The 142,970-nt window shown below is 40.8% G+C and overlaps 5 protein-coding genes across 8 annotated transcripts; 3 read left to right on the top strand and 2 right to left on the bottom strand.

Annotated features, from left to right (window-relative positions):
* Positions 1–4,426: 4,426 nt before the first annotated feature.
* TEX30 (testis expressed 30) lies at positions 4,427–12,618 on the bottom strand. Its single transcript, XM_062193960.1, has 6 exons — positions 12,518–12,618; positions 9,058–9,125; positions 8,373–8,603; positions 7,222–7,273; positions 6,566–6,771; positions 4,427–4,876 (listed from the first exon to the last, which is right to left on the bottom strand). Exons 2-6 carry the CDS (start codon positions 9,070–9,072, stop codon positions 4,703–4,705), a joined length of 678 nt encoding a protein of 225 aa, XP_062049944.1. The 5' UTR covers positions 9,073–9,125; positions 12,518–12,618; the 3' UTR covers positions 4,427–4,702.
* A 10,496-nt stretch (positions 12,619–23,114) lies between these two features.
* Positions 23,115–37,891, bottom strand: POGLUT2 (protein O-glucosyltransferase 2). Of its 2 annotated transcripts, XM_062193958.1 has the most exons (11): positions 37,575–37,891; positions 36,287–36,492; positions 32,312–32,517; positions 31,519–31,596; positions 29,888–30,060; positions 29,527–29,764; positions 27,495–27,704; positions 26,723–26,812; positions 25,307–25,414; positions 25,074–25,221; positions 23,115–23,348 (listed from the first exon to the last, which is right to left on the bottom strand). In XM_062193958.1, exons 1-10 carry the CDS (start codon positions 37,754–37,756, stop codon positions 25,120–25,122), a joined length of 1,593 nt encoding a protein of 530 aa, XP_062049942.1. In that variant the 5' UTR covers positions 37,757–37,891; the 3' UTR covers positions 23,115–23,348; positions 25,074–25,119. The 2 variants fall into 2 exon arrangements, with proteins under 2 accessions (XP_062049942.1, XP_062049943.1); XM_062193959.1 differs by lacking the exon at positions 25,074–25,221 and having other exon boundaries at positions 37,575–37,889.
* A 186-nt stretch (positions 37,892–38,077) lies between these two features.
* BIVM (basic, immunoglobulin-like variable motif containing) lies at positions 38,078–84,089 on the top strand. Of its 3 annotated transcripts, XM_062193955.1 has the most exons (12): positions 38,079–38,351; positions 41,948–42,027; positions 43,722–44,323; positions 54,333–54,459; positions 64,358–64,453; positions 64,748–64,852; positions 65,379–65,473; positions 74,009–74,141; positions 75,249–75,335; positions 79,525–79,621; positions 82,405–82,707; positions 83,759–84,089. In XM_062193955.1, exons 3-11 carry the CDS (start codon positions 43,846–43,848, stop codon positions 82,696–82,698), a joined length of 1,512 nt encoding a protein of 503 aa, XP_062049939.1. In that variant the 5' UTR covers positions 38,079–38,351; positions 41,948–42,027; positions 43,722–43,845; the 3' UTR covers positions 82,699–82,707; positions 83,759–84,089. The 3 variants fall into 3 exon arrangements, with proteins under 3 accessions (XP_062049941.1, XP_062049939.1, XP_062049938.1); XM_062193957.1 differs by having other exon boundaries at positions 38,078–38,351; positions 75,252–75,335; positions 82,405–84,089; XM_062193954.1 differs by having other exon boundaries at positions 82,405–84,089.
* A 5,275-nt stretch (positions 84,090–89,364) lies between these two features.
* On the top strand, positions 89,365–119,290 carry ERCC5 (ERCC excision repair 5, endonuclease). Its single transcript, XM_062193953.1, has 15 exons — positions 89,365–89,820; positions 95,144–95,319; positions 97,336–97,451; positions 97,939–98,025; positions 99,620–99,680; positions 102,386–102,529; positions 104,339–104,546; positions 104,875–105,978; positions 110,069–110,316; positions 110,669–110,788; positions 110,937–111,150; positions 111,817–111,961; positions 115,442–115,644; positions 116,631–116,713; positions 118,616–119,290. Exons 1-15 carry the CDS (start codon positions 89,733–89,735, stop codon positions 119,201–119,203), a joined length of 3,585 nt encoding a protein of 1,194 aa, XP_062049937.1. The 5' UTR covers positions 89,365–89,732; the 3' UTR covers positions 119,204–119,290.
* A 4,779-nt stretch (positions 119,291–124,069) lies between these two features.
* LOC133762587 (putative methyltransferase-like protein 21E) lies at positions 124,070–141,191 on the top strand. The gene is made up of 4 exons (XM_062195560.1): positions 124,070–124,091; positions 136,080–136,246; positions 137,368–137,485; positions 140,788–141,191. The coding sequence occupies exons 1-4, from the start codon at positions 124,070–124,072 to the stop codon at positions 141,189–141,191; spliced, it is 711 nt and encodes a 236-aa protein (XP_062051544.1).
* Positions 141,192–142,970: the final 1,779 nt, after the last annotated feature.

Raw genomic sequence — 142,970 nt, 5'->3', positions numbered from 1 at the left:
CTTTGGGTAGTACTATTCCTTTGAAGATACAATTAATATTCCTTTGTCTTTGACTACTCAAGGTGAGTTCAAGAAATATTACATTGCAGTGAACTGTTCAGACCTCCTCTGCCACTTAAGTTTAACTGAAGGCAACAAAGATGTACTGAGTGCTTACTTTCCCCAAATATTAAAGAATATGAGATCAATTATACAAGAGGCTCCTACTCTACTGGACCAAAGCAAAGGATGGCACTCCTATATGCGTGGTAAGATATTCATTAGCTGGGGAAGAAACTAGCAATTCCTCTGGATTTTTCCAGCATGTTGATCACTGGTAAAATATTCAATTTCTCTTACTTGATTGCAGATTCTCTAAGTCATTTAGTTAACTACCTTAAAGTGGATTTGTTATTTGAACACTTTACTTCTTTAGATCTTTCTAAACTTTTAATGGTGGGGAACGGATTTAAAGATGACTAAATACCAAAACTAGTTTGTCTAGGACAAAGTTTCTCAATATGGGAATCACTCAAATATTGGACAAGATATGTTGTTGTTGCTACCACTGTAGGGTTTTTAGCAACACCCATTTATGGATGGGGTACCAGTAGCTCCCTTACCCCAGCTGTGACAAAACTGTTTCTAGATATTCCCAAATGTCCAGAGGGATAAAACTCCTGTTGGGAAGCACTGGTCTGAGTTACTGTTAATTAAGGTCTACCAGAGAGGGTACCAGGATGGCTCTATGACTATAATCTCAAATCTAAAAGAGCTACATATTTTCTACAACAACTGGCAAATTTATGCAGGAAACCAGACAGGATTTTTTTTATTTATTTATTTTTTATTTATTTGAAAGGCAGAGTTACAGAGAGGCAGAGTCGGAGAGAGAGAGTGAGCTTCAGTCCACTGGTTCACTCCCCAAACGGCAGCACAGCAGGAGCTGGGTCTTTCTGAAGCAAGGAGCTTCTTCTGGGTTTCCCATGAGAATGCAGGGGCCCAAGGACTTGGGCCATCTTCTACTGCTTTCCCAGGCCATAGCAGAGAGCTGAATGGGAAGTGGAGCAGCCGGGACTTGATCCAGCACCCATATGGGTTGCCAGCACTGAAGGGGGCTAGGCCACAGTGCTGGCCCCATCAATTGTTTTCTGAATGTTCATTTCAGTCTTAGATGTTATCACTAGTATCTTTCCCCAGCCATCGTGAGGTACACAGTTTTGAAACACAAACTCATTACATTAATAAGGAACAGTAGTGTATAAACAATTTGGGAAAATCAACTTCAAACAGTATCTTAATGGTTACCCATATATTAAGCCAACAGTTTAATTTTACAAACTCAGATTAGTAACCTTTTAACTGTTTTGTCATCATACTTTTATATTATGGTGTGTTTTGCACTAAGATATCATTTTATTTTCCATTAGTTTTATTTCTGGTTTACAGTATTAATATTCCTCAATTGATTTACAGTTAATAGACCAGTGATTATATTTTGAACAGCTCTGGATATTGTTTATCTTTTGATACGATTTTTTTCAAAACTTGGTCTATGTCTACAATTTTTTAAATTCTTTATTTCATTATAGTTTTTAAGATTTATTTTTTAAGGAATACAAATTTCTTAAGTACAACTTTAGGAATACAGTTATTCTTCCCACCATACCCACCCTCCCATCCATACTCTCACCCTCCAACTCCTCCCTCTCCCCTTGCCAGTCCCATTCTCCATTAAGATTCATTTTCTTTTCTTTTTTTTTTGACAGGCAGAGTGAAAAGTGAGAGAGAGAGAGAAAGAGAGAGAGAGAGAGGAGAGAGAGAGAGAAAGGTGTTCATTTTTCCGTTGGTTCACCCCCAAATGGCCGCTGGGGCCAGCGCACCGTGTTGATCTGAAGGCAGGAGCCAGGTGCTTCTCCTGGTCTCCCATGCGGGTGCAGGGCCCAAGCACTTGGGCCATCCTCCACTGCCTTCTTGGGCCACAGCAGAGAGCTGGACTGGAAGAGGAGCAACTGGGACAGAATCTGGCGACCCAATAGTGTCTAGAACCCGGTGTGCTGGTGCCACAGACGGATGATTAGCCAAGTGAGCCATGGCGCCAGCCTTAAGATTCATTTTCAATTAACTTTGCACACAGAAGACCAACTTCACACCAAGTTAAGATTTCAACAATTTGTACACACACAAACTGTTTGAGAACTGGTTTTACAGTTAACTCTCAATACAACTCATTGAGAACATAGGTCCTGTAAGGGGAGTTAGTGCACAGTGACTCCTCTTGTTAATTTAACAATTAACACTCTTATGTATGACGTCAGTGACCACCTGAGGCTCTTGACATGTGCTGCCTAGGCTATGGAAGCCTTTGAGTCCACAAACTCCACCAGTATTTGGACAAGGCTGTAAGCAAAGCTGAAGTTCTCTCCTCCCTTTAGAGAAAAGTACATCCTTCTTTGATAGCAACTTCCTTCTGCTGGGGTATCACTCAGCCATCCTTCATGTAGAACATTTTTTGCCACAGTGTCTTGGCTTTCCATGAATGAAATGTTCTCATGGGCTTTTCAGCCAGACCAGGAAGCCTTAAAGGCTGATTCTGAAGTCAGAGTATTAAACTGATTGTCATTCTATGAATCTGCTTTGTGGTATGTCTACATTTTTAAAAATTTGTTTTGTTCAAGAATAATTAAAAGTTAACTCTTGGGGCTGGTGCTGTGGTGTAGTGGGTAAAACCACAATTTGCCATGCCAGCATCCCATATGGGTGCCAGTACGAGCCCCGGCTGCTCCACTTCCAATGCAGCTCTCTGCTATGGCCTGGCAAAGCAGTAGAAGATGGCCCAAGTCCTTGGACCCCTGTGCCCACGTGGGAGACCTGGAGAAGGCTCCTGGCTTTGGATTAGCGTAGCTGTGGCTATTGCAGCCAATTGAGGAGTGAATCAATGGATGGACATCTCTCTCCCTCTCTCTCTGCCTCTCATTCTCTGTGTAATGTTTTCAGATAAATATATATATATATTTTTTTTGACAGGCAGAGTGGACAGTGAGAGAGAGACAGAGAGAAAGGTCTTCCTTTGCCGTTGGTTCACCCCTCAATGGCCGCTGCGGCTGGTGCACCGCACTGATCCAAAGGCAGGAGCCAGGTGCTTCTCCTGGTCTCCCATGGGGTGCATGGCCCAAGCACTTGGGCCATCCTCCACTGCACTCCCAGGCCATAGCAGAGAGCTGGCCTGGAAGAGGGGCAACCGGGACAGAATCCGGCGCCCCGACCGGGACCTAGAACCCGGTGTGCCGGCGCCGCTAGCCGGAGGATTAGCCTGTTGAGCCACAGCGCCGGCCCAGATAAATAATTTTTTAAAAAAAGTTAACTATTACACACTAAGTAATACAAATATTTGGGACTTATAGTTGTATATGACTTCATTCCATGGAGTAAACTGTTTATTAGGTTATATTTAGAAAACTAAATAAAAATTAAAACCCACTGACTCTACTAGGGCTGGAGAAATGAGGGCTCTGAAAAATTTGCCAGCAGCCCATGCCCCCGACAGCTATCTGAAGGACTGAACATTGAGAGAAGGAAGCTAGGGAAAGGGTTTTCTTACTATAGAAAAAACACTCTTTACTACAACCTTCAATATGAATTTAATATCAGCCTCATTTTTGTGCACTTTATAGGAAACACACTTTTATAAATAATTCAATATCATTCACAATCCAGTTTAAAAGGTATCTGAACTTTGCAAGGCAAAATTAAGTGTCCACAATTCTATCCAGATACAACACAGATGCCAGTCTTACTATTTAGCCATTATTTAATTCTCCTCTATTTAAAAGGCAGAGTTACAGAAAGGGAGAGACAGACAGTTCACCCAATTGCTGATTCACTCTCCAAATTACTGTAACGCTGGTCCAGGCCAAAGCCAGGAGCCTGCAACTCCATCCAAGTCTTCCATGTGTGTGACAGGGCCAAGGTCATCTGCTGATATCCCAGGTACATAAACAGAAAGCTAGATTTAAAGTAGAGCTGCCAGGACTGAAACAGGAATTCTGGTGGAGTCACAAGTAGCAGCATAACCCAACACACAATACCCATCCAATGTCAGTCTCTAGTTCTCCTCTTAATTGATTTCCCACTCTGTTCTAAGCTCCAGGTACTCACTCCTGTTTGCAAACCAGAGTATTTGCCTATTGCAGACCTATAGCAAACATTTCTTGAAATTATTACTTTAAAATGTATTCAGAGTTCTCATATTTGAAATGTCTCCATTCTTATCCCTTAATTGAGGTTTACCTTTTAATTGAGGTTCATCTTTTAATAAAGATGGATCTCTTTAAATCTATGAACTTTCTAAAGTAAAAATTTTGATTTTATTTTTTAAAGATGAGACTGCCTCACAAAAATTTCAGTATTTTCTCAGTTGTATATGAATAAGACAAAAGTACAGCTGTAACAAAATTCAAACATTTAATTTTTTCCCAAAACCTTAATTACTATACTAATGAAAATAAATTATATTTAGAACAATTTTAATATTTGTACATCATCTTTATACAACTGTAACAGTGCTTTCAAAAGATGTTAATTTCACAATTAAAACGTTTAAGAATGGGAACATTAAAGAACTTTAGTCTAAAATATACCTCATAATGCTAAGAGGTATACTGCTCTTTATCAAATTAGCTATACTTGTATTCAAAATAACATGGCTTTTAACTAACAACAATTATTTCTTGTCCATCTCAGTGATTTCTTGGATCCAAAACAAAATCTGTGTATTTATTTCTTTAAAAACATCATTTGTTGATCGTCCTTTCACTGCCATGGAATGATTTGCCTTCTCAATCCAGTGGATTTTACTGGGAGCTTGCATTTTCTGTGCCACTTTCTCCAACAAGTTCTAGAGGGAAAAAGAAGAGAAACTAGACTCATGTTCATTTTTTATTTTTGGACAGGCAGAGTGGACAGTGAGAGAGAGAGAGACAGAGAGAAAGGTCTTCCTTTCGCCGTTGGTCACCCTCCAATGGCCGCCACGGCCGGTGCACTGCAGCCGGCGCATCGCGCTGATCTGAAGCCAGGAGCCAGGTGCCTCTCCTGGTCTCCCATGCAGGTGCAGGGCCCAAGCACTTGGGCCATCCTCCACTGCACTCCTGGGCCACAGCAGAGAGCTGGCCCGGAAGAGGAGCGACTGGGACAAATCCGGCGCCCCGACTGGGACTAGCACCCGGTGTGCCGGTGCCGCAGGCAGAGCATTATTAGCCTATTGAGCCGTGGCGCCGGCCTAGACTCATGTTTTACTGTTGTTTAAAGGATTCACTCTCACAGCTATACTGGCATCTACTCATCAAATATTCATTAAATACCTGGAAAGAAAACTTTTTAGACAATGGGATGTGCAAAATAATGTCCACAGAAGTAGCAGACCGTTTCTTTCAAATACACCAATACTATAGTCATAGTAAGCAATCACTATTGCTACTACAAGTTTAGTAAGTTGGTGCTCCCTCCTTTCCTTTTTCCAAAAAAATTGATTTCCCAAGGAAATGATAAGCTCCAGAAAATGCAGTTGTTTCATAATAATGGGCTAATATTTAGTAACGCAGAGACACTGCCAACTCTTTCTAGGGGTCAATTTATTACCAATAATCTGCCTTTCATTTGTGAGTATCTGTTGAAATGACAAACCAAATGCACAGTCTGGTAATATTCGATTCAGATATTCATCCTTCACTTCCTAAATGAGAATTCATCATTGCTTTCGGGAGAGACACATTTTTTCAGTACACTTAATCCTACTTTTAGGTTCTTTATAGCAACTATGGCACAGAACCAGCATTAGTTAAATTAGCATCTTTTTAAAGAAGCTGAATGCTACAAGTAATAGTTTACTCCCAAGATATTTCTATCTTTGGGCCGGCATTGTGGCAGAGTGGCACAGTGAAGTCACTACTTGCTTGTGACAACATCATCCTGTATTGGACTGCCAATTTGAGTTCTGGCTATTCTGATCCAGCTTCCTGCTAATGTGCCTGAGAAGGCAGCAGACGATGGCCCAAACACTTGGGTCCCTGCCATTGCCTTGGGAGACCAGATGGAGTTCTTAGTTCCTGGCTTCAGCCTGGCTCAAATCTGGTTGTTGCAGCCATTTAGGGGGTGAACCAGTGGATAGATCTCTCTGCCTGTCAAACAAATAAACAAATACATGTCTTTTTTGGGGCTGGTGCTGTGGTGTAGCAGGTGAGGCCGCTGCCTGCAGTGCCGGCATCCCATATGGGCACCGGTTCAAGTCCTGGCTGCTCTACTTCTGATCCAGCTCTCTGCTATGGCCTGGGAAGACAGTGAAGGGTGGCTCAGGTCCTTGGGTCCCTGCACCCATGTTGGGGACCCGGAGGATATGGATCCTGGATTTGGACTGGCGCAGCTCCAGCCAAATGGAAGACTTCTCTCTCTCTGCCTCTCCTTCTCTGTGTAACTCTTTCAAATAAATAAATCTTAAAAACAAAAACAAACAAACAAAAAAACCCTCTTTTTTTTTTAAAAAAAAGATATTGCTTTCAGTTTTTCTTTAAATTACAGAGTTATAACTCACCTTTTCACACATTTCATCTGCTGACCCTGATACAAACAGTACAGGATCTTTTATACGAAACAGATCTTCATCTCTGAGTTTATTCTGCTGCTTTGGATGGTGCAGTGGATATGAAATACAAATGAGGCCTCGAATAAAATCATCAGCATCATCTGGCTCAGTATGACACATTACAGAAGCGGCTGCTCTTGAGCCCATTGAACGACCTAAAAGTAATTAAAATTAACTTCAGTTTGAAGCATAAATATTCACATAAGGTAGCAGTGATGTGGCAAATTAGATTTCCTATTTCTTTATCAACAAACAGCTCTATCAGGTGGTAATTAACAAGCAGCAATACCCACTATGCCCACAGGTATGAACACCCAGAGACTTAAGAAGAGCTAAAAACTGATCTTAAAAAAAAAAAAAAAAAAAAAGAATTAACAGCTATTTTTCTGAAGAACATTTAGAAGAGGACATTCCTTGTAAACGAATCATCTTTTCTAAGAGAGTGATTCAGGGATATAAATAAGAGATCCTCAGATAGTAACATATATGAGAATGTATGCAATTTACCTTACTAATACAAACAAAAAACCCTTAACTCTTTGTTGTCAATTAGTCATTATATCAAAATGAGTAGTTAATAAGTATTCACAAGCATTGCAACTTACCTCCAAGGAAAACACCTGCAAGTTTGTATTCTCCTGAAGTCTTTAAGTAATTCTAAGGAAAAAACAAACAGAAATGACAATTGCCATAGTATAAAATATTCCACTAGAAAGCCAAGACACTTTATTTCTCATTATTTCTGAAATGCATAAAAATATATGCAAAGACAATCACAAAATCTTATGGGATTTTTTTAAGTGGTAAGCAGTTCTTTCTCTTCTGGTCATTCTTCACCATTAAATCAAATTTTGTGTAATATGGCAAAGATTTGGGGGATAAAAAAGGCAATTTATCTTTATTCAAATATTGAAGAACTAAACTATTTTTAAAGCACAAACCATTAGGGCCCATTTTGTGGGGTAGCAGGTTAAACCTCGACCTGAAATACCGGATCTCATAAGGAGTTCAAGACATGGCTGTTCCACTTCTAATCCAGCTCCCTGCTAATGTGCCTGGGAAAGTAACAGAGTATGGCCCAAGTGCTTCAGCCCCTGCACCAATGTGGGAGACCCAGAAGCAGCTCTGGGCTTCTGGCTTCGGCATGGCCCAGCCCGGCCATTGCAGCCATTTGGGGAGTGAACTTGCTGATGGAATCTCTCTCTGTCTCTCTGCCTCTTTAACTGCCTTTCAAGTAAATAAAAAATATATATCTTAGGAAAAAAAAAACTATTAAAGCAAAAAGCCAGTTAAAGGCTTTTAACTAACAACCAAATTTAAAAATACTAATATCTAATTTAAAGCTCTGGAAAACTTGGCAAGCTTGAAATAATTCAAATTAAAAGAAACTTTAAACTTGAGTTTTATCCACTGATTTTAAGCAATGTTTCTAAATATACACAAACAACACTATATTTATATGTATACTATGTTAGGTGAAATACTCTAAAATGTCAGTGAGAAAATCCTAAATTGCTTCCTTGGCACTATCATGGAGAAACAACTACAATATAAGGAGGGTTCATCTCCATGAAAATGATGGCCAAAAAAAAAGAAAGAAAAAAGAAATCTGACCACTAAACAACTAGCTTTCATGCACTGTTGAGATTCTAAGAATATTAAAATATTTTTAAAATTAAACCAAATGACTAAACATAATTTATGTTAAGAATTTTAAACAAATCCTATCATAAGAAAATATAAAGAAATTTCTTACCAAAACTGACTTATATGCCTTAATTCTATGTACAATATTAAGGCCTTTACAGGTAAACCTCAGGCAAAAAAACCCATGAGATGCAAGATGGGATGCCAGTGACATCAAATGAGGAAGATTCATATCTCCTGATGCTCCATGTGTAAGAATTATTCCGTATGTTAAGTTCTTGTTGGGTACTAAACAAACAGCATCTAGTAATTTATTTCCAAAAGGTATTTTTAATTTAACCTGGAATTAAGAGAATAAAGGGATCAAAAATCACTTCCTTGACTACTGAGGCCATTGAATAACTGTGTACGTTTGCTTTGGGAGACTTATGATTCAAGTCACAGACAACAAGTAAAAACTAATGATGATAATAGTAAATATTTAAAAAGTACTTACTATGTGACCAGTACTATAAGCAATTTATATGTATTAACTCATTTAATCTTCTTACTAATTCTAGAAGGCAAGTACTATTATCTCTATTTTATAGATAAGGTATAGCAAGTAACTTGCCCAAGGTCATAGACTCACTAGCCGGGATTCAAATTCAGGCACTCTGCTCCAGAGTTCTTACTCTTAACCACTAATGCTGTAATGCTCCTTATAGTGCAAGGTAAAAATAAGAGAAGCCAAAGTAAAAAGAGAACAGGGGGAGGAGAGCTAACAATGCGGAACATACAAAAATATGTATTACCTCTGTATGATTCATTTTCACTGCTGAATAACAAAGTGCATTACATCTGAGAAGCAAAGGACATCTCCCTGAAAAGAAGATTCTGTTGTGAAAGGTGATTGGCAGACGTGGATATGACACAAGAACCGTGAATGAACACATTAGGCAGTTGAAACCAACATTCAGAACTACAACTTCTCTAAAAACTGGAGTCTACATATATATTATTTAAGTAAACATTATTTTCAAGGCTTCTACTGGGCACTCAGAATTGCTCACAGGGCCAATATTATATAAGAGGAAGTAAATGTGGTACTGTGATACAGAAGCCCTAAGATAATTCATATGAAAGTAGGATGCAGGGCCAGTATTGTGTAGCAACAGGTTCAGATGCTGCCTGCAATGCCAGCACCCATGTTGGAGGAAGAACTCCGGTTAGGGTCCTGGCTGCTCAGCTACCATCCAGCTCCCTGCTGGTGTGACTGGGGAAAGCAGCATATAATGGCTCAAGTACTAGGAGCCCTGCTACTCACGTGGGAAGAGACCCAGATGAATTTCTAGGCTCCTGGCATTGGCCTAGCCTAGCCCCAGCTGTTACGGCTATTTGGGGAGTGGACCAGCTGCTGGAAGATCTCTTTCTGTCACTCCCTGTCTCTGTAACTCTTTCCTTTCAAATAAATAAAATCTTAAAAAAAAAAAAAAAAAAAAAAAAAAAGGATGTTGTACCCTGACAAAAATATGAAAAGCATACAAAGGTACTTCACAAAGTTTGTAGAAAAAGGAATCAAGTTTATTTTGGTGCCAAAAATTAAATTTATACATAAAAAGGGCTTCAAAAAGTTAATGGAAAATGCACCCTGTCATGTCACTTTGTACTACCTCCTAATAGGCAAGAATACATATCTTTACCCTTTTGACTTTGGGGTTTGGCTATGTGACCTGTCTTAACTAATGGACTATAGAAGTTTCACCACACCACTTTTCAGCTGAGGCATGGCTGGTTTTCAAAAGCCCTCCCATTATTTTCACCCTCAGCTGTGAAGAAAGCACACACTCAAAAGGTTTGCTTTTCTCAGCCTGAGTCCCAGAATGACATACAGAGCAGATATGAACCCAAAACTAAAGTCCAGAGCAGAGTCTAGCCTACTCCAACCAAGATCTAAACCACAGATAATGTGAAGAACCATAGCATGAAATGTGAGTCACTGACATTTTGGGGTGGTTATGCAGCATTACTATAAAGACTTTATTATTCAGGTATTATCTACATCAGCCATCTCCATTTTTCACTCATTTTTCTCCATTAACCTTTATTCGTTCATTTATCACTTATTTAATAGGTAGCAATAACAAAGTTCAATGTTTAAAAGGTATTAATATTCAGTGAAAAAAATCTCTCATTCTACTTTTGACACGTCACCCAGATCCCTTCTCCAAAGACAACCAATATTACCTGCTCCTTGTGTATCTTGTCAGACAGTACTGTACTCACATTATTTTCACATGTATGTAGGTGTAAGATAAATTCCCAGGAGAGGGACTGCTGAGTCAAAGTGTCTGTTCATAATTTTTAAAAGAATATATTTTTGAGTAGGTGATATATGTGCATGGTACAAATTTTTAACACAAAATTGTAAATAGTGAGGTATCCTAAATCTTTCCCTCAGCCACCAAGTTCCTTTCCCGTTCCAGAAGATCTTTCCATATCTGTGTATGTCTGTGTGTGTAGAATTCTCTCAAGTCTAGAGGATGGTTGTACAAGTTCTGGGACCTGAGTGGGAGAAGCGGGATAAAGGACATCATACTTTAGCATTCCTGTTTTCATAAATGTGTCTTTTAACTATGTCTTGGGTTCCCCAGTTTAAATATCCTATTTACTTTCTCAAAAGAATAAATCCATATCCAGTCTTCCAATATAGGGAAAGGCAGTTACCCAACAATGTGAAATGAGGAAGGGGATTTACGTATCTAATTGCTTCTCAGAGTTCACCTAATTCACCTTTATTTAAATACTGCCCCACCAACCTCCCCCTCTCCCCAGCCCCCAATCCCAAAGGCATCAGGCGCTGCCAGTTTCTGTGCATCTTGAAGATTCTGGCAGTTTATACAGAACTGTTTCACAGCATTCCCTACTACTGGTTTAAGATTAAATTAGGGTTTGCTAAGGAATTGCTTTCCAGAGCTATTTGATTGCCTAGTGCTTCCTGTCCTATTCTCTCCATTGTTGGTGGGATTATGTCTTTTAAAAATATATCCCTTTCCTGTAATATTAATATTTCAGGAAGGACTAAAATTAGTCACAATTGTTCAATCACTATCCTAACCTAGAATGTTCTACTACTCTCCAGCAACATGGGGTTTTGGTGCTTTTATTTAGGGAAACTCCATTTCCCCGTCAGGAGTCAGGACCAACTTTCAGAAACACTGAAATTCTCCCACAGCAACCTACTCCAGATAGTCTGGGTTTTGATCTCTGGCTTTGGATTCAGGTGAGAGCAGGGTTCAAAACCTGGCTCAGCCTCCATGTCTTTCACTAAGAAAATTGGGATGGGAGCTAGGTGGTTGGGGCACTCACATCCCATGTAATAGAGTCTAGGCTTCCTGCTAATGTGCACCCTGGGAGACAAGAGGTGAGATAGTTCTGCCACCCACATGGAAGACTGGGATTTAGTTCTAGGCTCCTCCCCTTCCCAGCCCAACCAAGGCTGTGGCAGGTACTTGGTAGTGGTGGTGGTGGTGACCCACCGGACACCTCTCTCAAATGAATAAAAATAAATAAATAAACGCCACCAACCTTCTAAAGATGCTGTGACAACTAAAATATGTACTGCATTTAGTACCGTGTTCGTCCATATATCCTGGGCATTCAATAGCTGACTTCTATTAGTACTTACATCTAGAACGTAACTGATTACTTCTTAACGCTAAAAGGATCAATTTTCAGTTAAAAACCGTTAGTGCGGTATCTGTTACGCCTCCAGCATGACGTTGGCTGTCACGAGGCAAACAAAAACGTTAGGAGTTCGTCTTCCGGGGGTCGGGTCGACTACCCACACTGAACAACACTCGAGCAAAAATCCCACAGGAGGCCTCACAGGAGTCAGGGCTTCAACGGCACTTGGGAACGGAGTTTAGTCACTCAACAAACGCGCGTGTTCCCGGGCTGTGCCGTGGGCCACCCGGGGAGGGGGGCGACTCCTCAAATCTCGGGGGCTGCCTCGGACCAGTCACCGGGGCTGGCCAACGGAATCCAGGTTGGCCCTGTCCGCTCCGACCCCCGACTCGGCAGAGCGGACCAAGCCCCACCGGCCGGCGCCCGCCGACACCGCACTTGGAGCGGACGCCTCGCGGCGCCGACCCACAGCCCCTGAGGAGAGTCGTCCGCGAGCCCCGAGCGCGTCAGGCGGCCCCGCCAGGAGCGCGACCACTCCTGAAAGGCCGCCCCCGGCCTAACGCCGCCAACCGCCACCGCCGCACTTACCCGCGAAGGCACAAGTAGCCTCCAGCACCTAACCCGCCCTCACTCCCCTCAGGGCGCAGAGTCGCACGCTCGAAGCGACCGCCTCGCCTCCCCGCCAGCGCGCTCCGCCACGGCGCACGCGCGCGCAGGCCCCGCCCACCGCGCGGGGCACGCCGGGAGCGGGAGTTTTCCAGAGGAGGCTCGCGCTCCCACCGTAGATGGAGGGGAGGGGGCGCCTGGGAGCGGCGCTGGGCGTGCGCCCCCGGCTGCCTCGCCGCTAGCCTGTTCTGCTCGGAGCCCTGCCCAGCTCGGGTCGGGGTGTGACAACTGGCTGGTTCCTCGCATCCCACGATGGGTCCTGCGAGGGCGCCCCTTGCACCTGACGGACCCCAGCCGCCCTCGCCTTCCACCGGACGCGGCCAAGCCCCTGCCTCGTCCTGGCTTGGGTCAGCGGAACAGTGGCCAGCCCGGCCCCACCTCCCAGCTGTGTCCACACAGCAGCCAGCGGGGCCCTGGGAAGAGGAAATCCCGCCTCTGCAGAGGCTGGCGTTCGGCTCCAGAGGCCTCGCGGTGGCCTGTCCGCCCGGACGCCCTGCAGGTCGTCGCCGGGCTCCTCAGCGCCTCAGCTCCGTCGCCGGGCTCCTCAGCTCCGGGCGGCCTCCCGCCGGCAGGCCCGCTGCGGGGCTTCTGTCCTGGCACAGGCCGCAGGCCACGGGCCTCTCCGCGGGCCTGACTCACCCGTACCCGCTCCGGGAATCCGCCCACGCTGCCTGCCCTCCTTCCCTGGCCACCTGGCCCGCTTCTGTTTTGTTCTTGAACCGTGAATCTCCGGTGTATCCACCAACGCATGCGAATGTTTCCTGAAGGCACGAGTCCCTCAAAGCTGCCCTGCTTTGGTCACTGAACGTAGAAGGAACCAGATGCCAGAAAGCCACTTGGTGCCATTCATCACAAGTGTTTCTCCAAATGACAGTCTTAACACTTCATTGTTCAATTTTGTAGACACATTTTTAAAAACAGCTATATTTACATGCCATGAAATTCACGGATTTTAAGTGTAAAATCAATGATTTTCAGTAATTTCACAACCATCGCCACACTCTAAGGACATTTCCATCAGCCCCATCAGGCTAGCCTGGACGTCAACAGTGATCTTTCCTGGATCTCTTAACTGATGGTCATTTCATTTGAACTACAGAATTTGGACTTATGAGCATCTACAACTGTGTGAACCAATTCCTTAAAATAAGTAGCTCTTTCCATAGGCATATTTGATTGGTTCTGTTTCTCTGGAGAACAGTGGCTAATACGCCAATGAAGTCTGAAACTAAGAATGCTTTTTTTTTTTTTTTTTTTTTGACAGGCAGAGTGGACAGTGAGAGAGAGACAGAGAGAAGGGTCTTCCTTTTGCCGTTGGTTCACCCTCCAATGGCCGCCACGGCCGGCGCTCCGCGCTGATCCGAAGGCAGGAGCCAGGTGCTTCTCCTGGTCTCCCATGGGGTGCAGGGCCCAAGCACTTGGGCCATCCTCCACTGCCCTCCCTGGTGAAACTAAGAATGCTTTTTATCATCACAAGTACTCAACATTGCACTAGAAATTTCAAGACAACAAGGATGGAGAATAAATAAAATGATAAATATGTAAAAAAGATACAGTCATTATTTTAAAGTAAGATTGTTTTGGAGAAAAATCAAGTGGATTTTCTTAGATCTGATAAAATAGTTCACTAAGTGGTTGGTTAGAGAACATTCAAAAATGCATAGTTCTTTTAAACAAAAATGTATAGTTCTTTTAAACAAAAATTTATAGTTTTTTAAACAAATAAAAACATAAAACAGCAACAAATATAGAAAATATTCAATAAAGATAACATAATACATTTAATATCTGACATGAAAAAACATAATTTTACTTCAGAATCCAAAGAAGACCTGGAACACATGGAGCTATGGATTATTACCTTATTGGCTGGGAAAACATAATATTGTAAACCTGTCAGTTTTCATAAACTATTAAAATTTATGAAATTTCACTTGAAATTTTTATACTTAGTCCTTGACAACATGATTTTAAAGTGCAACTTGAAGAATATATACAATAAAAATTTAAAAGAACAATTAGAAGACTGAGTTCTACACTAATGTGTCAAATTATACCAGAATCTTGTATGATCATACTTTAAGAAAAATTGGAAAAATTTAAAAAGAAAATACCAGACATTCAATTCCATAAATAATTAGGGAAACATTAAAAAAAACTTTTAACTCAATTTGAGAAAAATGAAAAATATAAACAATAGCCAGTGCTACTGAATACATAGGAAAATGCGGTTTTAATACCCCAGAAAAGGGAACATAGTTTATATAATGTCTTTGTTTTATTTATTTAAATTTAAGTTACCTATAATCTTTGCTTCAATAATTTCACTTTAAGAAACCTGTCCCACAGTATTACCAAGCAGGCATGCTTCTTTTTGGGAAAGCTAAAAGTTGGAACGCTTCCCACACAGTGGAAAGAATGGAGAGAATGAACTTTCACAATCCGAGTCCCTGATGTTCCCTGTGTGTTGTGTGTGTGTGTAAAGGTCTGGAAGTCTACCTATTAACAGCAGTTCTATTGGGAAGAGGATAGAAATTGAAAGAATTTTTATTGTTATGATCATGATGAGCAGGTATTGCCATCGTCATTTATTAAACTCTTAAACTTCCTACTCTGAAATAATTACCTATTTATAGAAAGCTATAAAAGTATATACATGGAGGTCCTCTATACAGATCACTTAGTTTCTCTTGCTACTTTGGAATAAACCAGTTTAAAGAAGCCTTCCTACTTGAACAACAGGTTTTGTCCAAAGAGTACTCAGTAGGTAATGCACTACAACCTAGCTTGCTGTGTAAGCAAGGACTAACATAGCATACAGTTGTATAGCTGAATAATGGGGTGGAATAGGGAGCTCAGCCAATCACAGCAGCTGACCTCTCAGCCAATTCCAGGTTAAAGCCTCCCAGATTGTGCCCCTATTAGGCAAAAACCAGACTGTGTGAATCATAATAATGTCTGTAGAGTACGTCATTTCCTGCATTTGTGATTGTAAAAATAGCTCTCAAGGTCATGTAAGAGAGAGCATCAGGAACCATGTTTTGGGTGAAATGCTGCCTGGTTCTAGAAAAACTTCATTATATTAATATAGATTTTTTAAATCTCCAGTGGAGATAATCCTGCATAGCTATATATCAAAACCAGAATCTTAAAATTAATGCAATTCTAGAGATCATTCCAATTCCACCAGTTATACATGTACATGTGTATAGAGCCCTGTATAGAGTTTTATGTAGTTTTGTGTAACCACAATCAAAGATATAGGAGTAAATCATCACAAGTATTCCTAAAGCTAATCCTTTGTAGCCATGATTATCCCCCATGTAAAACAATTAAAAAAAAAAAACATGCAATAAAAGATGAAGTGCTGTTGAGTAAGCTGCAGAAAAAAAGTTTCTGGAGAAGGGAAAAATTTATATACATTTCCATGAGCATATATGGTTCTCACTTCAACTTCTCATAGCCTCATACAAATATCCAAATGGGAAGTCTCATTCTCTAAACCAGACTTTGACAGATGCTGACAGAAGAGACATGGTAAATTTATCATGTGGCAAATCATACACTCCACAGGTGATGGCCAATTTAGTCCTTAGTCTCTCATTGAACTCTCAGTGCTACCCATTCAGACTTAAAACAATTTTAAGACAAAGAGGGATATGTTATGAATTCCTTTTGGCACCGATTTTTTACTTATTTTTCCTACAAGAGGTGGTGTTCCTTGGAGGAATTCCTGCTATGGTAATGGGTTATTTGGGGTTCAGCAAACATGGGCCATTGCTGGCAGTGCTCTTATGGACTGAAATAGGATCCTTCTCTGGATGAAGAAAAATGAGAAATGCATGTTCTAACCTTTTCATTTGATTATTGTTATAGCCCTTGCCTATTTTCTTCCTGTACTATGGCATTTTTAAAATTTTTACTTCTTGAATTCTTTATTTAGTAGAGCCACTAAGCCTTTGACTATAATGTAATTTAAAAAATGTTATCTTGGCCGGCGCCGTGGCTCAACAGGCTAATCCTCCGCCTTGCGGCGCCGGCACACCGGGTTCTAGTCCCGGTCAGGGCACCGATCCTGTCCCGGTTGCCCCTCTTCCAGGCCAGCTCTCTGCTGTGGCCAGTGGAGGACAGCCCAAGTGTTTGGGCTCTGCACCCCATGGGAGACCAGGAGAAGCACCTGGCTCCTGCCATCGGAACAGCGCGGTGCGCCGGCCGCAACGCGCTACCACGGCGGCCATTGGAGGGTAAACCAACGGCAAAAGGAAGACCTTTCTCTCTGTCTCTCTCTCACTGTCCACTCTGCCTGTCAAAAATAAAAAAAAAAATAAAAAATAAAAAAAAATAAAAAATGTTATCTCAAAAAATAATAAAACAATGGGGCCCTCACTATCAAGTAGGAGGTTAAGATGTACCTCCAGTGCTGGCATCCTACATGCACGTTGGTTTGCATCTCCAGTGCTCTTCTTCTGAACCAGCTTCCTGCTAATGTGTCTGGGAAAGCAGTGGAGGATGGCCCAGGTCCTTGGGCACCTGCACCCACGTGGAAGACCCAGAAGAAGCTCCTGGCTCTGGTCTTCAGCCTGACCCAGCCCTTGTCATAGCAGCCATTTGGCAAGAGAACTAGCAGATGGAAGATCTGTCTCTCCTTCTCTCTCTCTGTAATATAACTCTTTCAAATAAATAAATAAATACCTAAAGAATATTAAGTTAAAACATCAATTTTCTAGAAATTTCTAGAACTCCTATATTTTTTTCTTTTTTTTATTATAACCTGGTCCATAAAATAAATCTAAGATTCAGTGATTCAAGTAAGAATATTTTGTTACTGTCATTTAGTTTTATTTGCAACATGTACTTTTGAGTGATTTTATAGGATGATATTGATACCATCAAGAGTTTTCTCATGTGGAGTCTGTTGCCACTGGTTCTAATTAGATGTACATCTCAACAGTTTCTGGCTCTTTATGGGTAGGGATCCTGTCACCCACATCTGCTTGCTGTAAGACAGCTATTGCCAGAACTGGAATAGGAGATTATAGGTCTGTTCTGATTTCATTGTATCACATTTGCAAGTCCAAATTAGGAACCTCAGAATCCTCCCTCAAAAGTAATCTAAGAATCTTATTTGGTGTTTATCCAATTCCCAGATAAATACAAAGGGGGAAAGTTCCAGAGTGGGACATTTCCTTGAGAGAAGTCACTCATCTTTCTGGGCTTCAGCTTCCTGAGTATGTAAATTTGGAATCATGAGGGAATAATCTATACTAAAAAAGCTAGGATTTTTCTGATTAGTTTTTCTGCCAATGGAGAGAATAGCGTGTAATGGTTAGAAGGGGGGAGTCTAGTCAGATTGCCTGGATTTAGCTTTATCACCTAGTCATACCAGTGTTGCCATCTATTAAAATAGAGTTAAAAGTAACATACCTCATAGGTTGTGCAGATGAAGTAAGATAAATGCACATCAAGTGTTTATGAATACTTAGTGTTTACTAAGAGCTCAAATATTTAACCAGACTTCAGTCATCTGGAGAGGAATGGTTCTGTAAGTGGTAATGATAGCAAACACATCCTAGCACATTCTAAACACTTTCCATGTTGTTTTAATAACCTTTAAGCAACCCTACAGGTATTATTCCAAGTTTACGAATGAAGAAACAAGCATAGTGTTATTAAGATCAGACTAAGTGAAACGATCTGAATGCTAATTCAATTCAGGTGCTCTGGCTTCAGAGTCCATACTCTTAACCAATCTGCTGTAGCTGCCATCAAGTATTGCCAAAGTGATGAGGGGCTATGCTGATCAAATCAAAATTTCTAGGAAGCAATAACTGGGGGCAGTCAGAATCTTTAGATTTACATATTAAGCAGTTTGAAATTATTTCAACTAACACCATATTTTAAATTTCTAACAATAAATGTTTATTCATAACTGAAGGCAAGAAGAATTTATAAATGCATTTTAATACCTTGCTGATAAAATAGTAGAACTCCTATATTTTGGCAACAATTCCTATGACTTTATTTATCAGAGTCACTAAATGAAAGAAATAATTCTTTGGCTATTTCACCTGCCAAAATCTATACTATCAATAAAATGCAGAGATAGCCTCTCTGGTGATTAAAAATATTGTTTTGTCTTTTGTCACCAATCTTTTGGATTTGATTTTTGAATGGAATGAGTGCTACTCATACAACTGCTTTTCTTCCATATTTGGGTATTCAAGAGTTCCAGTTCCTTTTTCCAACATCTGCAGTTTCCCATCATAAATTGAGTTTCTGTACATACACAAGTTTGTTTATGTATTACTATTCTGGTATTCTATTTTGTTTTCTATCCTTACACCAATGTAACTTAAGCATATACACATAGTTTTGTTGTATGGTGGGAAAATTCTTCATAATTCATCAACAGTTAAGACTTTTCAGGTATTACATAATAGTTGACATCTTATTGACTTTGCAATCCATGAATATAGGATATCTTTGAACTTAGATTTTTCAAAATTTCTTGTGTCCATTTTTGGCCATTTTTATTAATTCCTCAAAGACTTCAACCTCCAAATTTATCATAAATGCTACTTTAAGTATTTTTATTTCATTTTCTATTACTAGTTGGAATATTGAAAAATTTTAAAAAAGATTTATTTATTTGAAAGGCAGAGTTACAAAGAGGCAGAGGCAGAGAGAGAGAGAAAGAGACAGGTTATCCATCTGCTCGTTCACTCCCCAGATGGCCACGACGGCTGGAACTGGGCTGATCCAAAGCCAGGAGCCAGGAGCCAGGAGCTTCTTGTGGGTCTCTCACACGGTTACAGTGGCCCAAGGACATGGCCCATCTTCTACGGCTTTCCCAGGCCATAGCAGTGAGCTGGAACAGTAATGGAGCAGACACGACAGGAACTGGTGCCCATATGGGATACCTGCGCTGCAGGCAAAAGTTTAACCTGCCATGCCATGACACTAGCCCTTTGGTTGAATTTTATATGCTGGTTTTCTATTTAACAAATGTCCAATTTTTTTGTTAATTGAAAAATTTTATCTGTAAATTTGTTTGGATTTTATGTGTGCTAAATTTTCTGCTTTTAGTAATTGTACTTGTTATTTTTACTCCTTATATTTCCTATTCTTTTCTAGACTTACTATGTTAGCATTAACCTCCAGCACTGAATGTGTGTGATGATAGGAACTCTCATGTTGTTTCTGCTTTCAAAGAAAATGTTTTTACAAGATGTACTGGGTTGAAGAGTGGTCCCCAAAAGTTGTGGTCCAGTTCTAACTTGGCTACATGTGTGATCCTATTGAAAAATAGAATCTTTGTAAATATAATTAAAATTCTTGAGGTGAGGTCACCTTCAACTTAGGATGGTGCCTTAGTCCAAAGACAAGTGTCTTTTCTAAGAGACAGATGAGGAGAAAACAAAGACACACAGAGGGGAAGACTATATGATAACACAGGCAGAGACTGGAAGGATGTACCCACAAGCCAAGGAATTCCAAGAATTACCAGCGGCTACCAGATCTTGGAAGAGGCATGAAATGGATTTTCTCTCAGAGCCTCTGGAAGGAACCAACACGTTCGACAAGTTGATCTCAGACTTCTGTCTCCAGAACTATGAGAGCATAAATTTCTGTTGTTCTAAGTCCCCAAGCTTGTAGTTACTTGCTGAGGTGGCCCTAGATTATAGAACAAAGGAGACTGGCTGAGTGAGCTAGGGACAAGGAAGGAATTCTTAAATTTGACAGAAAAAAACCCACAATTCTAAAAATACTGCCTGGGGCCCGAGCTGTGGTACAGCAGATTGAGCTGTGGCCTGCAATGCCGGCATCCATAGAGTGCTGGTTTGTGTTCCAGCTGCTCTACTTCCAATCCAGCTTCCTGCTGGTGCACCTAGGAAGGCAACTAAAGTGTTCCTGGGCCCCTGCCACTGATGTGTGAGATCTATAAAAGGCTCCTGGCTCTTGACAACGGCCTGCCCGTTGCATGGGGAGTGAACCAGGGGATGGAAGATCTCTCTGTCTCTCCCTCTTTCTGTGACTCTGCCTTTCAAATAAATAATGTTTTTAAAAATAATCTTGATGGGGAAGGCATTTGATATAGTGGTTAAGGGCTGCCCACATCCCATTTCAGAGTGCCTGGGTTCCAGTCCCAGCTCTGTTCCCCATTCGTTTCCTGCTAATGTGCACCCTGGGAGAGGGCAGAGATCACTCCAGAATTTGGGTATCTGTAACTCTGGTGGGAGACCTGGATTGAATTATCAACTCTCGGTTTGGCGTGGCCCAGCCCTGGCTGTTGTGGGCATCTGCAGAGTGACCTGAGGATGGGAGAGCTCTGTTGCTCTTTCAAATATAATAAATACAAACAAATTTTAAAAAGAAACTGATAGACCCTCTACATTAAACTCACCATTTTCTCAGCACTAAAAGGTCCTGGAATGAGAGTATAAGACATGCCATAAAATAGCAGAAATACAGTATATATACAATCAAGGAAGTGCTAGCTCCAAAGTCTATTTCTGTATCTCCATGAGGAAGTCAAACAGCTCATTAGGAAAATTAACTAAAAAAAAAAAAAGCGGCTGTACAAGAAGGCACTATTAGTGTTTTATAATCATATGAAATGATGATCAGCCTCCTTACTGAGAAAGAAAAATTAAAATATAATTAGTAATTATTTTACACCCATGGTACTGGTAAAAATATTAAAAGTTTGGTAATATCAAATGTCAGCAAGAATGTTAAGCAACTGTAAACCTCTACACTTCTGGAAAGCATAAAGTGGGATCATCAATTTGGAAAGTTGTTTGACATATTATAGTAAAGTTGTAAATGAATGGTACTCCATAGTCTAGTAATTCTGCTATAAACCAAATAGGGTCAAGGAACATGAATAAGGATTCACAGTAGCACTGATGGGAATTGTCCAAAAATAGGTACAACTCAATGTCCACCTACAATGGAATAGTAAAATATAGTCATCTTATTCATACAATCAACCTGTAAAAACAAATGAACTGCCACTATGTATACCAGTAGGCAAATAACAACAATACATCTGGTATATTTCCATTTATATAAATTCACAACTGGCAAAATGAAAATATGTTGTTTAGGGAAGTATATGTAGATAGCAAAATTATAAAAAGCAAAGGAAAATGTTATTGTAATCATCATGATAATGGTTGCCTTCGAGCAAGGGAGGGGGTGTGATAGGGTGAGGTACAAGGGACACTTCTAAGGTACCAGCAGTGTTCTATTTCTGAACTCCAGTGGTAGCATCAGAGAAAAACCAGAGCTGGCCAATAAAGCAATATAAACAGAGGTTATTCAAAACTATTATGATAGGGGAAAAGAGACCTCAGTGTATACAGGGCTAAACTGCAAATACAAGATAATCAGGAGGAAATTTATAGCCATGGACCAGTGTAGAGGTTAGTAGATGGAAAATTACCAAGAGTAAACACCAGGGAAGAGAGATTCTGGTTAAATAGACCTAACAGCATTCTCGCTAAACACAGACCAGGGTAATCAATCATCACCTTGTGGATGGTAAAGGATGAGGAATCGGATTAGGTATTGTGACTGACCAGATATGGAAGACAGGGGCTTTTTGTTAAACTGATTTAGCACAGCTCTTGCTAAAATTAGATTACAGAAGGCAGTGAACAGATAGTGAGCAGAAAGTTCAGGAGCCTGATGAATATTTGGTCAAGCACAGAACCTGTTAGCAGTTAATGGTTGATGATTATTTTTAAGCTGCTGCTGTTTTATATTCTTATGTATGTAAATTTCACAATTTACAAATGTATGAAAGATTGTTTAACTAGAAGATGGATGTAAGAGAAATCAGGTGAGAGATTTGTAGGACATTATAGATGGTTTAGTGTTAGGATGTCTAATTCTTTTTAATTCTTTTATGTGCATTCATTTATTCACCCATTTAATATTTATTACCCTTTCTAGCTGTGGGCACCCTGATGGACTCTACATGGTGGGTCCTAAAGGACTACACAGTGGATTAGCATGATCTCTATGGTCAAGTTGCTTAAAATTGGATGGGGGAAAGGCAATGGAATGGGACAGGATGTAGTATGGTATGGTAAGTACAATGACACAAGCACACAGAAGGGGAGATTCCAAGGAGGTGTTGGGGATTCCTAAAATGAGTATCGAGAATGTCCAAAATTGATACAGGAGAAGGTCATGGCTTCTAGATCAATGGACAAGTGTGTAACAGGAGATTAAGAAACCAGCGTTGACAGAACTGTGAGGGGACTGGTTTCGCTAGACCTCAGGCTACACGTTAGGAAAGGGTGAGAGACTTGACTACAGATGCAGGCAGAGGCCACGTTATGACAGGCCTTGCATGAAGTATTCAAAATAACCATGGCTTAAAGGAGACTGAGGTTTACTGCTTTGTCATTTAACCAAGTTTGTGCTTCTGTAAATCAAAAACCCAGAGCCTCCCTCTTCCTACTACTCCATAGTCCAAACACAGCTAACAATTAGCATAACATAGGTCTTTAAAATAAAGGTGGTTTTATTACAAAATTCTAAAAATGTGCTTTTAGTGATAGTCATAGGAACATAGCATAATAGGTAGAAACGTATCTTCATGATCCAAATAATCACACAGCAGATTTTACATTGTCTGTGCAATTAATACTTAAAAAACATTCTTCTTTTCAGTTAAGAAGTCTTCAGAGCACCATTACTTGAATGGAAGGTATTTTGCAAATCAGAGTTCATCTTTGGTCTGTAATCAAGAAGCAAAAATAGAGCCATCAAGTTGCACCTGAGTCAAGAAAACCTACATTTATTCAATATTTTTCTTTAAAATGAGAGCATGGAAAAAGTCAAATCCTTGCTTGAGGTTTTTAGCGAGGAGGACTATCTGGAAGTACTGGAATCACCAAAGGGTAAAATCACCTTATATCTCACAGGGCTACTGATGGGAAGCCAGCACCCATGGGTCTGTATTACAGTAAAGGCTTTGTGTCACCCACAGTATCAGTGAAAGGCTAGAGTAGATAAGGAGCAAGATATAAACAAAGATACCATTGTGTCCGTAACTTCTAGAAATCAATGGAAGATACTGATTTGGGACCTACTCTAAATCACTCAGATAATGATAAATATTAGGGGCAGGCAGTGTGGTACAGTGGTTAAGCCACCACTTGAGATACGCACATTCCATACTGAAGTGTCTGGATGGAGTCTGCACTTCTGTGCTTCTGATCAGCTTCCTGCCTGGAAGGCAGCAGATAACAGCCCAAGTACTTGGGTTTCTGTCACCCGTGTGGGGGACCCAGACAGAGCTACTGCCTCCTACCTTCTGCCTGGTCCAGCCCTGGCTATTGTGGGCTTTTGTGGAGTGAATAAGTTGATGACAGATCTCTTTGTGCCACTCTACCTTTCAAATCAATAAATAAGTCTTAAGAAACAAACAAAACAATTAAATAAGAATGGAGAAGGGAAGAGGCTCAGTCTCACTTGGAGCCCAGATGAGAAGTGTTCTCATACCAAATCACAAATGTGGCAAGGGGGGGAAATACCTTGTGATTTGGCAATTCCTGTTTTGTCATTGGCTGCAACCGATTTTATGGCCTTGCAGCACCAACAGGGGTTAACACTGATGATCCACTACTTCGAGGGCCAATGAATTAGTGGTAAACCAGTTCTCAAGAAGCAACAGCCAAAATTAGTATGTGCTGATTGAAATGATGTAAATATGTCCAGTGGCTGAGTTCAAGCTACCAAAAACTTAACCAGTGTGGAAAATACCTTACTATGAACTCACATGAGTTGGTTCTGTCACCTCATTGGAGCCAATAGTCACCTTAATCCTTTTAAGCCTTCTTGGTAAGTACATATAATAGAAGCCAAATCTGTCATCTCATCTTTGGTTATAGTAACACAAATGTGTGTTTTTCCATTCAAATACATGATGATGTTGCTTAAAATAATGTTGTCAGAATATTTTACACACATACATACATACATACATACACACACACACACACCCCACACACAACCTAAGGTTCAATTTAAACACCTACAATTAGAACAACACTACTTGGCCACTCAAGATTTTCCTATACAAACATACACACAATGTGATGAGTTGCTATAATCTAGCTAGATTATTTTTAAGTAAATTGTTCTTTGGGCTCAGTTTTGCTAACAGTAAAATGAAGGCATTTGCTGCACAACGTATGGTCCCTTTTCACCTTTTAAGTCCATAAGTGAGCCTGACTTTTAAAAATGCAACCATTATGCAGTGGTATCAAAATTTTGCTTTTAAATGAATCACTGGGTAACATGAGTAATCATTGGTATGTATTTTTTTTTTCCCTCTCCATGTTGGGATGAAGAACTTCACCAAATCTTCCTACAGGGAGGTGAAAGCCTCAGTGATGAATGGAAAACATATTTCAGACTCTGAGCATCTATTCAAAGGCCATGCAATCTGAAGTCTCACCTTACAAAAGGCTTCCCTCCATCTGCCAGGGAGCCGCCATGTCTCTTCACTGAACTGCACTGTAGCACCCTTTCTTGGGCCCTGTCACTTCCGTCTCTGACAGAATGGATTGCTTGGGGGCTTCAGGAGGGCGTCGAGTATTTGTTGTCTGACTGAACAACCCAAGGAACAAATGCACACGTGGATTCATACTAGTTCCTGCGCGGACACTGGGAAAGGCCAGTTCTGCTTACCTTTTGCCTGTGGCATGTGCAAGGAAAGAGGTCGTCCTCGGTCTGTGGCTCCACCCTCTTCATGCCCTCTCGGATCTGGGGCTCACTCACGAGTAAGTTGGCATATTCCTGTTGAGCAAAAATACAGAAACATTCCTTGCACAAAACTTTTGGTACATTCATGAAAGTAGACATTCTGGAATTTTTGAGACCAAGATCTACTATAGTAACACACTGTGATATGCAAAGTCCTCCATCCTCCCTTTAAATATCCAACTGGGCTTCTGAGAAGTGGCTGTCTTTTGAACACTGGCTGGCAGTTCAACAGATCTCTCCTTATTCTGTCCTGAGTTTATATAATTTCTGGATTTTTTTAACAGCCCTGCCATATAGTGAAAATAATTCTGCACATATTCTTCCCTAGACTGAGAATCTGAGGACCAAGATTACTGCTGCTTTTCCTGCTACAGCTTAAACAAACCTCAGTGGTCATCTTCATTTATGGGCTGAACATTCTTTTTTTTTTTTTTTTTTTTTAATTTTTTTTGACAGGCAGAGTGGACAGTGAGAGAGAGAGAGAAAGACAGAGAGAAAGGTCTTCCTTTGACTTTGGTTCACCCTCCAGTGGTTGCCGCGGCCAGCGCACTGCGCTGATCCGAAGCCAGGAGCCAGGTGCTTCTCCTGGTCTCCCATGCGGGTGCAGGGCCCAAGGACTTGGGCCATCCTCCACTACACTCCTGGGCCACAGCAGAGAGCTGGACTGGAAGAGGAGCAACCGGGAAAGAATCCGGCGCCCTGACCGGGACTAGAACCTGGTGTGCCGGCGCCACAAGGTGGAGGATTAGCCTATTGAGCCGCGGCGCTGGCCATGTGCTGAGCATTCTTAACCTGAAAACCCAAACCCAAAGTCTTTGAAATCTAAAACTTCTACAGCATCAATATGGCAGCAATAATTTTTGGATTTTGGAGCGTTTCAGATTTTGGATTTCAGATTTTTTCTTTGGATTAGCGATGTTCGACTGGTAAAGTCTGTGCAAATATTTCCAAATCCACAAAACTCCAAACTGAAACACTTCTGGTCCTGTGCATGTCTGATAAGGGATACTCAACCTGTATTACGTTCTTACTCTGGCCTAGGCACTGGGCCAAGTACTTACGCTAAGTACTAGCTAAATTAATGTGTAAGTCTTTAGAAATTCAAATAGTAAATCCCCCCAGTACATTCACTTTATACAGCTCATTTTCTGCATTCCTTCTTCATTTTCCCCCAATATCCATGGGGATGAGGAGAAAAGAGCTCTCCTATCCTGACATTTATCCAGAGAGGTACCTATATCTCCTTACATTAATTACTTTTAGAAACTGTTCAGTGAACTAGTATTTGCTCCTAATATACCAATGACAAGTTATCTGACCATTTTCATGAAAAACACTCACCTGGAAAAGTTTGAAATAATAACAGAATATGTCATCACCCATGAGATTATTTCTTGCAAATTCTTGTCCTGCTTTTGCTATCTTCTTCGCCTATGGGAACAACAATATAAAAATCCTTTAATGGAACATATCTTTTACCATGCAGACAAAGGAAAATTGAGCTGCTGAGTCTATATACAGTGAAACAATAGCAGGAAACATACTTTTGGAGGTAGTCTTACATGGTAAAAGCAACATTTAAGGGAGTATGTTTGTTCAAGTCAAAGGGAAAATTTTGACTTTCAAGTTTGAGAAGTTTTATTGGACTTCCTAGAATTAAGTCTCTCATGGACAGAGAAATCCTATATCGAGATTTAGCAGTGACTTCGTAAACTAAATGCAAGATGAAGCTGTATTACAGCACTGCTTTTGCAATTTTCAGCAGAAAATTAGCTTGAGGCTTATTCATTTAAATCCACAGCATGCTGCTGCCAGAATGGCTCTCTAAATTTCCACATTGCTACTAGAGGCTTAGAGAAACCTTACTGAAGAGAAACCATAATCAGGGTCAAGGCTTAGCTTTTGCTTCACACATGGAGAGGACAACCAATCCAAGATGCAATGCCTGCTGTTTTCACCCCAAAGGAGCTGTGTTATCGATTGGCAGGAGCTCCCCTTTTCAGGTCAAAGTCTATCCTCAGCACCCTGAACACTCTCCAGGCATAAGACATTTCCAATGGACCCATGACATTGGGGTGCACATGGAAGTAAGCTCCTAGGAGACTGACCTTACCTCTTCATCGTGATCTTTGGCCCACTGAAGTTTTTCAAGCAGATCACTCAGATTGCTTTTGACTGGAATGTAGTGTTTCCAGGGCTGCAATTCATTGTAGAAGTGTTCATAGTAGATGGAGTCCTGCTTCAGCACAACACTGTCACCAACCAGCAGATATGGCAGGCGATAGGCTGCCACAGTGCCATCGATGTTTATCTGATACTTGTGCTGCAAAATAATAGCAGAGCACACGAACTTCCATCACATTCCCTTTTCCCACTTTTTTTTTCCTCTGACCCTTTCTATACATAAATCCTCACACTGTTAGCTACAAATTAGTGACGTTTTGTCCTCTGTCTTCATTACTTAGTAAGTGGTTTTTATTACATGCTTTTATATAAATGCTTATTTTGATGTGCTCCTAAATTTCAGAAAGGGGGCAAAGAAAAATCTAAGATTGAAGTAGCAAACAAAACAATAAAACAGTTGTCCGAAGGTTATAATAAGGCAAGATAGATCTATTTGTAATTTTGTAATTATTCTACCAGTTAACTGATAGCATATGTGCACGTAACAATGATGACACATGCAGTGTCATGTTAGCTATATTTCTTTTCAAGGTTTTATCTGGGCGCAGGTGTTTTGTGGTACACTCAGTTACGCCACTGCTTGGGATGCCTATATTCTATATTGCAGTGGCTGGTTCAAGTCTTGGATAGTCTATGCTTCCAACCTAGCTTCCTGATAATGCACCTGGGAGGCAGTGAATGATGGCTCAGTACTTGAGTAGCTGCCACCACATGGGAGACCCAGATGGACTTCCTGCCTTCCAGCTTTGGCCTGGCTCAGCCTCAGCTGTCGAGGGCATTGGAGGAGTAAACCAGTGGATGGACGACCTCCCTCTCCCGCTGTCTCTCCCACTCTGTCGTTCTGTCCTTCAAAGAAATGATATATATCTGGATCTCTCATGTGGGTGGTAGGGACCCAGATACTTGAGCTATTACTTACTGTCCCCAATGATCCACATTAGCAAGAAGCTGGAAGATAAGAGGAGGCGGATTGAACCCAGGCATTCTAATATGGAAAGTGGACAACCCAAGTGGAGTTGTGCTACGCCCACAGCTGTGATACCCGTGTAGCAAGATGTTGCTGCGTTGGGGGTCTAAGGCTGCAGGGTTGAGGTTTGAGCTCTGTGGAGTGGGGCCTCAGGCGGTTCCTGTGCAGTCCGCGGTTGTAATGACCCCCGACTCACATGAGGGAAGCCGAAGACATGTCCTTGCTGACTCTGGGGACACTGTGTCCCTGCTCTGTTGATGATCTCATTATGCATTATCTACCTGCTGTGTTTACACTTTACTGCTTACTCTCACAATTATCAGAAACAAGAAAATCAAGAAAAAGAAGTTAACGTTTCCCATAAGATTATGGAGAAATTCAAACAATCTTTACCTCTCCGTTTACTAAAACTATTTACGAGAAAGCCAGGAATGCAAGTCAAAACATATCATTAGGTTCCCATTATAGTGACAGAGAAATGTTAAGAATGCTCAGAAGTTATCTCCAAGTATCTAAAGGGCAAGCAAAACTTTGGGCAAGCAAAACTTTGGGCAGTAATTCCCCCAAACAGTTCATAAAACAAAATTACCCATTAACCCAAAGGTCAATTCTCATTCTCAGTAAATTGTCTAAAAACATTAACCATAATGCCCCCACTATGTTCCTCATAAAACCACTCATATGACATCATTGTTCCACTAAGCTTTAACTCATTTTGTCAACCTTTGTGATAAAAGTTTAACATTTGCCTATAGCATTGTCCTCTTTACTATATAAACCCAAGCCTTACTATAATAAATCGCAGCAGCATACTCATAACGTGTGTGTCTGTCTGTCATTTCCCCGCCGATTCCTGATTCTCCTAGAGCCTTCGCCCTTGTTCTCCCTCGGTCTGTGTCTCCGCGAGAGCCGGTCCGCGGCAGAGTTGGTCCCTCCCTCCAAAGCATGATTCACACATGCACTGGCAAAACAGAAATGGTTGGTCATTTCTCACCTTGAAGAAATCAAAGAATGAAATGTGCTTCACAATGGGACCATACAGGCTTTCATCGTGTTTAAAGAAGAAAAAGTTGGTGAAGGCAGCATCGATGAGTTCTGGGTGTTTTCTACTGAGTTTAACCAGCTCCAGCCTCTCTTTGCGGCTATCTCGACCTCTCCAGACGGCAGTGGAGTTTTTACTTTCCCAGGGGGGACCTGTGTTTGCTTGCACAGACATCATATCCAAACTCACTCTAGAAAGATAAGACAGTGCAAGAGAATTTCTTCCCAAATGGTCACACCACAAAGGTCATTGGAAAATAATTCACAAAAGAAAGAAAATCCAGGCTCTGGGTCAACCCTGACCCATCTCTCACCGGCCCATGGTTTCTAGGACAGAGTCAGTCAAATCGTAGGTAGGCATCACGATATCCTTGGAATCCATGGAGCCACACCAGGAAAAGATTGGATGGATGTTTGAATTGGATTTCTTTTTTTCCAAAGGCCAGTCTCCCAAATTAACAAAAAACTCCACATCTGGCATCTTCACCTAGGAAGAAGAAAATAGTGTGTTCATATTTTTTACATTGGATAATTTTTACATTTATCAATTAAAATTAGAAATTGCACCAAATGAGGGGGCCAACCTTACAAGCTTCAGGCAGTAATAATTACCATGATTTGAATAATGGGTAACTTTGCAGATATGGTGATATTTATAAGCATTCTAGGTTTCCGTTCTATGGTATCCAAACTGGACAACAGCGTTTACCACAAAAGGGATGAGATAGCAAAGGTGATCTATGTTCTCAGACCACCCAGAGACTCTATGATTAAAGAGGGAAAGAGAAACACTGGGAAAGAATTTGAAAAACCAGGTCCGCATAGTAACCTCCACACTGTCTCTTCTGACAAATAGCGCGGGCATGTTCAAAGGTCCTGCTTCATTTAGCCACGGAACATGCTCAGAGTGTTGGTAAAACAAGAGACAAGGGCTTGCTGGTCAGTTTGAGAAACTGGGAGTCCTGAAGAACATTTTTATTTTTCCATGGATTGACACAGATGAGCAAGAAAAATCTGCTAGTACTCTAATGTGTTAGCTCGAAGGAAGCTTAATACTGATGCTATGTAATCGTCCACATTCAGAGTTAAGTGACTACAAATGTTTTGTAATCTAGAAAAGAAAAACACTAAGGTTTTCCATGAGTAATTCAATCAACTACACACAAAGATTAATAAAGAAATCCTATCATAGGCTATAAATAAATGTACAATTGGTAAAAATATGAGTGTGATTTTTCCTATCAGCCATTTTTATATCACTGTCTACATTTTCTACTAGGATCCTACACACAGTATGTCAGAATTCAGTATCAGGTAAATTTTCTTTGGCATCAAAGTAGGGTTAGTAGGAAAGTAATTTTATTATACGGCATTTTCCTTCCTCTATATGGTATTGCTATGGGGTTGAATTGGGTCCCAGAAAAAGATATGCTTAAGTCCGAAACTCCAGTATCTCAGAGTGACCTTATTTGGAAATCACGTCCTTGAGGTGTTGTTAGCTAACAGGATGTCATACTGGAGGAGGGAGAGGAGAGGGACTCAGACATTCAGGGAGAAAGCCATGCGATGTCACAGGCAGAAGCCAGAGTGAGGCAGCTGCAAGCCAGGAGCACCACAGACCACGGCCACCACCACAGGCTAGGGAGCGGCAGGGAAGGATGTCAGCCAGGTCTCCGTGGGTGTGTGACCCTGCTGACACCTTGGTTTTGACTTCTGGCTTCCAGAACTGTGCAGACACACACTGCCATGGTTATGACCCACCCAGTTCATGGTGCTTTGTTGCACCAGTCTTTGGAAACTGATACAGGCATCCTACATTACTTCAGAATCATATTATTAAAGCGTCTAGGACTAGAGCGGCCATGATGTTTTTATTTTGAAAAATTACACCGTAAAACTCAGGCTGAAATTATCTATCACATCTAAAGATAAAATACAGATTTACCTTTCTAGTTAGAGAAAGCAGTATGGCATCCATGAAAATTCTGAAACCTACATGTTCACCGTGAGTCTTGATGTAAACCTAAAAGAGAATTGGACACTCACTCTGTTAGTCAAAAGTACTGGCAGACTTCACGAAGGAAAAGCTTGTCACTAAACAAGTTCAGAGTCGGTGAACTCAAGGGACTTCCATAGCCTAGACAGCTCATAGCAAGAGTCTTGGGTGATTGCTGACATCATAAATAAGAGTGCCAATTGTTAGATCAACAACGGGAGTCACTGGGTACAGGCTCCCCACGTAGGATCTCTGTCCTTAATGTGTTTTACTATGAAACTTAAAAACACTACTAGTGGAACAATACCCCCCTATACCTTGTGCGGTTGTGTGAATGCAGCCTATTGAAATCCTTGCTTAGTATATACTAAGTTGATCTTTAGATGAAGGTAATTGAAAATGAAACTCGATAAAGGGCGGGATGGGAGAGGGAGAGGGGAGGGCCACGGGAGGGAGGGAGGTTGGGGGGGAAGCCACAACAATACAAAAGTTGCACTTTGTAAATTCACATTTATGAAATAAAAAATAAAAAAATTTAAAAAATGAACATATAGTAAATGCAAATATCCAATAAAGCAAGTTCTTCTACCATTTTCTTAAAAAAAAAAAAAAAAAAAAAAGAAGAAGCTTGTCACAATGATCCTCGTTAGAATGAGTTTAATGAAAGCATTCGCTAATTGTAGCCAACTGGAAAAACAAATTCAGCAACGCACTCAGACCAGACCACTTCAATCTGTTGTACCTTATTATCCTTTAAGGTGTAGTGACACAAGCTCTGCCTCTGACCGAATCTTTTTGGGATTTCTGCTGCAATCTTCTCTGGGTCTACCGCAGGAAAATGTGCCAGATCCTTCTGGATCTGAGGTATGGCTGCGGGGCAGTTCATCTCCCGGAGCCAGGCTGCACTGTCTTCCAGAGGACAGTCACAGTTCTCATGGTAAACCGGTCCTATATGTACAAACAAAAAAGTAAGAATTCCTACACAGTAAGAATTTCACTCAGAGGGCTGCTGGTGTGCTACACTGAGTTAAACCGCCTGGCATCCCATTGCAGGAGTGCTGGTTTGAGTCCTGGCTGTTCCGCTTCTGATCCAGTTTCCTCCCAATGTGACTGGGAAGGCAGCAGACAATGACCCAAGTATGCCCACCAGGTGGGAGATCTGGATGGAGAACCATGCTCCTGGCTTTGGCCTGGTGTGGTCCAACCCTGGCTGTGGCTGCCACTGGGGGAGTGAACCAGTGAACTGGAGATCTCTGTCTCTCCCTCTGTTACTGTGCCTTTCAAATAAATATGTAATTTTTTTTTAAATTGTCACTCATCAGTTTATTAACAAATATTCATATGGCTTGTGAATTCTGCCTAGATAGGAAGGGTACTGTAGTTGAAAAACTATTTCAGGCCAGTGCCACGGCTCAATAGGCTAATCCTCCGCCTGTGGCACCGGCACACCGGGTTCTAGTCCTGGTCGGGGCACCGGATTCTGTCCCGGTTGCCCCTCTTCCAGTCCAGCTCTCTGCTGTGGCCCAGGAGTGCAGTGGAGGGTGGCCCAAGTCCTTGGACCCTGCACCTGCATGGGAGACCAGGAGAAGCACCTGGCTCCTGGCTTCAGATCAGTGCAGTGCACCGGTTGCAGCCCGCCGGCCGCAGTGGCCATTGGAAGATGAACCAACGGCAAAGGAAGACCTTTCTCTCTGTCTCTCTCTCTCACTGTCCACTCTGTTAAAAAAAAAAAAAATTTCATAGCCCTGGCAACTCATGACTAGAGCCTAGGGAGATTACTGACGCCATGAACAGGAGTGTCAAATTGTTAAGTCAGCAACAGGAGTCACTGTGTACTTATATCCCATGTGGGATCTGTCCTTAATGTGTTGTCTAATGTGCAGTGATGCTATAACTAGTACTGAAACAGTATTTTTATACTTTGTGTTTCTGTGTGGGTACAAACTGATGAGATCTTTACTAATTATATACTGAATCGATCTTCTGTATATAAAGATAATTGGAAATGAAAAAAAAAAAAAACCTGGTGTTAAATTGGAAATGGCAAAGAAAATTAATTAATTTTTTAAAAAAAATATTATGTAGGATCTCTGTCTTTAATGTGCTGTACACTGTTATTTAATGCTATAACTAGTACTCCAACAGTATTTTTTTCACTTTGTGTTGCTATATGGGGGCAAACTGTTGAAATCTTTACCTAATATATACTAAACCGATCTTGTGTATATAAAGAGAATTGAAAATGAATCTTGAAGTGAATGGAAGGGGAGAGGGAGTGGGAAAGGGGAGGGTTGCGGGTGGGAGGGAAGTTATGGGAGGGGGGAAGCCATTGTAACCCATAAGCTGTACTTTGGAAATTTATATTCATTAAATAAAAGTTTAATAAATGAAAAAAAAAATTCAAAGGAAGTACCTTTTTTTACATTGGAGCATAGCAAGTAACTCTGCCTTCTATTCTAATAATTCTTCACATGAACTCATGTGTTATTTCCATAATCAGGTGTATTTGTATGAGTTCAAAGTCAATGGATACTAATTTATGCTCTACAGTGGACACTACAGCACATGATCTTAATGTTTTGTATACTTAAGAATAAACAAATATTGGTAGAAGAGTTTCAGAGAAGTACATCTATTTTAATGAAAGACAAAAGGGATAGGATTATTATTTCAATGGCACATAATAAAAACATGTTCTCAAAATGTCTAAGGTACTTTTCTCAATGGTTACATCATCATCAATAACAACAAAAGTAAGCACACAAAAATGAACTATTACTATGCTTTTTTAAAAAAGTATGAAACATTTACTTATCTATTTATTTTGTGTGGGAGAGGGAGAGATAGGAAGCACGAGCTCTGCCATCGGTGGTTCACTCCTCAAATGCCTGCCATGGTTAGAGCTAGGTCAGGGCTGAAGCCTGGATCCTGGAATCCAATCCAAGTCTCCCTTGAGAGTGGCAGGAACCCAACCACTGAGCCATCACCTGCTGCCTCCTGGGGTCTGCATTAGCAGGAACCTGGAGTCAGGTGCCAGAGCTGGGTACCGAACCCAGGCACTCTGACATGGTACATGAGTGTCTTAACCAATAGGCTAAACATCCTTCCCAGTATGTACCTTTTTGTACTTTATTTTTATTCATTTGAGAGATAGGATATTAGAGAGAGAGAGAGAGAGAGAGAGAGAGACAGAGAGAGAAAGAGAGAGAGATCTTCCATCTGCTGGTTCATTCTCCAAATGCCTGCAACAGCCAGGACTGGGTCAGGCTGAAGCCAGCTGCCAGGAACCATCACCTGCTGACTCCCAGCATGGGCATTAGCAGGACCTGCCTTACAAGCACAGCAGGGACTCAAATCTAGCACTCCAGCTTTGAAACTGCACCACCAAACATCGGCCCTATACTATACATTTTTTTTAAACAAATGATAAATAAGCAAAGGCTCAAACTAGTCCATTTCCTTATTATTATAATGAATTAATTTGAACATTTGTAGAAGTAATGCTAACATACTTAGCAGCTTTGAACTGAGATTTTCATTGTCATTCCTTTCTGTAATTACTGGGATTCCCTTCTGACCCAAGCAGTAGGAGACAACGCAAGAATCTTTGTCAAGTTTAGCAGATTATATTGCATCATGTGTTCCTGGCGAAATGTGGAAAAGGACTCCAGACACCTTTAAAACTTTCTACCTTTCTTTTCTTGGGGTTGAAAGGGAGGAAGCACAATTCCTACTGTTATATATAGACTGCTTCCCACTGTTTGGGGTCTGCTCTCCAATCAGAGATAAGGAGATGATTTTAGACCCTCATCCTATATAAGAAACCATCAGTAATTGCATAGAAAATTAATCAATTTTTTAAAAAAATCATGTAGGATCTCTGTCCTTAATGTGCTGTACATTGTGATTTAATGCTATAACTAGTACTCCAACAGTATTTTTCACTTTGTGTTGCTATGTGAGGGCAAACTGTTGAAATCTTTACCTAATATATACTAAACTAATCTTCTGTATATAAAGAGAATTGAAAATGAATCTTGATGTGAATGGAAGGGGAGAAGGAATGGGAAAGGGGAGGGTTGGGGGTGGGAGGGAAGTTATGGGGCGGGGGAGCCATTGTAATCCATAAGCTGTACTTTGGAAATTTATATTCATTAAATAAAAGTTTAAAAAAAAAAAAAAAAGAAACCATCAGAGAATTTCTCTGGAAAAATGAACAAAGTCAAAAAGCAGTCAACACCCCCAGCTCCCTAGCCGCTTCCCTAGCTTCCAGCGATCTCTTCCTGAAGTGAGCTGCCAAATTTCAGTAACACTAAGCTGTCATAAATGACTCAATACACAGCTTGATTATTCTTGCTGATGTTGTATCCCCAAAGAGTGAATACTCTATAAACATGAGGAGTCTTCCAAAGTTCGTAGAAAATGGTGGATTATGAAAACCTTTGCATGGATATAAATTTTTTTTTGCTCCAAAATAAACTTATCTTTTAATTCCAGTTTTCCAGAACCTTTCTGAGGGACACTCATATATTCCTTGTTCTTTAATGAATTATAATTTCAGTTCTAATTTGTCTCTTTTTCACTAGAACTCCTATTTGGTTTTTAAGAAGGAAACACCTTTTTTCTTTCAGTGAAACACAGTGAAGTTGTTTTTGCTGAGAGAATAACATCTCATCTTATTGAAATACAGTTGTTATAAAATTATGTTCCCAATTACCTTTTAAGATATATGGAGATTGCGCCACATGTTGACCTTGGAATTTAACTTCGATCTTCAGATTCCTGTAGCTTGCGTACATCCTGTATCTCACTATGAAGGACCCATCCTTCCTGTCTAAAACCTGGACTCCAACTCTGGTGACCTGCTCATCCGGTGCGGAGATCTTCACCTGGAAGACCTTTTCACCTGGAGAAGAGGTAAAGCTGTGATGGGCAAAGCGACAAGATACAACGATTATCAGCACGCTCTTCAGTCTGTAAACCTCTGCTCTCCTCCACACTCTCCCGCTCACATACACTAGCTGCCGCTCCCAGGCTTGTAGCTCCAGAATGAATATGATGAATCGAGATGCTACAGTTTCACTAGACAACCGTAAGGGAATATTTTCAGAAAACTAATGTCTGTCAGCACGACCCATGCTGATGTATTCTCTGGATAAAAGCATTCTCATTAAATTCCTATTTATCTCATGCCCACCACATCTGGAAATCTCTAATCACATGGTGCTTCCAAAGACGATCTTACTTTGAAAAAAATCTCCCTTAATGATTCTTCAAGACGACAGTATAAGTCATGCTCTGTCAGGGGCAAAAACAAAGGCGGAAATGCTTCTATCCCCGTGCTGACAATGTGTCAAAACACTTTTCCAGTGCTCATGCTCTTTAAGAGGGCATTTAGTTTTTCCAACATGTTGTACAACAAAATCTTTTTCTTCGCTTTGGAAAACATTTCATTCCCAAGAGGTTTTCCCTATACACGGTCAGCATCCACCAGTCATGGCAATCATTTCAGAGCCGGTGAATTATAAAAGTAAGTTTAGGTACAATCAATACATTGAAGTGGTTAGGATGGGATCCATGTGTGGTGTGATCACACAGGAGACAGATACTTTCCTTCCAAGTTTTAAACAGAAGTTCCTTTTGTGGATGTCCACCTGAAAACTGAGGGACACGTGAAACCGACCGAGTCTCCAACTCCTGGCCTTAAGCTCCTTATAACGGAGCAGCAGCTGGAGAGCGTCATTCCAGCCAGCTGGAGGGGCTTTGTCTTGCCTTCAGCCCCACTCCAATGGCTAGAAGAGCTGATTATCTACGGCGGCACGCCGGATACGAACGACTGCTAGAATCCGTAGTGGACCGGGACGGGCAGACCAGCCGTGCGCAGCGGCCCAAGGTGCCGGAACGCAAACCGCGGGGCGGGAAGGAGCTCTGGGGCAGACGAAACGCGAAGGCAGAGTCGGCCTCCGCCGCGATCCGAAAGGTCAGGGGGCCGCGTCTCTACTTACGGGTTCCCTGACGCGTCCACCGCCTGGATGTAGAAATAGCGGGCGGGAAGAACGACCTCTGCCTTTAGCCCGGGCCCCCATACTCGGCTCTGGTCCGGGCTCAGTCGCCTCTCTGCGCCGCTCTCGGCCAGCGCGGGCAGCGTCCCCAGAAAGCAGCAGGGAAGCAGCCAAATGCTGAACATTTACAAGACGGACTCTCGAGGAGGACCCACGGGTGAACGACGCGCGAGTCAGGGCCGCAGCGCCCGCGTGGCCAGGGGGGGGACGCCCGTCGCTCGGCCGAGCACCGCGCGGCTCCACTTGCCCGGGACCAGGGCGGACAGGCTGGGTCCGCGGCCGCCCCGGGGCATCGCTCGGGGGCGAGGCCGTGTCGGGTTGCAGCCCGGGTACCAGGCGAGGCGATTGGCCCGCGCTGAGCAAGGCCTGCGCCGGGTGGGTGGCGCCGTGCGTCCGCGCCGCGCCTGCTCCCTGGGATGTGTAGTTTTCCGTGGGTTGACTTTTCGGGCCCCCGCGCGCGGGGAACAGAGGCATCGCGCCGATGCTCGGTGGAGGGGCGCGCGGCCCTGCAGGCTCCGCTGCGCTGCGGGGTCTTTTTGGTCGCACGTGCCGAAGGCAGGGATAAAACGCGAGCCGGGGCAGGTGTCGCCCATGCTGCCCGACCACCCGTCGCCGGGCACCGCAGACCAGGGCGCGGACCCCGCGCGCTCCCATGGGACCAGCGACGCCAGCCCCAGGGCAGCCGGAGGCGCGGGCGACGCGCTGGAAGCCGTGAGCCAGGTGCGGAGCCGCAGGCCCGAGGTACCCGGGGCGGGCGCACGGCCCGGGCCCGCTGCCCTTGGTGCTGTGGACGCAGCTGCCGCCTTTCCGAGGCCTGTCGGCGTCCTAGTGGGAGCCTCTGCCTGGGTGCCCACCTTCCCGGGGCGCAAGGGGGTGGAGGAGCAGCACCAGGCGGAGAGGGGCGGGTGCCTTGGCGAACAAAGCTCGGCTTGGAAGTGCCCAGGGGATACCCCCGGCCCCGTCTCCACGCCACGTGCGGCGGGGCCTGGGAGTCCAGCAGCATCGAGCGGTCTCCGCTGTGCGCCCCACCGGCCGCGGGGAGCCTCCGGCGCTCCGCCTCGCGGCGACCCCAGTCTTCCGGCCGGGAGCGGGGCAGGAGAGCCCAGGGGCGCCCGCGATCCGAGGCCCGCGCGGGGGACTGGAGACCCCAGGCCCTGGCGAGGTGCGCGGGGCGCTCGGGCGGGGAGGCCCACGGTCTGGGGGCGCAACCGGGCGCCTGCCTCTCCGCCCGCGCCGCCCCCGCACACACGCACTCCAAGCGGCGGGCAGCGGCCTGCACGATGTCGCCCCCGCCTCCGCCTCGGCGACCACCTAGCCTGGCCGCGGAGCCGGCGCTCGGACCTCGGCCGGCCTCCCCCGGAGCCTGGGCTGGAGGCGGGCGTCGCGTCCCGGTATCCTTTCCTAAGCCGGCGGCCTCTGCCCTGGGGAGGGGTCCGGTGTGAAGCAGGGGAGGGGGCCTGGCGGGCGTCGGGGAAGGAGGGAGGCCCGGCTGGACTCTTCGCCCCTAGGCCCGTATTGTGCCCTGAGTAAGTCACAGAGCATAGGTCTCATTGAAGGCTTTGCTGGGGACTTCCAAAGATGTTTAGTTCTCCGGAGAACTCCACACTAAAGAATGCAGGCTTCCAATATATAATGTGCAAAGGACAGGATCTGGACGGTGAATACCGGTTTTGCCAAGGGAATGCTTATTTTGCAGCCCAGTTTGTTGCTGTGGCTTTTAAAAATCGCTGCTTCCGCGGCCTTTAAAAATTGCATTTTCTCAAAATTGGCTTTGCCGATAATTAATACTTTTGTTACTTGCAATGTGGCTTTATGAATAAACCATTCAGTTAAGCCGGCACTTGTTCTTATTAGTGACTCTTCATACAGCAGTGCCTCACTTACATGGATAAGGGGGATCTCAGTCCATCAGAATGAGGGTTGACCGTAATGCTTGGCGCCATGTGATCGCTGTAAAAGTATTTGTTGACTGAGGCTCTCACAAATGGGGATTCTGTAGTCAGAAGGGCTGACGTCGATCATAAACGCTCACACAGACGTGGAAGTTACACCGTGGTGAGACCTGTGCAAGAAAGGTACCAAGTGCATACAGGGTACCTGGCCTAGTTTGGAGAGTGAAATGAGCTTCCTCTAGAAAGTGCTAGTTGAGCAGACGTTTGAAAGATGAATGGGAATTAACTAAGCCGAGGAGGGTGGGTGGGAGGCACTGCATTCAGAGAACCGACAAGTAGTCAGTGTGGAGGGAGGAAGGGGGAGTGGGATGAGGCAGCTGAGCCCCGGGCCTTTTGTTCCAAGAGCTGATGCGCTCAGGCCGGGAGGTGCTGTGCTCATATGTATGTGGTGAACTTGTTCTAGTACCTGTGCACAGGTCAGATATGAGATGGCAGCCTGAGGGCCTGGAACTGGGAACGGGTTCTAGAGACAAAAGGGAACCCAAGATGGGAAAAACCATGACAGCTGCAGGCTACAGAGTGGAGGGCGGAACCAGGGTCTATCCCTAGTATTTCCTGAGGCTCTCTTTACAACGTAATTGGCGTCGGTGATGGCTCTGTAATGACCTGTGCTCAGTTCACTTTAGGAAAGCTGGGGTCTGAGGAAAGCCCAGCGGCGGGCCCAGTGGTAGAAGCCCCCTAGGTGCAGAGACTGCAGACATGAGCCAGATGATACAAGGGACAATGGACACTAGCATTATGGGGGTCACCGTGGGTTTTTGGATCCGTCATATTCTGGATGATGATGTTTTTACACTTGGTATTTTTTTCCCTGCAATGACTTGCTTATGTAATAAGATCTATAAATACTACACAAATTCTCAAAGAGAAATTTACATAAACTGAGTCAAAAGCATATTTTGATACTCCTGGTTTTCAGTGTCAAGATAAAATCTGCCCTTTTTTTTTTGATTTTTGCTTTGTTTTGCTAAAATGGAGCAGAGGTCCTTTTTGTTGAGTGACCATTATTTAAAAAGCAAACAGAGCCAAAGCACAAACAAAACCAGTCATGCATTTTTTCCATTAATGAAATGCGATATGAGCAGTGTTCAAAAAGTTCAATATGTTCAGGAAATGCCTATGATGAAAAAACCATGCACAGATTGCAAAGGTTTTTTGCACCAAAATAACCTTCTCTTGTAGTTCTGTTTTTCCATGAACATTCTGAAGTGCCCTGGCAGGGCCTTTAGATTCCAGGAAGCTCAGCCCTAATTTATGTACTCGCAGTGATTTCTCTGTGATGTTTTTGATCAGCATATTCTGTCTTTATTCTAAATGGACATATTTCATGAAGTCGCCTCATTGCTGCACAGAGAGCCAGTCCTACAGGCAAAGCTCCATTCACCTTGAGGGAGGAAGTTATGGCCAAGTGGAAGCCATGCTTCAGATTAGGGCCATTTCAATCACCACCCCTCCTTCACCGCCAAACCATGTCTAGTAACGCTCTACCGTAAGGCACCTCCACACCACAAATACATACCTGCCTCTGTCCAGCACACTCGGTCTTAGAGAAAGGCCTGAGGATCCCAGATAGGAAGTACAAAACGCTGTGCTAGGGTGTCTGCTAAGAGTCAGAGAAACAATCCTCAAAGAAAAGCGGAGTCTGATCTTGTCAGGCCCTGAGCTTCCCCTGGTATCTCCACCACTGGCAGCATCACACCAGGATGTGAAGAAGGGGGACAAAGCACAGATGCCTCTGGTCTAGGGATCCACTGCTCCCACTCCCAAGGTGTCTCTACCAGAAATACGGTGAATGTTTTCAAGCTGTAACCATCCTTGGGTGGTGATGCTTCTGCCAAACCCACCTTCTTGCAGCTCTAAGCTTCATGATTGACTGAGAATCTACCTGGAGGTATGCAGAGAGAGCTTTACTTCATGTAAAGAAACTAGAATCCTACCCGGCCCCTGTGGAGTTCTGTTTCCTTCAGTTTCATGGAGGCCTTGCAGTGCCTTGACTCGTTCCTCCTTATGGATTAGGAGAATATAGGGGCTGTTAGTGACTCATCTTCTGTTGTTCTTGTAGCCTTAGTCATAGGTTTTGTCATTCAGTATTTGTCAGGTAGATTTGATGTGGTCATTTTCTATAACCTGTGAAAGTTATTTTCATTTCTTCTTTTGTAAAGTAAGCATTAACTGTTAGAAGTCAAACTGATGACCCAGCATGGCCTGAGAAACCAGCAGGCTGTGTCCAGCCACCTACGTGGGGCTGTCTCCTGCGTTACCAGGATGGTTTGATTCTTTAAAGACTTTATTGGTTTAAATAAATCTTCAGCTTCTTTGAGTGTCCTTGGCTGTATTTAAACTTTTCTGTGCTTTCTTTTGCAGAGGAATCCATTTAGACTGGAATTTTCTTGAGACTGATCAGAAGTTAGCGACTCCTGCTTTGGATCTATGTTTTTGTTCAGGTGAAGGCTCCTTTAAAAATAAAATGAAAATTCTGTTTTTTTGTTGTTATGGATTTAAATCTGACCATTATTCATCATGTAACTTTTGTTCCTATCTGTTAAAGACATTATCTTGCTAATACATTATTTTTACATAGTTTTACTGAGACATAATTCATGTACCATAATATACATCCATTAAAGTATATAATTCAATGATTTTTATTAGTTCACAAAGTTATAAATTTATCACCAATTATAGCATATTATATTATCATAACCTCAAAAATAAACTCCATCATTCCCAAGCTTCAATCCCTAGACATCTAGTAATCTGCCGTTTGTTTCTATAGATTTGCCCATTCTGAAATTTTATATAAATGAAATCAAATGCTGTTTGGTCCTTTTGTGACTGGCCTCTTTTACTTAGCCTTATGTTTCTAAGATCCATCCATATTCAATACTTCACATCTTTATATTGCCAAATAATATTTCCATTGTATGGTTACAACACACTAATTCATCCATTCTTCAATTGATGGCCATTTGGGTTGTTTTCACATTGTGACTGCCATAAATAAAGGTGCTGTTAATATTGGTGTAGATATATGTTTTCGTTTTTCTTTGGTGTAGATCTAGCAGTGAAATTGCTGGACCATATGGTGACTTTGTGTGTGATTGATGGAGGACTCTTTATCAAAGAGAATGGATCTGTTACATTTCTTTTATTTATTTTTTTTTCAAAGATCCATCTTACAGAGTTTCTGTATTTTTAGGAGCCAGAAGACAACTGTGGCACTAGTTTCCCCTGACTCTTTGCTCTTTTATTCTTTTTAAAAATTTTTTTTAAAGATCTTATTTATTTATTTGAGTTACAGACAGTGAAAGGGAGAGACAGAAAGAAAGATCTTCCATCTGCTGGTTTACTTTTTTTTTTTTTTTAGATTTATTTTATTTTTCTGAAAGAGTTACACAGAGAGAGAAGGAGAGGCAGAGAGAGAGAGAGAGAGAGAGAGAGAGAGATCTTCCATCCACTGGTTCACTGCTCAAATGGCCACAATGGCCGGAGCTGGACCCATCCGAAGCCAAGAGCCAGGAACTTCTTCCGGGTCTCCCACACGGGTTCAGGGGCCCAAGGACCTGGGCCATCCTCCACTGCCTTTCCAGGTCATAGCAGAGAACTGAATCGAAAGTAGAGTAGCTGGGACTTGAACCCATGCCCATATGGGATTCTGGCACTGCAGGCGGTGGCTTTACCCACTACATCACAGTGCCAGCCCCTGGATCTGTTACATTTACTAGCAGTGCTTCAATGCCGGTCAACACTTGCCACCCCTTTGTTCGGTTATAGTCGTCCTAGTGGGTGTGAGGTTGTATCTCACTGTGATTTTGATGTGCATTTCCGTGGTGGCCAGTATGTTGAGCATCTTTTCATGTGCTTTTTGGTGTTTCTGTATTGTCCTTGGAGAGGTAACTGTTAACATAGTTTACCTGTTTTTTTAATTGGGCTATTTGTCTTTTTTGTTATTCGAATACATTGTTTACAGATTTTAAAATAATGAGATAGATAGCCCAAGGACTGTGACTATAAGCATCTAGTAGTGTAAAGTCAGTATTCGATGAATGAAGGCAAATGAATGGTACTTGCTGCATGTTTTAGAGTTGTTTGTAGTATCTAGTGGATTGTTGATCATGCTTTCTCTTCCTTTTCTTAGGAGCTCGATTTTGCAGCTCTCAAGTTTTTATAGAATGCTGTAGACAACGCCTTCTGCTTCTTGACAAACAATTTCATCAGAGTTGCAACTTCTTCCCAGTAACAGAAACTTACAGTTGCATTCAATGCCTAACGTTGTAGAAACAGAAAGGTCAAATGATCCTGGAAATGGTGAGCACAGATCTGAGAGAAAGTCTCCTGAAGAGAATCTACAAGGTGCTGTAAAATCTTTCTGCACAAGTGCCTCAGGGGCACCCTTGGGTCCCAAAGGAGATAGTCACTATCCATGGAGTTGTCCAGTGACTCACACACGGGAAAAAATTTATGCCATCTGTTCAGATTATGCCTTTCTCAACCAGGCAACCTCAATCTATAAAACTCCAAATTCAACACGCTCATCTTGCCTTCCTGACAGTACCTCTTTATCTGCTGGAAATAATTCATCAAGATACATTGGCATCCCAACCAGCACTTCAGAAATAATCTATAATGAAGAAAACAGCCTGGAAAACTTATCCAATAGCTTGGGCAAGCTGCCTCTCGCGTGGGAAATTGATAAATCTGAGTTTGATGGAGTGACCACAAATTTGAAACACAAATCAGGTAAGAAGGAGCCATGACATTTGTGTGTAAAAAGAGAACAAATATTTTTCTTGTTTATCCTAACATTAAACATGTTTTCCTTTCATGATACTGAACAAGGACCAATGCTATCACTTTGTCATTGTTGTTAAAAAGCAAACCAAGCAAAACAAAAAACACAACCGTGGACACAGGGTATTTCATTAATGTGTTAGCACTGGAAGTGACAAGCTTAGAATGTTGTAAAATACAGGTATGGTAGACAAGTACATGGTAGATTAGAAAAGGTTGATGGGTTGACTGAAACAGCATACTGCTATTTCATATGAATAAATTCATACTTCCTGTCCAAGCATCAAGTTCTTTCTATATAACGTTGTGGCTTTTATTATTCAAATTTTTTTAAGCACCTAGCAAGACCTGCAGGTACCACTGAGTAGGTTGTGCACTGCACAGTTGAAGAGAGTGCCATTCACTTAGGGTGCAATGTACAGCCTCCAGAGTTGTGATGGGATGGTGCTGTGGAAGTTACAAATGTTTTTCATGTGTCTCTCTCTTTTTAATTATTAATTTGAAAATCAGGGGGCTGGCACTAATGCCTAGTAGGCTAAGCCTCTACCTACGGCGCCGGCATCCAATATTGGTGTCATTGTGTCCCAACTGCTCCTCTTCCAATCCAGCTCTCTGCTTACGGCCTAGGAGAGCAGACGAAGATGGCTCAAGTGCCTGGGCCCATGCACCCATGTGGTAGACCTGGAAAAAGCTCCTGGCTCCTGGCTTCAGATCGACTCCTCTCTGGCTGTTGTGGCCATGTGGGGAGTGAACCAGTAGTTGGAAGGCCTTTCTCTGTGTCTCTCCCTCTCTCTCTCTGTAACTCTACCTCTCAAATAAATTTAAAAAAAGAAGAAGAAAAGAAAATCAGAGTTACAGAGAGTGGGAGAGACAGAGATCTTCCATCTGCTGGTTCACTCCCCAAATGGCCACAATATCCAGGATTGAGCCAGACTGGAGCCAGGAGCCAGGGGCTTAATCAAGTACTCCCATGTGGGTAACAGGGACCCAGACACTTGGGCCATCTTCTGCTTTTCCCAAGCCATTAGCATGGAGCTGGATCAGAAGTGGAGCAGCTGGGGCACAAACTGGCATCCATATGGAATGCTGGTGATGCAGGTGGCAGCTTTATTCACTACAACACATCACTGATCACTTCGTGTCTCCTTTTAAGTCACAGTAATACATGTGAATTTTATGTGGTATGTACTTGTATCCCCATTTTATATGTGAAGAAATTGAGTTGTAGGAAAAATCTCTAACCCAAAGTTGCATAGCTAGTGAGGGGTAAAATAGGATTTGTATTTTAGTTCTAGATTTCTCTGATGATTTTATAAAATCTTCATACTTTTGCATGTTCATTTTCAAACAACTTGTTTCACAGAATATTATGTAAGTTTGTAATTCTTGAGGGTATGAGGTAGGTTTCATCTTACGTCTATATGAGTCTGTAATTATTTTTGTAATGTCTTTCTCGGGTTTTTGCAGTTAGCGCCTTGCAAGTCTTCTTGTGTTGGGAAGTTTTCTTGTTTATTGGAAGCTTTCGGAGGGATATTCTCGAACTACAATTATGGAGTTAGCTTGATTCCCATTAATTCATGACAAGTTTTAGGATATCCATTTGTCAAATTTGTGGGCATAAAGTTGTTTTTAATCTACTTTCTAATTATCTAATCTTTTATTTATAACTTCTTTTTCATTCTCAATACTGATAACATGTTCTTTTTTTTTTTTTTCTTGATCAGTCCAAGTAGGTGATTATCAGGTTTGTTCATCTATTTTTTAAAAAGATTTTATTTCTTTGTTTGAAAGTCAGAGTTAGAGAGAGGGAGAGACATACAGAGAGATATTCCATCCTCTGTTTCACTCCCCAGATGGCTGCTGTGACCAGGACTGGGCCAGGCCAAAGCTAGGAGCCAGGAGCTTCTTCCAGGTCTCCCATGTGGGTGGCAGGGGCCCAAGTACTTGAGCCATCTTCCGCTGCTTTCCCAGGCCATTAGCAGAGAGCTGGATTGGAAATGGAGCAGCCGGGACACAAACCAGTGCCTAAATGGGATGCCAACATTGCAAGCAGTGACTTTACCTGCTATGGTACAATACTAGCCCCTGATCTTTTCAAATAACCACCTTTCAATTTTTTTATTTTTCTCAACTATTTGCTTTTTATTTCATTGATTTCTGCTGTTAATTTCTTCTTTCTATTTACTTTGCATTTAATTTGTTCTTCATTTTCTGACCTCTTAAATGGAAAGTTAGATCAGATTTGAGACTTTTCTTTCAGCATAGTGCTCTAAACTGCTGTTAACATTTTCCTTAAGTGGCAGCCCACAATTTTTGATACCTATATTCTTATTTAATTGGAATTACTTTCTAGTTTATTTTGATACAGACATATTTAGGTGTATGCTATATAATTTCCAGATATTTGGGGTTTCTAATTTAATTTCATTGTAGATAGAGGGAATATGATCTCAGTCTTTCTAAATTTACTGAGACTTGGTTTATGACCCAGTTTATGGTCTCTCTTGTTGAATGTACCATGTATGATTGAAAAAATGTCCAGGTGAGCAGTTAGTCTTGTGGTTAAAACTCTGGTGAAGACACCTGTGTCTCATATTGGAGTACCTGAGTTCATACACTGCTCTGGCTCCTGACTCCAGCCTCTTGCTACTGCAGATCTGGAAGGCAGTGGTGATGGCTCAATTAGTTGGGTTCCTGCCACCCACCCACATGGGAGACCTGGATTTGATTCTCTGCTTCCAGTTCTGGGCTGTCCCAGTCTTAGCCATCGTGAGTATAACTAACCGATCAACGCCTCCTTGCCTCTAAAAAATAATTTAAATAATTAAAATAATTCATTCTGTCGTTATTGGTTGTAGTATTCTGTAAATTAGGTCCAAGTATTTGAAAGTGTTACTTGCATATTCTGTGTTTCTTCTTAATTTGTGTCTTGTTCTGTCGGTTGTTGAAAGGGGTGTTAGAAATCTCCAATTATGATGGTGGAATTGTCTTTTCTCTATTTCATTTCCTTCTTTAACACAATTTTTTATTGTGATAAAATGTGGAAAACATGAAATTTACCATTGTGACCATTTTTGAGTGTATATTGTTGCATAATGGTCACCACCATCCATTTCCAGTTCCCTTACGATCTTGCAAAACTGATACGATGCCTGATAAATAATACCTCCCCATTCCCTCTCCCCTTAGCTCTTGATAGCCCCATTTTTTTAAAAAAAGATCTATTTATTTATTTTGAAAATCAGAGTTAGAGAGAGAGAGAGAGAGAGAGCGAGCTTCTGTCTGCTGGTTCACTCCCCAAATGGCTGTAAGAGCCAGGGCTTGACCAAGTTGAAGTCAAGAGCCAGGAGCTTCATCCGGGTCTTCCATGCAGGTGGCAGAGGCCCAAATACTTGGGCCATCTTCTGCTGCTTTTCCCAGGTCATTTGCAGGGAGCTGGATCAGAAGTAGAGCATTGGGACACAAATTGGTACCCATATGAGATGCCGTGTCACAGGCATTGGCTCAACATGCTATACCATATTGCTAGCCCTTATACCTATTTTCTTTGTACTTACCATGGAGATAATATACTAATGTTAAAACACTCTAATTTGAATTTGTACAAGTTTAATTTAAATAACATACAAGAATTGTTCCTATACAGCTTTATCCCTAATCTCTGAGTTACTGATGTTACAGAATTGTATCTTTATACATTGTGTGTCCAAAAACATATATAACTTTTTATGAATTAATCTCTTAAATAATATAAAAAATAAATTTGGAGTTAAAAACAAAAGTTGTAATTCCTAAACTAATAATAGTTTAAAAAATTATTAATCTTTAAATCATATAAAATGCAAAACATTTAGTTGAAAACCAAAGGTTAAAAAAAATACTAGATTTTATAATTGTCCGTGTATTTACTAACACTTTCACTTCTTCATATGTCATTGAGTGACTGTCTAGTGTGATTTCATTTCAGCATGCAGGACTCCTTTATTACTTCTCGAGGGAAAGTCTACTGATAAAGAACTCCCTCAGCTTTTGTTTGTCAGGGTGTGTCTTCATTTCTCCTTCACCTTTAAAGAACAGATTTGCATAAAATATGATACTTGTTGACATTTGTTTTCTTTTATCACCTTGTTTATATAAGCCTACTATTTCTGGACTCCAAAGTTTCTAATGAGAATCTTTTGATATTCTTATTGAGGACTCTTTTTATGTGATGAATCTCTTTTCTCTTTGTCTTTGTCTTCCTCCACTTTGATTATGTGCTTAGTGTAGGTTTTTTGAATTCACTATACTTGGAGTTAACATTGAGTTTCTCAAGTGTTTACTCATGTCTTCCATCACAATTGGAGAATTTTTTAGCCTATCATTTTTTTGATTACTTACAGCACCTGGGTTGGTCTACTTGATGTGTCGCACTGGCTTTTTTTTTTTTTTTCCAATATTTTATTTATTTTTATTTATTTGGGAGGCAGAGTTATAGAGAGAAGGAGAGATGAGAGTAAGGTCTGGTCTTCCATTTGCTGGTTCACTCTCCAAATGGCTGCAGTGGCTGGAGCTGTGCTGATCCAAAGCTAGGAGCCAGGAGCTTCTTCTGAGCCTCCAACATGTGTGCAGGGGATCAGGCACTTGGGCCATCTTCCACTGCTTTCCCGGGCCATAAGCAGAGAGCCAGCAGCCAGGGCGGGAACCAGTGCCCATATGGGCTGTCAGCATTACAGGTGAAGCCTTTAGCACACTATGCCACAGCACCAGCCCCCCAATGGCTGTTTTTTCTTTTCTTTGACAGCTTTTTCTGTTTCTAAGACTCAGTAATTTCAGTTCTCCAGTCTTCACATTCGCTAGTTTGTTCTGCTTGCTCAAATCTGCCTATGAATCCTTGTAGTGAATTTTTCATTTCAGTTATTATATTTTTCAGTTCAAGAATTTTTTTTGGGGGGGAGAGGAATCTCTGTCCATTGACATTTCTGTTTTGTGCACATATGCGTCTTTATTTCTTTGAGCATCTTTAAGACAGTGGTTTTAAGGGTGTTGTCCGGTTTTTCTCATAGATGGTTTCTGTTTGTTTGCCTTTAAGTGGGCCATACTTTTCTCTGTCTGAATGCCTTGTGATTTTTTTTTTTTTTTAATTGAAACTGAACATTGAATGTAATGTAATAATTTTGTAATTCTGGAAATCAGATTCTTCTCTCCCCCGGGTTTGTTGAGTTTTCTTTTCGTTTTCTGATTGCTGTAGGTGGTGTCTGCTGAGGATCAGCCTGAGGTATAAATTTATGGGTTTCTCAGATCTTTTTTAAAAAGCCTGTGCCATTTCCTGGGTATGCACAGTGACTTCTAAATTTCTACTTATGTATGGTTGCTTATGGATGTTTTACACTTCAGATATCTGGTTACAAAAGGAAAAGAAAGAGAAAAAAAAATAGGAAAAAAAAAAACCATCAAAGTGCTGGCCTGTTAGAGTCTCTGGAAGTTGCTAGAGGAGGCAGGGCTTGCACAGTGGTGGGCAGGATACAGAATGGCTGCTCTCCCCCCGTTTCTGGACCTTTAAGATCCAAAGCAGCAAACAGCAATTAGAACATAGATCTCCTTATTTTCTAGGACATGGTCCTTTTTGCCCAGCCTGGCTCTGGCAAGCTGCCTGCAAGCTGCAGCAGGAATGTGGGCACAGTTGCCTGTCCCTGGGCTAGGAGATGGGCAGTTTTTTTTTTTTTTTTTTTTTGCTAAGAGCTAAAATTGACTAGTACTAACCATAATTTATTGATCAAAGCTTTAGCTGGAAATTGCAGTCCTTTGCATAGATTCTCAAGGCATTTAACTTTGTTGATTTTAAAAAAATGTAATTTGAAGATCTGTTATTAGGTGCATACAAGTGACTGTTATGCCTTTTTCATGAGTTCCCCCTTTTATTGTTGTGATTGATCATTCCTGGCAGTATTTCCTATTCTGAAAGCTACTTTGATTTTAATAAGATTGTTTCAGCTTTTTCTTGATTAGTATTTTTTTTTGGTATATTTTTTACATCCATTTATTTTAATTCTAGAATTTAAATTTCCAAAAATTATGTTTATTCTGTTTATTTGAAAGCAGGAGAGAAAGAGAGAGAGAGAAAGAGAGAGAGGAGAGAGAGAAAGAGAAAGAGAGGTATTTTCCACTTAATGGTTCTGTTCCCAAGTGCCCACAACAACTGGGGTGGGGCTGGGCCCCAGCAGGGAGCCAGACCTCCCCAGTGGGTGGCAGGAGCTTACCCACTTGAGCCATCACCTGCTGTCTCTCAGGGTACACATTAGCAGGAAGCCGGGTTAGGAACAGGGATGGGACTTGATCCCAGGCATCTGATAAAGGATGTGGGCATCCCGAGTGGTGTCCTGATCGCTATGTCAACCCCTGCCCCTAAGTTTTTACAACTTCTGGTTTTCTTCTGATATTTGATGTGGTTCCATTTTGTAATGGGCATTTTGTCTGTCTAGATAGTTATAATACCTATTTTTTTTCAGTCCTTGTTTGCAAATCTCAGAATCGGAGTCAACTCAGATGGACTTTTTCTTGAGAACCAGTCCTATATGTTTTTCAGTTTTCTCACATTTTCTATAAATTTTGATTATATGCTAGATAGTGGATCTCTTTGTGTGTTTTCTTTCTTTCTTTTTTTTATTTTTGGCAGGCAGAGTGGACAGTGAGAGAGACAGACAGAGAGAAAGGTCTCCTTTTTGCCGTTGGTTCACCCTCCAATGGCCGCTGCGGCCGGCGCAACACGCTGATCCGAAGGCAGGAGCCAGGTGCTTCTCCTGGTCTCCCATGGGGTGCAGGGCCCAAGCACTTGGGCCATCTTCCACTGCACTCCTGGGCCATAGCAGAGAGCTGGCCTGGAAGAGGGGCAACCGGGACAGAATCTGGCGCCCTGACCGGGACTAGAACCTGGTGTGCTGGCGCCGCAAGGCGGAGGATTAGTCTGTTGAGCCACGGTACCGGCTCCTCTGTGTGTTTTCTAAGCATATAACTATGTAATTAGAGTTTATAATTTATGATTAACTCACATAAATAAACTATGAGCTCTAATTAATTTTTATAACAAACTTATTTCATTTAAAATTGAATATGTGTGAAAGATATTAAAGTATTTGAGCATATGTATCTGAAGTGTTCATAGTATTTTAATGAAATGATGTATGGAAAATAATTAGCAGTTTTTTCATATTCTAATTTGCATGGTTTTAAAAAAGATTTATTTATGTATTTGAGAGACAGTGTGACAGAGAGACAGACCGATATTCTGTCCTCTGGTTCACTCCTCCAATGGCTGCAACATCCAGGGTTGGGCCAGACCAAAGTCAGGCACCAGGAACTCCATCCACTTCTCCCATGCGGATCTCAGGGATTCAGGTACTTAAGCTAATATCCCCTGTGTCCCAGGCACATTAGCAGCACGCTGGATCAGAAATGGAGTAGCTGGAACTCGAACTGGTACTCCTATATGGGATGTGGGTGTCCCAAGCAGTGCATTAACTGATGCTGTACAACAACAACTGCCCCTAATTTGTGTAATTTTTTTTTGACTGGGTAATACATTAGTGTGGTTCATTAGCAAAAAGCATAAAATCAAGCAGTGTACATTATTACTTTCAGGGTGAACATTTGGCACAGTAGTGAAGATGTCACTTGGATGCCTTGCATTGTTTGGAATCTGGGTTTGAGTCTCAGCTCCACTTCCAATTCCAGCTTCCTCCTAATGAGCGCCCCAGTAGGCTGCAGGTGGTGGCTCAAACAGATGGGTCCCTGCCACACATGTGAGAGACCCAGATGATGTTCCAGGCTCTTGGCTTCTGCTTGGCCAAGCTGTGGCTGTTGTGGGCACTTGGGGATCCCGTGGATGGGAGATTTGTCTTCCTTCTTTTCTTCTTTGTCTCTCTGCCTTTTCAAATAAATTAAAATAAACAATATTAAAAAGTAATACTTATTCTCCATTTTGTAACTCTTTTGTGTAGTTTCTAATACTTCATTTCCTTAATAGGTAATCACTGTTGCTTGGTATCAATTAATAGGAGAATGTGTGTGTGTTCATACATATGTATGTACATGTGTTTATTTGTACATATACATGTATGCATACAGGCACACAGAAACTGTTTTCCGTTATACTTCCTGATGCTAAAATTGCATTTTAATAATGTATACACGTGCATCATTCTTAATCCATTTTGTGGTCTCCGTAGGCCTGGGGATATTTTTAAGTAGCACATCATCATATTATTGGATTCCTGCTTTTACTTTTTAAACTGATTTGCTTTAACGTGATTTTATTGTATTATAAAAGGGTTTCATTTTCTGGAAAGTGGTCTAGATAAATATTTTATTTGTAATTTGATTTTCAAGGTGTGGCTAAGGACTTTGTGATTTGTTCTTTTACCAGATAAGTGACTAGCTTTGGAATTGAAATATAAGATCCAAATAGGAATCAGCACTCATTGGTTTTTTTTTTAACAGTGCTTTTTAAATTTATATAAGGTGAACAAATTTCATGTATTTCATATATACAGATTTAGGAGCATAGATTTAAGAGAACATTTTCCACCCTACCCTCCCTCCTGCCCATGCTGTCACCCATTCTTCTCCCTCCTTTGTTATTATTTCTTTTGATTTTTACAATGACATACTTTCAGCTTATTTTATAATCACAAAATTACTCCTCCACTAAGAATTCAACCAAAAGTAAGAAGAAAAACAAAACCACTATTCACTACAGTAGAAACAAGGGCTGTAAACAATAATCAGTTCTCAAACTGTCAGTTTGTCTAATAATACATTTTTTGTACTCTGTTAGGTACCACAGATTGGGAAAACATATGGTATTTGTCTTTTTGGGACTGGCTTATTTCACTAAGTATAATAGTTTCTAGTTGCATCCATTTTGGTGCAAAAGACAGGGTTTCATTTTTTAGGGCTCAGTAATATTCCAAAGTATATAGATACCACATTTCTTTATCCAATCTGAGTTCTTGGGCATCATGGTTGAGTTCATATTTTAGCTATTGTGCGTGGAGCTGCAATAAAAACATGGAGGGTATAGATGACTCTTTCATATGCTGATTTAATTTCATTTTGGTAAATTCCCAGGAGTGGGATACATGAGTCATATGGTAGATCTATTTTCAACTTTCAAAGGAATCTCCATACTGTCTTCCATGGTGACTGTACTAGTTTGCATTCCCACCAGCAGTGGATTCAGGAACCCTTTTCCCCATATCTTCGTAAGCATTAATTGTTTTTTGATTTCTGTATGATAGCTAGGGTATCGGGGTGACATGAAACCTCATTGTGGTTTTAATTTGCGATTCCCTGATGGCTAGTGATCCTGAGCATTTTTTCTTGTATGTTGTCCATTTGAATTTCATCTTTTTAAAAATGCCTGTTCAAGTCCATTGTCCAGTTCTTAACTGGATTGCTTTGTTGTTGATGAGTTTCTTGAGCTCTTTATAGATTCTGAACGTTAACCCTTCTTCAGTTGTATAGTTTGCAAATATTTTCTCCCATTCTGTCACTTGCCTCTTCACTTTGCTATGTTTCTTTTGCAGTGTGAAAGCTTCTCAGTTTGGTGTAATCTCATTTTTCCATTTTGGCTTTGATTGCCTATGCTTTTGGGGTCTTTTCCAAGAAGTCTTTGCCTATGTTGTACAGTTTCTCCAATGTTCTCCCTTAGTAATTGAAAGGTATCAGGTAGTAGATTCAGATCCTTGATCCGTTTTGAGTTGAAGCATTTGTTGATGATTAAATTTGTTTTTATTCTCTCTTTTTCTCTTTGAGGTAGGGAACTGTCCTTGAAAAGACATGTTTTACTATACTTTTTTTTGTAAATATCATATATCGAACTAGTGCTGGTTGCTTTTTAATTTTGGTATGTAATTAATTTTTGTCATGGCCGTTTAATTTGTCTTGAGCATTTTGCTTATTTCATACTTTTATATTTTAGGCACTGCAAAGAAACAAATTTCTAAGAAGAAAATTTCAGATAAAAAGGGAAGACATCAGAGGGAGTGTCTTCCTCATTCTCCTCTTGAAGATGTTAAGCAGAGGAAAGTATTAGACCTCAGACGATGGTAATGTTATGTCAATTTTTCATTTTCAAATACTTAATATATTTGTTAATGATTTGTCCTAAAGAAGAGAGAATAGAATCAAAATTTTTAATTTCAGGTTTTTTGAATAAACATTTTTCTTCTAATCTCTTAGACTTCAGATTTAACCACAAATATGCACAATCATATTTGAATAATACAGTTGTCCTTTGATATCTCTGGGGGGTTATTCAAGGACCCTCTATGCCAAAATTCATAGATGGTCAAGTCCTTATCTAAAGTGGTGTAGTATTAGCATGTAACCTATGTACATCCTCTGGTATATTTTAAAACATCTCTGTATTACTCATAAATATATAGTTGCTATTGTTTGGGGAGTAATAACAAGAAAAAAAGATTTGTACATGTTTAGTACAGATGCAGTTTTTTTCCCAAATATTTTCGATGCACTGTTGATTGTATCCATGGATGTGGAATCTGAGAATATGGAAAGTGGACTCTTACATGTGTGGCCAGGGAGGCTTAGGCAAAGAAAGCAATGGGAGGGATTCCCTGAGAGGGAAAATCACCACTACTATAAGCCTATTTCTTGCCGAGGCTAATAAGATTAGAGTTGGAGTGGAAAGACCTATGGATATAATATAGTGTTAATAAAAATTATAACTTGATTATAAACAGAGGAAGTGTGAAATATTTTGAAACCTCCTTCGCTTCTCCTCTTCCTCTTCTCCCTCTTTCTCCTCCTTTCTCTTCTCCTTCTCCTTCTCCTGTTCTTCTTCCTCCTCCACTTTTTCTGTGCCCTCCCCTCTTTGTTTCTCCTGCTCCTTCCTCTTCCCCCTCCTCCTCTTTAAATGCTTTAAGGCAGACTTAGTGTTATAAGAAGGAATGCACACAAGCATGGAATAGTTTCTTTGTAAATATACATAAAGATAATTTTTTTACTGTTTTTTTATTTTTTTTTAATTTTTATTTTTTTTTGACAGGCAGAGTGGACAGTGAGAGAGAGAGAGACAGAGAGAAAGGTCTTCCTTTTGCCGTTGGTTCACCCTCCAATGGCCGGCGCGGTAGCGCGCTGCGGCCGGCGCACCGCGCTGTTCCGATGGCAGGAGCCAGGTGCTTCTCCTGGTCTCCCATGGGGTGCAGGACCCAAGAACTTGGGCCATCCTCCACTGCACTCCCTGGCCACAGCAGAGAGCTGGCCTGGAAGAGGGGCAACCGGGACAGGATCGGTGCCCCGACCGGGACTAGAACCCGGTGTGCCGGCGCCGCAAGGCGGAGGATTAGCCTGTTGAGCCACGGCGCCGGCTGTTTTTTTATTTTTTAAATTAATTAATTTTTTAATTTAGTTGCATGGATTTCATAAATACAACCTTAGGAACAAAGTAATTCTTCCCACTCTACCCGCCCTCCCATCCACACTCCCACCTACACTCCCACCCCTCTTCCTCTTCCCTCTCCTGTTCCCAGTCTTGTTTTCCACTAAGATCTATTTTCATTTAACATTTTTTTAAAATATATATTTATTTATTTGAAAGGCATAGGTACAGAGAAGCAGAGGCAGAGAGAGAGAGAGAGAGAAAGGTCTTCCATCCACTGGTTCACTCCCCAGATGGCTGCAATAGCCAGAACTGAGCTGATCTGAAACTAGGAGCCAGAAGCTTCTTCCAGGTCTCCCATGCGGGTTCAGGGGCCAAAGTACCTGGGCCATCTTCTGTTGCTTTTCCAGGCCACAGCAGAGAGCTGGATCAGAAGTAGAGCAGCCAGGACTCGAACCAGCACCCATATGGGATGCCAGAACTGCAGGTGGTGGCTTTACCCAGTACGCGGTAGTGCCGGCCCCTCATTTAACTTTTTTTTTTTTTTTGACAGGCAGAGTGGACAGTGAGAGAGAGAGAGACAGAGAGAAAGGTCTTCCTTTGCCGTTGGTATACCCTCCAATGGCTGCCGCGGCCGGCGCGCTGGGGCTGGCACTTATCCTGGTCTCTCATGGGGTACAGGGCCCAAGCACTTGGGCCATCCTCCACTGCACTCCCGGGCCACAGCAGAGAGCTGGACTGGAAGAGGGGCAACCGGGACAGAATCCGGCACCCTGACCGGGACTAGAACCTGGTGTGCCAGCGCCGCAAGGCGGAGGATTAGCCTATTGAGCTGCGGTGCCGGCCTCCTTCATTTAACTTTATACACAGAAGATTAACTCTATTCTAGGTAAAGAGTTCAGCACTTTGTGTGAGGAAGAAAAAGAAAAAGAGAAAGAAATTAAACAAAAGACCTAAAAACAAAAAACATAGCAAGAACAAAGAAGACTGTGCCTCAGCAGTCCAGACAAGGACTTTGCAACACTGCATGGTATTGGGCTTGTAAAATAACTCCCAAGGTTGCACTATGGTAAAAACTTTCACAGCAGAAGAACGCGTGAGTTCCCTGTGCTCCATTAGGTTGTGGACAGCACCGGGGAGAAGCAGTGGGTTTTCGTGCAGACTCAGTTTTGCAGAGCAGCAGTTCAGGAGAGTGGGAGGAATCACCGACCACCACTCATTTTCTGTCATCTGACTTCCAGCTGAGGACGCTGCCTTTCGTGGTTGGTGGGCAGGGTGGTGATTGCAGTGGGGGGAAGGACGCCGGCTGCCTGTAGTTTAAACTTCAGGACACTATTTAACTCTGGAATGTCAAAACCAGGGGAGGACTCAAATTGACACCAACCTTCCTCAAACTGTTTCAGAAAGTTGAAGAGGAGGGTACATTAATTTTAATTATTTTTATAGGGCCAGTATTACCCTGATGCTAAAGACATGAAAAAAATCCCATGAGAAGTGAAAAAATACAGACCAATATTCCTGATTAATAGTGTTGGCAAAAATCCTTAACAAAACCCTAGCAAACCAAGTCGTAGCATATTAGAACATTATACACCCTGATAAAGTTAGCCTTTTCCTGAAGTGCAAGGATGGTTCAACATATAAAAATCAGTGTAATACACTACATTAATGGCATCAGGGGCAAAGCCATGGGCTTATTTCAAGTGATACAGGAAAAACATTTGACAAAATTCAGCAGCTTTCATGACAAAAAACTCTAAACACTAGGAATGGAAGGGAGTCTTTTTAACATAGTAAAGATTGTACATGAAAAGACCATGGGTAATGAACATATGCTCAATGTGAAAAATTGAAAAGTTTTGCTCTAAGATTAGTAACATTGCTAGGATGCCTCCCTTGTTACTTCTTTGTAACATGCTGCTAGAAATCCTAGTTAGAGCAGTTAGGCAAGAAAAGAAAGAATTTTAAAATATCATGAAATTAAGTTCATCATATATATATTATGTATATATATATATGTATATAACAGCTCAAAGATTCCAGATAAACCTGTTAGAACTAATAAAGAAATTCAGCAACATTGCAGTATACAAAATCAGCACATAAAAATCAGTTGAATGTCTGTACTTGAACAATGAGCAGCCCCTCAAAGAAAATTAAGAAAATAATGCTATTTATAATGGCATCAAAAAGAATAAAATACCTAGGAATAAACTTAAAGGAGAATTGTACACTGTAAACTACAAAATATTGCTAAAGGAAACGAAACACACAGATTAATAGAAGGATATCCTATATTCATGGATGGAAGACTGAATGTTAAAATGATGTTAAATGTATATATTCAGTGTAATCCCTATAAAAATCCCAAGGGCACATTTTGTGGTAATAAGAAACAACATAAAATTCATATGGAATAAAAAAAATGCTTTGTAACATTGGGTTTGGATTTGACACCAGAAAAATAACAAAAGTATACAAACTGGGCAGCATCAAATTTTAAAAACTTTTATGCATTAAATGGCACAATCAATAGACTGAAAGGACAATCACAGAATGGGAGGTAATACTTATAAATTGTATATATGATAAAGGGTTAATATCCAGAATATATAAGTAACTGCAACAACTCTACGACAAATAAACAAATTTTCCCAATTAAAAAATTGGCAAAGAACTTGAAAAGACCATTCTCCAAAGAAGATATATATACAGATGGCCAACAAGCATATGAAAAATGCCCAACATGAGTAATAATTAGAGAACTGAAAATTAAAACCACAATGAAATATGATTTCACACCCATAAAGATAGATACTATCAGAAAAACAGAAAACAGTTTTGGTGGTGTTCCTTGATTTGTAGCTTTAACAAGAGTCCTGTTGCCAGGCCTCTGTCAGAACCATGTTTACCAACTGGTATGACAATGATTTTAGTGTTTGTAGTAGTCAGGGCAGGATTGATCATGTTGAGCATGCACTGGAAGCTAATGTTAAGTAAGGTTTAGCTGCAGTTCACTTGAAATTGAAAATCCACAGTGTTCATTACACTAATGAAGGCACAGAGCTCACAGCTTATCAGAAAAAAGATCCTCAGTGCTGATAACTATTGATACCACAGTTGTGGGGCTTACCACTAATGCTGACTGCTATGTAATTTTATGCACCAGTGATGTTTAGACTCCAAATTTATGTTTGACAGATGACTTCCTGTGTCTCATCTTCTATCTCTAATGGGAGGTAAGACCTAGCTACTAATACAAAGATGGCTGGAGACCATATGGTGTCCAGCTGCTTATTGCCCCCACATTTTCCACTCCTGTCCATTTCCTAACAATTTTGACTGCAGAGCTGTATTTCTTGGAGCCCCTTAATCTGCTAATGCATCAGAAAGATAAATGTCTGAATTTTTAGAGCACAATTTAAGTGAACTGGTCAAATATGGTTTGTAATCATTAACACAGACACTTCTTGCAGAGCATGGCCCAACTGCAGAGGTTTCCACTGAGATTGTTGGTAAGGACTTGGAGTTGTGTGTGTGTGTGTTTTTTTTTTTTAATTTGACAGGTAGAGTTATAGACAGTAAGAGAGTAAGAGAGAGAGAGAGAGAGAGACACAGAGAGAGACAGAGAGAAAGGTCTTCCTTCCATTGGTTCACTCCCCAAATGGCCGCCATGGCTGGTGCTACACCGATCCGAAGCCAGGAGCCAGGTGCTTCCTCCTGGTCTCCCATGTGGGTGCGGGGGCCCAAGCACCTGGGCCATCCTCTACCGCCCTCCCGGGCTACAGCAGAGAGCTGGACTGGAAGAGGAGCAACCGGGACTAGAACCCAGCGTCCATATGGGATGTTGGTGCCACAGGTGGAGAATTAACCAAGTGAGCCATGGCACCGGCCCCAGGACTTGGAGTTTGCAGTATGTGATAATGATGGATTCGATGATGATGATGATGATAAGTGGTCATCTCCAGTCCTGGAAGGTATTGAGGAAAGACCACAGAAAAACTCACCACCTATTCAACCTGCTGATGAACCTATAGAAAATTCTAATGAGTCAATGGAACATCGAGGGGAAAAGTAGTCTCTGTGTATTATCAAATATGTAAGAATATAGGACACATAATGAGAGCAGCAATCTATACCTTAAACCAAAAGATGCAGAGTAATGGAATGGTTATCTTTTAGGAGTCAGCTCAGGTGGGTTTTCTAGGAAGTGTTATATAATAAAGTACATTCTTTTCCTTGAGAGTTCTTTGTAATTATTTTGTAGAAAGTATAAGTATCTAGACTTATCCTTTTTTTTTTTTTTTTTTTTTGGAAGAAAACAGTCAGTGTCTTTGCAGTTTTAAAGATAACTGTCAAGTAAACAAAAACAGAAAATATCAAGTATTGGTGAGGATGTGGAAAAATTCTAACGCTTTTTGCAGCAACCACAGAAAACAGTAGAATAATGAAATTTCCGTATATTACAGCAGTCCAGCTTCTGGGTGTATTTCCAGGAGAATTGAGAGTAGGATCTCAAAGAGATAACTGCATTTATATATTCATTGTTCACAATAGCTAACAATTAGAAGTAATTTAAGTGCCCCTAAGTGGATGAATAGATAAAGAACATGTGGTATGTACATGTGTATGGTGGAATATTTTTCAGACTTCAAAAAGAAGGAAATCCTGTCTTATGTTAAAACATCTGTGAATCTTGAAGACATTATTCTAAGTGAAATAAGCCAGACACAAAAAGACAAATGTAAAGTATATTTCCACTTATATGAAACTTGTGTTTAAACAAGTTAAAGTTATGGAAACAAAGTGGAATGGTGGGTGCCAGGGATTGAGATTGGGGAAAAAGGGAGTTGTTTTTTGGGTACAGGGTTTCAGGTTTGCAAGATGAAAAAGTTTTAGAGATCTGTTGCACAACGATTGTGAATATAGTTAACACTGTGCGCTTAAAATTGGTTAAGATGGTAGATTTTTGTATTTTTTTAACCACAATTAAAGAACAGAACTATAGGGAAGACTTTACAGGTTTGACAGTGTGGTGACAGCAAACCTGAAATCAAAATTCAGATGGTCTCAATTCATACTTTCAGTGCTCTTGTTAGAACTGCTCTTCAGAGTAACCAGCTCCATTCAAGAATACATAATAAACAGAAACAGCCTGAGACTTGTGTATAAAAACTCTCAACAACCACAGAAATGGATCATCTGCAGAAGCTCATCTTCAGCAGACTTACGCGAGGAAATGAGGTTCAAATCCAGACAAAGTTCTTTATCTCAAAATGTAATTTATACATTTTCCAAAAATGAGTTCAAAGTAGAGATTTATATGACAATAGCAGGAGAAATACTTGGCAGGCTGTGGAAAAGGAAATGGAGGAAAAAATGAAGATCATCACAGAGGTAACAATCACATTAGTAGCTAAGAACAAGACAAAAGGTTTAAAAAAAAAAAAACCCGTAAGCCTATGGTGGACAGATGCAAGGAAACCACACAACACCCCAATGGGAAAGAACGGAGACATAAAAACAATTAAAGAATAGATGAACATGGATGACAGAGGATCCCAAAGTGAGTGAGTGGTGTTCTGGAGGGTGAGATCAGAAAAGTCAAACAGAAAAAGATATTTAAAGTCACAACTTAAAGGCACATTCCTGATATCAAGGCTGGCATCAGCAGTAGAAAGGGGAAGACCTATTTCAAGAAAGGAAAATTGTTCCTGACTGCTCAGCACCCAGGTGCTTTCTGGCGGAGTTACTGAACTTCAGGCATAAATCGCCATGGGAGTCCAGGCACAAAAACAATTCACACAAAGACAGATTTTCCTTTTGGTCTCAGTGTCAGTCTTCACCATGGTAGCCCCAGCTGTCAGGCTGCAATGGGATTATATTTCTCAGGGGGAGGAACAGTCACCCAGGGATTTTTATATTCACATTGTTATTCAACTGTGTAAGCAACAGACCCAACCGTGCAATGGTTCAGGGACTAAAGCCTGTGGGCCCTAACATTTCTACATGGACCGTAAACCAACAAACCTGATTGGAAAATTGAAAAAAAGGGAACAGACTGCACAGAGTAACCGAGAGTGACCTTGAAGTCGATTTGTAGGAAGTTTGTTCATAGAAGAGAATGTTCATTAGAGCTATGAGTATACAAATACTTGTGAAAGTTGGTATGAAATATGAGAAGCTATGTAAATCAAACGCTTTCTAAAACTAGGATTGTTTCTATGAGTAGGAATTGTTATTTAAGCAGTCTTTTTAAGTTTTATTTATTTTATTTGAAAGAGTTACAGAGAGGCAGAGGCAGAGAGATAGAGAAAGGTCTTCCCTCTGCTGTTCGTTCCCCAGATGGCTGCAACTGCCAGAGCTGTGCAGATCTGAAGCCATGAGCCAGGAGCTTCTTCCGGGTCTCTAATGTGGGTGCAGGGTCCCAAGGACTTTGGCCATCTTCCACTGCTTTAGCAGGGCATAGAAGAGAGCTGGATTGGAAGTGGAGCAGCCAGGACTCTAATCGGTGCCCCTGTGGAATGCTGACACCTTAGGCAGCGGCTTTACCCACTAGGCCACAGCACTGGCCCCTAAACAGTCTTGAAAATAAATATAAACAAGTCATTCATATTGTAATTTTTCCTAGGTGTTAATTAGTGTATTAGATTCTTAGGGCCATTATAGCAGAGTGCCATGAATTGGGTAGCTTAAAATGGCTTGGAACAACAGAAATTTATTGTATCATAGTTCTGGAAGCCAAAAGTTTGCAATCAAGGTGTTGGTGGTGTTTTGCTCCTGCTGGCACTCGTAGGAAGGATCCCTCTTTGCTTGTGCTTTTTTTTTTTTTTTTTTTTTTTTTGGTGTTTAGCCAGAAATTGGTGTTCCTGGGCTTCTAGCCTCAGCACTTTACTACCTGCCTAATAGGGTCACTGATGTCTCCTCTCATGTGTCTGTCTTCACATAGTGTTCTACTAGTGTGTCTCTTTTTCTCTTCTTACAAGGACACTAATCATACTCCAGGATGACCTCATCTTAACTTGAATGTGTCTACAAAGACCCCACTTCCAAATAAGGTCACATTCACAGATACCAGAGGTTAGGACTTCAACATATCTGTTTAGGGAGACTTAGTATGTTATATTAAGTGACCTTATTATCTTTGGTGTCTCACTGTCTTAATGGTCTTTAGATTTGGGGTCTTTGTTGATCTGTGTGTATATCAATGTGCACGTTATATAAACATGTACAATGATATACACACATGTTCATGTATATAGTTATATATACAATTTATATATATATATATATGTTTTTGGTATTTTTTTCCTTGAGTATTTTTTTTCAGGCAAGACTAAAATTGGGCTTAATGATGATAGTTCTTGTTATCATTTTCATCACTTACTAGCACCTTCATTCGAAGGCAGTTAGGAAAAGATAATTTGAAAGCCAACCAATGTCTTCCTTCAAATTGAATAATCTGTTTGAGAAGTTGGCATATGAGAGAATACATTGTTTTTCCAGTATTTTTCTTTTTCTTTTCAGAAATCTTTTAGAGATTTGCAGGAAAAAGATTTATTTATTTATTTTGAAAGAGTTACAAGGAGAGAGGGAAAGACAGAGAGAGAGAGAGAGAGAGTGAGTGAGAAAGAGAAAGAGAAAGAGAAAGAAAGAGGTCTTCTATCTGCTGGTTCAGTCCCTAGATGGTTACAATGGCCAGTGCTGGGCCAGGCTCAAGCCAGGAGCCAGGAGCTTCATCCAGGTCTCCCATGTGCCACCTTCCACTGCTTTCCCAGGCCATAGCAGGGAGCTGGATTGGAAGTAGAGAAGCCAGGTTTCAAACTGGCACCCACATAGGTTGCTGGCATTGCAGACAGTGGCATTACTTGCCATACCACAATGCTGACCCCTCCAGTATTTCTGAAGTTGCAAATAATCATGTATGCAGTTTACCTGTGTGGTGTAAACTTTGATATTTTAATAGGTGATATCTAAATTTATATGTCATGAATTTTTTCATTGGTTTGGAGAGCATGCACTTTAGTAGTAGTCATGCTTAGCTATCTTTTTTTGTTTTTGTTTTTTTTTTTTTTGACAGGCAGAGTGGACAGTGAGAGAGAGACAGAGAGAGAGAGAGAGAGAAAGGTCTTCCTTTGCCGTTGGTTCACCCTCCAATGACTGCCGTGGCCGGCGCGCTGTGGCCGGCGCACTGCGCTGATCCGAAGCCAGGAGCCAGGTGCTTCTCCTGGTCTCCCATGGGGTGCAGGGCCCAAGCACTTGGGCCATCCTCCACTGCACTCCCGGGCCATAGCAGAGAGCTGGCCTGGAAGAGGGGCAACCGGGACAGAATCTGGCGCCCCGACCGGGACTAGAACCCGGTGTGCCTGCGCTGCAAGGCGGAAGATTATTGAGCCGCAGCACCGGCCAGCTATCTTTCTTAAAATGAGTGATTTATTATTGTTACACATTTATAATGTAGTTGAGAGGTGAATACAGACTTTACATTAATCTAAATTATCAAAAGTTTTCATTATTTACTTCTGGTTCACATGCATTTTACATTTATATCATGCATAATTTGTATTCATTCAACTGATGGAAGCAATCTTTTGTTTTCTTAGGTACTGTATAAGCCGACCACAGTATAAGACTTCTTGTGGTATCTCTTCATTAATTTCTTGTTGGAATTTCTTATATAGCACAATGGGAGCTGGAAAGTAAGTATGTCAATTTATCAGTATCCCCTGATTTCAAATTTGTAAGTAATTTGGTGTTGCTTTTTCTACAATATAAAATTTTTAAGAATACATTTTTCATAAATTAAGAAAAAACAGCTGTATTTTATTATAAGTCTTTAAGCTCAGATTACATGTATGTTTTATTTTGAATAAACTAAAAATGAGAAATACTACTGAAATTGGTTGTAAAACAGACATTAATATTGAGATAGGTTATATTTGCATATGACTGGAATTATAAAATAAAGGGCATTTTTGTTTTAATTTTTATAGTCTTCCACCTATTACCCAAGAAGAGGCTTTACATATTTTGGGTTTTCAACCTCCATTTGAAGATATTAGGTTTGGTCCTTTCACTGGAAATACAACACTTATGAGGTATGAAGATTTGCTTAGAGGCAAAACCTAGTTTCTAGTTCTGTACAATAATAATGTTGAATGTGAACCATGCATCCACCTGCTGGGCCCCATCCACTCTTAGATATGCCAAACTTAGGCTGTGCTAGAATTTCTCTAGAATTGGAATGCCATTTACAAAAAAATATTTATATTAAAGGCAGAGATAGAGAGAGGGAGAGAGATCTACCATCCACTGGTTACTCTCCAAATGGCCCGACAGCTGGGGCTGGGCCAGCACAAGGGTAGGAGCATGGAATTCATTCAGGTTTCTTATGTGGGTGGGAGGTGTCCAAGTGCTTGGGTCATCATCTGCTGGTTTCGCAGATGCACCCATGGGAAGCTGGAACCAAAGTAGAGCAGCCACTTGAACTGGCACTTATGGGCTGACAACTATGATTCTGATATCGCAAGCAACAGTTTCATTTGCTGAGATGACACAGACTTTCATGTTGCCACTTTTGATGTAGAACTGTTTGTGAGAAAATCCTCTTTTTGTTTTTTTCAGATGGTTTAGACAAATTAATGACCATTTCCATGTAAAAGGATGCTCTTATGTTCTGTATAAGCCTCATGGGAAGAACAAAACAGCTGGAGAAACTGGTAAGCACATATATAGAAGGTTTGTACACAGACACACACACCTACACACACACACCTACACACACACACACTTCAGGGTCCATCTCAAAGACTGACCATTTTGATCAATGGGACAAAACCCTCAACTCAGTCTTTTTCTTTTTGTATTTCTTCATCCAAGGGGGAAATCATAATAATCTATAGGAAACTTTTCAATATATAGTTTAATATTTATTGAATATATATATTCTATATATATTATTTTAAATATTCTATATATTATTTTAATATATGTAGAATAATATGTATTGCCTCTTCTGACCTTTGCATGTAGAAGTTTTTGAACTTTAAGACAATGCTAACACATTGTATTGTCTGGATCCATGGTATGTGTGTTTGTGTGTGTGTGTATGCATGATAAAAAAAACTTCTTTGATGAAAAAGCATGATATTTCTGTTCCTTTCCCTAAAAGAGAGTATAAAGATTTGAGTTAGACCTGCATGATAACTTATAATGACAGGATAATAGGCCGTGAAGGTGACAAAGTTCTATTATAAAACACTCCTAGTTATAAGAAGGATATTAATGGAATTGATCCTAAGGGTTATTTTAGTTATGTGCTAATTAAATAATTTTATCATACAACAATTTACATTTTAATATTTTGACTTTATAAATGAGAAAATTATAATACCTTACTAGAGAAAAAACTATGCTGACATTTGTGAATGATGATAAGGAAAATTTTATTCAAGACTTCTGCAAAAGAGTATGAGAATGTGTCTTCATCTACTCAGTTGTGACTCGCATCCACCTGCAAGGACATCTGGTTGATTTTAATGAGGATTAATTCAGGGTTGAATCACGTTCTTCCATGGGGATAGGTGCTAGCCTCAGAGTACTTCTCTGCAGCCAGTCTCCTTTGATATCTGGTCACCGTGGGCTTCATGAAATACAGGTCAGCTTGGGTCCTGCCGTACTTGTGGAATGGCTGCTGCAGACTGTGAGAAATGGGAAATTTCCTACTTTGGTGGGTACCTGTTTTTTTGTCTATCCTAGACTTAAGTAGGAAGAAATTTTCTCCTGCTTGCCTGGCAGCAATAAATCCCTCCCATGCTGGGTTATCATAGCACCTGGGTGTGCCTATGGTAGAACTTTCATTTCATTGCTAGGTGATTCTTCACATACTGAATTGGATGATTTTTTTTCCAGAAAATATCTGAGCCACCTTCTTTGAGGACTAGGCATGAGTTCTTATTCATTTATGCATTACAATGCCTGATACTTCGGTGTTCAGTAGGAATTAATTTAATGAGTCCTAGGATAGAGGAGAGGAGGCAGGAGGAATTCAGAAGATTGGAGTTAGTAGATTTCTGGAAGAGAATGTTGTTTTTCTCGGACCAAAGAGCTGAAATTGTTCCTTTGGAAATGCTCTCTGTCTTAACATTGAAAGGAAAATATTTATGTTACTCTTTCTTTCTCTCACTTTCCTGCAGGTTCCTACCTGCTCTCTCCCTCCCTACACTGCAAAAACCTTCCTTATCCACACTTGGGTATACCTTCCCTACTTTCCATCTTAATGTATGGCATCATCTTTCCATTTCTAGAAGTGTCTGAGTCAGCCATTCTTCAGATTTCTGCATGTTAAGTGTTCCTAATGACAGGAGAGTTCTACCTTAGCAGTGTCTTGATTGCCCTCTTCATTGTAAGTGTTAAATATAAAACTAAGCACATCTCAGAATCATTTCTTAACTGATCTGTGGGATTTATTTATATCTCTTTTAATGGAATATGAGGCATAATACATGTCTGGGGTATAGAAATGATCAATGGAGTTGTCAAATATGTGTAGGATGCAACAGAAGGCCCCTAAAGCAGTTTTTAGGTTTGCGTCCCAAGATTGCATTATGACTGGGGCCCTGGGAGACACAAGAACTAAACTCCTAATTCCACCCACTTGCTTGTCTTTGTGGTCGTTGGAGGATTTCCTCAGTGTAGCTTGTGTTTTGCTGTATTAACATCAGCAGCATCTAGATGGGGTAGTTGGATAGTTGAAGAGATAGGTAAGTGAAATTAAAGTAAATCAGGGGAAGATTCAGAAATTAGAATATAAAAAACCCATGAAAGCAAAGAAACTGTGGGTATGGAGTAAATATTGGCTACATAAACCTAATTGAATTCACAAAGTAAGAAAATGTAATTTGTTGTTAATGGAATGTAATAAAATACCAAAAAAGGCGCCAGAGATCAGTTGATTTAGGAGCACAATTCTGAACTTTTAAAATATTTTTAATCAAATGTCGTGTACAACTTCTCAGTAGCATAACTTTATTCGATATGCTCATTTGTAGATCTTTTGTGGATCTGTACTTCGTTCTATTTGTCAATATTTAGTCTGGTATATCCTGTGTTCTTCATGATGTGTTTAGATGTAATGATTTGATGGGCGTGTTTACCAGTCACCATAAATAATCTAGGATGTGTGGCACTTAGTCCTGCTGACATGTTCACCTGTACGTTTAAATGTCCTCTAATGTTTAGTCTTTTTCATTTGAGGAATGGGAAAAGTACCAGTCCCTCCTCTTCCCCTCCCTCCTTTTTTGGCGTGGGAATGGATGGTTTCTGCAAATATGTTTTAGTAATTTATTTTCCCAGTTTTGTTCACTTTTTCATTTTCCTTTTGGAATTCTTGAATTCTCACTGAAACACAACTTGTCTGCTTATGTCTTGGTGTTTTCTTGTATTCCTCTTCACTGATCAGCCATTCCACTCAAGCCCTGCTCCATCTCTGAAGCATTCTGTGGCCCCCACACCCCTGGATTCCTCTTAACTGCTCTAGTACTGATTACTGGCAGCTATCATTTGCCATTTGGTATAGGATATCTCATGTTGTATTTTATCTTTTTGATGTAGATGTTCAGCTCCTTGTCCATGGGGACTGTCCTGAGCAGCCCATTTATTCCATGGGGGATGCCCATGTCCTCACATGTGTTGCTCTGCAACTTCTGATGGTTTGCAGGGCAGGAGTGGTGCGAAGGTGTAAGACAGACATATTTTCTGTTCTCTCTCATTGTGAAAGAAAGAGCTGCAGGGATAGGCTTTTCTCATTTGTCCCTGGAATATTCATTAGTGAAAACTACTGTAAAGGCCGGCGCCATGGCTCAACAGGCTAATCCTCCACCTTGCAGCGCCGGCACATCGGGTTCTAGTCCCGGTCGGGGCGCCAGATTCTGTCCCGGTTGCCCTTCTTCCAGGCCAGCTCTCTGCTGTGGCCCGGGAGGGCAGTGGAGGATGGCCCAAGTGCTTGGGCCCTGCACCCACATGGGAGACCAGGAGAAGCACCTGGCTCCTGGCTTCGGATCGGCGCAGTGCGCCGGCCGCAGCGGCCATTGGAGGGTGAACCAATGGCAAAGGAAGACCTTTCTCTCTGTCTCTCTCTCTCACTGTCCACTCTGCCTGTCAAAAAATTAAAAAAAAAAAAAGAAAACTATTGTCAGTTGGTGCTATTTATTAAAAAATACTCTGAAATGTATCTTCCCTTTTGGTGTAAATTATTTTTAAGGGTTGATAGGGCTATTTTCTTTGATGGGGGAAATGTTTTCTTCCCAGGGTCTTTGTCTCTTTGGCTTAGTCTCTCCCCAGTGTTTGCTGGCAGGTGCATTTCCAACAGCCCTTCCTGTAACTGAGCTCAATCCTGAGTCCATGGATTTTGATAAAATTTAACTATTAATATAATTTGAAATACTTTTTAAATGATAGTTATGATGAAAGCTTGTGCTAGAAGTTGCCAACATTAGCTGTCTATTCAGACAATTTCAGAGTGTTGACTCACTTACCTACCAACATTTGGGCCATGGAAGTCTAGATCACTTTTCTTATTGGCTATCTTGAAAATATTACTTATGTCCCTGTATGTAATTTGTGTTCTAGCGGGCATTATAGTTCATTACTTTCGTGTGACAGAGAACATCATCTTCTGCTTCATTCCTTCATAACTTTCGTATTCCCTCACCATAACCATTGCTACCAACTCACTGTAGTGTCTCAGCACATCTCAGGTAGACAATGCATTGATATTCTGTTTACTCAATCACTGGCTTTCTCTAATTCCTATTAGAAGCAGGCCAGATCAATCTATTTATCATTTAATGCTCATATACCCCTTTCCTTTTTAGGGGCTTGTAGTGCTTGCTTAAATCACAAACTCTTTAGTATCACTCAAAGCTAACCTAGGTTGGCCTTCTGCTGCTGCCCTACATATACCAATTGTGTTAAAAGACGTCAGGGGGGCCGGCGCCGTGGCTCACTAGGCTAATCCTCCGCCTTGCGGCGCCGGCACACCGGGTTCTAGTCCCGGTCGGGGCACCGATCCTGTCCCGGTTGCCACTCTTCCAGGCCAGCTCTCTGCTGTGGCCAGGGAATGCAGTGGAGGATGGCCCAAGTGCTTGGGCCCTGCAACCCATGGGAGACCAGGATAAGCACCTGGCTCCTGCCATCAGATCAGCGCGGTGCGCTGGCCGCAGCGCGCCTACCGCGGCGGTCATTGGAGGGTGAACCAACGGCAAAAGGAAGACCTTTCTCTCTGTCTCTCTCTCACTGTCCACTCTGCCTGTCAAAAATTTAAAAAAAAAAAAAAAAAAAAAAAAAAAAAAAAAAAGGACGTCAGGGGGGTAGGGCCTTGCAGAAGGTTGTTAAGTTGCTGATTCCCTATCATAGTTCAGAAACTGCTGTCGTCTTCGAAGGTATAAAAATACATTCTAATAAATTCTTAGAGGGTTCTTCTTTAGATCAGCCTCTATAGGGCAAGCTCATACTAAACAAACTCAAAGAATGTCAGAATGTTAACGGACTCATATTAAGTTAATGTGAGAAATACAGCATCAAGTGGAACAGAATTCTCTCATTTATTACTCAGGATTACTATTCCCCTCAACAGTGTTGTAGGCCAGCCAGTCCCTGTAGGTTTATTCTCCTTTCTCTAGACCATACAGATTATGGCTCTGCTCTTGGAGAGGCTGTTTGGTTACTTAAGTTTCAGATTTTTTTTAGATATACTCAAGTGTAGACTAAACTTTGTTCTGAATTTTGCTTCCATCAGTAACACATTTATGTGTTTTATTATAAACAGAAGTACTTTCTAAGATGACCACTTTAATGTATTAAATGCTATGTTTACTGTCTTTTATTTCAGAGGGTGATCTTTTTCTGATTTTCCTGAAATTGTGGGGGTGCTCCACGGTAGGCTTCTCTGTGCTGTTATACCCTATATTCTAAACTAGGCTACTTGCCGTTTCCTGAATATAGTCTTTCCTCCCCAGTGGTTTGTTTTCTCCTCATACTCTCCTCTGTCTGGATTGTTGAAATCCCACCACACGTTGAGTTCTTCTTGAATGCCACCCCTTCTTGATTCCTCAAACCTGATGTATTCTTTCCCTTTGAATTCTGTACCCCTTTTGTGGCACTGTTTTATTCCACCTTCTATTAAAGTTACTTGTTTTCATCTTCCCTGCTAGAACAGCTTGTGGTACTGTTACTACTTGCCTTTAGTTTCTCTACAGTATTGGATATAGTTACTAGCTGCTCATGAAATCACTTAAATTAAATGTGCCTCATAACTTGGAACCAATGACTTGCAAAATGTGGTCCTTGGACCGAAATCAGCATCACCTAATCACTTGTTAGAAATTCAAGTTCTTGGTCTCCCACCCTTTGACCTATTTGGCCAGCCACTCAAGGTGGGTACCAGCAATCTATCATTTAAAAAGTCTTTCATTCTCAAGTTTGAAAATTATTGCTGTAGTGTTTCTCAAGAGGTAGTAGCCTACGTTTTTTAAAATTTTCTAAAGAACTTGGTTTTCCCAATGTTCAGTTGTGTTCAATTATGTCCCAGGGATTCTATACTGGTGCCTCAGGGGCTGGGGTAGGGGGAGAAGGTGGGCATCTAGATCCCCTGCCTCCTTTTGGCTATAGCAGCTCTCCTTTGATCCTTTTCATGGTCAAGCCTGTTATATAAATTTTCTTTGCCAAGCATTTCCACGTAAAAAAATGTTTAAAATTATTTGGTCTAAATTAAAAGTTTGCAAACTATAGCCCATGAATCAGGGGCTGGTTTTGTAAATAAAGTGCTATTGGAATACAGCTGTATCCATTTGCTTACGTAGCTCCCTTTATCCCACAATAGCAGAGCTCAGTAGTATGTGTAATGACTGACCCATGAGCCTAAAATATGTACCTCTGGCCCTTAAAGGGAAAATTTGCAGATGCTAATCCAATTCAGCCAGAATGTTATTGTAAAGTATGGTACTTCAAAATAACCTAGATATTATAAGTACACAAACATTATATTATATCTATAATATCTTAGTACCTATATCCTGTATAGATCTATATTATACTTATACAGTATGTAATGATAATAAATTATAAACCTATGAACCTATGAACATTGCTCCATAGAAGAAGCATTACTCGTGTCTTTTAGAAAAGGACATAGTGGCCGGCACCGTGGCTCACTTGGCTAATCCTCCACCTGCGGCACCGGCACCCCGGGTTCTAGTCCCAGTTGGGGCGCCAGATTCTGTACCAGTTGCTCCTCTTCCAGTCCAGCTCTCTGCTGTGGCCTGGGAAGGCAGTGGAGGATGGCCCAAGTGCTTGGGTCCCTGCACCTGCATGGGAGACCAGGAGGAAGCATCTGGCTCCTGGCTTTGGATCAGCTGGCTGTAGCAGCCATTAGGAGAGTGAACCAACGGAAGGAAGACCTTTCTGTCTCTCTCTCACTGTCTATAACTCCACCTGTCTAAAAAAATTAAAAAAAAAAAAGAAAAGGACATAGTAAGAATATTGCCAACAGACAAAATGATGTGAATATTAATGAGAGTAGACTTTCTTACCTATCTCATTTGCCCCTGAAATTCTGAATATATTCTTGGACATTAAAGTAATTACTATTAATAGTCACACTGAAGAAGTTTTATATTATACTTAAGAAAACAGGAAAGTGTGAAATTCTTAAGAGATTTTTATTAAAACATTGTAATAAAGGTTACTGGTAAAACTTTTATTTTGCATTTTCACAGTCTTAAAAAATTTCAAGAACTTTGCTAAAACAATTGTATATGTAAATACCTTTCATATTTACTGAATTTATGATGATTTAAGTTCATCCATTTATATTTGCTCACTATCTTGCTTCCTGTCTGTAGTCCAATTCAATTATGAAAACGAAATATTGACTATCTTCTGAGTTTTGGTTCTTTGTATCTTGTATCTTGTATTCATTGAGAGCTGCCCTGAGCTGTCAGTTTTTAAATTATGAGGGGAATTAAACCAAAAACTGCAGAAAGACTTATTTATTATTTGTCATTATGAAATAGAGATTTTAGTAGAAAAGATTCTATTGCTGAGTAAGGATGCTCTAGTGATTGTACATAAAGTAAAAATCTGTGCAGGTCTAGATGAAATCTGGAGAGTTTAAGCCAGAAATATTACTATCTTCCTAGGCATGAAAAACTGAGTGTGAGTGTGTGTGTATGTTTGTATGTAAGAGACAAAGAGAGAGAGAAATGGAGAGATGGATGTGGGCTGTATGTCCTTGCTCTCTGCTGCAGATATTGACCTGCTGTTATTTGTGGTCTTCAGCTATTTCAGTGGTCAGAGGATCAATTGTTGAAACTGACTTGCAAGCTTTTATCCACTATTTTTAGGATTTCCAGTTTTAATGGGTGATTTCTTTATGAATATTTTAGTTTCTTCCAGGAGATGCAAGTTATTGAAACCCCTGTTGATGACTTTAAGTACTGAGTGCTGATAAAGTTGCTTCTTATATTAATGCTTTTGATATTGGCAATGATTATGGTTATGGGAAATAGAGAAGGAGGAGAAACTTTGTAAGAGGTTGTTGTGGTACTAGTGCCTGTCTCTGTAGAGATGTTACTGCATCACTTGGCTTGGGAAAGTTGCTCTTCAAGTGTGTGTAATTTTTATAGAAAGATTAAAGTTTTAGTGAGGAAAGTTTGTTGTTGATCCATATACATATGTCAGTGTTCTTTAAATTGGAATGTATGTACTATATACTAATTAGAATGTTTGTTTTTATCTAATTTAAAATTCCTTTTTATATCCTTTGTAAGGACATAACAGTACAGTATGGTATGTGTAGAGTTTTTAAACAAATGTTCTTAAATTGGGCATGCTTATTCAGAAATTTTTAGGGACCGTTGTGTACAACCAGAAATGTTGAGATCATTCCTACATACACTAGGTACTAGATTTTATAGAATAATTAGATTTCATAGACAACTATGTATATAAGGTCTTCATAAGGAAAGATATATTTCATTTCTTTAGTCTGAGTTTGAATTTCAGTCCAAATGCTGAAACTGAAAATAACCTCATTATTTTTTTGTATGTATCTATAGCTTCTTCTCATTTTCCCCTCACAGTGTTAGTGTGTTCCAGGTAATGTCTTTCCTGTCTTTAGAAAGTCCTTTGTATAACATTTAGACAGTGCTTCATGGACCCTCAATGTGTTTTTTTGTTTTGTTTTGTCCTTGCAGCTTCAGGGGCCTTGTCAAAGTTAATGCATGGATTGAAGGATGAATCTCTGGCTTATATCTATCATTGCCAGAATCATTATTTTTGTCCAATTGGCTTTGAAGCAACTCCTGTTAAACCTAATAAAGCATTCAGGTAAGCATTTATATATTTTATGTGGATTCTTTACCAGGAAGGTGTGTGGTAGAAAATGTTTTAAGAAATACACTGAACCTTTAAGAAATGGGAAGACAGTGATAACTTTCCTTATGTAAGGCTACATTTTAAAATTACAGCTTATTCTTTTGCAGAATTGCATTTAGTTCATTGTTCTTTAGTCATTACAAGAGCAAGCCATTTGAAAAGTCACTTTTATGTTTATTACAGGAGAGTTGCAAATGACACAGACATATATGTCTGTGTCTTCATCCTATGCTACCCATGAACAGTGTCAAGAAGATTGCTACAACTGAGTAACTTACAAAGCATCTTACTTTCATGTAGTGGGAAACATGAAATTTAATGGGGTTCCCCCTTTGTCCTGGTTGCAAGGAAGCTCAGAACCAACTTTTATTTCTAATGTCTAGAACAATATTATCTTCATAGTTATATTTGTTTCTTCCTAATCCAGAGTTTCTATTTATTAACTATATATCTTTACATGCAGGTAAACTTGTATCTGTTTGATAGAGATGGTCCCTAAAGCACAGAGGGTGGCTGAGTTTTAATAATTTTTTTTTCTGCTTAGCAAGTTTTCTTCATGATGGGCTGAGCTAATGCTAAGGTAATTACAAGAAAAGGGAGAAGTGTTCTAGTTAAGAATTGGTGAAAACAGAAGCCATGAACATGAGATACTTCAAACAGTTCATGGAAAAATGGAATTAAAAGAAAATTTTGCTTCAATACAATTTTTTAAAAATTCACATTATAGTTTTTCCACACCATGTGTTTTCCATGATCTCTTTGAACACTTCTTTGAGTAAAGATATTGGCAGGCATGGCCACCTCACCCAGGTGAGATGGTGACTGAGAGGAAGAAGAGATGATGTGACCCTCTTTAAGGGAGAGCTGAAGGTTGGGCATGGAGAACATGGCTTGGTCATCAGAATAGGATGGGTTTTTTGGGGCCAGAGGCCTTATGGAGATTACTCCTTATACTAAAGATATAAACTTTTATATATCTTCTACTAATATACAGTTGAAGCAGTCTACTCAAGGCAGTGAATGACTTACTAAGCTTACTGTGATGTGTGTTATATTTAGCAGGGGTCCTCTCTCATCACAAGAAGTAGAATACTGGATTTTAATTGGAGAATCAAGTAGAAAACATCCTGCCATTCATTGTAAAAAGTATGTTTAATTCTCATTTTTTGAAATGTAGATTATAATTGTATAATTAGATGAGTTTTGATAAATGTATACACTGTTTAATCACCACCCCACTCAATGCATAGTACCTTTTTATGATCATATCAAGTACCCTCGTTTTCTATTTCTGTTAATACCCATAGACAAACTCCATTTTGATTTCTATCACCATAGGTTTCCTTTGCTTGTTCTTGAATTCTATCCAAATGCAATTATACAATATTATTTTGTGTTTGCTTATTCATTGAGGTAGCATTTTTACTTCTCCATTGTCCCATGTATATCAGTGGTTTATTTCTATATCAGTGAGTATTGTTCTTGTATGGGTATGCCACAGTTTGTTTTCCTTTTGCTGGTTGATGGATATTTGGATTGTTTTTAGTAGTGGTTTATTGTGAATGAAGCTGTTAGGAACATTAATGTGCATTTCTTTTTTTAAAAAATATTTATTTATTTGAAAGGCAGAATTATAAAGCAGAGGCTGAGATCGAGAGGTCTTCCATCTGCTGGTTCACTCCCCAAATGGCTACAGTGGATGAAGCTGGGCTGATCTGAAACCAGGAGCCTGGAGCTTTTTCCAGGACTCCCACATGGCTACAGGGGCCCAAGGACTTAGACCATTTTCTGCTGCTTTCCCAAGCCATAGCAGAGAGCTGGATTGGAAGTGGATGAGCCAGGACTCAAACTAGCACCCATATGGGCAGCTTTACCCACTACACCACAGTGCTGGTCCTGTACAATTCTTAAAGAAAATTATATACTTACTTTGTTGTAATATAATTCATATATCATGAATTCCATCTTTTAAAAATGTACACCTCATTGTATTTTAGCATAGTCATAGAGTTGTGTACCAATCAGCACTATATAATCTAGAACATTTTTTAAAAAGATTTATTTATTTATTTGAAAGTCAGAGTTACACAGAGAGAGGAGAGGCAGAGAGAGAGAGAAAGAAAGAGAGTGAGAGAAGTCTTCTGTCTGATGGTTCACTCCCCAATTGGCTGCAACGGCCAGAACTGCGCCGATCCAAAGCCAGGAGCCAGGAGCTTCTTCCGGGTCTCCCACGTGGTTACAGGGGCCCAAGGACTTGGGCCATCTTCTACTCCTTTCCCAGGCCATAGCAGAGAGCAGGATTGGAAGTGGTGCAGTCGGGTCTTGAGCTGGCACCCATATGGGATGCTGGTGCTTCAGGCCAGGGCGTTAATCCACTGTGCCATAGCGCCAGCCTCAATCTAGAACATTTTCATTCCCCCTGAAGAAAACACATACCTATTAGCAGTAACTTCCCATTGCCCCAGACTCTGGCAACCACTAGTCTACTTTCTGCTTGTATGGATTTGCCTGTTCTCCACATTTCATATAAATGGACTCATATAATATGTAGCATTTCATGCCTGGCTTCTTTCACTTAATGTAACATTTTCAGGGTTCATCTATCTTGTTTTCTGGCTCAGAATGTCATTCCTTTATATGCACAAGTAATTTTCCATTACATGGATATACTATATTTTGTTGTACAGTCCTTTTTAAGGATTAATGTTCTATTTCTTCCTGGTAGATTTATAGGCATGGAATTGCTAGATTTATAGGATAGCTGTGTTTTTAAAAAATGATGAGGGGCCGGTGCTGTGGCATAGCGGGTAAAGCTACCATGTGCAGTGCCAGCATCCCATATGGGCGCTGGTTCGAGCCCTAGCTGCTCCACTTCTGATCCAGCTATCTGCTGTGGCCTGGGAAAGCAGCAGCAGATGGCTCAAGTCATTGGGCCCCTGCACCTGTGTCAGAGACTTGGAAGAAGCTCCTGGCTCCTGGCTTCGGATCAGTGCAGCTCCAGCTGTTGTGGCCATCTGGGAAGTGAACCACTAGATGGAAGACTTATCTCTCTCTGCCTATGCCTCTCTATAACTCTGCCTTTCAAATAAATAATATTAAAAATGATGAAAAAAATCTCTAAGGTGGATTTACCCTTCTGATTAAGAAAAGTTCTTATGACAATTTCAGTTGTCATGTTTATCCATTTTATTCTTTTGATTAGAATCTTTTGATTCTTTTATTTTTTATTTATTCTTTTGATTCTTTTGATTATTCTTTTGATTCTTTTTGATTCTTTTGATTAGACAAGTTCTCATGACAATTTCAGTTGTCATGTTTATCCATTTTATTCTTTTGATTAGTAGTATTTTGTGCCTCTTTAAGAAATTTTTGTCTGTTCCAAGAGCTCAAAGATAGTGTTTCCTTCTAGAAGATTTATAGTTGTGTTTTTGATGTTTTGATTTGTGATGTTAATGTTTGGGCATGGTTTGAGGTAGAGGCCAATTTTGATTTCCAGCCCCCCACACCACCCAGGGTTTATGCAGCTACCTTTGTTTACAGAAATTTTCTTTTCCTTTCCTTATATAATTTCTTTGGTGCCTCTGCAGAAAACTAATTGACTACATATAAGATCTTCAAAATTCATGCAAAAAGTCTATTGTGAAAAACTATGAATGACTTTTGATTTTTTTTTGCATCAAAATAAGATTTTAATTCACACTTTCCATGAAATTTTGAAGTACCCATGTCTATGTTGTCTGGACTCTGTTCTACTGATCTAGTTGTCTGTCCATACACCGATACAACACTCTAAATTGCTGTATGTTATACCAAGTCTTGAAAGTAGGTGGTGTGAATCCTGTGAGTTCTTCAGGATTTTTTTGGCCCTTCTAGAAACTCCTTTTCCAGGAAAATTTTAGAATTTGTCAATTTCGGCTAAAATACTTGTTGAGATTCTAATTAGGATAGAATTTAATATTTAGTTTGGGGAGAGTTAATATCAGAATGATATATAATCTTCCAATCTGTGAACATGAACTGTATTTCTACTTGAAGCTTTAATTTCTTTAAGTATCACTTTTTATTTTTCAATATATAGTCTTACATATCTTTTATTAAGATTTTTCTTATGTGTGTTGTAATTTTATTTTTTAAATACTCAATTTTTGAGTTATTTGTTCTATATAAATATGTAATTGATACTTCTATATAGACTTTGACTCATACATCATTTTAAAATTAATTAATTAATTTGGAAGGCAGAGAGACAGAACAGAAACAGAAAAATATAGTCTATCCACTGGTTCATTCCCCAAAAGCGTACAACAGTTGGGGCTGGGCCAGGCTGAAGTCAGAAGCATGGAAATTAATCAGGGTCTCCCACATGGATGTCAGCATCCCAAGTACTTGAACCATCACCTGCTGCTTCAAAGGGTATGCATTTATAGGAAGCTGGAATGGAAAGCAAAACCTCGAATCAAACCAGGCACTCCTAGGCCAGCGCCGTGGCTTAACAGGCTAATCCTCCGCCTTGCGGCGCCGGCACACTGGGTTCTAGTCCCGGTTGGGGCACCAGATTCTATCCCGGTTGCCCCTCTTCCAGGCCAGCTCTCTGCTATGGCCCGGGAAGGCAGTGGAGGATGGCCCAAGTCCTTGGGCCCTGCACCCACATGGGAGACCAGGAGAAGCACCTGGCTCCTGGCTTCGGATCAGGGAGATGCGCTGGCCGCAGCAGCCATGGGAGGGTGAACCAACGGCAAAAAGGAAGACCTTTCCCTCTGTCTCTCTCTCTCACTGTCCACTCTGCCTGTCAAAAAAAACAAAGAAACAAAAAAACCAGGCACTCCTATATGGGATGTGGGCATCCCAAATAACATCTTATCTGCAGTACCTAACACCTGCCTCCAACTCATATACCTTTAGTAAATGTACTTATTAATTTTAATTATTAATTAATTAATTTTATTAATTAATCCCCTTGGATTTTCTGCACAGTTATTTTATCTATTAATGAAGTTGTGTTAGTGTTAATTCCTTCAAGAATTCTTTTAAGATCTATAAAGAAAATATGGCATGTTGCTGCTTTACCCTGAAAGATGTCATCTAGTATGTTGACTTATGTTTTACAGGAAAGCAACCAATGTTAAACTGAGAAAGTTGGTAATAGTTTGATAAACACAAGTGCCCTAAAATCAAGAAGTTATTAAAGATTAGTAGATGGTACAACGCTGAGAAATGAGAATTATTGCCAATTATTGTTATAATAATATGGTAGCAGTTGGCTCATATGATCCGTTCTAATAGAGTGGTACTTTGGATCTAAAGGAAATTGTGCTTTATCTTCTTAATCGTACAGATGGGCAGATATTGTTACTGATCTAAACACTCAAAATCCAGAATACCTAGATATCCGGCACCTAGAGAGAGGGCTGCAGTATCGAAAAACAAAGAAGGTAAGAACACGATTGTATATGAATGCATTTTCCAATTAACCAAAGTGCAGTATTCAGCACTCTTTAGGTTTTAAATAATAAAAATCTAGTATAGATCATCTTAGAAAAGTGAAAATTTTTATTTTTAAAAGTTTTTGTTTATTTGAAAGGCAGATTGACAGAAATTGAGGGAGGGAGGAAAGGAGAGAGAGAGAGAGGGAGAGAGGAAAAAGAGAGAGGGAGAGAATCTTTCATTTGATTCATTCCTCAAATAGCTGTTTCAATGGCTGGGGCTGGGTCAGGTCAAAGCCAGGATCCTGGAGCTCTATCCAGGTCTCCAACATGAATGGCAGGGGCCCAACTACTTGGGCCATTTTCCTTCTACCACTTTCCCAGTGCATTATCGGGGAGCTGGATTGGAAGCACAGCAGCCAGGAGAACTGGCACTCTGATATGGGACACTGAGATTGCAAGTGGCAGCCTAACCCATTGTGCTGTAACACTGGTCCTATGAAAATTATTTTCACAATTCAAGGATAACTTTTTTCAAAAATTTGAGAGAGAAATGAGGGATAAAAGGAGGGAGAGAGGGAGAGAGAGACAGAAATATGAGAGAATACTTCCACCTACTTATTCACAAATGTGCACAATGGCTGGGACTGAAGCAGAAACCAGAAACTCAGGCTAGGTCTTCCATTTGGGTAACAGAAATCCAATTACTTGAACCATCACTGCTGTCTCCCAGGGTCTGCATTAGTAAGAAGTTGGAGTCAGGAGCCTGAGCCAGGAATTGAACTCAGGCATTCCAATGTGGGTTGTGCATATCATAATTGGTGTCTTAACTGCTAGGTCAAATGCCTGCCTCCAGATGTATGTTTAAAACCCAAGGGAATGGTATTGAGTACTGGAATGACAGCAGCAGCCACACAGTTATCGGCATCTCTCACTCTTTGGGAGCTCTATGTTTTGTTTACTTAGCTGTCCTTTTGTTTACTTCTTGACAATCATCTTTTTTTAAAAAAAGATCTATTTATTTACTTTGAAAGTCAGGGTTACGCAGAGAGAGGAGAGGCAGAGAGAGGGAAGAGAGGAGAGGGGAGGGGAGGGAGGGGGGAAAGGGGGAAGGAAAGGGAGAGGTCTTCCATCCACTGGTTCACTCCCCAATTGGCCGCAATGGCTGGATCTGTGCAGATCTGAAGCCAGGAGCCTGGAGCTTCTTTCAGGTTTCCCACATGGGTGCAGGGGCCCAAGGGCTTGGGCCAATTATACTGCTTTCCTAGGCCATAGCAGAGAGCTTGATCAGAAGTAGAGCAGCCAGGTCTGGAACCGGTACCCATAGGGGATGCTGGCACTGCAGGCGGCAGCTTTACTCACTACGCCACAACGCTGGCCCCAGACAATCATCAATTTATGTCTCCCTTTCAGTTTAGATTGAGAATGACTTGCTTCAGGTCCACTTCCACAGTCACAACCCAGCTTGGGTGAAATTAATTGTGGCTGTGGAGCAAAGCCTTGTGTACAAATAAGGCTGTAGGGACTTGCTCTCCAGAGAAAAGTAGATATATACTGCAGATTTAGTAGATGTCCCATTGTCATAATCCTACTAAGTATAAGTGAAGAATAGGCAACAGAGAAATGGGTATGACCTTAGTGTTTGAATGAGGCATATGGAAAGATTACAGGGTGTGTTTAGAGTGACTGTGACCCAGCAATCATGGCTTGGAAAGGCTGAAGTCAGGAGCCTGGAACTCCATCCAGGTCCTCTATGTAGGTGGCGGTGACCCAGGTACTTGAGCCTTCACCTGCACATTGGCGGAAATGCTGACGGGAAGTGGAGTAGCATGGACTCAAACTGGACAATCCAGTGTGAGATGCAGGCATCCAAAGCAGCAATTTAATTTCTGTGCCACATGTCTGCCCTTAGAAGGAGGCTGTCCAACCCAGCTTAGATGGGTTGCCTCTACCCATTTTTGGAAGGAGTATACATTCTTATCAGGACATCTCAAATCTCCTCTAGACTGACTAATCACTTCATTTCATCAATCAGCAGAGGCACAAGTATGAACCATGCTTCCCATCATCTGTAAGATCCATAGATCTGTTTCCCCTGCATCTCCTGGGAAGCCATAGCATGAAACACTGGTTATGGTCCTTCACCTACTGTAATTTTTGCTTCTGTGGACTGTTTGCAGGTCCCTGATATAACAGAGAACTGGAAGGGCTTGTGAGTACAGTGTGGACATGGGTGTTCTTGTTCATAATCCAGGTGGCCTTGGTATTGGACTAGCTGTTTATTCTCTAGGAATCTCACTTTCATCATTTATAAAATAAGGTGTTGGACAACAGGAAGGTAAAGGCAAAAAGGACTTTCACTTTATTTCATGTGACTCAATTCAGTTACTCTCATTTCCCTTTTCTTCTTTTCTAGACAAGCATGTGCTAACTTCTAAAAAACAGGAAAAAAAATGGAGTGGGACCAGTGTTATGGCACAATGGGTTAAGCCGCCACTTGCAATCTCAGTGTCCCATATCAGAGTGCCAGTTCTCCTGGCTGCTGTGCTTCCAATCCAGCTCCCCGATAATGCATTGGGAAAGTGGTAGAGTGAGTGGTAGAGAGGCATATATTTGGGGAGGTGTTTTCTTCTTTGGACATTATTGTATTTGTAAAGATGGAAAGATGCAACATAATGTGCTCTTGATGATGTTTGAAAGGAAAAGTAGTTTTCATGCAAGTGAAGACAATCCATAGGATCCTACAAATTGGTATAACTTCCCTTTTTTTCTTTATGCAACTTTTTTCTTAGGTCGGGGGGAATTTGCATTGTATCATAGCATTCCAGAGACTTCATTGGCAAAGATTTGGCCTCTGGAACTTTCCATTTGGAACCTTAAGACAAGAATCACAACCTCCAACACATGCCCAGGGAATTGCTAAATCTGAGAGTGAAGACAATATCTCCAAGAAGCAACATGGGCGTCTGGGCCGATCCTTTAGTGCTAGTTTCCATCAGGACTCAACATGGAAAAAGATGTCAAGTATCCATGAGAGAAGGAACAGTGGCTACCAGGGCTACAGTGATTATGATGGGAATGAATGACTATGCTGGGTACTGAACAACTGGTGTTGTACATGTAACTGTTATATACAGGACTGTATTAAGACAGTAGAAGATTTTATTGTTTATATTAAATAGAAACAGATCTTGTGGTATAAAACCTAATCTTATAGTTCTCCAGTAAATAATCTTGTATTTGATTGTGCTGGGCAATTTCAGATACATAAGTAGATAAGCACAGATTATTGTCCTTTTAAAGTTTAATAATATATGAACAATCTGGGTATTTCACAAAATCCAACAAAATTATAACTGCTGTGTAAACAAATCAAACAAAATTAACAGCATAAAATTTGCATACTTAAGCATGAAGTGATTTCTTATAACTTGATCCCTAAACATTTGTTAAAGACAGTTTTATTCTTAGGATCAAGGTGTAAGTTGCCATCCACCCATAAAAATTGGGGACTGTCAATTTCTAATTTTTGCTAATGGTTGAAACTCATTTAAAATTAGTGAGTCTAGTAGTTCATTTGCTTATATCTGTATCTTACCTGCCTCATTTATTTCCTGATTAATTTTCTCAGGATTTTTGATAGAGGGGCAAAAGAAAAATCATTCAAGAAACTGATTTTTTTTCCCTACTGGTGCAAGTGGATAACTTAGTTCATTGATTCAGATATTCTTGACTTGATATGTTGTTATCAAACACAGACAGAAATTGTAGTCTTGAAAGACATCTCAAGTCTAAAATTAACTTCCATTTTAGAGATAGAGTAAAACAAGTAACATCTGTAGTTTTTATATCCAATGTAACCTGTGAAACAAGATCTTTTGATACTTGGTTGGTCCTTCAATATGGAGTCATATGTTGATAACAGCATTGAAGATGCATTAGGAATGCAGAAAGTCAGAGGACACTACACATACCCCAAAATCTGAGCTGTTTCTTTTTTCATAGCATATAGATAATTAGCTGTTTGAAATGAGTATTAAATATCTCAAAAATGTGGCTTTCATATATTTGAGCTCTCTAGCTGCTGTTTTTCTTCTGCTGCCAGCTGTGACTCAAAAATAACTAGAATCTGTTCTTTCATTTCAGGGTCTTGTTTGAGGACTCAAATCAGTAACTTGGTGATTACAAGGTGCTGAATATGTTGGTAACCATATCGCAATACACCTCAAGGAGAGGGTTCAGATTTTTATTTTTAAAATATTTTGTTTTCTCTTGAATTTTATATCCATTTATCCACTCATACATACCTAGCCTACAGAAGGGAATGAATATATATGTGAAATGGTCATTTTTCTGAAGAGACTATTTTGCTTGAAATGCAAATGACTGAAAGATATTTGTAGGTTGTCAATTTTGTTACTTCATACTGGAACTTTTAAAACGTTTTCATCTAATAAAGTTTTGTTTTCTACTTTTAGTCATGTGAATTTTTTTGTCTTTTGTCTTTTTTTATTTAAAGTTTTTATTTAATGAATGCATTTTTCATAGGTACAACTTTAGGAATATAGTGGTTCTTTCTTCCATACCTGCCCTCCCACCCCGACTCCCACCTCCTTCTCCCGTCCCCTTCTTCATTATGGTTCATTTTTAGTTTGATTTTATATACAGAGGACCAACTCCATGTTAAGCACTGATTTCAACAGTTGGCACCCACACACACAACAGATAGAGTACAGTTTAAGAACAAGATTTGCAGTTAAATCTCATAGCTAAACTCATTAAGGACGGAGGTCCAAAATGGGGAGTAAATGCACAGTGACTTTTGTTGTTCCTTTAACAATTAACACTCTTATTTATGACGTCAGTGATCACCCAAGGCTCTTGACATGGGCTGCCAAGGCTATGGAAGCCTTTTGTAACCAGATTCCATCAGTATTTGGATGTGACCATAAGCAAAGAAGATGTTCTCTCCTCCCTTCAGAGAAAAGTACATCCTTCTTTGATGGCCCCTATGTGAATGTTTTTGCACGTTTATTTTAGGTAGGGAGTACCCTCATAACTTTGAAGTACATGGTAACTTTTCACTTCTGTTCAACTAGTGTGTTACAAGAAATCACCTTGAATCTTACTTTTATAGTCAATGAAACAATATACAGACTATAATTTTAGATTCCTATGTGACTTTATAATAGGAAACAGAATATTTGATTCTTTTTCTTTTTATTTGAGAGGTACAGTTACAGAGAGAGGGAGAGACAGAGAGAGGTCTTCCCTCCACTGATTCACTCCCTAAATGGCCACAACAGCTGGAGCTGGGCCAATCTGAGGCCATGAGCTTCACCCTGGTCTCCCATGTAGGTGCCAGTGCCCAAGCACGTGGGCCATCTTCTACTGCAATCCCAGGCCATAGCAGAGAGCTGGACTGGAAGAGCAGAAGCCAGAATCGAACTGGTGCTCATATGGGGTGCTGGCACTGCAGGCAAAGGCTTAACCTACTACTACACAGTGCTGGCCCCAAATATTTTATTCTTAACAGAATAAGGTGAAGTTATTATATTTGTAAATCAAACATAGTTGAATATAAGCAATTTCTATTGTTCAACTGAATATTTCAGACTAGTCAGTAGGAAAAAAGAGGAAAGGTGAAAAGTACAACATAAGAAATTAAAGAATAGGATGATACCTAGGAAGACAGGATAAGTTTATTCACAATGCTTATTGATAAATATTTTTTATAAAATTCTTGATATATGTGATCACTTAGTAACTTGGCATACAAATCTGGCAGTTATTAGGCACTGAGGTTTAGGTTTAGTGAAATCATTTTTCCAAATACAGTAAGCAAGAGTTACTGCATACTTCTCTTTGAGAAGTTAGTAATGGGGCTGGTGTTTTGGAGCTGTGGGTTAAGCTGCTGTTTGCGATGCCAGTGAGTGCCTGTTTGAGTTCTGGCTGCTCTGCTTTCTATCCAGCTCCCTGCTAATGTGCCTGAGAAGGCAGCAGATGATGGCCTCTGGCACCCATGTGGGAAACCCAGATACAGTTCTTGGCTCCTGGCCCAGCCCGGGCGGTTGCAGCCTTTTCGGGGAGTGTCACAGCAGACAGAAAATCTTGTTCTCTATCTTTCTTTCTCTCACTGTCACTCTGCCTTTCCAATAGATAAATCTTAAAAAAAAAAAAAAAGGTAACACTCCAGGAACATTTGATTTCTTGGTATTGCTTCATAGTCTCCACAGGTGAAATTAAAGTTCAAATCTCAACTCTGCACTTAACTAGCTGTATCACCTAGGGAAAGTTAAGATTAATTTTTCTGTGATTTTTTTCTCATTGGTAAAATGGTTTTGAAAAATAAGCTATTTACATGTAGTTTAGATGATTCTTATAGATAGTGCTATTTGTGTGCTTACTAGTACTCCTATGATTTTTTTACTCTTTAGATTCTTTATAATGAGCTCTTTAATTGGCTTCTAAAGGAGATAATACCTTTTAAATCAAATATACAGTCCTTAGTTGCTCTTCCTTCAAAAGTATTTCATATTAAAGAAATGTTGCTGTGGTTTTAAAAGGATGTAGAATACTCACGGATAAAGAAACTTCCTAGGATCACAGGGTGATTTAGTTTGCTAGTACTGCTATAACAAAATGCCATATATTGTGTGGCTTCCACAAATGTATTTTGTCACAGTTCTGGATGCTAGCAATCCAAGATCAAGGTTTTGGCAGGCATGTTTTGCTTCCTCTCTCCTTGGCTCACGTCTGGCCGCCTTCTTAATGTATCCTCATGTGGGCTTTTCTGTGTGTAAGCATCCCTGGTCTGTCCCCATCTGTACAAATTTTCTCCTCTTATAAAACACCAGACAGGATTAGAGCCCACACTAATGGCCTCATTTAAGCTTAATTACCTAACTTCAAATACAGTCACACTCTGAGGTACTAAGTTATTAAGGCTTCCACTTAAAAATTTTGGAGGATGACATTCAAGCTACAAGACAAGGTTATTTTATGGCTTAGATGAGAACTGAAGTAACATTTGCCAAAAAATTCTTTTGGCAGAGTACACTGAAGAGCTTTATTTGTATTTATTTGAAAGGGAGAGTGCTGGAGGGAGGGAGAAAGGATGAGATTTTCAAACCACTGGTTTACTCCCAAATACTTGCAACACCAGAGGTAGGCCTGGTTGGAGCCAGGAGCCAGGAATTCCATCTTGCGTCTCCTACTTGGTTGGCAGGGACCTATTTGAGCCATCATGTATAGTCCTCCCAGGGTGCACCATGGCAGGAAGCCAGATCAGAAGTGGAGGTGGAACTCCACCCCAGGCCTTCTGATGGGAGATGTAGGTGTCCCAAGTGGTGGCTTAACCTGCTGCACCACAACACCTGATCCTGGAGTGCTTTAGACTGGAGATCTGCCTCAATTTATGGACAATATTTATGGAACTCCTGTTAAGCATCAGAAGTGGAGGAAATAACACTCAAGCTAGCTCTTGGTTTGAGTAGGTTTTGTTTGCTGTGAGGTAAAGACTGAATAGGCAATAATATTACTATTATGGTTTGAAAATGATTTGCTTCCAGAACTTATGCAGGACTTTAAGTCCCAAAGCCCCATGTTAATGATATTAAGAGAATGGAAAATTAATTCAATTATGGTACTTAGAAGGTGGGCCTCGTGGGAGATCCTAAGGTATTTGGGGGCATGCCCCTGAAAGGTAGTTCTCGTTTGAGGATTGGTTATAAAAGCTTGAGTTGGGCCCAGCCATTCCATTATTCTGTTCTCTGGTTTACGAAGCAATCATTTACCGCTCCCCCACTTCAACACTCATTAGAGACTAAAAGAGTGTTGAACAGGGTCACTCAGTCTTGGACGTGAATTTTCAAAACTGTTAGCTAAACAAATCTTTCCTGTGTTTTAGAAAGTTAGTTACATCCCAGGCCAGCCAAGTAATGAAAGTCAACAGAGTGCCTTCCCCTAGGAGGTTCACACCTCCCTTAGGATATACCCCATGTGAAGAGATAGATAGGTCTGGGCCTCTTAACTTACAAGGCCTAAAGCCCAACAGATTATTATCAAGCCCCTTCTATCAGGTTCTATTTGCCTCTCAATCAGAAAAATTACTTGTAGCTTAGACAGCACCTTTCTTAGCTCCTCTAATAATGACTCTGTCCTTTGTTCTAGACCCTGTCTAGTCCACTTGGGCCTCATTCCTTTGTAATCATAACCTCTACTCTACCACCAATGGCTCTACTCCCAACCTGTGTGTACTGATGGTCCTCTTCCCCACTTAATGCTGTATAATTGTTCAGACCTGGTTAAGGCCACTCTTAGGATCATTGGTTACTATCTTCAACCTGTCTTTTATGACCTTGTCTAAATATGATCAGAGTCGGGGAACTTGGAAGGCTTCCATAGCCTTGGCAACTCATGACGACAGCCTAGGGTGGTTACTGGTGCCATAAACTAGAGTGTCAATTTGTTGGGTCAACAACAGGAGCCACTGTGCGCTTGCTCCTGATGTGGGATCTCTGTCCTTAATGTACTGTACATTTTGATTTAATGCTATAACTAGTACTCAAACAGTATGTTTCACTTTGTGTTTCTATGTGGGTGCAAACTGTTGAAGTATTTATACTAAATTGATCTTCTGTATATAAATAGAATTGAAAATGAATCTTGATGTGAATGGAAAGGGAGAGGGAGCGGGAGAGGGGAGGGTTGCGGGTGGGAGGGAAATTATGGGAAGGGGAAGCCATTGTAATCCATAAACTGTATACTGGAAATTTATATTCATTAAATAAAAGTTAAAAAAAAAAAGTTAGTTACAATAACACAAAGCTAACCAATGGTAAATACAACAGTTTTCTAGGGATTATTTTACACATGGAGAAAATGCAAAATGTGCTTTGTCAGAATTATTCCTGATAGAAAACTGATTTTGACTAATTGATTAAACAGGCCTACCATTTAGCCAACCGTTTCTGTTTTACTAAAAACTTACTTTTGATAGTCTCATTACAAATTATTCCTTAAAAATACAACCTGCTCCTTTAAAGCAATCTTTCTGAGTTTGGATCCAGCGTCAACACTATAGTTCAAGTGTGAATAAACAGCGATCTAGTTTCAGTACCGTAGTTCCCAGATGAATATGTGAGCTAATAGTACCATTTATCAAGTCGCTACTGGAACAAAGGGATTAGCACCTATCACTTTTTTTTTTTAACTTTTATTTAATGAATATAAATTTCACTTCTAATCCTCATTAAAATAGACTTGCTTGACGCCCTCTGTACAGATAAAGCCAGACATTCTAAGGTTGGTTATTTGAATCTTGGCCTGAGGGTTCTGGAGCCGATGACTTTCTGGATTTACTGTGGGAATTTCATGTCCTTTCTGACGCACAAGCCATTGAATTCTAACTTTCAGATCCTGGAGAAAACGATATCTCAAAAATTAAGGCTTTAATCTGTATTACTAATTACCACACGCTATCCTACAAGTAACTGTTAGTTTAAAAACACTCAGTGCAGACCACCTTTCAGTTGTCTCTTCACGTATAAAACGATCGTTGGTATCACTTCACAACCGGCGGCGCAATGAAGCAGAAGCTGACCCTAAAAGCCGCGCGTGCAACCCTCACCTCGGCACGGCGGCACGGGGCAGTGGCGCTCTCGTTCACTTCCGGCGCGCCGCGGGCGCAGCGAATGTACGTCAGAGCGCGAGGGCAGGGCTTCCGCTCCTGGCGTCGCATCAGACGGAAGCCGAGTGGCCTCATTTCTAGTGGGTTTGCGGACCCACCTGAGAAGGCGAGCGGTGTCCGCGGTGTCGCGTGCGCTCACCCCAGCTTTCCCTCAGGAGTGCAGGCATTGGCGCTGAAGCCCCGGGTCGGACAGAGCTCCGCTCCTTCCTGCTGGCGGCCATTCCCTGGTCTCGCCCTTGTTCCGGGAGGCGGTGTCTGCCGCTGCGGAGCGCTCCGGTGTGGGTTTTCTCGCTCCCGGTCGCCATCACCGATGCCGGTTGCCCCTGGTAAACCTCGGGCTCTGTGGTACTTTCCATCCTCGCCGGGGCCCCGCGCAGTGGCGTAACCAGTTGCAGAAAACCCGAGTCGAGGGTCTCCGCCGGCGGCCTCATGGGGGTCCAGGGGCTGTGGAAGCTGCTGGAGTGCTCCGGGCGGCAGATCAGCCCCGAGTCGCTGGAGGGCAAGATCCTGGCTGTCGGTATCCTAACGCCGCGTGGACGCGGGGGTGCGGGGGTCGGGGCCGCGCGACTGCGGGGTGCCGGGCTTCCCGGGCCGGGACCCGGAGCCTGAGGCGCTTGGGTGCGCGTGGCTCCGGCCCCGGCTCTGCCCTCAGCCGCTGGGCACCGGACCTTAGGCCGGGCCGCTGCCCCGTGGCTGAGCTCTCCGCGGAAGCCACGGCGATAAAAGAAGGGCACGCGGGGTCGGCGTGGGGACCCTCAGTATCTCCTGCCGTGCTGGGCTTGCCCCGTTGACGTTTCTTTTCTTTTTCTAATGGGCAACTTTTATTAAATCATGGTTTTGGAAATATTAAATTCATATTGTATGTCGCTGAAAATATTTCAAAAGTATACAGTGAATTATTTTCTTCTTACCCCTGGAGTTGACTTTTTTGGGGCACGTATTTGGCTGATTTGCTTGTGTCGTTGGAATTAATTTTTTTTTTTTTTTAGATTATTAAAATGTTAGTGTTTTTTTTGCAAATTTTTGTTCAAGTAAAACGCTTTTTTGACTGACCCTGCTATGCCAGGTACCTTACACCAGTTTCCAAAATGGGGACCAATAAGCCTAGAGAGTCGGAGTTGTTATGTAAATAACAGAAGGATCAGGGGAGGAGCGACGTGGTTGACATCTCAAGAATCTGCTAATGCAGCAAAGAAGTTAGTTCTTCAGTATATAAACAACTTAGAAATAATGGGACATTGGTAATTTTTAAAGTATCATGAGATTATTTTTTGCCAGGTGAATAATTTTCAGATCTATCTGTAATGAATTTTTGACTTGAAGGTTTTTATGCAGGGTACTTTGAGTTGGGGAAAAGAGATTTTTTTAAAGACTGTGCACTGTTGTTGCCATCCAGTGGTCTCAGCGTGTCATTACATCCTAAAGATTTCCGTAGATCTATGGGTGGGTGAGAGGACAGTTTTAGACACACTAAAAACTAAAGCAAAGATTTGGGTCATTTTATATTGCAGCTCTTATGAGGAATTATGAATTTGTGAAATCAAGATGACACATGAAGTTCAGTATTCAAACTATTTAGGTCATTGTCTAAGGAAAGGTAAAAACATTTCACATAGGATATTTGTAGATGGCTCAAAGAGGTATTTGGAACATGAAACCACTTTTAAGAGGTTAAACAGGACTATGAAAGATACTCTGGTTACAGTGATAATCTCATATGTGCTATGTAGTGTGCTCAGTCTACCGTTGGCTTTATTTTGTTTTTTTTTTTTTTAAATTATTTATTTGAAAGGCAGGGTAGTGGTGGTGGTAGAGATCTTCCATCTGCTGATTCTCTCCCCAAATTCCCACCACATCTGGGGCTGGGCCAGACTGAAACCAGGAATTTGGAACTCCATCTGTCTCCCACATGGGTTGTAGGGACCCAAGCACTGGGGCCCTCATCTGCTGCCTCCCAGGATGCATTAGGAGGAAGCTGAGTCAGAATTGGAGAAGCTGGGACTCCACTTAGCCCTCCGATGTGAGATGTGGGTACCCCAAGCTGTGGCTCAGTCTGCTGCACGAGAACACCCTGCTCCCTTTGCTCTATTTTAATGGAGATTCAGACATCTGAAATATATTTAGATTTTTTTTTTTTTTTGTTTGTTAAAGAAGAACTTACCAATGACTGTACCAGCTTCATAATTTACTGTTGGATCCCTAAAATAAATTGATTTTTTACTATCTGTTTAGGTGACTGTCCTGTTTGTTGATATAATCTCAATCTGTGTCAAATAATAAAGAAGTAACAGTTTAACTTTTGTTTCTTATGGACCTTAGCATTTGTAAAATGCATGTAAGTGTGTTATTATACCTTTATGTTATGCGTAATAATGGCAAATTTAAAGTTTACTAACTATAGGATTAAAAAAATTCTTCAGAATGTTACCATTGCATTGAGTCTTCTCACGAAAGTGATTTCTGGCTTTGTTCCAGATTTTAACTTTTCCAGCCTTAGGAGAAATTTAATTTTGCCTCCTAAAAGTGTTGAAATTAGTCAAGTTGAATTATGCAGCTTTTTTTAAGCTTGTCTAATTTTACATGTTTATTACTTTTCTAAGAAATTTTAAGCTAGAACCTCTCTGCTGGAAATTGGCACTACTTATGATTGATTAAAAAAAAAAGACCCACCTCAATTAGAATATGCCTAAGCTTAGGCAATTTAGCTGTATATATGTTTCAAAACTTTAAATTCTGTTCTAATTGGTAGTAGGGTTGAGAGCCCCAGATGTGGAATTAATGGGCTCTGTAGAGACTTACTTAATTCTACATGATAGTGTAGCAAGCAGAAACGCTCCCAACAGAAACTTTTATCCAGTACCTTACAGATTCAAGTCTACACTGAGTTCTACCTTTCAGAGGGGTCCTTCTTGTGGTCTGAACCACCAGTCTGCACTTTAACTTGGGCCATTGTAACTAGTTCTTTTAAAAAACTGGTTTCTGCATAATTATTCCACACATCCACCAAGGTGATCCTTACACCACTTTCTGAAAACCTAATGACATCCACATCAACTCTTGCAGTTACCTCTTCCACCGTCTAGCTGGTCTTCTCTCCCTGTGGTTTATTCCCCAGCTCCCTTTAGTCATTCAGGTCTTGGTTGCCTCTTAGGTAGGCCTTCCCCAACTAAACAGCCCTCAACTCCCATTTGTTTTTATTGCTCTTTTTTTTTTTTTTTTTTTGACAGAATTAGAGAGAGAGAGACAGAGCGAAAGGTCTTCCTTTTCCGTGGGTTCACCCTCCAATGGCCGCTAGCGCACTGCGCTGATCCGAAGCCAGGAGCCACGTGCTTCCTCCTGGTCTCCCATGCGGGTGCAGGGCCCAAGGACCTGGGCCATCCTCCACTGCACTCCCAGGCCACAGCAGAGAGCTGGACTGGAATGCTCTATTTATTTTTTCCTCACTGCTCAACTACAGCTTAGTATATTATTTTTAACACTTTCCTGTTAAAATGCAAGCTTTTTTGGCATGAGCATCATGTTTTGTACATGACTATATTCGGTTCATGTATTTAGGGTTGTATATGCTTGGCTCATGATAGCATTTAACTATGATAGGTCTAAATATTATGACAGCTTGCTTTCCACTAAGCTCCATAATGGCCCAAGCACTTTGTGGTGTTCATTGTTATATCCCTAGTGCATTAAAAAATTCCTGCTTCATAACAAACAACGTTTTTGAATAATAATGTGTAACTGGAGGTCTTTATCTAGGCCCAGGAAGCAACCTGAAGACTGAGACCTCAGAGTAGGAGGTAACTGGATTGAGAGAGGGAGAAAGGATTTTGGGCAGAGGAAGGGGCATGTGGGAAAACCCTGGAGGCAGGAAGTGATATCCAGGTTAGAGTAAAGGCCAATGGCTTGAAGTGAGATGGGAAAAAAGAAGAGGCCAGAATACTCTGAACTTTGCAGGCCATAGAAGAGTTTTAGATCTTCTAAAGGCTATAGAAGTTTGAAAACGTTTTCTCTAATGATATATTGATAAAAGCTATTATATGCCTTCCAAATTAGGAAGTAGAATTGGAAGACCTTGTAATGTAGGGAATCATTTGTGACAACACCCAGAAATGTGACTTGGATAGATGAGAGTGACACTGCAATGGGGGCTTGAGCGCCGAGTGGAGGAGACATGGAGTCAGTTTTGATGGCGTTTGATGTCTGTGAGGTACCATGTAGAGATGTCAACTTTAGGAGCAATCTTTGGGCCATACGTGTACAGACAGGATGTGGTGTGGGAGTGGATGTGGTGTGGGGTAAAGTTAGTCTCACTAGATCATGTAGACAGGAGGGAAGAAGAGGACCTAACAAAGCCATTGAGAAATACTTTCATGGCGAGTTAGAGGAGCTGGCAGAGTACTGGGTCATTCTAATGAACAAACATAAAGTATATTTTTAAAGAAGCAGAGCAACAGATTAAGCCAGTTTGTGACACCCACATCTGCCATCTGAGTGTCTGCATTTTAGTCTCCAGCTTCCTGCTAATGTGCACCTTGGAAGACAGCGGATGATGGCTTACATACTTCAATCCCTGCCACCCATGTGGGACACCCAGGTGGAGTTTCTGACTTCTGGTTTTGGCCTGGCCCAAATCTAGCTGTTAGGGGCATTTGGAAGAACTAGCAGCCGGGAGATTCTCTCTCTCTTTCTCTCTCTCTCTCTCTCTCTTCCCCTCTGTCTCTGTCTCTGTCTCTATCTCCATTTCCCTGCCTTTCAAGTAAAATAAACTTGGAAAGATTTCTTAGAAAAACCTAAAAATATAAGAAAATTCCAGAAGAAAACAAACTAGCATTAATCTTAGCAGAAATAACTATTCATAATATTTTGGGTGTGAACTTCTAGTTTTTATTTTTAACATAACATAATATGAATGGAAGTATATTTTATACTTCCTTTTTGTGACTGTCTTATCACTAGCTACTTTTCTGGAACTTTCATCTTTAGAGGCTTCTTGATGTTCTAGCAAAGAAATATATCATAACTTCATTTTCAAAAAAGACCTGTTGGAAATGTTTTAAGTTTCCTCATCTTTTCATTGTTATAAACAAGCATTCTTGTAAATTTATTAAAATCCGTGATCATTTCTTGCTGTAGAATTCTTAGATAAAATAGGATGCAAGTTTTTAAGTCTTTTGCTGTGAATTGCCAAATTATCCTCAGGAAATGTGTGCTACTTTACTAAGAGTCTTTATAGATCACTAAGTTTGAAAGAAGGAATTCTTTGCAATTACATTTTTTGAAGGACTTGTCTGTCGGTTTTAAAAAATTCAGTATGTGAATAGTATTAACAAAGGTTTGAATCGGTCCACTGACTCCATCAGCACCAAGCATTTCAAATGAATGGTGATGCATGCTTCGTGTTCCATGTTTGGCTGATACCTGTTTTTAGGAAACTGAAGTTATAAAGATGAGGGAAGAGAGGCCGGCGCCGTGGCTCAATAGGCTAATCCTCCTCCTTGCGGCGCTGGAGGTTCTAGTCCCGGTCGGGGTGCCGGATTCTGTCCTGGTTGCCCCTCTTCCAGGCCAGCTCGCTGCTGTGGCCCGGGAGTGCAGTGGAGGATGGCCCAAGTTCTTGGGCCCTGCACCCCATGGGAGACCAGGAGAAGCACCTGGCTCCTGGCTTCGGATCAGTGCGGTGCGCCGGCTGCAGCACGCCGGCTGCAGCGGCCATTGGAGGGTGAACCAACAGCAAAGGAAGACCTTTCTCTCTGTCTCTCTCTCTCTCTCACTGTCCACTCTGCCTGTAAAAAAAAAAAAAAAAGATTCCAAAATTCCAAAATGTTTTCCATTAACAATTCTCCCAGATATTAGTATTTGGTTAAACCAAGCACTTAAAGGAGTCCGAGATCGCCATGGGAACTCCATAGAAAATGCTCATCTTCTCACTTTGTTTCATCGCCTCTGCAAACTCTTATTTTTTCGAATTCGTCCTATTTTTGTGTTTGATGGGGATGCTCCACTACTGAAGAAACAGACTTTGGTAAGTACCATCTAATTATTATTTTTTTTTTTCTGCAGCCTTGGAAAGAAAGAAAAGTTCATATAAAATTTTATTATCTCTCTTGCTAAATTTTTCAAACAAAAATTTATTTTGACACATAGCAAATTCAATTTCAACTACTTGTGAAATTCATGTTGAACAAATAAGATAAACACAAATGGTTTTTTCTCTTATAAATGGTTTATTTGTGAGAGTGCATAATGCATGTGATGATAAAATTTCACTTTTGGTTAAAACTCTTCGCATTCTTCAAATTCAGTTTTTCCTTCAGAGTATTTTCTTAGACGTTCTGCATTGGTTCCAGCTAAGCTGCCTTTGATCAGAACATTATGGAAATCCTGTATGCAGAATGTCCACTGCATATGCAGTCACATACATTGAGGGATTGCAAGGCTTCTTCTAAAGAAGATTGGATTTGGGAGTGAGCAGTGTTCTGTGCTGTCAAGTGGTGAATAAAGTATATTGTCCTGGAAGGAAATTGGACTTGATATAAAAGGTTCCTGCCATCAGATCAGCGCGGTGCGCCGGCCGCAGCGCGCCTACCGCGGCGGCCATTGGAGGGTGAACCAACGGCAAAAGGAAGACCTTTCTCTCTGTCTCTCTCTCTCACTATCCACTCTGCCTGTCGAAAAATTTAAAAAAAAAAAAAAAAAGACTATAAACTAATTTAATCTGGAAGTAGTTTAAGAAATGTTTGAAAATGCAAATTACAGCACTCATTTGTATTTATGGAACTTAATGACTTTAATACTAGGATACTTAAGAAGGTTCATGAAAAATAGAATTAAAAAATAAGTTTATTTTGGTGCAGAAAGGTTTTTTTTTTTTTTTTGACAGGCAGAATTAGTGAGAGAGAGAGACAGAGAGAAAGGTCTTCCTTCCGTTGATTCACCCCACAAATGGCCACTATGGCCGGTGCGCTGCACTGATCCAAAGCCAGAAGCCAGGTGCTTCCTCCTGGTCTCCCATGCGGGTGCAGGGCCCAGGGACTTGAGCCATCCTCCACTGCCTTCCCGGGCCACAGCAGAGAGCTGGACTGGAAGAGGAGCAACCGGGACAGAATCCGGTGCCCCAACCGGGACTAGAACCTGAGGTACTGGCCCCGCAGGTGGAGGATTAGCCTAGTGAGTCAAGGCGCCGGGCTAAGTGCAGAAAGTTTTGATATTCATGCATATGGACCTCAAAAAGTTCATGGAAAATGTATTATGAAATCAATATGATGTGTTGATTACAAAAGCAACAAAGTAAACATCTTTTAATTTTATGAAGTTTTGGAAGTGCCATATGTTGAAAATACAAGTTCAACAATTTATAATTGTCCAGATGGCTATTGCCTAATTAAGTGAGCACATAGGACATTGATTGCTCCAGTGAAAGTGTTTAGATGTGAATGTTTCAGTTTGCAATGATCCAGAGCCTATTTGATTGAATACTTACTAGAAGGATGAGAAAGGAAAATGGAAGGTTGTGGTTACTTTCATCTACCATAAGCACAGGGGCTATTTCATTTATCCCTCCTTGGATATTTTTTACAAGATGTTTTGACACATACTGAGTTTCTCATGGCAATCTTGAATGTTGAGAGCCAGAATTACATAAATGTTTGAATGGAAATCAGTATTTAAAATTATTTTTTGGTATAGCAATGGCCTTTTAAAGAAAAATATTGGTCAATTAAGATAATTCTTTCTGGGAAGCATTTGCTTGAATATGTATAATTATGTTTTTGACTTCTTTCGAATATTAAAGGACATTTAAGAGAAATTAAAAGTTTATGAGAGTGTACGAGAGCTATCCCACTAAGAAATAGTTTAGATGGAAACTCTGGGTGTCCTGTATATAGCAGAATCCTGAAGGTATTGTTAGAACATTTAGGAGGAAATACTAAAACACAAAACTCAGACAAACTAAACTGCATGGGGGCAGAAAACTCACAGGAATGTTTTTATTAGAATAATACCTTGAGATAAAATCTTTTATTCTCTGTTTTCATAGGCTAAGAGGAGGCAGAGAAAGGATTTAGCATCTACTGATTCCAGGAAAACTACAGAAAAGCTTCTGAAAACATTTTTGAAAAGACAAGCTCTCAAAACTGCCTTCAAAAGCAAGAGGTAAGAGGAAATTACATTAATATTAGAGATTTAAAAATTGTTTATTTTTGTGTGAGAGCCCTGTGGTTCTCTTCCTCTAATGTTAACTCTCAACCGAAAATGAGGAGTGGAAAGAGGAATAGGTAGGGGTGGTATTTGACATGGTGGTCAGAAGCTAACAAAAGTTCTCTGCTCTGTGATGTGGGCTTTGTTAATGAGATAGAGAAGCTGGAGAGATGCATGGCTTACACTTCGTGCTTTCAGAATGTTCCTCAAGACTGTGGTTGAGGCTGTGGCCAAGGCTCAGGAGCCCTAGCATGTTTCTTTTTTGCTTCTGCACTGTGCTTTGACTTTTCACAGCAGTAGCCCAGGGACAGCCAGGTCAAGAGGGGGAAGTCCATTGCCCATGAATTTTCTCCTCTTCGCCTCCTGAGCAAGGCTTTTGTAGTCAGTGAGGGAGGATTATTGGCTCACAATGCTACTAGTCAAAGACGCGTGTATTTTTCAGAAATGAAGCACTCCCGAGTCTTACTCAAGTTCAAAGAGAAGATGACATCTACGTTTTACCACCTTTGCAAGAGGAAGAAAAACATAGGTAAATGTTTTAACAGTATTATTTTAGGGATGGGCATTGTGTTGTGGTGGGTGCCAGATCAGAGTGCTTGGGAGCCCCACCTCTTCTTCTGATCCAGCTTCCTGCTAATGCTCACCCTAGGAGGCAGCAGATGATAACTTCAGTACTTGGGTCCCTGCCACACATGCAGCTGACCCAGATGGAGTTCTTGGTTCCTGGCTTCAGCCTGGCCCAGCTCTGGCTGCTGTGGGCATTTGGGGACTGATCTAGCAGATGAAAGGTCTTTTCTCTCTTTCTCTCTCTGTTGCTCTGCCCCTTTCACATAAATAAAAGTAAATAAAATTGAAAAATATTATTTTATCCATGGGTATATTCAGACAGATTTAAATCCTTTAATACTTGATGAGGCATGTGGGAATTTACTCATGCATTTGAAATATGCATTCTCTATACCATTTTGAATATTTTTCAAAAATTACATTTTTAATTTGCTAACTTATCTTTGTGTTTTGATGACTTTTGGTTCATTATTCTCTTTCATTCTGAACACTACTAGCACCATGGATATGAAATTCATGAAGACTCTCCTTTTAGTTTTTCTTACCTTTTGCTTACTGATTCTCATCCCACTGTTGCCTCGCACCACCATGCTGAATTACACTGATGACATCTGTCCTTGTTGCCCAGTGTGGTAGGTACCTTGCACTTCTCAGTGTACTCATCTTCACCCCATTAACACCATGTCCTGCTGTCCTGTTCTCTTGGCGCAGAGTCTCCATCCATTCCTCCTTAGCTCATCTGTGTTCTCTTCCTCTGACAGCCTGTCATCTTCAGTGGTTTCTGTGTTTGAAGTGGAGGTGGAGGAGTGGAAGCCTAGACAGTTTGTCTTCCTTTCCCATCTCCCTCATTCCTTTCCCATGAGCTCCCAAGAGGCAGAGAAGCTTTTGAATAAGTCCAGTTCTCTTTATCTCCCTTGCCACCACCACCACCACCACCTTTCTCCAGGAACAGCTTCCAGACTTCTTTCTGTCTTTGTCTTTGATCTTACCCCTTTTGTGGTAACTCCTCCCTGCCAAGCCCAATCTCTGCTTCATATTATAAAATCTGCTTAAAACTCAAACCTGATAGCTTCCTTACCTAAAACAGTTCTAAGCTTCTCGTTTCTTTACGATAAAACTTTCAACTCCTTAATCACTCCTACTCTCCTCACATTGTTCCCAGGCAGGCTTTCTTTTCCACATGGGTAAAGAATTTATTTCTTCCTGCTGGAACAGTTTTCTCACATCCTGCAACTAGAACCCACACTCACTCATAGCTGACTGCAAGTAGCATGGTTGCTGGAGTTTCCAGAAACCTCTCAAGATCCCTCAGTTTGGGGATGAGGTGGCTATTTGTTGTGCCTTTAGCAATCTGCTCTTCCCTCGTGGTGGAAGTTACTATATCATATTATATTGGCTTACTCATGTGTTCTCCAGACAAGGAGACTTATGATGGCACAGATCTTGCCATCTTATTTACCACTGTAGACCTTGAAACCAGCACAGCTTGTACTCAAGAAATGATTTTATTAGTCACTGAAAATCAAAGATACTTTATCTGTGTGCTTGATTTTCAGTTCAGAAGAGGAAGATGAAAAAGAATGGCAAGAAAGAATGAGTCAAAAACAAGCATTACAGGTATTTAAATAAGTTTTGACTTTAGAATGTGTTCTGTCATTTGATATGATGACATGAAAATGAATAATATTAATGAGGTAGTATGAATTATGAAAGTTCATAATAAAAAGTAATGTGTGTATGTGTATGTGCATGTATAAATATATAAACTATTTACCCATATTTGAGTAGATATATATAGAATTTGCTATTATACATACCCAAATAAACCATTTTTCTTTTGTAGCTGACCAACAAAATAATCCATACATTTATAGAAAATATGGAAAACATAATACTTGTAAATAACTTACATAAGTGTTGCCATTTTGGATACTCTAGATTATTCTTTGTACAGTTGTTACAGTCGAATACCTGTGTGTTTATGAGTATTTGGCATGTGTATGTGTACCACATATACCTGTGTACATATATATGTATGTATGTGCATATGTTCTTGGAATTTTTTTTAGATTTTATTTCTTTACTTGAGAGGTAGAGGTATAGATAGAGAGGGAAGGACATAGAGAAAGGTCTTCCATCCACTGGTTCACTCCTTAAATGGCTGCAGTGGCTGGAGCTGGGCCCGTCCAAAGCCAGGAGCCACGAGTTTCTTCCGGGTCTTCTACGCTGGTGCAGGGGCCCAAGCAACTCCACTGTTTTCCCAGGCCTTAGCAGACAGCTGGATCAGAAGAAAAGTATCTGGGACTAGAACTGGCGCCCATACGAGATGCCGGCACCACAGGTGGAGGCTCAGCCCACTGCTACAGCTCTGGCCCCGTTCTAGGAATTTATTGCTGTGTAACTTCGTGATGCAAAAATGGTCACTTATTATCAGATCTGCCGCAGTGCTGGGAGTTGATCAGCTCAGCAAGGCTGTTCTGTCTGGGAACTCCCATGTAGATGCAGTCAGACTGAAACTGGACTTCAGCAGCTTCCTCCCTTGCATGGCAGTTGACACTGGAAGTCAGACTTCTGTGCTGCATGTTGCCTCATGTGGCCTTGGGCCTGTTCACAGCAAGGAGCTCCCTTCCAAGGACAGGCTCCAAGAGGAAGTTCCCTGCAGAAACTAGCAGCCTCCTTTCTTCTGTCCTTCCTCCATCCTGGATGTTCCATCAGGATCTAGCTACTAAGACCAGCTTATAATTAAGGGGGAGAGAATTTGACAGAAAAAACCAGCAAAGAATTGGATATGTGTTCAAAACCATCACCACACATATTTTACTGAGTAGCATTTTTGCCAGTTCAGGTTGTACCAAATATACGAGTAAAACAAGCATTTTTTTTTAAGTTTTTTAGTGTAGCAGATAACATTATTTGATTCCCAGATTTGCTGTTTCTTTTTTGTTTAGACTGCTTTGGTATGTCTGGTAGAAGACTTTCACTTGTAGAAGCTCTGCATGGTTAATGCAGGAATGATAGCTGTCTTGGTTAAGACCCTAGACCTTGTGCTCAGAAAGACCTGCATTTCAGTTTAGGCTTCACTATATACGAGCAGTGTGATCTTAGATTAATTAATTTCGCTAGGCTTTATTTCCTTTCTTTTTTGGTAAGAGGAGAAGATCTGGATGCCTTCCTCAGGGAGGTGTTGGGAGCACTGGTGAGCAGAGTGCAGGACACTGTGCATAGTGATGGGGCTGTCTTGAGTACTCAGTGGATGTACGTGTGCACATCACCACATAGCAGACAAACAAGACAGCGGTTGTGTCATTTTATCGTTTTTATTAATTAAATTTTGAACAAAGGTTGTCTGTTGTATTAGTCTACTTGAATGGCAGTGATAAAGGGAGAGAGAGATCTTCCATCTTCTGGTTCAGTTCCCAAATGCCCACATCAGTGGGGACTGTGCTAGGCTGAAGCCAGGAGCCCAGTACTCCATTGGGATCGCCCATGTGGCAGGAGCCCAAGCACTTGAGCTATCATATGCTGCCTCCTAGAATGCATTAGTAGGAAGCTGGATCGGAAGCAGAGGAGCTGGCACTCAAACCCGCGCACCAGTATGGAACATCAGTGTCCCAAGTGGCAGTTTGACCTGCTCTACCACAATGTCCACCCTGATGAGAAGTTTTAAAGTACTTTTTATTTAAATTTTAGTTAACATTTAGGAAAATTTTATACTTTTCCAAGTCTGTGAATTTCTTATTTCATTTTTGATTTTTAGGTTAAGAGTAAAATAATTGAGGGAATTACAAATACTGCTCAAATGTATCAGGCTCATTTATACCCTAGGGCCTTTGCACTTGCTCTTACTTCAGCCTGGAGTCTCTGATTGAGTACTTAGCTGTGTTTTGAGTCCCTGCTCACAGATCCTAAAAAATGGAGTCTTCTCTATCAACAAATCTGTTTTTCTTCCTCTTTTCTTATTCACTGTCTTATCAGGTTAATCTGTTTTTTTACTGTTAGCTGGTTTGTTGTATGCCTTCCTGCACTCTTCAGAGTAGGGATCTCTTATCTGGCATGATCTCCAAGGTACCCTAACACCTAGAAAAGTCCTTGTTGCCTTAGAGGGATCTTAGAGAGTATTTCTGCATTTGAATGAAAAGATACATTCTCTAATCCACCTGTTCACTTCGATGCCTATTGCAAATTATGTGCTACTGTGTTCAGCCTATTGTAGATGATGTGAAACTGTGTTTATGACGTCAGTGCAGTAAATATCTGTAGTGATGAATTGTAGTACCTGTGTGAAATAAAAATTTCCTGTCATTACATTTTATTCTTCACAGGAAGAATTCTTTCATAACCCTCATGCGATAGATATTGAATCTGAGGACTTCAGCAGTCTGCCACCTGAAGTAAAGCATGAGATCTTGACTGATATGAAAGAATTTACCAAACGAAGAAGAACATTATTTGAAGCAATGCCAGAGGTGAATTGTTGAACAGTGGAGTAATACTTAGAGTTAAGAACTAGAGTAAAATTTCTCCTTAGAAAGAAGAGAATCATAAGAAGCAGTACTTACACAGTGTTTGTTCAGTAAATAGCAAGTGTATACAAAGAGCCTCTGAACTTCATGTATTTATAAGCTTGACTTTATAAGCTGTTATTTTAAGATTTCTTGACCTCCTGCCCAAGACTAGGTCTTTTCTCCTACTGTGTTTTCATAGAGTCCTGGAATGTGCCTGTCATGTACCCCTATACAGCACCTAGCTCAGCAGGACCTAGAAAGTGTCCAGTTTATACTTAGTGACTCAATTCTTAGATTAGTTCATGAAAGTTATTTTAAATTATATACATATGTATATGTGTATGTATGTGTGTAGATAGATAGATAGATAGAGTCTGTGAAAACTAAAAGTAATATAGAGTCTAATTACTATACAGAAATATGCTCTGGCTTGAAATTCCAGGTGAGTTATCCTCTACCACAGCATATCATTGTTTGATCTCTATTCCCTTCTTCCTCCTGGACACTTGTTAGCCACAGAAAACTGGGTGGGAATGGTGTGTTGGGTTGTGTTGGTTGTTGCTGAGCATGTCTTCTGATCATACTACATTAATTAATTAATGCTGCTATTAATTACTGGCTCTCTTGTTGCTACTGAATGAGTTCTGTTTCCTTTTCTATTGCCATCTATTTTTTAAATTAACTTATGTATTTTGAAAGAGTTACAGAGAGGTAGATACAGAGAGATCTTCCATCCATTGGTTCACTCCCCAGATGGCTACAATAGCCAGTGCTGGAGTAGGCTGAAGCCAGAAGCCAGGAGCTTCCTCCAGGTCTCCCACATGGGTGGCAGGGGCCTAGACACTTGAGCCATCTTCCACTGCTTTTCTCAGCCAATAACAGGGAGCTGGATCAGAAGTGAGCAGCTGGGACTTGAACTGTCACCCATATGGGATGCTGGTTTTACATTTGACAGCTTTTACCTACCTAGGCCACAACACCGGCCCCTACTGCTATCTGTTATTTCTAACATAGTTCTCCTTTAGCCCACTGTAGGATAGAATATGAATTTTACAGCATTGTTTCCATAGTGAATTAATGTAGTATTTATTTATTTTTACTTTCTATAGGCTTTTAAACACTTAAATTGATATCAGAAATATGAAAAAAAAATAAGTTTGTTTTCCCATTATTCCCTCTGTTTTTCCACATAGAATGTGAAGATAGGAAAACATTAAAGCTCACAGAAATGATATTCTCAGGTCTTTGGATATACAGAAATGAATTTACTTTCATCTCAGGGGAAATATCTAGGCTCTCTATCTATCAGATATTTTATTTCTTGAGTTTGAAAGGATCTCTGTGTAGTACTTGAGAAAATAGGATTTGGGTTATGTAAACAATAGTGAGAAGGAGTGGGAGAGAGACAGTCCTTAATAATTTGCTCTTCTTTATTTTCTTTCCACAATCTCAGAATCTCTGGGATTGGTAGACTATAGGGTAGCTTGGAGTAGCAGCTCTTTGGATCTGTAGTTTTGATAGAGACTAGAAGTTTTAAGTCATCCAGGTGGGACCACTATATCATCTGTACATTCTACAAATGTAGTATTGATAACAGTAGTGATGATAAGTGATAATAGTAATAGTAATGATTGTAATAGTAATAGAACCAAGTGTAATCAGTCAGACTGCTTTTGATCCCAGACCTACCACTTATCAGCCATGTGACTCTTGGGAAATATTGTAATATTTGTATTAAATATGAAACAATTTTCTTTGTTCTGCCTTTAGGAGTCCAATGATTTTTCACAATACCAACTCAAAGGCTTGCTTAAAAAAAACTACCTAAACCAGCACATAGAAAATGTCCAAAAGGAAATGAACCAGCAACATTCAGGGCAAATCCAAAAGCAATATGAAGAGGAAGGGGGCTTTTTGAGGGAGGTAGAGTCCAGGAGAGTGGTCTCTGAAGACACCTCACATTACATCTTGATAAAAGGTATTGGGTACCATCATTTATTTAATGGCTAAAAACCAAAACATGTCATCATTCTGAATTCTATAAACTACCACCCTTGGATAATATAAGTGAAATCCTACTTAGACAGTGACGGTTGTATATAATAGTACAGTTGTATATAATAGTAATTAGTGGGTTAATAACTATAGTGTCAACTCTTTAAGATTAACCAATGAATTAATTCTTAGTTTCAGATTAAATACAATTTATACTTTAATTATGAGAACTAGTAGTGGCCTCATCTTACTGAAAGTGCATTGTCACACTTTGAAACTTCATAGTGAGAAATGTTTTAATTTTTCTTAAGGTATTCAAGCTAAGAAAGTTGTAGAAGTGGATTCAGAGTCTCTTCCTTCTTCCAGCAAAGTGCACAATGTGTCTCTTGACATGAAGTCATCTCCGTGTGAAAAGCTGAAGCCAGAGAAAGAGCCTGATGCCACCCCTCCCTCTCCAAGGACTTTGCTGGCTCTGCAGGCTGCCATGCTGGGAAGTAGCTCAGATGAGGAGCTGGAGAGTGGAAGTCTCACCCAGTACAGGGAGAAGAAGGTGTCTGCCGCTGGCGACGATGGCTCCATATCTCCACGCACTCTGTCAGCTATTCAGAGAGCCCTTGATGAGGATGAAGACGTGAAAATGTGTGCTGGGGACAGTGTGCAGGGAGCAGGACCAGGAGTGACAAAACTGCCCGTAAAGAGCTCCAAAGAGGAAAAGGACGAAGGTCTTGAAGTAAGAGATGAAAAAGGAGTGCTGTCTACCACTGTCCAGCCTTCAGCCAGTGTGACCTTTGTAGAGGAGCACGTAGCCAGCACTAAAAGTGAGCGAGAGCTACCAGGCTCCGCGCATTTGTCAACTGCTGTCTTTTCTGAAGGCAGCGAGTCTGATGCTCCAAAAGAACAAAAGTCATTTGTTCCTGTGGTGAATGAAGCTTTTCAGACAAGTGATGGGTCTGCAGTTAAGGATAGAAGAGATCCACTTCCTTCAGAGAACACAGTGGTTCTGCCCAGTGATGCACCTCGGCTCCTGACCCTGGTGGCTCCAACAAGCATAGGATCTGTATCCAGGAATGAAACACCTGCCAAAGAACTGGAGCTGCAGAAAGATCTCTCCCCGTCTGAGAGGAAATTTGATTCCTCTGTTCTTTCTAGTGATGAAGAAACAAAATGTGAACAAAATCCTGCGTCTGAAGTCGTTGGCACTGTCAGTTCACCAGAAGTGAGTGACCTAATAAGTGTGCCTTCAGAGGTGATAGGTAACTCAAAAGATGCAGAATCACTTAATGCAGAAGAGAATGACACTTTCCTAAAAATCCTCCAACAACAGGAGGCAGTTGAATCTCCAGGCCCGGGTTCCATTTCGTTCCCCAAGTCTGTGGAACCAGTGGATATCGACTCTGATGAGAGTGAATCTGATGGTAGGTGCTGTGCTCTTTCAGAGATGAGGAGTGGTGGTAGGACTTCACATCTGTAGGAGCTGAGAGACCTTTTGGAGTAGTCGTCTTCCCACTTTTTACAGATGAGAACTAGAGACTCGGAAAGAAAGGTGAAATGAGTTTTCCAGGACACACAGCTGGAACTGGAACCATGTCCCTTCCTGCTTGGCTTTGTTTTTGGTTGTTATTATTGTTTCATTTTTGTAAATTTATTTTTTATTTATTGAAAGGCAGATAGAAACCTTCATGCCTCAGATGCCCATAATATCTAAGGCTGAGCCAGACTGAAGCCAGGAGTCAGGAACTCAATCCCACTTTCCTGCATGGATGGCAGGGGCCCAAATACTTGAACTAGCCGGTGCCTCCCAGGTTCTACAATAGCAGGGAGCTGGAATCAGAAGAGGACCCTGGGACTTGAACCCAGGCACTTTGATGTGGGGTGCAGGCATCCCAAGTAGCATCTTAAATGCTGCACCAAACTCTTGGACCTGTTGTTTTTAAAGGTAGGGAATGCCTAAGATTCCTATTAGATTTTTCTTCAAGTTTTTATTTTGGAATAATCATAAACTTGACAAAGTTGAAAGTAGGTTACAAAACATTCTGATTCCTTCATCCAGTATCTTGGGGGCTGGCATTTTTACCATACTTGCTTTAATCTCTCTCTTCTCTTCTTGTCACTGTCACTCTTTGTATGTGTATTAAATATTTATAAATTTATAAATTTCTGTATTTAAACAAATGTGTATACCATTAATCTTCATTATTTTTAGATTCCATATTTGGACAGTTGCCTACTCATTAAATTGTTTCTGCAACCCCAGAATCAGTACTCACTCTGTTGTCTTTATGGTCATTTGTGGACATTTGCAGAATGGGAACTAATTTGAGTTGCCATCCTCCACTGAGCTTGAGCGAGGCAATATTCTGCCTTGTTTCAGTGCTGCCATGGATATGCACAGGGGGTGGAGACAGGGACAGTGCAGTGTAGACCTCAGCCACTTGGACCAAATTTGAATCCAAACTCTGGCACCTTTTTAATGGGGTCACCTCAGTAAATTCACTTAACACTTCTGAACCATGTTCAGAAAAATAAAGAAAATACAATCTGCTGAGATGGATTATTTTAGGATTCAGATAATTATATATTAATATATGACAATATATTATATAAATGTATAATAAATATATATTATTTATATATAAATATATCCTAGGAGCAATGACTCAGTATTGAATAATTTAGTGTTTACAGTGACTTTATAGACCATTAACTTCTGTAAATAACAGAAATCAGCTATATACAAACACAGTTTATTCCCTGGTATCTGCCAGGTTTCTCTACTTTAAAAACTTAATATTTCTCTTTAGTAATTTATCAGTTTTTTTTTAAATATTTGCTTATTTGAATTTGAAAGGCAGAGTTACAGAGAGAGAAGGATCTTCATCCACTGGTTCACTCCCCAGTATGCTATAACCATCAGGCTGGGCCAGGTGGAAGCCAGCAGCCAGGAAGTCCATCGGGGGCTCCCACGTGACTGCAGGGGCCCAAGCACATGGGTCATCTTCTGCTTTCTCAGGCACATTGCGTGGAGCTGAATTGGAAGTGGAGCAGCCAGGACTCAAACCGGCATCCATATGAAATGCCGGCATCATGGAAAGAGGCTTAACTGGCTATGTCACAACTCTGGCCCCTGAATCAGAAGTTTGAGGGCAGGAATATTTGGGGCTAGGTAAATTTATTTTCCTTAACATATTTTAGTATCCATTGATGGTTTTCATCTGAATAAATTGTTACTATGATAGTGCCAAATGATGGTTTTCTAACTCCATTATTCCTTATGAATTTATTAGTTGGCATCCAGCTCTAAGGAAGACCTCTCTCCTCTTCCACTTACACTTTTAACCACTGTGGACTCCTGAATGCCTGTTTTGTTTAGTGAGTTGTAATCCAAAGCTATCATGATTGACTTTGCCTTTGATTTGTCCCAGCTTTGGCCTTGGAGAGCCCATCAAGCTGACTCCTGTCTTTTAACAACTCCTCTATGATATTTGGAACATTTCCTTACTTTAAGGCCCAGATATCCCAGACTTCATCTTGTACTCCCTCAGCCCTAGTCATGGAACCAATCTTTTTTCTCCAAGAAGCCCTGGTTCCTTTCAGTGGAGCCTGCTGCTTAGAAGCCACAGGCTGGGTGCTGGGTGTGCTCACTGTCCTGGGGTGGGGGGGGGGAGGTGTTGTCATTGTTTCAGGCCTTCTCCATGATAGTAGGAATGTTTCTGTACACACATGAGCATGCACACATGTGCACTGTGCATGTGTATACAAATCTGTTTCATTTTTTTAAAAAGATTTATTCATTTGAAAAGCAGAGTTACAGAGAGAGCGGTAGAAACAGAGACAGATTTTCCATCTGTGGGTCCACTCCCCAAATGGTTGCAACGGCCAGGACTGGGCCAGGCTGATGCTAGGAGTTCCATCCAGGGCTCCCACATGGGTGCAGGGGCTCAAGGACTTGGGCCATTCTTCATTGCCTTCCCAGGCACATCAGCAGGAAGCTGGATTGGAGGTATAGCAGCCAGGGCTGGAACTGGTGCCTATGTAGGATGCCGGCATTGCAGGCAGCAGCTTTATCTGCTATGCCACAGTGCCGGCCCCACAAATTATATTTCTGTCTAGTTATCTTCTATTAAAATCCACAAATTCACATTGACATTTTTTTTTTTTTTTTTTTAAGATTTACTTACTTGAAAGTTACAGAGCGACACAAAGAGGGGGATCTTCAGCCTGGCCCAACCCTGGCCGAAGCCAGAAGCTTCATCTGAGTCTCCCATGTGGGTGCAGGGACCCACACGCTTTCGCCATCTTCTGCTTTTCTGAGGCTATTAGCAGGGAGCTGGATTGGAAGCAGAGCAGCTGGTACTCTAACCTGTGCCCATATGGGATGCTGGCTTTGCAGGGGTCAGCTTTACCTGCTACACACTGATACCTTTAATTTCAATCCACCACCACAGGATTCATGCATGTCCTCTGCCTAACTCCCCTGACAGTGAGAAACTTGGCTCCTGTTGTCTTCAGCATATTTACACCTTATGCATGTAGCTGCCTCCCACCACACTGGCCTCCTTGTCCCAGCTGGTGGCTCTGGTGCAGGGCCCCAGCACCCTGAGAGTTCCAGCCACCACCTCTGTCCTGCTTGTCTTGCCCAACCCAGCTGGACAGGCCATGCCAGCCTCCCTCACCTGAAAGAAAGGAAGGGAGCCAGTGAGTATTTTTGAGGAACAGATGACAGGAGAGGGGGCAAGGAAAGCAGAAGAGGAAGAACTGTGTCTCCTGAGGGCTTATCTGGGACTCTTCCTGCTTAGTCAGGGCATTGGCTGTGTGTATAGTGAAAGCCTACAAACACACCACTCCATAATTGTGTATATACTTTAGTAATTCTCCTTTTTGAAGTTTTAGAAACAGTACTAATTGACATAGAACTTATTTGTATAAAGCTAACACATAAATCTTGGGTTTGGTTCCCACATTTTTTTAAAAAGATGTATTCATTTATTTTGAAAGAGTTACAGAGGGAAAGGTGGAGACAGACAGCTGCCTTCTGCTGGTTCACTCCCTACAGGGCCTGAGGGCTGCAGAGGCCAGTGCTGGGCCAGGCCAAAGCCAGGAGCCAGGAGCTTCATCCAGATCTCCCTGCTGTGTGGCAGGGGCCCCAACACTTGGGCCATTTCCGTTGCTTTTCCCAGGCCATAAGCAGGGAGCTGGATCAGAAGTGAAGCTGCTGTGACCCAAACTGGCCCCCATATGCAATGCTGGTATTGCAGATGGCGGCTTTACCTGCTATGCCATGCCACCAGCCCCTTTGTTCCTACTTCCAAAGATGGTACCAGTTTAATTGATTTACAGACATTTGTGTTTAAATTTGTTTCATAGTAATGTTAGCATTATATGCTTTTAATTTATCCAATTATTTCTCTCTTTTGGGGTATTTCATTTTTCAGGATGCTTCATAAAGTTCTTGGTGGTTTCAGGGTGATTTCAGTTGTGGTTGAAATGACTATTATTTTGCTACAGGAAGTTTCATTGAAGTGCAGGGTGGGATCAGTGAGGACGAAGTTCAAACTGAGTCGAGTGAAGCTTCCAGGCCTCCCTCTGCACAAGGGGACATGGTGCCAATGGGAGCGAAGGATGAAGAAGCCACTGGGGATGCCGAGAGCCTCCCAAGGGACCACTCTGAAAGCAAGGACTTGGATATGGAGCCACATGAAGAACATGAAAAGGATACAGAAGATTCCTTCAATGAATGGCAAGATATTGATTTGGTAATAATGTTACATCGTGTTTTATTGCTAGCGAAGCCAAGCTAAGTAGCTTTTGAATTAATAAGGAGGTGCTAGATTAATAGCATTAGCCATTTGCAGCACATCTTCCTGTTCCTGATTGCCCCTTTTTATGTGGGTTACTGTCTTGGGTGCAGCCCATTTTTCCTGTGATTTCGTGAGGGAACTCAAAAAGATGCAAGTATTACAGGATCTTGCTCAGGAGTCCAAGTGGTATGCTTTATTACAAGAAGAGGTTTATTGGTAATTTCGGTCAGACTAAATGCAGACTGCTGTAGCCAACTTAAATTGGATTATTAATATAATTACCTACAAATGCAAAATTACTTTCTAGGAAGAGTTAGAAACTCTGGAGAACGACCTCTTAGCACAGCAGAATTCACTGAAGGCTCAGAAGCAGCAGCAAGAACGGGTCGCTGCCACTGTCACCGGACAGATGTTTCTGGAAAGCCAGGTAAGGGGCTCAACCCAGGCTTTCAACAGCTCCTTGCTCAGACTCCCCAGCGAGCGCCCAGAAGGCGGTGTGTAACGCTGCGCCCCCTGGTGGTGAAGGCCCGGCAGTGCCGTTCTCTGGGCGACGCGCCGTGTGTCTGCAATTGCAGGAGCTCTTGCGCCTGTTCGGCATTCCCTACGTGGAGGCGCCCATGGAGGCGGAGGCGCAGTGCGCCATCCTGGACCTCACGGACCAGACTTCCGGAACCATCACCGACGACAGTGATATCTGGCTGTTCGGAGCGCGGCATGTCTACAAAAACTTTTTTAATAAAAACAAGTTTGTAGAATATTACCAGTATGTGGACTTCCACAACCAATTAGGTAAGACGCCAGAGTATGAGGACTTTCTGGGATTCACCTTCGAAATTTGCCTTAGGAATTGATTGTTCCCCAGGAGGTACTTTGGGACAAGAATGGAAATGATAGAGGTGTAATTAACACAGATTTCCATAGAAGTGATCTTTGGTTTATGTAGAGGAATAGAGTTGTTAAAAAGTAGAACTAAGACTTTAAAATCCACTAGGGTTAGGTTTTTCTCTGGTGTTTACCAACAATCTGATGCGGTTGGACTTTGAGTAGTTACCTGAGCTCTCCAGAGTGAACCCAGGGTGCTGGAGTGGGGGAAGCAGGTGGGAGGCCTCCTGCTCACGGGGTTGTGTGGGTGTTGCAGGCACTGATTACCGGTATGTCACTGTCTATGTCACTGTTACTGTCTTACCGGTATGCCACTCGAAAAATCACCTGTTTTCAAATAAAGAGATCTTTGGCTATTGTAAGAGGATATATGAAACATAGTGGAAAATGTGCATTATGATGAATTTCAAAACATTTTTCCACCAAAATAAACTTACCTTTTAATTTCATGTTTTCCATGATTTTTTTGAGGTACCCCTGTACGTGTACATGTAGGTTCACATAGAATGCTTCTAAACGTTATGCAATGCATTTTTGTTAAAAATTTTTTAAGGATAATGGTTGCTCTTATAGGATTGGACCGGAACAAATTAATAAATTTGGCCTATTTGCTTGGGAGTGATTACACGGAAGGGATACCAACTGTGGGTTGTGTAACAGCCATGGAAATTCTCAATGAATTCCCTGGGCATGGCCTGGAGCCTCTTGTCAAATTTTCGTAAGTTCTCCATTTCTTTCATTTCAATATTTATGTACATACGCAAATTAATAAATAAAATGGTGACTTACATCATAAACTATCAAAAACCGAGTTTCATTGAGAAAAAGCAGGAGGTTTCAGTAGGGGTTACTAAAATTTATTTTCCTTTTTCAAGATTGTTGTTGTTGTTGTTGTTAAAAAGGCCTTTTCAAGAGTTCCAACGAAGTAAGAATGAATCGCTTGTTTTAGTGATGCCCATCAGCGGTTCAACAGTCAGCCCTGTGAGCTTTGCAGGAGTATGGAAGCTGTCATGTCATTGTTCAGACATTTATCAGGGGGCTGCTATGTGCCAGGCTCTGTGCTAGCCCTGTGGATATGACAGATGAGGAAGTCATGGGCAGCACCCTTAAGGGGGTCCCTTGCTGTTGTGAGTGACCGGGCAGCAAACGTAATGGAACATCTATGTGTGCAGTGTTGTGAGCGAGGTCAGCCAGAAAGGGACATGAGCGTACAATGCCAGGACCTTTACAGCCAGGCTGGTCTGTTCTCACCTGGCGAGTGCTGGGAGGAGTCTTGTTCCATCCCAAATCCGGAGGCCTGCAATACTTGGGATACGTTGTTTTGATTTTGGAGAATCTGAGCTGGTAGAAGTAAGGAGTGTGTCTATGAAAGTAGTTCCTTCTCAAGGGTTGCCCTCGATGGCAATTTGGAAGGAACACTGAAATTTAATTCAATGCCTTAAAATTCATAGTTTTACAGTGTGCAATACTGGGTTTTGGTATAGTCACAGGTTGTGATGGCATCTGTCAGCCATCATATTCAGCTTTTTGGTGGGGGTTGATTTAATGATCCTTTAGATTTCTCTCCAGTTACATCTCTGTGTCTGAAAAATAGGAATGTTCTTGGCTGAGGTATCAGTGGTCAGAAACACTGAAATAAAATACAGACTTGTTGTAAGGAGTACAATTAACATTCTGCTGTATGTAATGTTAGACTTTTCTGTGCATAGGTACACTAAGTGTGAGCGTGTGTTATACTTTCTTACAAGAGTTGAGTGATGCTATATACTTTTTATGTTACCTGCAACTTGTTTGGTGATAGGACGAGGCATATTATCAAAAATGTATAGATTTATGATATTCTTTTAATGACTCCAAGTAGTCTTTTTTGGGTCTTTCATGATTAATTTGAGCAAGTGCCTATTTTTTTCTTTTTTAAAAAATAGTACAACAGACATTGATTTGAGTATCCTTACATGTCTATCTTTGTGTTCTTGCCTAAATATTATTTCAGGGTGAGTGGAAACGGCCTCTGACTTTTCAATTGGTTGCATAATTATTAGTAAAAATGAATTTTTCACATTGATTGATAATTTGCCTTTCTTGTTTAGTGAATGGCCTGATTACACCTTCTTTGTTAAAGAGTTTTAACTCAGTTCTTGCCTGTTTACATTTTTTAGTCAGCTTTGGTAGTTTCTGCCTTTGGTCTCCTCACCTGTTAGGGCAGAGGGCAGCTGGCCCAGCCCTGCCTGGCTCAGCGGGTTTAGGACCACAGCCTTAAAATGCAGGAACCTTGGGAGTGTTGGATCACTCTCTTTTCTGCTCGCATCTTCTCCCTTCTTCTCTGGCTCGTCGCTCCTTTAGAGTGGAGCTACTTGGGTCCTGGCCCACACAGTGTATTCTTCTCTAGAGCTTTACTTTGGAATTGGCTACCAGCATTTAAATCTGGAGAGATTTCAAGTAAAACTTTGGATTCTCTTGAGGAAAGAGAATATCTTACAAAACTGGCTCCAAATTTCCAAGTAACCCTAAAATGACTGGTACAGAGTAACAGTGATTCCCTGCCGCCTCCCTACTGCCTGGGCCTGAACCTGAATCCTTCAAGTTCATCACAGCTGCGACCTCTCCCATACAGCTGAGATGGTTGACCGGTGCTCGCCTTTCATTTGGATGTTAAATGCCTGAGTCTCCCGCTGTAAGCCGTCTGCCTTGGCTAGCTCATGGTGAGCTGTGCTGATTCTCCCAGCTGGCAATCATGATTACTATTTCAAAGACAAAAATTCAAAAGTGAAGTGGGGGAGAAGTGTAGGTATCCCCCAGGGTACTCTTGGAAAAAAAAGTGAAAGATTATCGTATTTTAATACAAGAAAGGCTGCAATTAGTCTTTGGGAACACTAGATGGCACTCCTGCACTGGTGTGGTGAAACATGGCAGGTGGGTGCTGCTGCCGAACAGGAGGTACAGGTGCTTCTTGTTCCTTAGGTTCTATCGAGTGTGAGGATTGATGAGGATAATGTTTATATTTTTAATTTTTATGCCATTTATTTTTTTTCCTAGTTGAATAAGTTTTTCTGATTATCTGTTGCTGCATTACAACTACCCTAAACCTCAGTGGCTTCAAATAGCAACAGTCATTGATTTTGCCCATAAATCTGAAGTTTAGGTTGGGCTGTTGGGCGGGTCTCATTTCTGTTCCACTCATCTGAGACAACTCGGCTGAGCCGGACGATTCCTGTAAGAAAGCTTAGTGCACGGTTGGCGTGTGGTGGTGTCAGCTAGGAGCTCAGCCAGACTGTGAGGACTGTGGGTCCTCTGGCCATGGATCTCTGCAGGGGTTTGGGCTTCCTCGTGGTCAGTTGGAGGAGACAGGAAGTGGAAGGGACCATCTTGTGGGCGTGGCGCAGCACCACCTCCTGTCAGTCACACTGCCCACCTGTCTCCAGGGGAAGAGGGTCGAAGCCTAAGGGGCTGTCGTTAACTTGCCATCATAACTTAATCTCAGAATGGAAAATATTGGAAAAAGGATATAAAGAAGAAAATGAACAGCTATCTTTTTCTCATTCAGAATATTGCCTAGTACAAAGGAAAATAATAGCATTTATGCTTTTAAGTATTCTCTTTACTTTTCTTTTTGTCTTTTCCACCCTCTCCCTGACCCCCAAATTGGGGGTCATGCTTTATGTGTAGTCAGGTTCTGCATTTTTAAAATGTAGCATGCTGAGGACATTTTTACGTTTTATTAAGCAGTCTTGGGTTCAGTCTTGGATTTGAGGTGAATCCAGTCTTGGATTTGGGGTGAACAATATAGAATTCGGTTTCGCTGCTGAGAAGTGAGCAGAGAGGTTGTGAGCTTTGTGGTATCATAATTATAAGAGTGGGTGCTGCAGGAAGATTGTCAAGGTCTGGTGTCCCATTGCAGCTTGAGGTCTTCAGCACAGGTTCTTCATCTGTGAGGTGAGGGGAGTGACGGGCCCCTGCTGTGGAGTTATGGGGCATGTAAAATGTTTTGTCAGTCTCACAATCGGATTGCAATGTTTTTACCTTTCCTGTACATTGAGGTACTTTATAATTAATGCAGTAAAATTAAAAATCATACATCATATAATTTATTTCAGAGTTAAGACTTGACTTTACAATTCCCAGCTTTGACTCTTTATCCACAGTGCATGAACTACGAGGTCTTACTGCTTTGGAAATAATTATTTCCTTTGCCTTATAGAGAGTGGTGGCAGGAGGCTCAAAAAAATCAGAAGATAAGGCCTAACCCCCATGACACCAAAGTGAAAAAAAAGTTACGGAAGTTGCAACTCGCCCCTGGTTTTCCGAACCCTGCTGTGGCGGAAGCTTACCTGAAACCTGTGGTGGATGACTCCAAGGGAGCCTTCCTGTGGGGGAAGCCTGATCCGGACAAGATTCGGGAATATCCTTTTAGTTCTTTTTTGTTTTTTTTTTTTTAATTAATTTATTTATTTGAAAGTCAGAGTTACAGAGAGAGAGAGAGAGAAAGAGAGGTCTTCCATCTGCTGGTTTATTCCCCAATTGGCTGCAACAGCCGGAGCTGTGCTGATCCGAAGCCAGGAGCCAGGAGCTTCTTCCAGATCTCCCATGCAGGTGGAGAGACCCAAAGACTTGGGCCATCTTCTACTGCTTTCCCAGACCATAGCAGAGAGCTGGATTGGAAGTGAAGCAACTGGGACTCAAACCGGTGCCCATATGGGATGCTGGCACTGCAGGCGGCAGCCTTACCTGCTACGCCACAGCGCTGACCCCATCCTTTTACTTCTAAAAACAAGAAACATTGAGCCAAATATAGTTAGGTGTAAAATTTACACAACAGGAACTTGGATCATTTTTTTTAATCCCATTTATCCAAGACTCTTTAGTGTTCTTTCCCATCTTCTTAGTCTAAAAAGAGGATCTTTGAAAGAAGCCGTGGTTGCACTCATATAGAACCATGTAGTACAGTATTACTTATTCTGAAAGAATTAGAGAAGATGATTAATTTTAAACCCCCACCCCCTTTTTTTTTTTTTTAACTGGTTTTCCTTTCTGTGCATTTATATAATGATTTGGATAGAAATTTATAAACATGCAATAGAATTAATCTAATTTTTTTCTCTTAAAGAAATATATAGGATATCTGAAGCTTGTGTTTGTTGCAGGTTAACATTTTTCCAGATCTTTGATGTCCTAAAATGAGAACTGAGTTTGTTTTAGAGAACTGAAAAGAACATAGTGCTAGATAGTTGTGCTGGAATAATGTGTTCTAGTCTTTATAAACTTGAAGATTTTTGCAGATGTGGGGAATGAAAGCAAAGGTGGGTTCCTGGGACCTCCCTATCCGTCATCACTTGCTTAAATCTTTTTAGAAGCGTTTCAGACTTTGTAAGTCTTAACTGCCTGCAGATTCTGTCAGCGGTACTTCGGCTGGAACAGGAGTAAGACGGATGAATCTCTGCTTCCGGTTTTAAAGCAACTGAACGTCCAGCAGGTAATCACAGAGGGCTAGTCCCTCACGCGGGATGGAGAGTCAACTTCGGAAGGGTGTGGCTGCCAGCTGCCAAAGTCCGCCGAGATCCTTAGAAATTAGGGCACTTTAGGTAACGGAACACAGGAAAATAGAAAAAGAGAAAAATTGGACTTTGTTTTCATTTTCTAGCATCACTTTTAGGGCTGCACTTGGGTGTACTTTTTCATTGTGACTTAGAAAAAATAAGATCTAATAATTGATTCCGTACTAGGGTGTTTCTGATTAAATATATTACTCCTTCAGAGTTATTTCCTCAAAGCTTAGGAAGTGTCCACGTCAAAACAGTTCTGAGCATGGAAGTCTCTCCAAGTACTTTCGCACTTTTAAATTTTGTAATTGAATCTTTAAAGGTAGAAGTTTAGTCATTGTTGGATATCAGTAGGAGAAATTTTTCAGGAGAAAAGAGGCCTCTATTATGGCCCTCAGTTGCCCTGTATTGAATAATTATGCCTTGCTCTGTGTGCTGATGTTCCTACTTAGAAACAACAAGCATTTTCCCACCTCAGAAGCAATTCACAAAACACCCACATATAGAAACTATCTAGCAGAAATGAGACCACATCTTTTAGATCAAACACTTTTGGAACCACAACAACATTTTTTAAAAAATTTGTTTGAGAGGCAGAGAGAGAGAAAGAGCTCTCATCCATTGGTTCACTTCCAGTGACTGGGGAGGGGCTGAAGCCAGGAGCAGGATCTCCATCTTAGTCTTCCACATGGGAGGCAATCTCTTGAGCCATCATCTCTGCCTCCCAGGATTGACATTAGCTGGAAGCCACAGTCAGGTGTCAAACCCAGATACTCCACTGTGGGCTGTGTGTTTTAGTGAGTGTCTTAACTGCTAGGTTAAATGCCCACCCGAGAGCATCTCTTGTAAGATAATTAAGTTAGTTTTGTTTAGGTTTGGTTAACTTCTCCTTGTCTGATGACCTTATCTATTGGAAACCTTATAAGCCTACTGAGAAAGAAAACTATTTGGCGTAGTAAGTGGTTAATCTTTAATTTCAGACAAGTTTTATTATACACTTATCTTCCTTTTCATGAAAGAACTCATTCTCAGTTTATTTCTCCGAAACTGGAAAGTGAAGAAAATAAATTAAAACTACTCATTATCTATCTCCTCCAACACAGACGTTAATGTTAGGTTTATTTTATTTTTCTCACATGTTGTTGTTACCATGTACATCAGCGCCTGATAAATCTAAAATCCCCTCTGCTTAGTAACATAAGGTGTTTTTTCATAGTTTTTATCATTTTTTTTTATCATTTTTATCATTTCAAATGACCAGATTCTTTGATTTTATGTAATTTCATCAAAGAGTTTTAAATTACTTAGTTCACTTCACTTGCTTGATCTTTGATTTTCAGGTTTTTATAAATAATGTTGTGAAGAGCATCAGGCATATAACTCTTCTCATACATAACTAATTCCTATGAGTATCTTTCTCAATGTGTACTTGGTGAACAAAAGGCATGAGTAGGTCTTATTGCTCCTAATATGTGCTCTGAGCCTCCCTCCTGAAAATGATGTGTGATGATAATGTTTTTGAAAGAAGACCACAGTATGACTTAGAAACAGACCTCATGAAATTGTGCTGCTCCAAAGCAATATACCTGTCTACAGAAAAGTATTTAATACTCTTTGAAGTACCTATGAAAAGATGATAAATGTGAGATGGAAATTGAGGATTGAGCTGACAGAGAGACTGGTGCAAATAATGTTTTAAGTATGATTTAGATTCCTTCCAGTGAGTCGTTGGGAGATGATAATAACTTAGTATTGTCTGAAGTAGCAATCCACTGTGCTTGTTGGATTTACAAACTTTATTTACTTGTCTGATTTATTTTATTTTGTTTTTTTAGACACAGCTGCGAATCGATTCTTTCTTTAGACTAGCCCAACAGGAGAAGCAAGAAGCCAAACGTATTAAGAGCCAGAGATTAAACAGAGCTGTGACGTGTATGCTGCGGAAAGAAAGGGAAGAAGCAGCCAGTGAGCTAGAAGCAGTTTCTGTTGCTATGGAGAAAGAATTTGAGATGCTTGATAAGGCAAAAGGAGCAAGCCAGAAGAGAAGCGCAGCGAGGAAACTGGAGGAGCCGTCAAGCCTGAAAAGAAAGAGGCTTTCAACTTCTGCGCGCGAGAGTCGGGGTGGTGGATTTCTGGGGGATGCCTACCTCTCAGAGTCCTCTGACTCATGTTCAGGTGAGGACGAGGAGCGTTTATCTCCAGTCAGCACACAAAGGAAAACAGCAAGGGAGTCAACATGCAGCCCTTCAGCTTGGCAGAGCTCGGCCAGAGATGCGCATGCCCAGGACAGAGGTGCCACGACCTGCAGCTCTAGCGATGGGGATGGAGAGGAGGCTGGGACCGTCCTGGTGACAGCCAGGCCTGTGTTTGGGAAGAAGAAGAGGAGGCTGAGAAGCGCACGGGGAAGGAAAAGGAAAACCTAATTTCACATACGTGTTCTCATGGGGGGATAACATTTTGTAATGAATTTGTAGTGAGGGCATCATAAAATTAAATGCCATTGCAATCGGTCTTGGAGTTTAGTGTGTGTTTTTTAAAAACAGACATTGTCCTGACAGTTATGTGTTTCTCTAGTGTTTTCTGAGCTTGTCTTTGTGTTCACAGACTTCATCTCTCACTCCATTACCTTATCACCTGTGCTTTCTGCCTACGTGGCAAAGAAGAACGGGTTCAGGTTGGTCGGTACTCACCTTCCACCTGCCTTCCCTAGACAGCCCACAGGACTGGCTGTGCTGGCATCTCCAGCCCTGCTCCCCACTGCCTCCTGGTTTCCCTCAGGGTCTACTCAAAAGGATAGCGGGGCTGGGGGTGGGGGCCCTTACTACTGGAACATATTTCAATAATACGTTTGTTGTGGTTGTAACCATAATTAGGAATCCTAAATAAGAGGCATCTTCCTACCTGTGATCTTTACCTGAGTGTGAACCTCTGTACCATGCTGTTTGGCTTTAAAGCTACTTCTGTTTTCAGAAGCTGACTTCCGAGTAAAGTGGCCTGGGAGGCTCAGGGCCTCAGGTGTAGGTGGGACCATTGTAGGAGCGGCCTGCTGGGGTTATTGTTGCTGACAGGTGGGTGTTCAGGGCACAGGAAGGTTGCTCCTGCCCAGACCTCACTAGGGTGAGTCCCAAGCTACTGGTTACTTAGGACTAAGAACAATCAGAGGGTTGCTTCCAGTTACTTTGAGCTTGGGGTCTTCTGCCTTCAAAAGTACCTTCTGTGTCTTCACTTCAAAAAGTCCTTGGAAATTTTGAATTAAAAGACAAGTTTATTTTGATGCAAAACTAGTTTGAAATCCAGGCATAGTTCTTTCATAATACACACTTCTGAGGATCATTCTGAATATGCATGGATTTTCAAGATTTTTTTTCTGCAAAGAAAGCTTATTTTATAATTCCATGTTCCATGAACTTTGTGAAGTACCCTTATATTTCCGTCTTTTTGGATTTTTCATCCTCAGCCTTCAAATTGAAATTTTCACCAAAGAAAACAACCACAAAGAAATACTTTGCAGCATCTTTGAAGGAGTACTAGCTGTGTTTTCTGGGCTTGCGTTTATATTTATTTTTTAACCAAGTGCCTCACAGACCCAGACCCCAGCTGCTGCTTTGTATGCTCAGTGTTTCTTCCTCATTTCCAATCCGTCTCTGCTTCTCTGTCCTCTGTAGCCGCTTTCTTCTAAAGTCAATAGCAACTGCCACATAAATTAACTCAAATCTTTTCTTGATGCTCCTTTTCTCTGCAGATATTTGAAGCACAATATTTTTGGTGGTGGTAGTGGTGGTGGTGGTGGTGTGTGTGTGCGTAAGAGCAAATTTTTTTTCATGTTATTGCCATTACTCAATGCAAATGGTAATTGAGAGTTTTCTGCATAGATGTTTTGTAGTTAAGATAACAGTTTTGCAGGACCAGCGCTGTGGTGTAGTGGGTAAAGCTGCCACCTGTGGTGCCAGCATCCCATATGGGATGAGAGCCCTGGCTGCTCTACTTCCTATACAGCTCTCTGCTATGGCCTGGGAAAGCAGTGGAAGATGGCCCAAGTCTTTGGGCCCCTGCACCCATGTGGGAGACCTGGAAGAAGCTCCTGGCTTTGGATTGGCTCAGCTCCGGCCATTGCAGTTACTTGGGGAGTGAACCAGCAGGTGGAAGACCTCTCTCTGCCTCTGCCTCTCTGTAACTCTGCCTTTCAAATAAATAAATAACTCTTTTAAAAAGATAACAGTTTTGTTAAACTGCTTAATTTTGTTGTGTTTAGTAAGATAATTTGCACTCGCTTTGCTCAGTGCTAGCTGGGGTAATGGCTAACCTGCTGTAACAAAGAGATATTCGTATACACTGATTCTGTGTTTCTCAGCAGACTGACCAGTCTGAGCACGTGAAGATGTATGCATGATGAGGTTATTCAGAGTCCCAGGTGCAGCCTGCTTGAGTGGTCTATATGGAGTGACTACCACATCTGCATTTCAACCTTCTAGAAAGGGCAGGAGGCAAAAACCAGGACCAGCAAGATGTGTTATGTTGAGGTTGACTGTAAAAATTGCCTCTCTCATCTTGTTGGCCTGAACTGAGCATACAAATACTCCTAGATATGTTTCAGAAATTAATTTCCATTTGGCCTGTGTGCCTAGGAGAATAAACAAGAACATTAGAAATGTATGCCATAAGTATGGTATTTATAGAACAACATGGTATTTTATCCTCTTTTTCCCTTAGCTCCATGCCCAAAATATAATCCTTTTAGAAGGGAAGAGGCAGGTTTAGAGACATTAGCTGACTTTACCAAATTTTTCTACCAAATGACTCGACCCCAAATCTTCTAACTCAAAATTACGAAACAGGTTGCCTGTTTAAAATAATCAGCAGCAAAAAAAAAAAAAAAAAAAAAAAAAAATCCTTCAAAGCAAGTAGTGTACCTATAGCTGATTTAGATGAAGACCTTTTTCTATAAAATTATGTTCTTGCTCATTCATCTTTTTTAATCTACATTTGCTGTTAAACTCATATACTGAGCTCTTTATTTCATTTATTGTTATTTTCTAGTTCTAGTTGGCTCATTTTTATATATTCCAGGTCTCTGGTGTAATTCCTGCCATCTATTTTTTGAACATCTTAGTAACAGTTGTTTTACAATCTGTGCTGAGTAATATCTGAGTCACCTATGAGATTATTTCTGTTGTCTATTTCTTGGTCTATCTGCTAAATTTTGACTGGATGCTGGACACTGCATGTGAGAAGCTGGAGATGCTATGAATACCCCACAAATAGCATGTGACTTTAATATCCTTGTTTTATAGATGAGGAAATAGAAAAACATTCATAAATGACCTAAAATCATAAACTAGATATTGACTCCTAGTCCTGTCTAGTATATTAAAGAGAGTTTATTTCAGCTTTGTTTGCACTGTGGGGTATGTGGGGGGTGCGTATAAAGTCTTTCTTAGAAGCTGTACTCACACATCATGGTCTTGTTAACTCGAGTACCTTTGTATTAAGGATGTATTCAGTGACAAGAGTAATTTATATGCAACCTAAGACTCACACCTGTGTTATACCTGCAGTTGCCCAGATGGACATATCTTTCAGCCTTCCCATTCAAGTCTGGTTAGGAAGGAGTCATGATAATTTGATCCCTGGGTGCAGAGTAATGCTGCCCACATTCTGGTGTAGTTGTTGGATTCTGAAAACTGTTCACACCCAGACATGTGATACTAAAGTATGCAGCCTTCACTTCATAGGACGTCCTATAGCCGTAGAGTCTTAGAATAACTCTTGGCATCGAAGTTAAAAAAAATGGATCACTTCCTCCAGATAGTCCTCACTGACCCACAGAGTGGTTTGTATTCACCTGTTAGCTCTGGAGCTGTTCATGGGACACACGGAGTACTGCTACAGTTCTTCAGCCCTCTGAATCACTGTGATGCCAGAGGCACGGAAGCTGCAGCTGTCAGGATCCTAATTCCTCTGCGTGGAGCCACTGCCAGGTGTACAGTAATCAACTGTGTGCTCTGGTGCCATTCTTTCCCTACCAGCGTCTCAGCAGCAAAACAAAGTTGTGGATGATACTGTTTAACCTCCTAGAAATTCAAGCTAACTTTAGGTATGTCCAGGGTTAATATTTAGTAAATAGTGGTATCCAGGCAAATTTGTATAATAAAGATGGCTTTCTTTAATGGAAGAGATCCTAAATTGGGAATAAAACTTTTTCTATTGTTTTAGCTATGTGACCTCAGTGATGTAATTTAAACTTTGGTTTTCCTCATTTGTAAACTGTAGAGGAAATAATTTATGTTCTAATGTACTGAAGCGTGTTGTGAAGAAAAGTGTATTGTCTGTGAATGATAAATGGGGATCCTAGGAAGAAAGGGATGCTATATTCATTCATGGTAGCATAGTGATTATTTATTTTATGACCCAAAATTAAGAAGTCAAGCATCCAATCATTTTTTAAAGTTTAAATAGCAGCTCATTTAAGCTTACTCAGATTATCTGCTCTGTTTGAGAGGTCTAAAATCTGTAATTTCTGTAGTTTTAAGTATGTTTGCTGGGATTGTAGGAATACTCTAAGGTAGAACTATTCAAAGCCATCTGGTGGTTAACCTGTTTGACATTGCAGTCACTGCTAATGGCACACTGGTGAAAATGAGTGAATTCTGCATCCATTACTGGGGAGCTTTACTTTAGATTACTATTATGATTGTTACTACACTACACAAGACCCATTTCCTCCCAATGTTGTAATTACCTACTACATTTTAGGATTGCTATGTCGCTAGTCAGTGTGAAGATGATGCTTGCCTTGGTGATCCAGGAAGACTCTGATGAAAGATATGTTTTCTTTCTCTAGTAGCTTCTAAAATTTCTGATTTGAAACCTTTATTCTAATTTTGATATGTAGAAGATAGTGTTTGGATGGTACTTCTTAAATCCTGCTTGTTAATATATGATATTTTAACATAATTTCCTCCACTATATTTGAAGTTAAGTGTTATTAGTTAAATATAAAATCACTCAATACAAATGAATCTTGATGTGAATGGAAGGGGAGAGGGAGCAGGAGAGGGGAGGGTTGTGGGTGGGAGGGAAGTTATAGGGTTGGGGGAAGCCATTGTAATCCATAAGCTGTACTTTGGAAATTTATATTCATTAAATAAAAGTTTAAAAAATAAATAAAAAATAACTCAATACATATTCGAATTGATTTTTAACATTTCATTTTAATGTATTATTTGCCTAGTTTTCAAGAAATGATAAAAAAAACATCAGTATATCGTCGTTCACTAGTTCATCACTCGATGGATCCAGGAGTTCGAGAAGGTAAATAATTTTCTGTTCCTTTATGGAATCGCACCAATTCTAAGAAGACAACTGATAGAATATTACATCTTTTGTAGTGTTCATTGATGTCTTTAAGGGGGCTAGGACTTTTTTATCCATTGAATATTACACCTTGGCTTGTGTTTGCTGACCTACAAATGTCTCAAATTATGTTTAATGTCAACCACTATAATATCCACTGCCCTGATGACACAGAGATAATTTTGATAGACACTATATATTATATTTAGACCTATTAAGTATTTAGACTTTTTTCATTTCCAAAAATGGTGTAATTTTCCCAAGTACTGTATACTAAGAGCATGTTTGCCATTTCTGTATTATTTCATTTCAGATAATAAGCTTGCAAGAAATATAAAAATGGCCTTATATAAAAACTAAAAATTTTCACTAGTGCTTGGGTGGAAGATGAATTTAAGCTATAAAAAAATCCATATGCTATGTGTTGGTCTCTTTCTATTAGAGGCAAACATATAATGTAATTTGACCTATAGATGTAAGAAGAATATAACTAAGAAATGTATATAATATATATGTAAGTACTTATACACACAGTATATGTATGTATATAAGTAAAAAGAATATAAGAATATAAGTAAGGAGATATAAGGAGAATATGTCTGAATTGTGCTAGCAATGTAATTATTTGAAATTGACTCATGACTTTTACAGTCTTAAATATCAAGTATGACTTTGCATGGATTGTGTAATTCAGCTATCCCCATTGACTTGAGATCAAAAGTGTGGATGTACACTCTTGACATCAACTAGAAGAATTAGTATGTTTTTGTAGAGCAGTTATAATAAGGATATAATTATTTTGGTTTCTTCATTTCTCTCTGTCCTTATGTATACCCACTGTAGATATTTTCTCAGAGCTGTGGTCTGGTATACTGCCACCCTCTAACCCTCCCGCCTGGTCATACCAGGTGGCTTCTGCCTAGGTGAACATATCTCTGGGTGGAGATAGCTGGGTAAATGCCCAGGGTTGGCAGCCTCTGTGTCAAACACCAATGATTATACTGCAGCAATTTTTGCAAATTTTAACTTGTATCACTTAGAGAATCCAGCCAATTAGATGATGTCAGTGAAGATGCAATTTCTGTGTGGTTTATGAATAAAACCACATCATGACCATTACCACTAGAAACAATTCTTGGTTCCAGCTGTGCACACAATAATTTGGCAAATTACCAAGGAAATGTAAGAATTCAAGGTAAGTTCAAAACAGAAATAGTACTAAAATACTTTATAACCCGAACAAACACACCTTATAGTCATCTATCCCATCAATCGAAGCCTTGAAGTACATTCACAGCACAGGGCAAAGGGGATTCTGTGTGCTGCTGGAGCTGGTTGCGAGGACACTTTGTTGGACCTGGTTCCACCAAGTAGAGGAACACTCAGTTCCCAAGTACTGAAAGATGTTGACTTTTCCTGTCCTATCTTTTATACTTAGTATCTTGTGCTTGGAAAGGACAGAGCTAACCCAAAGCTCAGGTCTCACATTTCAACATTGGCGAGAAGGTTCAAGAATTATAGGATGTCACCTATTTATATACAGGTTAAAATTAGGACTATGGTGGTGCTAAAAATTCATCTCTATGATTCTAATGCTACATTATTCTCTAATGTATCTAAAAACTCATCCATGTGAACTATTCCAAGTATCCTATGTTGCCAACAGCCCCTCTCCAGCTGTTAACACATAGAGCAATATTTTATAAAATAGTTAGGTCTCCTCACTGTCTGAAGCCTTGGAACAGACTCATCCTCAGTGATTCAAGCACATAGTGATTCCCAAGCCCATTGCTCTGCTTTCTTGACATTCTACATACTGCGTTGTGTCCACGGGTCCTTTAAGAAGTGGATGCCAAAATTGGATTAAATATGCAAGGGATGTATTAGGGTAGATGTTTGCTGAGGATAAAGAATAAAAGAACAGAAATGGGCAGGGGGAGTCTTCAGATCATGACAGGTGAGCAGGAAGAGCCCCCGACTTTAACAGTTCTGAGAGTCTTGGGTAGACTGGTGGGGAGTCCCTGAGCAAAAGTTGTCCACCAGAACACTGACTTGTATGGAATAGGAACTGGCTAGCATTAGTAGGTACCCCCAAGGGGAAACATGGCCTCCTAGCAGGCAAAGGTACAACAACTGTCACTGTTGGCCAACTGTGCTTAAAACAGGTTTGCATGGTCTGAGTGACTGGCACATAAGCACAGATTATTAGGCATTCAAAATAAATTTCCTGATCTGGCTTTGCAGAGCAGTTGGTTAAGCTGGCATCCCATATTGGAGCCCTGATTCAAGTCCCAGCTGCTCCACTTCTGATCCAGCTTCCTGGTAATATGCTTGGGAAGGCAGCGGGTAATGGCCCAAGTACTTGGGCTCCTGCCACCCATGTGGGAGACCAGTATGAAGTTCTTGGCTCCTGGCTTCAGCCTGTCCTAGCCATGGTTGTTGTGGCCATTTGGGGAGTAAACTAGCATATGGATGATATCTCTCTCTCTCATCCCCAGCCACACCACTCTACCTTTCAAATAAATAGATAAATCTTAATTTTTTTTCCTTTGCAAATTTTCCCTCAACCTATATTTTGTATCTCAATTTATGACATCATTTTTTCAAAAATGATTTTTTCAAAAATTTTTTCAAAAGCCTTGAATCACCCTTGTCTTCTCCCTTTCCTTGGACCCTCTCGTCACACTCCATTGATTTTACCTTACTAATATATTTCCCTACCCCTCCTCCCATTTCTATCCCCAATAGCCTTGATTCGGGTCTTTATTTATCCTCTTGGCTGCTGTTAAATGCCTTCTAATTGGCTGGCTAACTCCCCTCATTTTCCTTTTGTAGCTCTCTGCCACACTGTAGACTGCATAATCTTATTAGAATTCAAGTCTTGTCACATTTGTCTTCTGATTAAGTTCTTCAGTGCCTCCTTGTTTCTTAGAGGATAGTATCAAAATTTCTCGGCACAGTTTAAAGTGTTTTGTCTCATATCTCCTCCCCCTGCTTATCTTATATTTCAATTCTCAGAGTTTCCCAAGTTGCAAAATTGGTTGAGAGACTTTTTCCAGTGAGGTTTTGTATTTGTTGTATCTTGCGTGTGGCATGTCTTCCTTTCTCTTCTTTGACTGACAGAGTCAATCATCAAGGAAGGCTTGGCTAGTTCTTTGCTGAACTCTCTGAGACGTGGAACTTTCCCTTCCTATTTTTGAATCATCTAGGTAAGATTTTGTTATCACATTTGTGTTTTGGTCTGCCTTTATGTTCATAGTGCACAGGAGCTCAACAAATGAGTGAATGAATTAGCTTTTTTTTTTTTTAAGATTTATTTATTTATTTGAAAGTCAGAGAAGGAGAGGCACAGAGAGAGAGAGAGTTCTTCCATCCACTGGTTCCCTCCCTAATAGGCTACAATGGCCAGAGCTGTGCCATTCCAAAGCCAGGAGCCAGGAACTTCTTCTGGGTCTCCCACACAGGTACAGGGGCCCAAGGACTTTGGCCATCTTCTATTGCTTTCCCAGGTCATAGCAGAGAGCTGGATCAGAAGTGGAACAGCCAGGTCTTGAACTGGCGCCCATATGGTATGCCTGCACTGCAGGCAGTGGCTTAACCTGCTGCGCCACAGTGCTGGCCCCATGAATTAGCTTTAAGTTACTCCATTTGAGTGATAACCTTCCTAAGTACTTAGACTTTTTCTATTTCCAAAAATGGAGTAATTCTTCCCAAGTGCTATATACTAAGAGCATGTTTGCCATTTCTATATGGCATCCCTTCAGGATGTGCTGTAGTATTCTACACAGGGTGTCACATGGAAATATTTCAGATTTCATAAATCATTAAAGATGGGGTTAGTGGGTAATACAGTTTTTATAAATAATATTGTCTTAATATAAAGAAAACAAAGTTTGAGTATTTTCATCACTAAGAAACCTATGAGATGATGGTCTGAGGCAGTATATTTAATATTGCTTGTTGGAGAACTATAGCTCATATAATTGTTGTTGTGAGAATAATTCAGTAACACACTTTAAATGCTTACAAAGTAACCTGAAAAAGTATCTGCTATATCAGACTAATGTGCTTTCTACATGTTGAATAAAAATGACTCCTAAGTATACAGTCTGCCTTGGATGTCTTCAAAACTGGTCTGAATGTCAGTTGCCCCCAGGTGAGGCATACCCTGCTTCGGGATCACATAAATTCAAACTTAGCTTCTTGACCCAAAGCCACTGCCTTCATTTAGATTCTTGTCTTTTGTCTGGATTATTGCAACAGCCTTCTAATTACCTTCCAACATCACCAGTTCTTCACTTACCCCTGCCAGATAGAGTTCTTAAATATCAAATCTGATCACGCCAATTCCTGTCTTAACATCTCTACTGGCTCTTCTTCACCTTACAGAACAAAGGTCAACATTGCACAGAAGTCTGATGTTGACCGACTTCTTTTTTTTTAAAGATTTATTTTATTTATTTGAAAGAGTTACATAGAGAGGTAGAGACAGAGAGAGACGTCTTCCATTCACTGGATCACTCCCCAGGTGGCCACAATGGATAGAGCTGTGCCGATCAGAAGCCAGGAGCCAGGAGTCAGGAGCTTCTTCCTGGTCTCCCACGTGGGTGCAGGGGCCCAAGGACTTGGGCCATCTTCTACTGCCTTCCCAGATCATAACAGAGGGCTGGATTGGAAGAGGAGCAGCCGGCACTAGAACCGGCACCCATATGGGATGCTGGCGCTTCGGGCCAGGGCTTTAACCTGCTGCGCCACAGCGCCTGCCCCCACCGATCACTCCCCCTTTTTAAAAGATTTATTTTCTCAGGCTTATTTTCTACAGTGCCCCAACATGCACCTGTGTGCTACCTCCATGGATCTTCTAATGGCTCCCAAGCTCAAATGTCTCCCCCTTCAGGACGCTTCTGACTCAGCAAGCCATATTGCATTCCATAGCACTTTAGAAACATCTCTTTTATAGCACCTACCCACCTGCCTTGGCATTTGTTTAGCTGTCTGTCCCTTCCATGATCCTGGAAGCAAATTTTGAGTACAAAAGCCTGTATTTTAGTTTGTTTTCCAAGTTGCATCCTGAGTAGTATCAATAAAAGGTTGATTTTCTTTCTTTTGTATAAATATACAATGGAGTGTTGTTTGGTCTACCTCATTAGAGTTGCAGTCTCTGTACGTTCTTTGAACTTAGAGCAGGGGACAGAAAATATTTGTGGAAACTTCTCCGGATGCTTCAACACAAGGGCCCTGGATCTTGTCATTGCTAAGGCATTCAGAATTGCGTCTTTCAGGTTAGCCTGTGACTATTTACTAATCTGAAAACATCTTTAACATTTTTTAAAAATCTGTAGGCATTTCTAAGAAGTGCATGACATTCATCTCTGCATAGAAGATCCAGTTGAGTGACAGTTTCTTTCATTTGGTAGCGAGGTTTTCACTTGAAATTTGGCTGACAGGTTTTCATGACAACCCTCAAATGGAATTCACTTGTCATAGCTATGAAAGAGGCTTTTTTGTTTTCTGGGGTGTGTGTGTGTGTGTTTGTCTGTGAACTGACCCTTACATTTCTTATTGTCGTTATTGACCTTAAAAGCATAGGAGAGGAGAAAGCAGACAGCCTGTAGTTTTGAAGACTTGCTGTAATCTAGTATGGAAGGCAATTCACTGTTGAACTTTCCTCTTAAGAAAATTGTCATCGTAATGTGGCAGAATCTTGCTAATTTTCACTTCATCCTTGAAACCCCTTTAATTCTCAGGAGAAAAAGTGCACCAGGTAGCTTTTGATTCACTATCAGAAAAAATATAATAGCAGGAAAATGGTGTTAAGACTTTGTCTGGTACCAAAAGCATTAAAATAGATGAGCCCAATATAGTAGCATAATTGTAATACTATGTCTTAATTATGCATTATTTATAATATATTTTAATATTTGTTTGAATATGAAATACTTTAGGAAAGCCATATTGCAAGATTATATTAGATAGCTTTTTATATAGAGGTACGACATCAGACATTTTCTTCTCTTCATATGAGGAAGCCAAGATATAGTATTTGTAAGATATTATGTATTTTTGATTATTTCCCTGGGGCCTCAGGGCAGATAACAAGGAGATAGTATGTAAAGAATAATTATTTAAAAATACTAGATTTCTGTTGTATGACTAAATGTTACTATCTTATGAGGAAATTTCTCTTTATTTATATTCATTCGAAAGGGAGAGGGAGAAACTAATTCACCCCTCAAATGCCCGAAATAGCTCTAGGTGGGCCAGGCCGAAGCCAGGATGGAATGCAATCTGGGTCTCCCACTTGGGCGGGGTGGCAGTACTTAAGCCTTTGCTGCCTCCCGGGGTCTGCGTCAGCAGGAAGCTGGAGTCAGCACAGGAGCTGGGACTTGTGCTCGCTTCGGCAGCACATATACTAAAAGAGCTGGGACTTGCACCCAGGCATTCTGATACAGGATGTGGGCGTCTGAAGTGGTGTCCTAACTACTGTGCCAAATGCTCACTTTGCTTTTCACATCTTACAAACTAAAGACTACCTACTAATCCATTGATCTTTTCAATAATCCAATCCTGTATTCATCTTGCAGTTTGAGGGACATGTTCTTTGTAAATTATGTTTGCAGCATAAATTCCTCCCATTTATTACAACGAAGCCCCTCTAGGGATGCCTTTGTAAGAGTTCAGTCCTTTCCATGAGATTCTAGTTTAGAGATTCTTGTCATTAACCTTGAAATGGGTGATGGTATTGCTAGAACTTAATATTAAACAAGTCTTTTGATATAAATAAATAAATAATTGCTATTAACATATTACTTCAAAATATTTAAGTAGAAGTTCATGATGGAAAATATGAGTCTTTTTTTTTTTTTGTTCAAAGATTTATTTATTTATTTGAAAGGCAGAGTTACACAGAGAGAGGAGAGGGAGAGGGAGAAGGAAAGAGAGAGAGAGACAGAGAGAGGGAGAGACAGAGAGAGAGAGAGAAAGTCTTCCATTCAATGGTTCACTCCCCAGATGGCCACAACTGCCAGAGCTGCACTGATCCAAAGCTGGGAGCCAGGAGTCTCCTCCGGGTCTCCCATGCGGGTGCAGGGGCCCAAGGACTTGGGCCATCCTCCACTGCTCTCCCAGGCCATAGCAGAGAGCCAGATCAGAAGAGGAGCAGCTGGGACTAGAACCGGCACCCATATGGGATGTGGGCGCTTCAGGCCAGGGCAATAACCTGCTGAGCCACAGCACCGGCCCCACGTCATTGTTTTAAGATGGAAATAATTGTGTGTGTGTGTTTGCTTTTAAAATTCTACATATTACATCTATATAAATTATTTTTCCTTGCCTTAAGTAAATTTTGTTTTAATCTTCAGTAGTTATTCCCAAAGAAACTTGATCAGGGCTGATGTTTGGCGTAGTGGGTAAAGCTACCACCTGCGACACTGATATCCTATATGGACACCAGGTTCATGTCCCATCTGTTCCACCTTCCAATCTAGCTCCCTGCTAATGCACCTGGGAAAACAGAAGATGATGGCTGAAATGCTTGGGGCCCTGCCACCCACATGGGAGACTTGGATGAAGCTCTTGGCTCCTGGCTCCTGCTTTGGCCTGTCCCAGCCCCAGCCATTATTGCTGTTTGTGAAGTGAAACAACAGATGGAAGATCTCTGTTTCTCTTTCTCTCTCTAGCTTTCAAATAAATGATTCTTTTTTTAAAAAGAGACAATCATTTTATCAGTATAGGCCTTACAAGGAGCATGTTCCTTTTCAGAAAAATTATTTTAAGTAGCCAATTTTTATCTTTTCACTCAAATTATACCAATTTTATGAGAGTCCTTTCTTTTGGAATGCCTACAGTGTTCATAGAGTATTTTAATGCAAAAGAGAACATTGGTATAAGCATTAGCAATTAAATTTGACTCAACTCAATAATGCTTTCTGTATGATATATGTTCATCCTAGATGTGTAGATAATTTTGAATTGCCATATGTGATAGTTGTTTCATGAAATCTTTTTGCAGGTCCTTTATTTGAGGAACATAAGTAATTTTCAATTATAATAATATATTCATATGTATTTTAAAAACCTAATTAACCTTTGAAGGTAAAGACATTCTTAAAAAAATATCCAGTTCTGTTTGTTCAGAAAGAGTCAAAAGTCAGGAATTCATTTGCTGTCACCCTGTAGTTGTGAGAACAGCAGCACTAATCCGGCCAACTAACCTTTAAAAGAACTTGCAATGTCAGAGATGTCAGACTGTACCAGTAAATATTCACTGCAAAGTTTTTATATCAAAGACCAGAACTTTGGGAGGTGCTTCTGGGATTTGGTGTACTCTAACATCTATTAATCTCTGACACCTTGGGTGACTTGTCAAAGAAGTGCCACATTTACAAGGCGTGTGCAAGGAGGCCCAAGAGGACAAATTCAGATAAAGGTCAAGGAAGCAATTAATGTTCTCTCCTTCTCCCTAAAGAACTTCCACAGCAAACATTGCCCTCCCCGCAGTCTTAGTAAGGCAAGCGCATGTAGTGAAATGAAAAAGTTCACGTGAAGCATGCCACCACTATGATTTGGTTCTTAGAGCTCTTCTTGAATGTGAGTGGGTGCTGTTGTTCTGAAAGTCAGTGGAGAGGATCAGAAGGGAGGGCTCCTGCTGCAGAATATCAGTTTGCATCTCTGTTTCCTCTGCATCTTTGCCAAAGGTCGATGTTAATGGTAATGGCAGTGTGGGGTGATGTCTGAGCCCTTCCTGTGGGGGTATAGTTAAGCTACAGCTGTTTGTGGGACTACGTAATTCTGTCTGGATACTACGTGGGACACAAGCACACGCTTGCTCGGGCTCATTCACACATCCATGTGTGGAAATATACCCCTAATGTCTTCTGTTTCTTAGTCCTTCAATAACGTTGTGAAAATTCTTGTTTTCCCTCAGCCTTTTCTTCTTTATGATGAGCATGGTTATCTCCCCAAATTGTCCTCCTATGGCTGAGTGTCAAGATTTCTCATCTCCCTGTTGCTAGAGTTTTCTTGTTGTCCCTCTCATGTGCTACTTCCCCAAGTGAACAGGAGGCTACAGAGAAGCCTAAAGGAGAACAGAGCGTTCCTCTCCCTCATTTTGGAGATTCCATTGTTAACATGGCCTAGGTGTACTAGTTTTTTTATAGTTTAAACTTTTGACTCATATTGAGATTGTGGCCAATTAAATCTGTATAAGTGGTCTTTACACTTCTCTTTATGCAATTTCATTTTGTTAAGTCCAAGCCTCTTGTTATAGCTCATCCAGACCATTTTGCATCACATTTAGTTGTCTAACATGTTAGCCATCCTCATCAAATCTGTATCATCTGTAAATATGATCATATTCCCTTTATTTTTAAAGACTTTATTTGTTTGTTTGAAAGGCAGAGTTACAGAGAAACAGAGACAGAAAGAGAGACAGATCTTCCATCCACTGGTACACTCTCAAAATGACCGCAATAGCATGGGCTGGGCCAGGTTAGAGCCAGGAGTCTGGTGCTTCATCTGGGTCTCCCAAATACTTGGACCATCTTCCAGTGCTTCCCCAAGTGCATTAACAGGGAGCTAGGTTGGAAGTGGAGCAGCCAGGACATGAATCAGCGCGAATATGTGATTCCGGGATAGCAGCTGGCAGCTTAACCCACTAGTGCCACAGCAGCAGCTCCCATGATCATACTCTTAATACCATCAGCTAGTGAAGACACTGACAAACATGATCATCGGGGAAAAGTTGAGGACACAAATTTATTAGGAATATCCATCCCAGGGGGGCATTGAAGCCAAGCGTTTTGGGAGGTACTGTGGAAAAATCAATTCCAATCCAATATTTCTTCATGGGAGACCATGAGATACCACATATAGTGCTGAATTTCAGATAAATTGCATCCATGCTTTTCTAGTTCTTCCAAGGATGGGAAGAACTATCTGTCCGACTACCATATTCCCATCACCCAGCACTGTGCTTGGCACACAATATGGTTTTGTTCTATGAGTAAATGGGATAACTGAGCAAGCAACGAAGGTTATTCTGACTTTAGTTTTTAAAATAAATCTTTCCTACCTCGTCTTTTCCAGTTTACGGAATGAAAAAGTTGTTTTCTTTTTTGCTTTGTTATAACACTGTCTCCTTATACTCATAGATAGTCTGTATTTTCCACCTTCTCTTCCAGGGAGAATGAAGCCTGGATTCGTTAGTGCTGGGGTAGGGAAGAAACACAGAACTCTAGCCAGAATTGAGACAGCAGAGAGAAGCCTTGAAAGATTAATGGATTTTAAGGATTGGAGTGAAAAGGAAACAGCTTCTCTATCAGTGAAAATAACATATTGGATTATATACTTATTTACACAGATATAGTAACATACTAGAAGTTAAAGCTAAGACAAAACTTTTTTGAATTTTTAAAATTATTTTTTATTTGAGAGAGAAAATAACAAGAGAGGGAAAGAGGTTGAGAGAGAGAGAGAGAGAGAGAGAGAGAGAGAGAGAACACAGGCAAACACTCCATCCTCTGGCTCACTTCCCAAATGCCTGCAGTGGCGGGGAATGTGCTGGCCCCGGCCTGAAGCTGGAGCAGGAGCTGGGAACACATGGGTGTCAGGAACCCAATTACTTGAAGCATCACTGTTGCCTCCCAGGCATTGCTCTGGTGGGAAGGTGTATTTCGGGGCTAGAGCCAGTAATGGAATAGTGATATCTTAACCACTACACCAAACACAGTTCAAGACAAAATTTCTTTATGAAGCCATACTTAAGTAACCTTAGCCACAGGTGGTTTTTCCCCTTCCTTATTTAACAATTGAATTTTCAAGTCTGTGTAACATAATCTAATATTGGTTTGTCTGGTTATTTTTGTATTTCATTTTGTGATCAAAACACTACTAATAACAATTAAAATAATAATTTATTGAATTCCATGTAACTGTATTTAGACTATATGATGATCTTCATCTTTTACTTTATGACTGAAACAATAATGATAACTACACAATCATTTATTGAGCCCATGTAACAATGTGCTAAGTGCTTTGTATATATTTTCTTTTTAAGTCCTCCAAAAGCATTTAGTTCAGGTTTTCCTATCTTTCACATTTTACATAATTAGAGAATTCTTGGAGACAATTAGCTTTTAAGGAACTACATCATAGCTTGATAATACTTTTTGAATAACCAATAAAGGGGCTCAAATTTTGGCTTATTCATTTATACCTTGCACAAGCTTAGCTAAGTTAATATAGTTTTCTGAGTTTTAATCTTGTTACTTTTGAAGGTGAAAATAATAATGGCTACCTTACCAGCTTGTTATAAAACTTAAATGAACTACCATTACAATATATCTCATGTGGTCTAGTGTCTTAAGGAGGTGTTCAGTAATTGGTAGTTAATATTACTAACTTTGTGTAATGTTGTGGATATTAAGATGCCATGATTTGCCCCAAAAATACTAATATAAAAATAAATAATTATAAAACACACAAGGGTATAAATCTTTTTTGAAACTTTTTGTCTAGATAGAACCATATTGCAAAGGAAACACTACTATACATTGCTGAAATAACTAGGATTGTGCTCTGTAGCCAATATGAATAATTAAGATCTTACATTCCCATGACCAGTCTTTCTCTTATTTACTGTCTGGTGGCCCTGAAAAAGTACTGCTTTAAAAATAATTTTATTTGCTTCACTTAGCACTGTAGAAATGCAGAGTGGTAATTTCCGCTTCAGTATAATTCAGAAAGATGTTTCTACCCGAATGTATGACATGTTGGCTTATATAATGAGTAATTTTCAAATAGTTTGCCTTACTTGTTTTATTTCACCTAAAGTCAAGAATATTCAAAAGTAACTTAGACTAAGTAGAAATATTTCATTTCCACTAGGTTCTCCTTTTTCACAGATTTACTAACGCAACCGTGGCCTTTTTCTTCTCCTCTTAGAGACCAGAGACGACTACGACGACAAGCAGGTGGTCTCAGAGATCATGGCAAGATGTTTTATTCCAACTCGGATAACAACCTCTTCCTGGGAAGGCTTTCGTTTTGTTGGTCATGAGATTCGGATTACTGAAGCCATGGATTGTTATGGTGCTGTTGTTTGGCCATCGGTATAATTTCATACATAATTTTCTATATTCCAGCTGTTTTCCAGCCATTCCCGTTCATGATTATGTTCTACTTGGAATGAGACAACAGGTCTACTTTGACTCAAGAGTCACTAAAATTTATCAGTAATGTATTTGGTAAACTGCTGCCATCATTCATGCTACTGCTAAGCAAGGTACTTCAAAAAGTTTGTGAATAATGGGATTGAAAGATGATTTTCTATTGGTGCAAAAATTGAAATTTATGAATATAAAGGGTCTTGAAAAAGTTCTTAAAAATATGTATTCTGAATAAAATATGCATGGATTTAAAAATTTTTTGTACCAATATTAAATCATCTTTTAATTGCATTTTTCTATAAACTTTTTGAAGAGTTCTTGTATAAAATTTTTAGGATGAGCTAAAAATGTTATTTACTCTTTGAGTTTTTTATGACTATAAGAATCTACAACAGTAGATATTTTATTTCTTATTTTACTGAGTTAAATGATTGTTATGAAATCTGCATGAGACTCATGTGCAGAGTAGGAGAGGGAGGGAGGGAGGAGGGAGGAGGGAGGGAGGAGGGAGGAAGGAGGAGAGAGGAGAGAGGGAGGAGGGAGGGAGGAGGAAGGAGGGAGGAGAGAGGGAGGAGGGAATACCATTATATTCTTAGAATGGTGCCTATGCACTATATTGAATCTGTTAAAAAGCTAAGTGAAAGTTTTTAAAATAAAATAAAAAAGAATAATATTCTAAGAGTCCTCCCAAACCTTTACCAATGGTTCCAGAAGGGGCTGACGCCATCACCACTGCCTGCCCTAGTCCTCTATTTGCTACTTGGAAGTTTTACTAGAAGTTGCTCCCTTTAAAAGTGATCAAACGAGTGAGCTCTATATTTTTAGTTGTTTCTCTTTTTCCTGCTAACCATCCCCCTAGGCATTTTGTAGCCTAAATGGGTACCTCTAAGAGGCCACACATCTGCTGATGAGTTTCTGGAATGATCTACAAGTACACCCACAAATACACTCACTTATCTGTACATATACATATCACAACACTAGCGGTGTGTTTATCTAGTAGAGTTTAATTTTACTTTCTGTTATTAGTTGCTAAGCATACCTTTTTTCTTTCTTTAAACTAGGCCCTTGTTCTATGCTATTTCCTGGAAACTAACGCAAAACAGTATAATATGGTTGACAAAAATGTGATTGAAATTGGAGCTGGCACAGGGCTAGTCTCTATCGTGGCAAGTTTACTTGGTACGTAGATATTTTTGATTGAATGAGGGGCCAGAGGATTTACTGTTCAAATATTATCAGTTATTTTTACCATCCAGTGTACCATGACCTTGGGCCTTCTTTGTAACTGCTTAATTGTTTAAATGGGCTTCATCAAGAAACTACAAGTTTCACCATCTCCTCACTGGTTTCTTTCAGAATTTTCTGTGTAAACTGTGTTAATTCTTTCATGTATTGCTAAGTCACAAGCCTTAGGTGGAGCATTCTGAGTGGAGGTGCATTTAGGAGTCCTGGTTGCTAGGGGAGATGCAGGAAACACCAGGCTTAGGCAGAATCTATGGCCGCTGAATCTCCTGTACTTGAGATTTCAGGGCTATTTCAATGCCCCATAGAGCTGTAGATTCCTTTTAGTTTCTGAAGTCCTGTGCTTTTCTGAAAAAAGCAAGTAAATCACATCTGCTTCTATTTTCAGGTATTTGTCCTTGAATTTATTTGCTCAGTTCATTTCCATTCTTTCATTACCTCTAGTTCTCTCACAAGCATTTTTTCCATGTAAATGTGTGATAATCTCTATGTATGTCTAAGCCTCTTTCAGTTCAATCATTTTTGTTGTTATCTATTTCATTGCCTTAATTTAGCTGCCTTCTCTGATGTGTGCTACCCAAATCTCTCTTGATTTCTTTGATCTTCAGAATTGCACACCTGCCACTCGTAAATCTCGAGAGGAATTAAAGATTTAGCAATTTACAACTTTCTAAACACCGGAGAGATAGAAGACACTTGAAGTCTTTCCCAAAATTTTTATTTTAAAAATATCTCTGTCCTGCAAATCGTTTCCCAAAGTCACTATCCCGTTTAGCAGGGGAATGAGTCAGAGACAGGGTTTGGTTTATAACTGTAAGCCTCCTGATCCAGGGGCAGGACTTGCGTTTTGAAATGTTATGTGTTTCATTAAAAAGAATTGATCTCTTCAGTATGCTTGTGTAACTTGAAACAACTATCAAAAGATGGAAGCTTTGTTTTAGTCAGTGTTTTGACGGGGGTGGTGGTTACCTCTCCAGACACAAATGTATGAAGTAGCGTGGTTTACATTCTGTATGGGCAGAGGTAGAGTCCTCATCTGGACTTTAAGAAGTTTTGTTGAAAATGGTAGATCAGCCAATGCCGCGGCTCACTAGGCTAATCCTCCGCCTTGCGGCGCCGGCACACTGGGTTCTAGTCCCAGTCGGGGCACCGGATTCTGTCCCAGTTGCTCCTCTTCCAGGCCAGCTCTCTGCTGTGGCCAGGGAGTGCAGTGGAGGATGGCCCAGGTGCTTGGGCCCTGCACCCCATGGGAGACCAGGAGAAGCACCTGGCTCCTGCCATTGGATCAGCGTGGTGCGCTGGCTGCAGCGCACCAGCCATGGCGGCCATTGGAGGGTGAACCAACGGCAAAGGAAGACCTTTCCCTCTGTCTCTCTCTCTCTCACTGTCCACTCTGCCTGTCAAAAAATAAAAAAAAAAAAAAATTAAAAAAAAAGAAAATGGTAGATCAGCCCACATTAAAATGTGGAGGTGCATATTTCTGTGATTCAGTCAATGACATTCACCTTTTCTTCTCATTTTAGTGTTTTCACAGAATATAAGCAATGCCAAGGGAAACTTGACAGTGAGGCTAAGAAATGGGCTCTAATTTGGTTTGAGTTGGGCTTGACTTCTCTTCAAATTCTGCTTTACCATTAATTTTGTTTTTAAGACTTATTTATTTATTTATTTATTTGAAAGTCAGAGTTATACAGAGAGAGGAGAGGCAGAGAGAGAGAGAGGTTTTCCATCCTATGGTTCACTCCCCAATTGGTTGCTACAGCCGGAACTGTGCTGATCTGAAGCCAGGAGCCAGGAGCCTCCTCCAGTTCTCCCACGTGGGTGCAGGGGCCCAAGGACTTGGACCATCTTCTACTGCTTTCCTAGGCCTTAGCAGAGAGCTGGATTGGAAGTGGAGCAGCTGGGTCTCAAACCGGTGCCCATATGGGATGCTGCTGTTTCAGGCCAGGGCGTTAACCCACTGTGCCACAGTGCTGGCCCCCATTCTTCTTCTTCTTTTTTTTTTTAAGATTTATTTATTTACTTGAAAGGCGAGAGAGAGAGAGAGAGAGAGAGACAGAGAAAGATATCTTCCATTATCTGCTGGTTCACTCCCCAAATGGCCACAACAGCCTGGGCTGGGCCTGGCTGATGCTAGGAGCCTAAATCTCCATTTTGTCTCCCACTGCGTGCAGGAGCCCAAGGACTTGGAGCATCTTCTGCTTCTTTCCCAGGTGCATTTCCCAGGCACATTAGCAGGGAGCTTGTTCAGAAGCAGAGCAGCAGGGCCTCAAGCCCATGTAGGATGCCAGGACTCAAATGCCCATATAGTATAGAATGCTGGCATTGCAAGTGGCGGCTTAACCCATTGTGTCACATTGCTGGCCTCTGCCTTAACATTCTTTATCTCAATCTGTGTTTGTGTAATGCTATGGAACTGGCCAGTTCTATGTTTATTCATAGATTATTTTATGGCTCTGGTATTGCTTGATGTTTATTATAAGGACCAAATTTTCACAAAGTTGCTTCTTCCAAACTTCCTCTTGAAAAAAATTTCACTATTCACCTTTGACACTGAAATTGTTCCTGTCTTCTTCAGCTAAGCATTCTGTCCTGCATCTATAATCTTTGGCCTTTTGAGCACTATACATATGATATGAATAGATTTTAAGCATCTTTTGGGGGAAAGATTTACACTTAGGATACAGGCAGGTTGAGAACTTGGGTCTAAATATCATGTCATGATATTTTCCATGTAGCCATTGAAACATCTTTCCTCCCTCCATTCCTTATGAGCACAGGTACCTAATGTTACAAGCACTCATTTGGTGTCCCAAGACTAAGTCTCAGACCTCTCCAGAAGTACCTGTTCAACTTTCATCAGCAACCTCTGGTTATTCTAATGAGGATGCCAAAGATTTTGAATTCCCCTCTCTGTATATTATTTTTCTCCCGGCTTGTGTTAGATGAATATAAAGCAACAATAGCAGCCAACAAAGTACAACCAACTGAACAAAAAAACCCAGCAGAACAGAAAAATACAATGGTGTACAAAAGTACCATGGGATTCTATCTTTTTTAAGGGGAGCCAGATGACTGCCTTAGCATCTATTTAAAAAGATTTCCCTTTCTGTGAACAACAGCCAGTCTTAGTTTCGGGACTAGCAACTGTAGTGTCGCTGTGCATGTTGACTTGGAACTTGATTAATGGTATTTATCCCCTGAGGGTCACTTTTTTTCTATCATCCTTTGTTTCACAGGTGCTCATGTTACTGCCACAGATTTACCTGAATTACTTGGAAACCTGCAATATAATATTTCCCGAAACACCAAAACGAAATGCAAGCATTTGCCTCAGGTTAAAGAGCTCTCCTGGGGAGTTGCATTAGATAAAAACTTCCCCAAGTCTTCCAATAATTTTGACTACATCCTGGCAGCGGATGTTGTCTATGCTCATCCCTTCCTGGAAGAACTCCTCGTTACCTTCGACCACCTGTGTAAAGAAACCACCACCATCCTCTGGGTCATGAAATTCAGGTTGGAGAAAGAGAATAAATTTGTAGATAGATTTAAGGAGTTGTTTGACCTGGAGGAAATTTCCAGTTTCCCTAGTCTGAATATTAAGTTGTATAAAGCTGTGAGGAAAAGTCGGAGGAGTGCGTGATATCTTTGATTGAGGGTATGCAAATGCAAAGGCAAATTCTGGTAGATTATTAGTTTTTGGATTAGCTTTCCCAAAGGGAAACACATACACACGCACGCATACACACACATATCCCACTATGAGACTAGAAGATATTTCTCCAAATCCTAAATTTCCTGAACACCATACCTGAATTTATAGTATTGGGGGTAATTTGCTCCAAGTCAGACTCCATCAGCACTCAGACCACCTTCTAATTTTGACAATGGGAATTTTTGGCAAAGTTATACTATGTGGTCATTGAATATGAAAATATCTACTCTGCTTATTCTTCTATAGGACCATAATATTATTATTTTTAATAAATGATGCAATTATTTTTAATGTGTAATTGTAAAATGATGGTTCTTAATGACATCTCTAAAAGGAAAATTGTCATTAATTCTTCTAAATATTGGCATATCTGATTCTCTCTTTAAAAATATAGTAATTGACTATAGTGGAATCTGCAAATAAATCTGAAGAGGCAGATACATTCTGTAATGGTAAATGTTAGACTTTTGTGGTTCCCTTTAGTGCAGCTTTTTGGTGGTCTGTCATCTCTGTGTGGCAGGGTGTGCCTTCAGTTTAACCTCTGAAATCAGCCAAGCGTATGGATTTGAGGTTATGGCAAGGGCATTTCAATCAACTAAATGAAAAATGAATGGGAGCAAACAAAAATTAGTTGAGATTTTGAAGGAATTACTGTTATATTTTTTCACCAGGTCCAGTTATTTTATATCACAGAATCAAAAATAAATATAAAAACTTTGAGTTGAAAATTCACATAAAAAGGTTTTGGCGTCTAATCTCAAATAACCAGACATTTGGCTGGTGTTACAGTTAAATGCTGTTCTGATGAACGTATATAGACCTGGATATTTGAAATCCTATGTGATTGTTTTTCACGTGGGCCTTAGAGTTTAGAATAAAGTCTGAAGAATTTAAAGTCAGGGTAGAAAAGAGAAAAGAAATAGGGTTTTTTGTGTAACTGCGTAGACTGCATTGGTTGGCAACGACCCCAGCAATGACTGCTAGGCTGCGACAGTGCCCTGTCACATGCCCTCCCAGGATCAGTCCTCTGAGCCTTGCTGACAGTCGTCAGTCCGCTTGGGGTTAAACACAGGTGGAGAGATTAAACCAGAATGGAAACACACGAAAGTGCACTGTTTGGTGTGTGTGGCTCATAGGACCGTGCTTCAGTAGCTCCTGAAATTTACAGGGATCACAGTTTGTTACTTACAGGAAAGTCACTTAATATTCATAATCATTCTGAAAAGAATAAATAATGCTATTATCCCTACTTCACAGATAAAGAAATTGAGGCTGAGAGCCCCAGGCCACACATTTGCAGAGTGGCAGTGCTGGGACACGCAAGCCCGAGTCTGCTTGCACCCTACGGCTGTGTTTTTAACCCCTGTACTGTCTTTAGTTATTTAAAACAGTCATGGTCATACAAGTGATGTCTTCAAAATGAAATGTGTATACCCAGAAAAACAAAAAGTTACGTTAAAAAGTGAGAACTGTTCCTCCTTAAAACTTTATTTTCCACTTGGGCAGGTCAGGTAGACGTGTTTGGAAGTGATGTTTGAAGGGGATTGAGGGAAGCAGGAGAGCAGACATCTGGGGACATGTGTTTCTGGCAGAAGGAACAGCCATGCAGATGCCTTCAGGGCAGAGCCCGTCAATCCCAAGGCCGTGTACAAGCAACAGAGATTGGTGAGACTCAATCAGAGAGGCTCCGAGGCAGCTGGGCCATGC

The sequence above is a fragment of the Lepus europaeus genome, chromosome 6 (genome assembly GCF_033115175.1).
Source record: "Lepus europaeus isolate LE1 chromosome 6, mLepTim1.pri, whole genome shotgun sequence".
Taxonomy (NCBI): domain Eukaryota; kingdom Metazoa; phylum Chordata; class Mammalia; order Lagomorpha; family Leporidae; genus Lepus; species Lepus europaeus.
Note: the sequence above shows the minus strand (reverse complement) of the source record. Positions and strands in the feature narration are given on the sequence as shown.

What these genes read in the sequence shown, in the direction of transcription:
- TEX30 (XM_062193960.1), bottom strand. An exon ending in TGCAGGTGTTTTCCTTGGAG is followed by an intron (nt 6,772 to 7,221) that starts GTAAGTTGCAAT and finishes AATTACTTTTAG; the next exon opens with GTCGTTCAATGGGCTCAAGA. An exon ending in CAGATGAAATGTGTGAAAAG is followed by an intron (nt 4,877 to 6,565) that starts GTGAGTTATAAC and finishes TTTTCCCTCTAG; the next exon opens with AACTTGTTGGAGAAAGTGGC.
- BIVM (XM_062193955.1), top strand. Translation starts at nt 43,846, where the DNA reads ATGCCTAACGTTGTAGAAACAGAAAGGTCAAATGATCCTGGAAATGGT. An exon ending in AGCACAATGGGAGCTGGAAA is followed by an intron (nt 64,454 to 64,747) that starts GTAAGTATGTCA and finishes TAATTTTTATAG; the next exon opens with TCTTCCACCTATTACCCAAG. An exon ending in CAAAACAGCTGGAGAAACTG is followed by an intron (nt 65,474 to 74,008) that starts GTAAGCACATAT and finishes TTGTCCTTGCAG; the next exon opens with CTTCAGGGGCCTTGTCAAAG.
- POGLUT2 (XM_062193958.1), bottom strand. Translation starts at nt 37,756, where the DNA reads ATGTTCAGCATTTGGCTGCTTCCCTGCTGCTTTCTGGGGACGCTGCCC. An exon ending in GTCCTAGAAACCATGGGCCG is followed by an intron (nt 29,765 to 29,887) that starts GTGAGAGATGGG and finishes TTATCTTTCTAG; the next exon opens with AGTGAGTTTGGATATGATGT. An exon ending in GCACATGCCACAGGCAAAAG is followed by an intron (nt 25,222 to 25,306) that starts GTAAGCAGAACT and finishes TTGTTCAGTCAG; the next exon opens with ACAACAAATACTCGACGCCC.
- ERCC5 (XM_062193953.1), top strand. Translation starts at nt 89,733, where the DNA reads ATGGGGGTCCAGGGGCTGTGGAAGCTGCTGGAGTGCTCCGGGCGGCAG. An exon ending in ACTGCCTTCAAAAGCAAGAG is followed by an intron (nt 97,452 to 97,938) that starts GTAAGAGGAAAT and finishes TGTATTTTTCAG; the next exon opens with AAATGAAGCACTCCCGAGTC. An exon ending in TCCGGACAAGATTCGGGAAT is followed by an intron (nt 115,645 to 116,630) that starts ATCCTTTTAGTT and finishes CTGCCTGCAGAT; the next exon opens with TCTGTCAGCGGTACTTCGGC.
- LOC133762587 (XM_062195560.1), top strand. Translation starts at nt 124,070, where the DNA reads ATGGATCCAGGAGTTCGAGAAG. An exon ending in GGATCCAGGAGTTCGAGAAG is followed by an intron (nt 124,092 to 136,079) that starts GTAAATAATTTT and finishes TTCTCCTCTTAG; the next exon opens with AGACCAGAGACGACTACGAC. An exon ending in GTGCTGTTGTTTGGCCATCG is followed by an intron (nt 136,247 to 137,367) that starts GTATAATTTCAT and finishes TCTTTAAACTAG; the next exon opens with GCCCTTGTTCTATGCTATTT.